The sequence below is a fragment of the Melozone crissalis genome, unplaced genomic scaffold, assembly GCF_028551555.1.
Source record: "Melozone crissalis strain CALT ecotype California unplaced genomic scaffold, PUWL_Pcris_2 ptg000006l_1, whole genome shotgun sequence".
Taxonomy (NCBI): Eukaryota; Metazoa; Chordata; class Aves; order Passeriformes; family Passerellidae; genus Melozone; species Melozone crissalis.
Genome location: NW_026535784.1, coordinates 10443545 through 10587216, shown reverse-complemented (window position 1 = coordinate 10587216; position 143672 = coordinate 10443545). Strand labels below are relative to the sequence as shown.

Below are 143672 nucleotides of genomic sequence, written 5' to 3'. Positions count from 1 at the left end.
AAGTATCAGTATCCATCTGAAGTCTCAGGTGAAGTTTGAATTAGATGAAGCATCAGGAGACTGAGCAAAGCAGTCTTCTGCAAAGCAATTTCAGTTGCTTGGTTTTAAGTGGTTTTTAGAAGAGACACTATTGTACATTGCTGTAATCTCTGTCTGTCCCTAGGACTGCTTGTCATGCTTTTTTATAACATCTTTATTGGCTTTTCTATTCATTCTTAGACAACATTTTTTATCTTTCTTATTCAACTCAGTAGCTTGATCTCACCTAGTTCCATGTAAGTACCACCTCTCACCACTCAGTTGTCTCTCTAGAATTTGAGTAAATAGGGCCATCCAGATAATGAAATAAAGCTTTAATCTTCCTTCCAAAGCAATAATTAATCTTTCATCCTGCACAAACTCTACAGCTAATTCCAGCATCATAAAAAACATTAATTTCATTAGGTAGGGGCAAAAATTCCATTTCAACCTTCAAGTGCTCATAAAAATAGCTAGAGGAAGTCTGTTTTTTCTTCCTCTGCTCCTGTGGGATGGGTCCCATGTCATTCTTTCGCTAGAACTGGTGTTCTTTAACTGATTTCCAGCAGTTGTGTTCAGCCAAAGCAGAGCTAGCTCTAAATCCCTAAGGCCAAGAAGTGGCCATATGCTCTATTACAAACATGTTGCACACATCTGGAAGTTTCAAAAATAAATAGCATCCTTATTTAGTTATATTTCATTTGCAATTACTTAGCCCTTTCTGCTTCTTCACATTATGATTGAAATAATTTCATTTGCCCACAATATTAAATTGCTTTTGAGTGCTGAAATTGAAGTTTATTCAGAGAAGTGAATTAAGGTAGCACTCTGGCAGTGAGCAAATGCTTTAAACATGCTAATGGGCAAATTCTATTCCAAGCTGCACTGATGAAATCCTGCTGACTGAAATGGTTCTGTTTCAGGACCAGAGACTTGATTTTGACCTGACATGCTTAAGAGGTTTTCACAACAGGACTTCTCTCAAAAAATATTGTTTCATCCAAATACAGACTGTTTTATGAAAGTAGCTCTTAGCTTAACTACTCTTGGAGCAATAGTGAGTCATGAAGTTCTGAATATTTGAGAATATACATTTTTAAGAAATATTGATTTTTGAACCAGGAAAAATAGAAGCATGCATTTTTAAGAAGCATAGATTTTTGGACAAGGAAGAATACTTAGATTAACTTAGTTAATATAGTGTGACCTCTAGCTCTCTGCTCAATGCTAAACCTGGGCTTTCGCCAACAACTGTTTTCTAATTGTTTTTCTCTGGAATATGTTGACAATACTGATTTATGACAGGTTTGAAAAGACAGTAAACAGCACAAAACTATCCTATTTCTGCCTACCTATCTGCTGGAGCATGTGACAGGAGGCACAAGAGCCTGCTTACCCAGGAGAGAGGTGTAACAGCTGCTCATTGATATTCTCCTGAGGTGCTCCAATTTAATATTACTTTAAAAGAGACCTTTTTAAAAGGGAATTTTTTTAGTGAAATGCACTTGATATGCAAAAGATTCCAAATTTTTTCTGCATAATCTTAACCAGAAAATAATTTTCTGATGTTCATCCTTCTGTTAGGCTCTTCCACTCCTTCCCTTTCTTCATTGAATAATTTTATCTATTCAATAATTCATGCTTTGATCCCATTTAGACTCATATGTGTACAGAATTAAAGGCTGCTAAGGTGCAAAAAGGGCACTACAATCCTCAGTTTACCTGAAGAGTCAAACTTGCATGACCACAGATTTCCAAGTGTTTTTTGTGTCAATGACACTGAGATAGAAGAAAATGGAAGAGTCATGGTTGAGGCCTTCTAAAAGAATTTAATTCCTTTTACTAGTATTTCTCAATACTTGGAATTTCCTCTTTTAATCATGCAAAAATGAATGTCCATTTTGATAATTTTGGAAATATTTGTGTGTTGTATTGTCCACTTCTCTTCCATAGACTTTAAGTGGACTATATAAGAGCAGAGAAATAGATGGCTCCAGAGAACAGCAGAGAGGGAAATTACCCAAGTAATGTAAGTGCATTTTTCTTATCACTAGCTTAAATAATTCATTCACCTTCACCAGAAATCCATGAGATAAAAAAGATTCCCAAACTTCAAGATTTTAATAATCTGATAATTTTTATTTTCCCCACCTCAGCCTGATTAGACATGATGTGTGTACAGATGGCTCATTGGATCACTTATTCCCTGGGAACCCTTGTCCCCAAGCATTTGGCCTCATTCCATGCATGCATGAATAAAATGAGATCTGGATTTAAACAGAATTGAAGCAGATGCAATTGTTAAGGAGAACTTTAAATAAGAGGTTTGACTCTATTAGTTTCTAAAGGATCAACGTCATGTTGAAGTTGATGATACTTTAATGTCAGTAGTCAATGGTTAGATTTTTTTTTTTAGTTAGTTGTTTTTTTGGTTTTGTTTCTTTAATTAGGAGGTGTGTCATGTCCCATAATGTTAATTTGGCTGACATTTAAAGCAAAACTTATAGTTCTATATGACATGCCTCCTGTGTTCCACTATTACTGTTCTTCACCTAAAAGAGAACTGAATTTCATCTTTAAAATATGATCTTTGGTAAAATCTTTACAACCTATTTTTTATTTTCTTGACAGAAGTAAATGGATCACAATTTATGCCTAAGTACAAATAAAGATGGATGCAGTAGGTAGAAATTTTTGAAAGAACAGGGGTTGCAGGAAAACCAGCTGCTATCTCTCTACTTCATTTGTAACAAAGCAGCGGGTGTTTTATGTTTAGTTTCCAATAAATCTTTGCTTTAATGTCACTGGAATTAAAAGCCATATTGTGAAAACCACACATAGAATCATTAATTCTGGTGAACTACATCAGCATTTTAATTTGAGTGAGGAACAGCTCCACATGTGCTGGTTTTGGCTGGGATAGAGTTAATTTTCTCAGAGCAGCAAGTGTGGGGCAGTGTTTGGGGTTTGTGCTGGAAGCAGAGCTGGTAGCTCAGGGATGTTTTAGCTATTGCTGAGCAGCCCTTCCACAGAGCCAAGGCCTTTCCTGTCCATCATCCCACCCCTGCAGAGAGGAGGCTGGGGGTGCACAAGGGGCTGGGAGGGGACACAGCCAGGACAGCTGACCCAGGGATATCCCACACCAAATCCCACACCCTATGGCTTCGTGCTGAGCATAAATCTGATGGAAGAAGAAGGAAGCAGTGAGGGACAGGGCACACAAATTGACTGATGGCATTTGTCTTCCCAAGTCTCTGTTATGTGATGGATCCCTGCTTTCCTGGGAATGACTGAACACCTGCCTGCCCACGGGAAGTGGGGAATTAATTCCTGGTTTCACTTTGCTTGCTCACATGCCTTTTGCATTATTACCTGTTAAATTGTCTTTTTCTCAACCCACAGATTTTCGTACCTTTATTGTTCTGATTCTCTCCTCCATCCCACTCTGGGGGAGGGAGTGAGTGGCTGGCCAGGATTTTAAATGATACTATAACTCCATTATTCTAATTTATTGTGCTATCAAATATTTTCCAGGCTTATCTGAAGATTAGAATGCTTTTAAGAATGAACAGATACAATTAATATACCTAAGGCTAAGTCCACACTTTGTGTCTGGTTCCAACATGAGTCCATAATTTTCTGAATTTAGTTAGAATTTAGAATTTCACTTCTAGCAGGCAATGGCTTTTGTAGGAAGCTAGTAACAATGCAGTAAGCAACAGTTTTGTAACAACATCTTAATGGTGGCTTGTTCCATGAACCCCCTTCCTTGTCCCTCCTGCTGCTCCTCTCCCAGGTACAAGAAGCATGCCTGCAGTGCTCCCCAGGTAGGGTTTCCCACCACTGCCTGCTTGATTCTAACAGTTTAATTACCAAGAAACAAATTTAATAGATGTATCACTAGCCAAACAGACTTTTGAAAGTGTCCTCGAGTCCTTTCCAAGCATCAGAATGTCTTCACTCCAAACCTTTATTTTTTTTGTTCTCCATTTTGGAAAACCTTTCCAATCCAATAAGAGTCAAGAACACAAAATTCACTATATCAAGAAGAGTTGGCTGTGCCTGCACTTGCAAACTTTGTTCCACTGCAGCAATACATTCACCTTGTGCTGAATTTGGGGTATTTGCCTTGATTTATTTGAGCATATGCTTTTCAACCTGTATGTTGCCCCCTTTGATTTGCAGTGCACCAGCCAGGAGAATGGGGAGGTCCTAAAGGCATTACAGGGATGGTTTACACTCTCTGCACTTGAAACTCCTTTGACCCTCATTACATGTGTTGGAGAAGAAACCAGAAGGATTCTAAATGAGCATGTTATTTCAAGTACTGCTTAAGGGGGGGAAATGCAGAAATAAGTAAAAGTTGCAGTTTATTGCTGTTTATCTCAAAGTTGCTCATCCTTACCACTAATGTTTAAAAATTTGAAGCTGGAATTCTTTCTCCAAATAAATCCTGAACTACAAAATCTAATGCTGGTCTTCCACAACTCTAAAATGTACAGATTAAAAACCCTGTCAGCTCTAACTGTTGGCACATTTGTAAAATTACCTGGCTTTGCAGTTTTCTGTGTAGCATTTGCAACAGGGTCTTCTGCAAGGATACAGCTGTCCCACATTGCCGGTGAAACAGATGAGGTTTGGGTGTCCAGCTTCCCAGCCCCATTCCCAGCCCCATTCCCAGCCCCATTCCCTGTCCTGCTTCCCAGCCCCATTCCCTTCCATGCAGCAGCTGCCATCTGGGAGGAGGGGAGCCCAAGGATGAGTCACTGTCTGACCCTATGAGACATCATCTGTGTTCCTTGAGAGGCAGACACCCAGCTGCTGACTTCTGTTTGCTGAGCCCCATCTTTTTTATCATGTTAACAGTCTTCACAATAGTGTCTGATTTCATTGCTGAAATTACTGTTTGGTTCCATGAGGGATTTGGTTTTCCTACCCATTTTGTGAAAGATAATCCCATGCTATGTTAATGGACAGGGTAAAATCCTAAGATAAATGATGCTGTTGGTAAAAGTTCCAATAAAAATTATTTAACTAAAAAAGCCTATATTTTACATGTTCAATATAAAATTCATAGATTCTCCTAATGTATGGTAGGTTAGAGGAACAGAGAAATCAGAACACTGAAATTTGTATTCAAATTACTCCACAGGGCATATTGTTACACTGTTGAAGTCAGATACAGAATTACAGCAGCTTCTTGGGGAATTAAGCCCACCTGATTTTTATTTGCAGTTTGATAGTACAGTTGGCAAAAGATAAAATAAAAATCTTGAAGTGTTCAGCATTAGAAAGTTAAAATCACCTTTTTCATCTTGATTATTTTCTCAGGACAGCTCTTCCCCTTGGATATGGCCATGCACACACAGAGAATACAAATAAAATTCCCAAATTGTAAAAAACAGGGGTTTTCCTCTTTTTATTTTTCTTCTTTCAAATGTTACTGATCTTTAGCAGTTTTTAATCATGTGAGCTCTTGCTTTATTAGAAAAAAATGACACTATTTTAAATTCATGTTTATAAATAACTAAAAAGAAAAGATAATCTTTTATAAGACAAAGGCCCCAAAATTAACAAAGACAATACAGTAGGAATCATATTTACAAACATGCTGTTCCCTTTGATCTTGGCCTTGGCTTGCATCCATCTTTTATCTCTAACCATAGGTTTAAATGAAGTCAAGCTTGGTATGAATTTAAAAAAAAATAAAACCGTGGAAATGTCTTCTGTTGGCATCAGTTTTTTCATGATTTCCCTGAATGATCCATGGCTGATGTAGGAACCATGTCACACTCATTACAGATCCTGTTACATATTGCTAATCATGTCAACAAAAACCTAAACAGGATTTAAGGCCAGTGGGGGTAACTGTAGCCATTCAAAATTACCTTTCCCACAACATGGGCTACAGAGCACTCTTTGGTACCCCTGGAATGAAGACAGAGCTGAGGGATGAGCTGGGGCACAGCCTCTGAGAAATGCATTCAGCCTTGGCTTTCAGATTGCAAATGATGGCAAATCTATTACAATCCAAAACCAATTGCTTCAGCCATTAATAATCCTTACTGTTAAAAATGAATACCCCACCTCTACCCTGATTTCTCATAGATTCAGTTTTCAGCCTCTGAAATTTTTCTAATTTTGCCTAAAATATTAAAAGCCATCTGTTATAGAAAAGTTTTCCCCTTGTCAGATATCACCAGCTGGTTCTAACCCTCCTGTTGCCCTCTCCTCAACTGAGGAAGTTTCCCAGACATAATTCCTGTAATGCATTTCTGATCATTTTCCAATTGCTCATGTTTATTTTTGTTTGAAACATGAACAGCAGAACCCAACCCAGTCTGCACGGATTTTTCTGTACTCCATGAAGTGGTGATACCAGTTATCTCCCTCCTTCCTCAGTACCCTCACATGGCTGTATATACACCTGCACCTGTGCAATAAAAAAAAGCATCAGTGTCAGTGAGTAGAAGTGACTGACCTTAAGCCTGGGTTCAGCCATGCTCCTAAATACAGCTCCACTTGAGCATCCTTCTATATTTAAGCCTCTACCACTCCCTCTTCTTCTCTGGTTTAGAGAGAAGTAATGGGAGGTTTCTGATGGGATGCTTTTACAGCCTAAACCTCAGCGGTACACCTGTGTCTCTGTGTTTTAATTTCCTTTCAGCATTAATTATTTTCCTATCTCTTTACACCAAGTGTCCCTCAAATGAGAGAATGTGTGAATTTATGCATGTTGATGATTTTTAAATAAATATTATTAGGCAGAACAATGGGTATTTGTATTTTGAAGTGGAGATAGAAAATGTGGCAATGAAGGGAAAGAGCTAGTAAAACATACATTTCTAAAATCAGGAACTGAAAAAAAAAATTTTTTTGCTCCGAATCATTGCAATAGCAGTTAAATTCCATTACTTCCAATCTGCCAGCTGTGAGAGAGAACTGCAATTTTAACAGGTGAATAAAAAAAAAGAAAAATGAGGCAAAGCTCTGAAGGAAAAGCACAAAAGACATTAAAAAGATGATTTCAGGATGAAAAAAAACCCCACCCCAGATCTCTCAGCAAGTGACAGCTGTGGGTTTAATGGACTATTCTTAAAATGAGATTTATATGCAAACTGCCTACAGAAAGTTAAAAAAGGATGCTAATAACCTATAAATGCAAAAGGTTTTTATCTCAGGCTTAAAAAATTTTGATGGCAGTGGATGGAATGTTATAACAAACCATAAATGTCCCCATTAAATGATTGTTTCTCTGACCTGATGCCATTATGAATGATCCCATATAATCACAAAGCAGTTGTCCTGTTGCTCCTTCCTGCACCACTTCTTCCCAACTCACTGAGTCTGTCAGCATGGGGGTCTTAGTCTCACATGCCACCCCATCACAAACTAGGATTCCTTTCTACTACCACTGAAAATATTCTTGATCTCCTAATGCATTCCTTTGCCCTAAAAGAAAGTTTTGAATATGCATTCATGAAATGGATCAGCATTGGAGACCCTGCCACTGATGCACCCTTTGACAGCTGCACCTTTGGGCGACAAATCTTCCCCCAGCTCAAAGCTGGATCTTTATCCACAGGGAGCTTTGGGGAACAACATCAGTTCACACCAGCTGGAAACCAAGAATGATAGCTAAAGATTAAATAGGTGGGAAAGGATATTACATCTTCTAAATTCTGTGTTGCAGGATTCAGACAGCCAAATACAACTCTTGGCCAAAAAATGGGATATTTTGGAAGGTCTTCCACTTTGGGTCCACCTATTGCAGACAGTAAAGAACAAAGCATATAAAAACTTTATTCTTTAGACATCTGACAAGTGTGCTGTTATAATTTTTGTTTCAATGAGTTAAGGCATCTTTCCCATCTGCTTGCACCTCCTCTGTGCCTGACTCCAGCACAGCCAGCAGAGCTGGCAGGAGATAACACACACCTGCACCTCTGATTTGTACCAAGTTACCAGTGTGGGCAAGGGGCTGCTGAGTTGTGAGCAGGCTATGTTTTATTGGGCTACTTTTGCTATTGAGACAGATACCTACACTGTGTTTATTTAAATAGCTCATGCTTACTGGCAGCACATGTGTAAACACACGTGTAAATACACAGACACCACATTACAAGCAAATGCACACACCTCTACATTGCTGAAGCAATGAATATAAGCTAAACAAGCAAACTGGATCATTGATTTTTGGAATAAAATGTCCCCATTAACTACATGAAAAAATATCCCCATGACAAGCAGCTCCAATGGGCATGTGCACAAATACTTGTGCAATCTGCTTCTTCGTTTAGAGAAATTGTAGGAGGCATTGCTTAGGAAAGCAGAGTTTGTGCAAGCAACACATTGCCTCAGCACCAGAGCTTTAGTCACACTGTTTAGAATTCAGTGGTGACAAAAGCTAAATTCTTCCTCCGATATTAAATATAACTCTGCTTAAATGTAGAAAAGTAGCGCCAATTTCTTAAGCGAGAGCTAAAGTGAAGCTTCACTTTTCTTGTGACAATTTTATAAAATTACCTAAAAGGTTTCAGAATTAGATTTAGTTTTTTCCTTTTCCCTCTGTATTTAGTAACTCTAGCATTTAATCTTCCTTCATGTCACTGCAGATCCAGCAAGGTGTAGTGATTCTTGTCTTTCCCAATCTGCCTGGAGAAGCAGCTGGAAGGCCTCTGGAGAGTGTCAGTTCTTCAGCCCTTTCAGTGCCAAAACCCAGGCTGCTGAGTCAAGAATGGGCTAGATCTCTGGCAACTGTTTTGAAAAGAAATTAAGTTTTAGAGGAACTAAACCAATTGTATTTCCAATAAAAATAACTAAGACGTTCTCCGAAGAAACTCAAGCATGACATTAGCACACGGTGAGTCCAAGAGCATTAACACCTGTAATGCTCACGGTCATAGTCTGTTTCTAGTTGTGCTGGAGCCCTACCGAGAGGAGTGATTCATCCCATGGAGCTGGAAAGAGAGAGAATCAGATTTTCTCTCGCCGGGCTTTCTGCCTCTAATACATCTCAGCCATCCAGCAGAAGCCACTGGAATAAGTACGGAGGCGCACTCTATTTCCCATCCCTGTAGAAGACACCCAGCCCGTCCCGCTGCCCACACCGCACCTTTCAGCCCCGTTCGCTCCCGGCGAGAGGCCGGCCGAGCTGTGTCCGTGCCCGTCCTGGACAGCCCCTCTTGCCCCGGGGATGCTGGGGTCATTTCCCCGCTCCCTGCGGCGGGACCGCGCTCTGCTCTTGTGCCGCGCACAGAGCCGGTGACGGCACCGAGCGATGCCAGGGTGACTCGGTCTCGGAGGGAGGGAACGAGCGGGGATGGCTGCTGGCCCTGCTGCACCTTTCCTTTCCGTTCCGGTCCGTGCCGTCCCGTCCCCGGCCAGCCGCGGTGCCCGGACGGGGCGTCCCTGGCGGCAGAGCATGCTCACAGGGCTGCGGGGGCGGGCGGGCCGGCCCGGGCGGCGGGGATCGGGCGGGCAGCCCCGGTGGGAGCGCCGCTCCGCCGCGCTGGGAGCCCGGGCGGGCACGGGGCGAGCGGAGCGGCCAGCCCGGGCGGGAGGCACCGGGAATCGCGGGGGCGTGGAGCGAACCCAGAAGGAGCGGGCGCGAAACCGAGTGTGCCGCGGGCAGGGTACGCGCTGAGCCGCGGAGCCTGGCAAGAGAGGAGCGCGCTGAGCCGCGGAGCGGGAGCGCAAGCGAGAGGACGCGAGGCGGTACCCAAAGCGGGTCCGCGGGACAGAGACCCGCGCAGGAGGATGCGCTGAACCGCGGAGCTGGAACCCCTGGAAGGAGCCGCGGGGCGGAGACCTCGAGCAGGGGGATCCGCACTGAGCCGCGGGGCGGGGATCCCGAGCAGAGAGAGGTACTCGCACTGAGCCGCGGGGCGGGGACCCCAGGCGGGGTCCCTGGAGCCGGGAGAGGGACCCCGGCGGGGCTGGCGCCGCGGTAGTGGCGAGGCGCGGAGCCCGGAGCGCGCTGAGCGGCCGAGCGGGGCCGTCCGGCGGGGGTGGCGGTGGGGCGGGGGGGCAGCGGCCCCATGGGGCCGGGCGGCGGGGCGGCGCTGGCTGCTCGGCGCATCCCGGCCGGAGCCGCCCCGCCGCCGGCGGGAGCCGCCAGCGATGCTGCGGGGTGGCCGGAGCCCACTGCCCCCGGCGACGGAGCCCCCCGGCGAGGCGCGGGGCACAGCGGGTTCCCCCGGGGCCGCGCAGGTGGCGGCGGGCAGCCTGCTGGCGCTGCTCATCCTCTGGACTCTCTTCGGGAACGTGCTCGTGTGCGCGGCCATCGTCCGCTACCGGCACCTGCGGAGCAAGGTCACCAACATCTTCATCGTGTCCCTGGCTGTCTCGGACCTACTGGTGGCCCTGCTCGTCATGCCCTGGAAGGCGGTGGCAGAGGTGGCTGGGTACTGGCCCTTTGGGGCTTTCTGCAACGTCTGGGTGGCCTTTGACATCATGTGCTCCACGGCCTCTATCCTGAACCTGTGTGTGATCAGCGTGGACAGGTACTGGGCTATCTCCAGCCCTTTCCGCTACGAGAGGAAGATGACCCAGCGCTTGGCTCTGGTGATGATCAGCGTGGCATGGGCGCTGTCTGTGCTCATCTCCTTCATCCCTGTCCAGCTCAACTGGCACAAAGGTGGGGATGTTGTTGCTGCTGCTGATATTGAAGATGGATTTGGCACTGCCTGGGCAGCAGCAGGTGCTGTCACCACCTGGGCAGAAGATATGAGTACCACATGGGTGGCATTAGCGGCAGTGAGACCCTCTGATGGGACCTCTGGCAGCAATGATACCCTCACTGGACCTTCAGAGAGCTGTGACTCCAGCCTCAACAGGACTTATGCTATTTCCTCCTCCTTGATCAGTTTTTATATCCCGGTGGCTATCATGATAGTCACCTACACCCGAATCTACCGCATTGCCCAGGTGCAGATTCGTCGTATCTCTTCCTTGGAGAGGGCAGCCGAGCATGCACAGAGCTGCCGGAGCAGCCACGTTGACTGCCACCATCACACAAGCCTCAAGTCCTCCATCAGGAAAGAAACCAAGGTGTTAAAGACGCTCTCTGTCATCATGGGTGTCTTTGTGTGTTGCTGGTTGCCATTCTTCATCCTGAACTGCATGGTTCCCTTCTGCGAGAGCCCACCCAGCGACCCCCACGCCGGCCTGCCCTGCGTCAGTGAGACCACCTTTAATATCTTTGTCTGGTTTGGTTGGGCTAACTCTTCTCTTAACCCCATCATCTATGCCTTCAATGCTGACTTTAGAAAGGTTTTCTCCAACCTCCTGGGATGTGGTCAGTTTTGCACTGGTACTGCAGTGGAGACTGTTAATATAAGCAATGAGCTTATCTCTTACAACCAGGACACCCTTTACCATAAGGAGATAGTGACTGCTTATGTTAACATGATCCCAAATGTGGTTGACTGTGAGGAGCATCGCGGGGACCCTTTTGATAGGATGTCCCAGATCTCCCCTGACCATGAGGTTGCCACTGACTCTGCCTGTGAGCTGGACTGTGAGGGGGAGATTTCACTAGGCAAGATAACACCTTTCACTCCAAATGGTTTGCATTAAATTGTGTCCTGGTCTGGTCAGTTCTTCTTGCAATATAAAAGAAAATATTAGCACTGACTGGAAACACCTGCTTGATGATGTGCTGTAGCTTGGTCAGTCAGTTTATGCTAAATTCACTTCTGAGGGTAGTACTTTGCCGGGTGTAGACACTGTCATACAGGGCCTGGCGGCACAAACGGAAATCAGCACTTCCCCAGGCTGAGGGCAGACCAGGCAGTCCTGGTGATTAGCTGTGGTGAGGTATTGTGGTATAATTGCAGTCAGTTCATGCTTATAATGTGTTTGCAAATGAAAGGTGCCATTGTCACTGCTAAGTATTATGACTTCTAAAATCAGGGACAGATGTGGCTGGCATACACATTAAATTAAAAAAAATTCTGGGCTGTTGGTTTGTTCAGATCTAATGTTTCTTTTTCTCCATTTTTTGTTTGTTTAGTTTTAATTTTTATTTTTTTTTAAGATAGAGATAGTGAGGTGGTGATTTGGATGATTATTTAAATGCGTGTTTCTGCCAAAACAGTTTATGTGAAATCCTTGTTCTCCTAGGCGGCGTTGTTGCCTATGATATCCTCTGTTCCTGGATGAATAAATAAAAGTTATATTGATCAAGGGTTTATTATCTTTCATTTGTCACCCTGAAAGGTTTTATAACAAGTATTCCAACTAATGTTTCTATATGAATAGTTAGAATGACTAACAGCTTAACCCTATTATTTTAAAAGCAAATATTCTGTATAGAAAATACAGTTTTTGAGTAAAAGCAAGGCTCATAGGAATTCTTGACATAGATGCACTTGTTTATGTGGCTCTTACAGCTAGATTTATACCTATTTTTCTTTAATATTGTAGTGCTATCCCTTTCTGCAGCCAAGAATATCAAGTATACATATGGATAAGCTATTAAAACTTTCCATTTGATTCTGTACTTGAACTTTGTTAAAATGTTATTGATGTAAAGAGTTTGGTGATAGAATTAGGAGCTGGGTGTGTCTAAAAACAATAATTATGGTTGAAAATTATATTAATAATCATCATTTCCCATTGCAGACACTAGAGAACTCATTCACACAGAGAGAAGAAATCAATTCTGATAATGTATTTTTTTTAGTTACTTATTAACTGGAATTTTAAGGTGCTGTAAGTACAACTATACTAAACATTTTAAAGCAATCTTTAAAACTGAAAAGAGTGTTTTTGACTCTGTTTCTATTGAACCATTTACATCAAATGGAATATTAGAAACAGTTGTAAGCTTTCAGCTCAGAAATCAAAACTGATGCTATTTCCAAAACAAGTGATCAAAGGTAGTAAAAGCAATACCAATATTTATTTCAAGTTCTGGCTCACAAAGTGAACAACACTTGGATTAATTTACCCTTTAAAAATACCTGTGCCATGAGCTGAGCAGAATTAAATTGAGTGGTAGGTGTAGATTCTGCAGCCCTACCCCCTAATGGCCCTGAGCTGGGGCCTCCCCATCCTGCCTAACTGGGGGCTGAAGGCCCCTGTAAGATGTGTGGGGAAAAAGTGGGATCTGCATGGATCAGGGGAAATAATTTAACCAAATGCTGGAACTTGTGAATGTTATGGGCTTAGTATTGAGCCTGCTTGGAAGTTAAACCCTTCATGCTGGTTTGGAGTTATCTTCCACCCCCTGGGGATATGGGGTGGGAGAAGCACAGGAGGCATGTGATTGAAATCCCTTTGTGGTGACTCTGCTGCAATCTGGTCTGCAAGCAATGTTTTATGTATTTAGTCTTTGATATTAATTAGTTGTGTCATCTTGGATTACCTTTTCAATTGCTTGTCATTGAAGATTGACATCTACCTGAGCTTTTTTTTTTTTTTTTGCTGCTGATATGAAATCTCAGTGTGATATCCCTTTACAGCTGTCCTTAGGGAAGGGTCTTGTGACTGTGGCTTAGGGAAGCTTGAAAAACAAATCTCATGCCCATAACCAGGTTCGGCCTAGTAATGGATTGACACTGAGGGTGAATACATTCCTATGCTAAAGCAATCATATGTTGCTAGAGTTAACCATAGTTCTAGCCTGCTGCTTAGATAAACTTGCCCAGAATAAAATAATTTTCTCAAATGAAAATGAAGGAAACTACTTCTGGTGGTGGAGAAATTAATTATCTCACCCTGAGTTAGATTTTTTTGCATTTTCTAGTTGCTACTCAAATGTTGAGGCTAGTAGACCATTATAAGCTGGATTTGTGCAAAACCCAGTGATATCAGATGCAAGAGGTGCAGGCACCTGGTGCTGATTCCAGCTCCCAGGGCAATACTTGTGTTTTATCCAGTTTTTCTGCATTTAATCAGAAGCAGGCTGGGGATATGGGGATGTGAAATCTTGATCTCTCCCTGAGCACCTGTGTGCCAGCAGGCTGTGCAGCCTGGTGCTGCGTGGTTCCCCTGCTCCAGCAGCAGCACAGAGGTGTCCCCTCAGCTGCCCTTGTGTCCTTTCTGCTCCCCAGGGATGCCTGTGTGGCTGTGACAGCTCCCCTGGATCCAGCTCTCTGCAGCTGTGGCTCAGGGGTGCACGTGCACAAAATGTTCCTGCATCCCCCTGACCAGAGCTCTGCTCATGGAGGCTTTACCTGCCCGGGTGTCTGGAACCAGTGAGTGGGTTGGCTCTGGGATGCAAGAAGACATCTCCATCAGTGGGTTTATGTAACAGCTCTGTGCAGAATATTAGAAACAATCCTTAGCTTAGGTCTGAAGGAAGGCGTTTTTTAGCCAGCCCCTAGATTTTGTGAGCATGGTCAGGGCAGTACAGAAAACTGGCCAAATTGCCACTTTCCATTAGTAATTTTCAGTTCATGACTTCATTTGGTAAACAATTTCTGGTGGTGGTTCTATGATAATAGAAATAAGTGTCTTGGAATATGTGTCTATCAGGGGGTTTCATCTTTCAAAGCCTGGGAGCATCAGAAAGGGTACATTTCTGCTTCAAAAGACACACAGAAGGTACTTTCTTTGCTGGAAGCACAGCTTGACCTTATGGATCTTAAAGAAAATATTTTCTTAACTCATAGGGACAATTTGTTGCATTTTAATATGTCTTAATTACTTACCACTGACAAAGCTAGAGTATTCAGAATTGTAAGATAAACTTTTAAATGAAATGTGTGTCTTGCCTTGGACTATGAAAAGGGGCATCCCCTTTTAATGAAAGTATCCCCAAAAGGATTGTTCTAACTTGTTTCCCTCAGATGGAACTGCTGCCCTACTTTTTAATGGTTTCCCTCTTAAGGACTAATGCATCTGCTTATACAACCCACTGGAAGTGCGTGTGGGTTTTTACAATCCTCGTATCCCTGTAGTGTCTGTCTAGAACTCCTCTATGCTGATGGTTCTGTGCCTCTTATCTGCGTTTTTTTTATTTTTGTACCTAAATTATTTGAATTCATGATACAGTTTGACTTTAACTTAACCTAGTCCTGAGTGGTGGCTGATTTCAAAGTCCCAGATAATTTTCAGTTTCTGTTTTGTATTACTTTTACAAATCTTACCTTGCAATTTGTTAAAGTTTTAAACTACCTCTTAGGCAGCTGGATCTGTGAGTCCTGGATAGCACCATACCCAAGAAGGGTCAGTGTATTTGTAATTTTTGTGTGTATCTTTGTGTGTAATTACAGATGAGTCATTTTAAGGACTTATAGCAAAATGTCGTAAGTTTTAAGAAGCTGGGGCATGGAGAACATGAAAGTTCTGTGTTTTATGTAAAATATGCAAACATCATATAAACTCCTTCACTCTTCAAACCCTCAAAGAGCTTTTAACAGCTCTGGCTTTTCAATGGATGTTGGGTTGTATAGTGTTGTTTGTTTTTTTTTTTTTTCCACAAGCTAAAGAAATGTAGGTGTCTTTCTGAGATGTGAACACAAATAAAACACTTTCCAAAGGAAGAAAAAATACTGCAGTAATTTTTGGTAAGTCTGGTACTTTATTGCTTTGCTTTCATTGTATTTTTTACTTTTGCCAACCATATCTGGTGTGTGTCTGCAGGGAGGCTCCCGACTGAGAATTTTTGTAACATGTAACAAAAAAGGCTTTAAAATTAGGAAGCTTTCTTGTAGCAATGACACTGAGCACAATCTTACACCATTTAGGAGTCAATCATGTATAAAGTCAGCATTCAAAACTGACAGGACTGGAGGCAGTGTTCAGAACGTGCATCAAACTGGAGGTTTGAGAGGTCACGAGTTCCTCAGCTGTTTCTACGTACCAAAATCACCACTCTTAATAAGGAGGCCATTTTTGTCACTGTCACACAGAAGGTACACACCTATGGTACACACAGAAGGTACACACAGAAGGTACAAACCTATGCCTGTGCTAGTAATTATGCAGAGATTTCTCTTTCCTCTGAGGCCATCTTCACTACTGTTTGATTGAATTCATAAGATCTTTAAAAATATGCAGTGCCTATTTAATTCAGCAGAAGACCTCAGGGATAGATATGTGCTTAGGTCACGGAGCAATGAAATTATTTCTCCTTGCCTCTTATAAATATTGCCACTGGTATTCTGTGATAGTGGGTGAAACCATCCTAAAGTCGACACACCGAACAAAACATTTCACCTGCTGCAATGCAGAAATATTTTTTTTACTCAGATGTTTTTGTTTGTTTTCAAACATTGGAAGACTTTTCAAACTTCTCAGAAGATTTATGAAGTCTGCACAGAGAATCTCCACTTTGATCATAGATCAGCAACAGCTATTTTAAGTCTTGTTAACCATATAATGCACTGCGTATTTATTGACAGGATTTTACCCTCCAAGTTTAATTTTTTTTAAAGATAAGGGTATACTTATGGTTTAAAAACAATGATGTGCACAAAACAATAAATGAGGATATTTCTGTTAATGGGGCATCAAAGATATGTCTCTTCAGCCTTTTGTTTGTTGTTGCAGTGTTATCATTGCAGTTGATGGTAGTGAACAGTAATAGCATTAGGTGTGTCAAGAGTGGAAATAAAAATAATATCATTTGAGGCAGATGATGGATTGTTTTTTTCAGAGAACCTGCTCTCTCTCCCAGGGTAGTTTAGTTTAATGGAAAATTTACAAGATGATTTTATTATGTTATATGTTGAAATCCATTCTTAGTTGTAAATGGAGATAACAGTCAATAATATTTATAGTAGGCAGTTATTTAAGGAGGATAAATACTTTTATGGACTTAATCTTTATATCATGGCCATCACAGTCACATTTATGAGATTTATAAAATACTATGCAGTAATCATAAAAAAATTAAAATTCCAGTCTGTGAAAAAAATTTCTTCCTATTAATTGTTCCCTGCAGTTAACAGCAAATACTTGTTTGTATTGAGAACAGCGCCCTCACTGCTACCAGAAGCTGGAAAGCTCTGAACCTTCTACTATTAATGTACTGATTCATGGTAGGAGAGATGTTTGAAAAGAAGGAAAGAAATGGCAAATGGGTTCTGTTCCCATGAAATCAGTGAGGTGTCAGCCAGCTGATGCAGGGGACTGCAGGGAGCCTTTCCTGACACACAAGGGTCTCACCCTCCACCACAGGTGCCTTGCTCCTAAGACAGGTGCTCAAAACCTGCATGTGGTGCTTAGGAAATCTGAACGTTTAAAACAACAGAGATGTTTTTAGGTTGTTAAAGAAAAGAGAAACCACATTTTCTTTTCTGAGGTTATGCTGTGAATGAAGTGGTTTCAGGTGAGATCTGCTCAGCGTGGCCCGTCCGGCGCAGCTGTGCCTGGCTGTGGCCTGAACGGATGTGGCTGCGAGAGCTGCTCGGGGCTCTGCTGTCTGAGCTGCACCTAGGTCACAGTTTAGGGACCCAATATTGAGCTGAAGAAATCCAATCCTAAATTCATATAGTTTTTCCAGAGGCCCTGGTAGTTGTGTAGCAGAGATGAGCCTTGACCACAGCTTGACCTTGGCTGCTTCTGAGGAATTGAAGAAATCTGGTCTGCAGCTCATCTGATGCAGTTTTGAAAATGTCCCATTAATCAAATATTAATCAGGAAGTTCAGTGTACTTGCTTTTACCCTCTGACCTTGTTTTTCCAATCTGAAAGGTTTTCGGTAAGATTCAAAATTTAAGTTTCTGGCCTTTGGCCTTGACCTTTTGCTTTCTCTGCTGGCTTGATACAATTCGTCTCCTTTGGTGAGCAGAAGCTCCTGGCATGGAGCTTGCTGCTCAGGTACCTTATTGTCACCAGATCTGGAACTACCTCAAGCTACACTAAAATTACACCATTTCTCTGCCCAAAGGGAATCTTATAGCTCTTGTTGTTAGTTGTGTTTTTTTTCCAAGCAACCCCTCCTTTCTCAACACAAGATTATTCACCAAAACCATAATTTAGAGGACAAGAGTAAATGGATTTTTTTAAAAGCTCTTGGGGATTTTGCTTGAGAATACAAAGTGAGAATGGATCAGTATTAGACATAGAGGTAATGGAGTTTTTTTCTACAAAAGGTTTAATTTTTTGGCTTTTCTAGAAATAAAGGCTGAATATTTTCATTGTGAAGAGTGTATGCATTTCATTTTTATATACTTGCATGTATAGGTTCTTTTATATATATTAAAAAAACCCAATTCAACCATATTTATAAGGTAATTAAATATATTTTTCTCTTTATAAATGTAAAATGTACAAATTCATCCAGAAGAAGCAAGTCAGATCTTAAAATTTTATTATCTTTCATTACAAGAATAAAATACTAGTACACAGTCTTCCCAGATTAAACATCCCAGTGCAAATTTCTTTCAACTAATTCATATTCAAAGTTGTATAAAGTTTTGCTAATCAATCTTTATCTATAAGCATTCTGAGCCAACAAGAAAAGAAGTACCACCTCGAGGTCTCTCAACAATGGATATTAAACAAGGCTTTTGTCTTTCTGGATCAGTAAAACAAAGATGCAAACTCCTTCACAGCGTGCAAAGAATATCTGCTTCATCAGAAGAGAAAATGTTTTGCCTAATTTCCAAACATCCAACTGAGGTAAGACTGTGTCTGAATGTTAAATGGCTTCTTAGGTAGAAACATTTTCTGAATTAAACAATTACTTTGGTAAGTTAAATAATGCCATTCTCTTAAAAAACAGTGTTTGCAGATAGGGTTTCATAGGTAAAATGAGATATTGAGATATGAGATATTGCCTTCCAGAAACTTTCTGAAGGTGCCTAATTGAAGTCTCAGGTAGAATGGCCCTCAGTATGTCAGTGCTATCATTTCTTTAATCTGTGCAATTAAGGTGCATAAGGAACATAGTCAAATTGTGCTGCTATATGTTAAATGCATATATTCATTATGCACAGCTGATCTGTGGTGACTTGTAACACAATGATACAGAGGTGACTCTTAGTGACTCAAGCCTAAATCTGCCAGCATGTCAGTACAAGGGATGTGGGGGCTCTACTTTCTGCCAAATGAAAAGTATTAGCAACGTTTTTTCAATATAGAGGTACCAAGTTCTGCTATTTTTGCCTATTGAATAAAGATAGTTTTGTACAGTGATAGGACAGCTGGAATGGGCCTAGGACAGAAAGCTTAACTTCATACATAAATATTTATATATCATGTAGCATCTAATAGGAAGATTTTAGTATATAAGGTAGCAATGCTTGTGCTGTTTTACATCTTTGCAGAATGTGTCTTCTTTTTTTTTTTTTTTTAATCTTTTAGTAGCTTCTTTCAGGATATCCAGGTGATGGTAACAATCTGCAGAGCAAACTCCAAAAAGTAAATGTTTTGCTTATGTACTGTTTGAAAGAGAGGTGATGATACCTTTGCTTGAATATGTTCCCATGTTAGCACAAAGACCTGCACCTCAAACCTGCACTCCCCCTGCATCTGTGCACCCCACAGTAGTGCCCCAGGTTTGAGAAGAGGAGATAATGCCCCTGCTCACCCTTCTGCTCAGCAGGGTGTTGCAGAAGCTTAGTCTGTTTTCAGCAGGATCCCTTAACCACCAGAGTGTGATACACATTGCAAATAACTCTCCTTACTGGAAGTTTCTCAGTCAGGGTAAATGTCAGGTTCTGAGCGTGCTCAGTAAATCAAGTGGGAGCAGTGCAGGAACACCTGGTCTGCAGGTGCCAGAGCTGGTGGGAAGATGTCTCAGCGAAAATGAAGAGCACTGGGGTGTATGTGATGGCACACCTTAAGGCATATGGAGGCAATATTGCCTTAAAAATCATCTGGGTGTGGAAACAAAATTTTTTCAAGACTGTTGTCCTGCCCTTAGGCACCTAAATTCCATGTAAATGAAAATGTAAGAACTGTAATGCCTTCTAGGTTACAGAGGTATTTGTCCAAGAATACCCGTAGGTGTTGCAGATGAATCTGGATCCCATCCGGTCAAGATTTTAAATGCAGCATAAGTGTGTATGTACAAAGGGAATGATGTTGTAAATTCAGATTGAGTAGGATCATTCCTTCTCACTTGTGAGCATCACCTGGTTCAGCACCTGCTTTAAATTCTCTCACAATAAGCTGAAGCAAACCACTGCCTCCCACATACTGCTGCACTGAATCATGTACAGGGGTTATTAAAACGCCCTGGAGCAGGATTTTGCAGCACTGGGATGCAAAGGATGCAGCAAAGGATGTAAAATGAGGACCTTTCTATGTGATGTGCTCCCCAACTTGAGCTGGCCAAAGAACAGCTTGTGTTACATCAGTGCCTCTTTGCACAGCATTCAGGCTGCCTTGGGGAACCTAAGAGATGCCTTTAACTTCACATTTCTGGGCTGAGAGGTTTATTTTGTGACTCAAAGAGGCACAGCTGACTTCCAGTTGCTTTTTTGAAAGATAGTATGCTTCAGTGCCTTGTGTATAAAAGCAAATGGAATGAACACAGCGATGGCAGCAATACAAACTTTATAACTTTAATCTACTAGGACAGATCATTCAGTGGTGAAGCTGATTTAAAAGGGGTGGCTGCCATTCTAAATTTGTCTCTCCCTCTCCTTCTCCCTCTCCCTTTCCTCTCTTTCCAAGCATATTAGCTGAAGCACTAGAGGCAGTTCTTTGGTACGGGAAGAAATATTTTTTCTACTTTATCTGATATGATTAATTGTTCTGAAAGTGTCAAATATTCTCCTTAGGGGCTGCTAACCAGTAGCTGGAAGAAACATGCCTTCCAGATCTTTCTTTTAGTCAAGATGTCATCTTTCTTCTTTCTGTGCTCCCTTCTTCTTTCCAAGATGACTTCTTTTTGGGAACTCTACCTTTTTGCACCACCTCTGCTTTCCAGAGCCCCAAGCACCACAGAAGCACATTGCATGAGCAGCCAAGGTGACTCGTTTACACTTCTTTATTTCTGGAGAATTTGGGATGTAGCCCATTAGTTCAGTCCAGGTTTTATCAAAATTTATCTGTCTGTATTTGTTTCAGTAGCAGGCTTCTGCTTGAGAGTCAAAAGTTTGGATTCAGATACTGGCTCTCCATATCAGTTTTCTGCAGCCTATTGATGTTCAAACTGAATTTTCTTCTTTCAACTTCAACAGCTAGAAAGGATTCTCTGCTAGGAGCTATCCTTCACAAATTCATTTTCCTTGTGAAGAAACCCCAGATTCAGAGGAGACTTAATTCTGCATGTCTCATTCTGTGTCCAAGTCAGTAGCTTCCAGGTCACATGAGAACACCTCTGTGCATTCTTTCTGGCTGGCAAGCAGTGACAATCTTCAAGGTCCATCAGGGTCGTTTTGTTTAGTATTATATCCCTTTAGGAATCTGTTCTCCTTTGAGAAAAGAGGAGCACACTTTCCTGAGCCCTTGGAGGTCTCATGTGTTGCTTCTCTCAGGTTATGAAGTTCCTGCTGCTCTCATCTATTCAGCGAAGTGACTCTGCCTCTCTTGGAGGTGGTGGGACCTGCACTGTGGACTCAAATTGTATCCATCAAGGCTCTGAACAGTGGAAATGTCTTCTCATGTGCCCCTTTTTGCCTTCTCTACAGGATGAGCAGCATAGTGTGGCCAGTCGCCGTCTTTGTAAATTAGAATACACGCACAAAAAGATAATACAGGGAAGGAGGATGAAATACAAAACAAAGTTAATAGCTACACAAAGACTTAACAATTTGTGGTCCCAGCACCCCATGCTGGCTCTTCCTGAGCTGGCTACACCTGTGTATCTCCTTCCTTCAAGGACAGGCTTGGGGCCAGCTCACACCCAGACTAACTTTGGCAGCAATTCTCTATCCAGCTCTCCTCTCCCAGTGGGCAGAGCTCAGGGGGCCCTGGTGTAAATAATGTCTTTTGCAAGCTTAGCCCAGCTATGGTTCCCACCTGTTCAGAGGCCCAGCCCAGATCTAAAGTCCTTGATATAAATAGTTGCCTGGTATTCCCATGCCATAACTTCGACTCATTTTTGATTTTCCAAAATTGAGAGTTAAATGGAAATTGTAATGTATTTTTACCCTCTTGACTTCTGTGCTGTGCAGTCTATGTTGTGCACACCACTGGCTTAATTTCCTCCCTACTCGTAAGTCTCTGAACTTGATTAGAAGGAAAGATGAGATGTCCAGGCTGACAAACCTACGCTTAAAAAGTTAAAGGGGAAAAAAAAAATCCCAACAAAAAATATTCTAGGCTTAGCAAGCAGTAATTGGATTGCTTTCTGGCTTCATTTCAGCCTCAGCTGCTTCCTCCCACTCCCACCTCTTAGCCAATAATTCATACAGCAACACAAAATATCTAAGAAGGTGGATTATACAAAATATCTCTGTATTTGGCCTCTGGTTGAAATCCAGACATGGTTAGTGATTGCAGGATCAATGAAGTCCATTGAGTGACCTATATAAGATAAATCATTGCACTCCCACAGCATGAAGTTCTTCCTGTAGGGAGACGTGGAGGAAAAGCTCCAAAAAGGGACTTAAATGTCACTTGTCAAACTTTTAATAAGCCCTAACGTGGGTGTGGTGAAGTGTTAGTTTTAACTTCTTCCCAAGTTTAGTAAGTTTATGTCCTGTCTGCCAGTCTGGTATTGAACGCATTGGAGAATGAGCCAATAATCCTTTCCTGGACTGGGGATGGAGGTTGCTGATGTTTTCAGGAAGATCTTGCACTGAAATCCCAGACAAAAGGAACTTTTGTTACCCTTGGTAAGTTGTGTGCATGGTTTGTCGAACACCTTCAAATAGTGTGACACAAAATGAAGACATTTCCTTTTCTATATCTGCTCCTTGTTAAATTCTGCTTAAGACGCTGGTGTCTGAGGCATGAAGTTTTATACTCCATCCATGATTTTTATTGCCATTATTTTAAATCCCTAAAAAGCTCTGATATGTTCTCTCTAACCAATATAACAACAGTCAAATTTCTGGGAACAAAAACCCTACTTCTAAAGGTCTAAAGTGCTATGCCTCTATATCTAGTGAAGCAACTTGTGTGTGCTTAAAAGTCTCTGTCACAGAGGATACAAGATATCACCACCTGCTACAAATAGTGCTGTGCTTGTAGCCCTGATGAGCAGCGATTCCTCTACAGTTTTAACTATTGGTGAAGATTTTGTAAATACACAGCTTGGTCTTAAGTTCACTACAGTTTCCCTTTCAAATCTGAGGATATCAAACTGAAGAATTAGTTGCTGTCATCAGCTTTTGATTTACTGCCTTTCTGTTTCACCTTATGCTTCCCTATTTCTTATGCCACATGGCAAAAAGACCAAACCCTCCCAGTCTAGTGTATTGTGAGCTTCTGTGCTTGTTAAATAAATGGTTCCAAATTTTCAGTTACACTTTACCATGGAGTTGTTGATGACTCTCATAGTTCTTGTGCAGAAGCTGTGCCCTACTACAGTTCTGCCTCCCTAGTTCATGTAAAGTATTTGTGCACACTGCAGGCCTAATTTGGAGGTGAATTATGGCACTTTTACACCATCTTAATGTGTAATGTGTAATCTCAGTAAAAACACAGCTGTAAATTTGCAATAGATTACTAGGAATTGTTAGTTGATAATAAAGCTGCAGGAAGAGAAGTAAAACAAAAAAAAAAAAAAAAAAAGAGAAGCAGGGAATGTGGTTCAGACACAGTCTGACTCACTGATGCAACTCAGAGCATTGAACAGAGAATTGTCTTCTTTTTCCATGTATTTTCAATCTTAGGGAAGTTTGGAGACGAACTACCTTGTCCTGTGCAGATCTGGGAAAACAAAACACTGAAGTTATTTTTTAAATTGTCCATCTAGGGGGTGAAAGGCTGGATAAAAGAAAACAGCAAGTTGTATTTAACATCCCATACATCATTAACTATTTGAGTCAGTGCTGTGCAAATAACATGCCATTAAAAAACCTTCTTCTGCCAGTGTTCTTCCCCTGCTTGGAGGATTATAGCTGCAGGGTTTAGAGGGAAAAAAAGAAGTGTTAGGCTGAGGAAGGAAATGAAATGTTTTCAATGGCAGAACTGTGTCCATGCTGCCACAAGGCCACGCAGGAGCCCCGCGTGGCACTGCTGGGTGTGTCAGTGGCAGCAGCCACACATGTGTGGCTCCCTGCAAAGGCCACCTGTTGTTTGCCTTCCCACAACTGAAATGTGGAAGACTGTTTATTTCAGTGTTAAAATTTGGAGGTAACTACAACAACAAAAGAGTAAGTGCAGCATCCTGCTCTAGTAGGAGTAACTGACTAGTTTTGTAACTGAGTGGGTTTTTAATTTCCATATCCTTCTTAGGACAGATCTGGTTCTAAAGCTAGTGACAGATGACAAAAGTGAACATGTCATGTATGCACAGATTTGGAGGTGCAGCTGACAGCTGAGATCTGATGAGTCTAGAAGGTCTCTTCCCCATTCCCAACCCGAATCATGATAACTCGGACTCCAAACAAGATGTTGAAATGTGAGGATTCAAGTAAAAATATTTCACTCAGGTGCATCTAAAGTAATTTTTATTTTTCCAGTTGATTGCTAGATTGTCAGGAAATTCCATCAGCAGTATTATGTTTCCCCTAGCTCTGTTCCTCCCTCACAAAAACCCACAAGTTAAAGACAAGGCTGCTTGGTTGCAGCTGGGTGGGGTGGTCCCAAGCCCAGGGTTCTGTATGAAATGAGAGGGGCTTGCAGAACCCCCCATGCCCCCATCCTCAGGCACAGGCAGCTGGGACTGGGGTGTACAGGGCAGAGTCTCTTACCCTGAGCTTCTGGGACCTGTTCCATGCTGGTTCTTTGTGGGCCCTGTCACTTTCCTGCTTGTACCACAGTGTATCTAATCTTAGCCCATCATCCTGCCAGAACTGGAAACTTGCCTTAAAAAAAGAAAAAAGAGACTGAGAAAGGGAAGAACTGATGAGTGGTGTCTTTTGCAGGTGGGAAGAGCAAGATGAAGGAAGGCTGATTTAAAAAATTTGCTGTTTGCATGGATGATCTGATGAAATGCAAGTTTTTGAATATGCCCCAAATTTTTAGGTCATTATTATGCCTTTAGTGATGGAGACATTTGTCTGAGTATTACCTTCAATCATGCATTGAGAAATACTTAATGCCAGTGGAATTATCATTATGCTACAAAAAGAAATCTTCTCTATTTCTTTCGCCAATTTGACTCACCATTCTGTTAAGCTACATTTGTTCTTATTTAGGAGCTATTTTTCAGGTACCCATTTCAAGTCCAAGTAAAAAATTATTTTCAAAATTTTCTTTCAAATTCAGATAAAAACGACACAGGCTGACAAAAGAAGACACATTTCCAGGTAAAGCTTGTCTTTCTATTTTTACTAATCCCCTGATGATACCATTGTTTTCCCCTTAGCTGTTGGTCACTCTGTAACCATCATTGTGAGTGAGTTTACTGAACAGTAGAGTAGGAAAAGCACTTGTTTTATTTAGTGCAGTACCAGGGGCAGAGAAGACTGGGTGAGTGAGGGTAGGCTGACATCTTGTGCAATCATGCAGCTTCACAGTGAAGCGCAAATAAGAGTGGACTACACACCTCACACATCTATATTATCTATATCTATATCTATATCTATATCTATATCTATATCTATATCTATATCATCTATATCTATATCTATAGCATCTATATCTATATCTATATCTATAGCATCTATATCTATATCATCTATATCTATATCTATCTATATCTATCTATCTATCTATCTGGTAAATCTCACACTGGTTCTAAAAAAAAAAAAGCAGCAGCCAGGACAGAAAAACCTATCAATTTTTTTTATTCACATCTACTTTTTTAGGTTTCTACAGACAAAATAAAAGTCATGTTCCATGGCAGGATCTTCTGAAAAACGGAAGTGACTGCAGGATGCCACCCTAAAGTTGAGGCGTGTGAATTATCCCAAACATTGGTCATTTTACACGGGTGCCATCACACTGACCTTGGTCCTGGGTCTGCAGATACAGCTGCTCCTTGGGACAGCAAAGGACTGGCTGAGGCTTGGGGGATCAGGGTTTGTTCTTTTTCTCTTCAGTGTAAATTAGGGATGTGTCCATGGCCAGTGAGGAGGTGAAGGAGGGAGGAAGAGGAGGGAGCAGAGCAAGGCCCTCAGCTGAAGGATTTGCTGTTGGATTGGCATTGCCAGGGGGCTCACTTGCAGGCAAGGAAGAGTATGGAGGAAGACAGGGGGTAAGGCACACTGGAGCAAAGAAACTAAGAAGGAAACTAATCAAGTGAGTAATTGAAAATTACTGTAATTTTCTTTTGAAGAGAATAAAAGTAAACTCACCCTCTGTGCAATTAGCAAGGAAACACGTTAACAGTTACCACAGCTGTGTGGGAAAGGGAGGTGAACTAGAAAGGTAAAGAGACTAGTGATGAAATTTGATAACTTTTTTTCACCATCCTAGCTTCCCCTAGACTAGAAGGGGATATTTCTGTCTTGTGATTGTCAGGTTTGAGTCATGATCTGAACTGACTAGCTGGCAACACAGCAGTTCCTAGATAGGGTTAGAAAAACACATTTTTTTCCCTTTAGTTTGGGGAGATAAAGATCAAGGAGACACCTGGGGCATGTCCCCAGAAGCCTAAGCAATGTTGTGGAAATGTTTGGCAGCTTTCTCCTGCAAAGCTGAAGTTTGAACATCCTGTCTCGCACAAAAGTAAAGCGATAAATCCAGGTCTTTGTGCTGTGCTTTAACCAGGTTTCTGTACGCCAGGTGAGAGACAGAGAAGGGAATGAGCTCACAGGAGCTCTTTGACATGTTCCCAGCACATCTCAGTCTCTGGATCCCAAAGCCTGAAAGCTCATGACCCATCCTACAGGTCAGAATTGAAGTCCAAGCTTCATTCCAAGAACATGTATTTAGCACCAGCTCTGGACAACTCTCTTCCACATCCTGTGGGCTCTTTGTGTATCCCTTCTCGGGAGTCCTCCCACAGTATGGAATCCAGATACCTGTGGGAACCCAGGAAATTCCTCTGGCTGCCCTGGAGGGCTCAAGACCCTGCCTTTGATTTAACCCTTGTAAAAAACAATTACCAACCTTTATATGAAGGATAGTTTAAGTAGAATGATAGTGAATTTATCATGGGGTGAAAAATTAGATTTTGGGGTTTTTGGAATGGGGGTTCAGGGGACAAGATGGAGGGATCTGGGTGTATCCAGCCTTTCTCCTTCCTCTTCTTGGCCTCCATCTTCTGCTGTGATGGTGGCACTTTTGGATTGGTTTAGGGTAGAAGCTCACTGTCTAACATAGGTGATAGGTAGATTATAGGTATTGGAAAGTAATTGTAAATATTGTACATGTAGGTTTTAGTATAAAAAGATAACACCTCCCCAGAGACAGGTAGCGTGCCTCTGAGTGTCTTGCTGAGTGGACCTCAGCAGGGCAGGAGAAAGAATTTTATAGATAAGATACAATAAACAACCTTGAGACCAAGAAATGAAGAGCTCTGACTCCTTCTTCAACCACCAGGCTGGGAAAAGAGATTTTCTAACGCTTTTCAGGGCCACTCTGACCAGCTAGAGACCCCGAGAGACACCTGTTCCTTTGTATTTCAGACTGGAGTCCAGGCTGTGTTCCCTCACCTGAAGGGACAAAGTCCTTCCATGGCCTTAGACCATAACAGCTCAGGTGTGTCTTCCCTGCCTGGATAATTTATATTCAGGTGCTGGCCATTAGAAAATCTTTTTATGATGCAAATTTTGTGTTTGGGATTTTTGATGTTCAGAATAAAGGAAGCCATGGCTAAGAGGTATGGAATTGTTGCTGAATTTATTCTTAATATCTGGTCTAGACCTACTCTCTTTTAGTTTGAAGCCATTAAAATGCCCCTGCAGCATGTGCTGCTCTGCCAAGGATGGAAAAAACATAAGCTCATGACTCACCTTACCAGGTAGGCCTGCTCTGTAACAGGCAATTGACAGAAGACATATACCTCATAAATGGGTTTTGTTTCTCCATTGTTTTACAAAATACCACTTGGCTGTGTACAACTGCATGAGTTTTCAGCTTGGACTCGTGGAGATGCTAAAAGAAGAGCTCACTAGACTCCTGCTTGTGCACGTTTTGGTGCCCTTCCCTATATCACAGGGTTTTTATGTATGTGGGGAAAAGACTACATCTGTGTATCTAGTTGTCATCATGTCATTCACTCACTTGCTCTGGAGCTGTTCTCATCCATGCCAAGCTTTCTTTAGTGAAGCTGTCTGCATGTTCCTTGTCCTTGGTCTCTTGCTCACTGCTGTGTCTGCAGGAGGAGGGGCTGTCCCTCAGCCTGACTTCCCCAGCTTGGGCATCCACCCTAACCTGTAGAGAGCCTTCATGGGTGGTTCCTCTAATTTAGGATAAAATAAAAATATGCTAGTTCACAATGCTTCCACCTCATCAGCACGAAGCATCAGCTATGGCAACAGCACTGCATTGCTAATGAACTTTGGGGAAGATGTTTTTTTTTTAAGCTATTTACTTTGAAAGACACAGTGGCTCTTTGAAAGCTGCTGACATTTTGAAATGTTAACGATGGTGCAATGGAAGATAGATTAGTAAGTGAAGGCAAAAATGCCCAGAGGGCCGGTAAACTATATTTATTACATAGTTCTAGTAACACATTTTTACCTGTTAGCTTGTTTTAGGATGTTACAGATAACTTCCTGTATTCTTCCACATTTTGTTCTTTTGGGTTTCTTGTGCAAGACAAAGTGCATTCCCACTGTACACAGACAAGCTGATTGGTGCTGTGTTGCATTTCTGTTTTAAAGCTGTCTTTGTTTCTGCCCAAAATGTGTTTTACTTTGCTACACCTGAGCAGTAATGTAACCCCCCCCCCCAGGAGTGCAAACGTACCTTTCTAGAAAAGTTGATTTTTCTTTACCAGGGTGTTGAAGTCAAAGCAGGAAATGTTCTTGGAGAGGTTATCATGTCATGGCTTTCTGAAATATATGTATGTAATAATTTGATTAAGGGCTTGAGAAGAGACCACATCTTACAAGATGTAGAAAACTTCACTGTCACCAGACAGTACCTTCAGCTGGTGATAGTTTGCTTTTAAGTCTGTTTCCTCAGAATACCTTCTCCAGGAATGTAACTGGTTGCTGTGCATTGCTCTCAGCAAGACAGATGCCCATCTGAGAGATGAGTCATCTCATTTTGCTTTCAGGATTTTGATTTATGCACCATTGGAGATACTGTGGAGAATGGCAACAGCTTTACTCCTAGGGAGCAGACTGAGCTGTGTACCATCCCTCTTTTATTTTGTTGAAAACAAAACCCTCATCTGTTTTTTTAGATTAATATGAGAATGATTCTGCTCTTTTTCTTCTGTCAATGCAAATGCCTCCCTTGTCAGTTCTCTGTTTTGCTCTCCATTGTGTTTTCCACTGGCCTGACCTGTGCTTTGCTGCTCCTGGGTTAAGCAGAGATGCAGTTCAAAGTCTGGTGAAGAGCTCTTTCCACTCATGCTTGTCAAATTGAAAGTCATTTTTGGAATGTTGAACTTGAGAACTTTGGCATTTTCTTTCTTGGTTTTTTTTTTTGCTAGTTCAAAATGAGTCATCTCCTGCCACTTAACATCACAAAGAATTAAGGCAGTTGTCTTTTAGGGAGCTTCAGTACAGTAGGAAAAATGCAGAGAGCAGAAGGGCAGCTCTCCTCACCCTCTAACTGCAGTTCTGTGCTTGGACAACTGGCTTTACCCTGAGTCTGGTCACTGGGGCATCAGCTGCTATTTCTGAAGGTACGTGGAAGTGCCTAAGAAAAACAGTTTTCCTGTCAGCGAGCTTTGTGTCCTACAGGAATCTGGAGCCAGTGGAAAATTTTTAGAGACCAGCAAATAGGAAAACATTGGTGAGTGTGAACCTGGAAATTATTTTCTGTTTTCCTATTCCATATTGAAAAAAAACCCAACAAAAAACCCCAGAAAATTTTACATAACACTTTTCTGAGAGATATGATGGTGTTACACACAAGTATGTTCTCCAAACAGTAGGGAAATTTGACCTATTATCTAGATGCATGAACTCATCACACTGATCTCCTGTAAGGAATGACAGATAAATGAGAAACTGTTTGTCAGGAATGGTTCTTGTCTTGTCCCAACTCCCAGACTCTGCCTGGGAAATTTTTGGGAGGCTGCTGGTTAGCATGGGCCAAAACTGAGCCAGCATGTCTGTAGTGATTCTGTGCTAGACAGCTGTAAATTTAGTGTGTCTGGGCATGTTCCCTTCCCACTTACAGGCCTGGGCTCAGCTGTCAGAGAACATAAGGAATATTATTTTTTGGCCATCTCACTGAGATGAGTGCCATTCCTCTGTGCACCTGACCCCCGTGGGATGTGCATGGAGGCTGTGCAGCCAGGAGAGCCCCTGCTATGGACCAGGAGCAGGGGCAGAGGGTGCCACCAGCAGCTTTCCTGTCAGACTCTGTGGAGCAGCAGTCAGTGTGCAGCGAGCCATGGCAGGAGGGTTCCACTGGAGACCAGGCAGCTGGTGTGAACACCACCTATTAGAATTTCAACTGAACCACAAATCCTGGCTCTGCAAGGAGGGTGTCACAGACATCTTTTGCGAAAAATCCTTTCTTTAGGATTTTTCCCCTTTCTGAGAAGCTGTGGCCTCAGCAACAAATGTAAACAATGGTTTTCTGCTGCTGTGGAATGCAACAGGTGCATCCGTGATTGGTCTTGGGTGGATGTTTGGATTTACTGACCACTCACGGCAGAGCTGTTCTTGCTTTCTGCCTGGACACAGAACTTTGTGGATTTATTCCGTTTCTATTCTTAGTGTAGCTAGCTTCTGAGAACTTCTCTATTTCTTTTTAGTATAGTTATAATGTAACATATAGCATAAAATAATAAATCAAGCCTTCTGAACATGAGGTCAACATTCTTCTCTCTCTCTCACCCTGAAAAACCCTTGCAAGCCCGGTAACAGAGGGTGCAAGTTAGGGAGTTAAATGTGACTTGTGTGCAGACCTTTGTGAAAGTCAGGCTTTGGACTAGAGCCTAATAAATACTGACTTGTTTAGGAACAAATTTAGGGGCTAATGTGTTTACCAGCAAGAGGGGCAAGGTGATGGTGTCCTCTAGAGTTTAAATATAACCTGCTACTCTACTGGAGTGAAAAGAGAGATATGCATTAAGGGAAACTTTTATCTCCTTTTCTTGCACAACAGATTTATGTCCTCTCTGAAGTGATCTGAAAAGTAGCTTCCAATACACAATAAATTTTGCCTTTGTTTATTATTTTAGTAATGGACTGGGCCAAACCCCAGCATTTACCATCTTTTACACTGTTTTTGTTTTGAAGCATGTGGGAAATTTACTAAGATAGAATTTAATCCTAAAGGACAGGAAAATTATTCCAGAAATTACTTGTGTTATATTGTATAGTAACAATGTGTGCTTTGGGAGTTAAATTCAAGCCTTTGTAGGTAATAAATTGTGGACCATAGTGCACATTGATTACATTGTATGATACTTTATGAAATTATAGAAAAATATGTTTTTTTCCTGGCAGCTGCAATGTTACAATGAAATCAGTTCCAGATACCTGGCTATTATGTCTGAATTAGCTTGGAAAAGCCAGGATGTCAGTTTATTCCAGGTAGTTCAAAGCCTGTATGTGCATTAATCCAATGCATATCTTAATTTAAAAAAATTCTCTAGCTCTGAAATATTTGAATGTTGGCTTTGCAGGAGCAGAGACACAGAGTTTGGTGTAAAGCTGTGTGGATGTCAGGACTTAGATTCCCTTATTCCCAGGAACACCTTAAAATAGATTACAGATACAGTGATAGGACAAGGGGAATGATTTTAAACTGAAGGAGGTCATGTTTATATTAGATATTAGGAAGAAATTTACCTGAGGGTGGTGGTGGAGGGCACCCAGAAAATCTGTGGATGCTCCACCTCTTTGAGGTTTGATGAGGTTTTGAGAAACCTGGAATAGTGAAAAGTGTCCCTGCACATGGCAGGGAGTTGGATATTGATTATCTTGAAGGTACTTTCCAACTCACACCATTCTATGTTTCTATGATTTTTTTCCAACTTTGGAGAGATGATTAGAAATATCTTACAAGACTTATTCGGTGGTGTTAGAAGAGGGAGGGACCAAACAACAGGTTCATGAGGCCTGATCCCAAAAATTTCAACCCTATTAATAAAGATGTGTCCACATATTCAAACCTACATCATTCAAATATTTACTTATTTTATTCTTGCTTATTTATTGGTGCTCACTGAAAATCACATGATAGCAGAAAAAGTATTTGATAGTTGTGAAAACAATACTAATTATTCCTTTGCCAAACTGTTTTAAAAGCACATTTAGATAAATGCCATAAATATATGGGGATGGTTTTTCCTGAAAACCAAAAATCTTGTGCACTGAACATTTTGATCATCTGTGCTTACAATGGAAGTAATTACCATTACACTTTAGTGTCCCCTTTCAACAGAATCAGCAGAATTTGATTTAGATTAAGAATCAACCAAAAGTTCCAGGAAGAAAAAAATGGCATCTGGATAAATCTATACTTATTTGAAGAAAGAGTACATGGAAAAAAAACCCATAGAGTCATAGAATGGCTTTGATTGGAAGGAACCTTAAAAATCATCTGGTTCCAACCCCACTCCCGTGGGCAGGGACACCTTCCACCAGACGGGGTTGCTCAGGAGCACGGGAGGAGAGGCTGGAGTTGGGGTTCTCTCTCCCAGCCCATCTCACTGGGGCTGGGCGGAGCTGTCAGGCCATGGGTAAATCAGGATGGAAAAGGGGTGCCTACAGGTCTGCTCAAGCACGGGCATGGCTGTAACCCATGCAAGACCAGGGGCTCATTAATCAGCTGCTCTGTGCAGCTCTGATCTTTTGGCACCAGTTTCCTACGGATCACTGAAGAAGGGTTGCACCTCTTTGGCTTTGTGGTGGGATGCACTTACCACACTGAGTGTATCCCTTTGTGAGGCAGTTTTAGAAGAAAAAGGCTCACTTTCAGCTGTTGTGGCTCATTTCCTTGGCTGCCCTATAGTCCAGGGAGGGAAGGACTCCCTAGGACACAATCAGAGGCAGGCAGCCCCAGGACTGAGCGCAGCCTCTGTGGATGTGTCTCAGTGCCTTGGAAAGCCTCTAAGTCTTTCCCCACCATGAAAATCCTTTGTCGTTAGGAAAGTTTCAATTTTTCACATTTACCTTAGCATGAAATTTTCATTTCTTCTTGGGGGTGTAAAAGACCAGGACTTTATCACCATTATAGTGATGATATACAATCAGGGCCAATATATGCAAACTTGCACAGGCACAATAGCAGTTATGCTCTCACCACAGTTTAGAGGATCATTTTTACTTCAGGAAAATACTATTTTAAATTTTTCTTTTCTTTTTGTTTTTAAATTATTGATCTAAAATTTCATTACGTAACTGTGGAAACAAAGCCCTGCATCCAGCCCTGGTTACAGCTGGGACAATACTTTTGGTGGGAAGCAATGTAACACTGTCATTCACTTATCACCATGGCATCCAGGTAGTACTTATTTTTCTTAATCTTTCTGCAAACTGCACACATTTATCAGCTCTCCAGCCTGATATTCCTGGCACAAAGTGATTAAAGGTGTGACTCCAGCAGCTCTGGTATCTCTGAAACCTAGGCAATGTCAAGACGGGCAGGGAAAGAATAATTTAGATAATTCTCAGGTTCATTTCTCTCCCTGTCTGTCATATCTTTCTATTTAAAAGTAATTTGTGTAGCCTGTAAAATTGGAAGGTGATTATTAGATTACTCAGCAGCTGGGCAGAAATTTGAATGAGGCAGATATGATAACTGCAGGAACTACAAAAAGCCGGCACTTGATTTTACTCCCTAAAGACCAACACAAACTATAACATTTAAAAACTATTTTGAATAATTTATAAGAGACAGATTTCAAACCCATTCTGCTTGCAGACCTTTTCCCATAGCTCAGGTGCTGACAGAGTAGCCCTTTTTAAAGATGCTCATGGCCCAACTTGCCATACTAATTTCATGTCAAAATCTAGCCACCTCTGTTATTGCTCATATGCTTTTCAAGGTCTCTTGAAAAGCCTGTCCTTTATCACTAGTATTTTATAAAGAAAAAATCCAACTAATTAAATATTGCCAGTCACTAGTGTTGTTCTGTGAACAATGGATGAACTGACCACAAGAAGTGTCAGTCCAACAGTGGGATTTGGCCTTGGGTGGGAGGGAACAATTTTAATACTAGCCCTTGTTTTTCTTATACTGTTGGAAGAATGCTTTCAGACTTTGTGAGTGTAAAACTCCGGGCACTGCCCTGATTTTAGGTGTCTGTCTTTGTGCAATGAAAGTTGTTTCAGTTGGGTTTTTCTCCTGTAGTTTAGTCATTCAGATGTTTTAGATAAGTTGTAACTGCTAAGGATGAGACATAAAGTGTGGATTTGCTACTGTTTCACTGCAAAATGCCTTTTATAGCAATAATAGTGGAAAGACATGACAGAGAGAGAAGCCAGGCCCCTTCTACCCCAAGGGCCACAGGCACTGGAGGGGATTCTGGCTTTCAATGTCATTTACAATTGAACATACAATATATATACATATAATATATAACATATAATAATATACCTGCATCAGGGACTTGTAGATCCTGAGAGATGATTATGGTGGAATTAACATGCCAGAAAGTAAGCTGGGGATGCTAGAGGTCTGGAGGGTTGTCCTGGAGGGGTGCTGTGCTCCCAGTTAAGAGTGGGGCCAGAGCCAGCCAAGTCCTCTCTGCCTCAAGCACTGCTGCCCCTGCAGTCTGTGCTGCATTTGCTTTTATTCTGCTGCTCAGAAGCACTCTGGCTGTGGTAGGCATGGCCAGCTTCCCTGCCTCCTTTCAGGCTCATCTGACAGTCTTTACAAGGAGAAAACCCATCAGATGTCCCTATGCCTCCAGATGCCCTCTGTGATGGGACACAGTGACCCTGGGCAGCCGGGGGCAGATGCAGCAGCTACTCGGGGTCCCGGGGCTCTGCTCTCAGAGGAGGAGCAGCAGCAGCATCTGCAGGTGGGCTCCTGAGTGTTCCCAGCCTCCCTGCAGGCACATTTCACCCTTTACTGCTGCAGCAGCTCTTGCAGCAGCAGAACTTCAGAGCTTGTTGTGTGGTGTTGTTAGCCATCGCCACAGAGCCACCTGAGCAGGTGCTGGGGCAGTCATGGGGCACAGCTCACCCACCCCAAAGCTGACGTGGTGACCATGATCACATTGAAAGGTGATCCTTAAGATGCACTTCATGGGGTGTGTCTCTTCCAAGAGAGCTATTTAAGGTAAAGCATTATGTAACAACTGGAAATTGATAGTCAGCTATTCAAAGTTAATTACCTCTGCTGATGAAAGGACTAATGTTCAGCAACTGTGCAGTGTATGTTTATTGTGGAGCAGATGTTGGGAAATTGGAGTATATATTGAAGACACTCCATTTTCTGTTTATTTTCAACATGTATGAGTGCATATTCTTGTGACTCGTTTGGGAAGATAAACTTGTGCCTCCCAAGTTCCAATGCCCAGCAAGGCACCTGGGAAGTTTTCAATGGGTTTTGGTAGATCTTTTTCATTTAACATTGCCTTAATGAAGAGCACATTTACACCACCCACTGGTTTCATCCAGATGACACAGACTGGAATCTCCTGCTCCAGAGCATCAACACAAATCACTGCTTCCACTAAAGTTGAGCCAAGAGAATAAAACTATTTAGCAGCAACTTTATTTTATTTTTTTGCCACATGGCTTTAAAACACAGTGTAACTGAGTGCTGTGGCATTTCTATATTGTGATGCTCAGGTGTGATCACTAAAGACTATCACATGTAGCATTTTGAATTTTAGATGTTAATTAAAACTTTTCCCCATTCCTATTGATTTCCTTTTTTGCTCTTTTTCCATCAGCCAGGGGGAGCGCAGTTAAACCCTGGCTCTGTGCATAATGTATGGATGAGAGAAGGCAGCCCCATTTTGCACAGCTATTATCTAGAAGTGATACACTCAGTATGACTATGGCTTTTTCTCTGCTGCACTGCAAAAAAATTCAGGGTGAAATAAGTTCTGAGCAAATAAAAAACCTCTCATCTGTACAGCATGGTTCTGCTGGAGACGGAAATATATGGATTAATGGGAGAGAGGCTTTTCTGGGTGAAGTCACTCAAAGATTCAACAATTATCTCTTGTTTTCTGTCAGCTAAGAAAATTGCACTGAAAGACTTTGATTATAGTGTGGAAAAAGAGAAAAGGATGAAGAGAGCTGCAGCACAGATTATTCCACATCGAGTTAGAAACACCTGTGTCTGCAAATTTCTCACTCCCAGCCAGGGCTGGGGGATTCAGGGTACCTATAGAGTAAGAGAAATTGTCATCGCATTTCTGCTCTGCACTATGTGATTTCTGGCTGTTCATAGTCTTTTCGTGATAAAGATTTTATCTTGCCTTGTATCAGGTTGCCAATGATTTAATCCAGAAGTTTGAACCTGTGAGCACCAGAAAACTGCTGCAAAAGGCCATGGGAGAACCATGGACGGAACCTAATGCCTTGTTAGACAGGGATTAATTGCAACGAAGTCACCTTTGAGCAATTTATTCCTTAGCACCACCAGACAAATACCTTCCCCAGCTCCCACAGACATCTACTCTACCATCATGCTGACCTTGCTGGTGTAAAAAAAAAAGAAATTGCAACTGAACCCCACTGGTTCTTGAGGAATCCAGCAAGAGCACAGTTTATATCTTCCATTTCTGCAGCAAGCTCTTCTGTATGTGGCTTTTCTCCGTGTTGTAGATTTCTTTATGCTGAGCCCTGGTTCTTTCATTCTTCAGAGGCTGATGTCTGTCAGCACCACAAAACCTTCTTCCTCAAAATCTCTGAGGTGAGACTCAGCCACTTCCCTGGGCACCCTGTTCCAAGGGGTTGTCAGGGAGGTGGCAGAGTCATCACCCCTGGGGGTGTTTAAAAGACGTGTAGATGTTCCAGGTTTAGAGTTGAACCTGACACTCCTCTGGGTCAAGAGTGGGACTTGGTGGTCTTGGAGGTGTTTTCCAGCCTAAATGATTCCAGAACTGTTGGATTCTGTGGATTGATTTCATTTCCCATCAGTGCAGCTTTGTGACCTGCAGGGCTGAACTGCAGCTTTGGTTCGTGAACTGCAGCTCCTTATGAGCCCTGGGCTCAACCACACTGGTGGTGGGCTTGAAGGGGGAGTGAAAATGTGTAAATCACAATCCTCATCAAAAGCCTGCAGGATCACAGACCTGGAAAATGCTGTTTGCACTAGTAGAGGATAAGCTGGTAGAAGGCAGAAAATGGAATTGATGGGTAGTATGAGGAGTGGGCTGGCACTTTGTGGGGAGTGAAGGTGCTGTGGGAATTGTGCTTAAAAGAAGCAGCTGAGACTAGAAAAAAGGGTGTTCTCATTGTCTTGGTGTCATTTTGAGTCAACATGTAGGCTGAATAATGTGATTTTCCCCCTCTGTAACCTTAGCAGTGCCCTGAAAACACTCATCAGAAGCCAGGATTTTGACCTGGTCAGGCAAGGTGAGGGCACCCACTGAGCAGCTCTAAAGTTGTTTGGCAAACTCAAACAAGGAGAACAGTTCCAGTTTGTGCAAAAACAGTGGATTTTTCTTGGGAGGCTAAATTAAAAAATGTTTCACTGTACCTGAGCCATCTTGTCATGTATAAACCCAGGCTTTAGCTGTCAACCCCCAAAAATCTCTGAACTACACATGTTATTTTCTACATACATTTTGTTAGAGTACATAAAAAGATGCAGGCTTCAATAGATTAATATAACTCCCCATTCTACTGCCAACATCAACTAAGCAATATAGAAAGAACTCCACTATTTCAGTATTAACAAGATCATAAAAATTCATGAGGCATTCAAAGCTGCTAGTTAAGCTGTGTGAGAATTTCTGAATATGCTCTGTGTAGGACTTGACTGAAAATAACTCACAAAAACTTAGTTTCAGTGGCTTTTTAAGCTGCTCTAAGTTTTGCAAGAACTATGATTTGCCAGTTGTTATTTGTTATTGTTATTTTCCCCCGGATTTGCACAGACAGCTCTCACAGAATTACACAGATTTGTTATTGTTATTTTCCCCTGGATTTGCACAGACAGCTCTCACAGAATTACACAGATATTACAAATTTTGCATCAATAACTGGGAGTGAATGTAGAAAAAGCCAAAGCAGCAGGGACTTGGAATCCCTCTTCACTAATTGTACACAGTTGTATTTCTGTTTGAAGGACTAGAACTATTCCAGTGATGATTTCTAGAACTTCTCCTTTCTAACTAAAGAGAGCAAATCACTAAACTCTTGACAGATACATAAATAATTTATAAATCTGTGAACTGGTCTGGAGAAGTGCTTCAGTTTGTGCAATTCAGTAAAGACATACATGGTGCAAGGAGATACAGCTTACTGAACTACTGCCATTAGAAATAGAAAAAATGTTTAATATTTTACAGCACATAAAGCTGTATTTTATATGTCTTTTTGTGTATGTATATATATGTATAAAATAATCTAAATGTAAATAACTCTGCATGAAAGTACATATATAATTATTCCCCTATGCTGCATATGATTTCCATTATTCTGGGAATGGATTTACTAACTGAATACGATTATTAAAATGAAAGGTTATTTTTTATACATTCCCTTGAATGTTTTGAATAAAAAGATCTCTGCACATGTAATTTTGGGAATGAATCACATAGCTGCACTGTTGACCCATAAACAAGACTCCCCTTGGGTCTGAGGTGCTTGTTTCTCTGTGCATAACTATTATTTGATTTTATTGCAGAAGAAACATTTGGAAAGAGCAATTATCTGAACATCATTATTTTATAAGATCAACTACCATCATGACAGAAGAGATATTTAAAGTCTGTGAGCATTCTTCATACTCTGCTGAATGTATACAAGGAATAACTGACTAATATCTGGCTGTCTACTCTTTGTTTTTCCTTCTGTTTTGCTCTGGGATGCATCTGATGCAGAGTCATTACTCACCACAGTGACAGAACTCTAGTTGCTCCACCAAATCACAGTGAGGTCTAACCAAACTGGCCCATGACTGCAGTGCCATTGGCACTGGGCTATCATACCTGAAGAAAACCCAACTTTTGTGCGTTATGCATGATTTTTTTCCAAGCAGGGATTTTTCCTTGGGCTAGAAATGTTTGCAGGCACTTTTGCTGTGTGCTCGATCTAATGTGCCAAGGATGCAGCTTAGGTTGAGGGGTCAGCTGGCAGAGCCTGGCTGAGCAGAGCCTGCCCTTTAGCTGCTATTTGTGCTTCTCACAAGCCCTTCAGAGTTTGCTTTTTGCCTGAGAAGCTGTTGGAAAGATAAGCAGAATGCAGCCATGGGGAGTGGTGCTGCTCCCTCAGGTGTGTGGTAGGAGCCTCCTGTCCCCAGGGCTGCCCTGCAGGCGAGCTGGCTCCTTCCAGGACAGCAGCAGCCAGAGCTTCAGCACCTTTGGGAACTTGTATGACATTTGCTCTTCTTCCTTTTTCTCTGATAGCCCCCTCACTATTGTCCAGCTGACAAAAACATAGACTTTGAAGGGGGCTGTGAAAATGTTGTTTGATGATTTATTAAAAAAATTCTGTGCAAGATATTTTTGTTTTGTTTTCTTTTGCAAGAGAATCTGATCCCTCATGTTTCTAAATCTCGGGAAGAGGCAAGGGTGGGATTTTTTGCCATGAAAAACACATATACAAATAAAGAGAACACCAAAAATTACAGAATAAAGCAACTACTGAGTTTCATAAATATGAAGCATAAAATGTCATAGAAGCAGATTAGGCATTTACCATGTATCATCTCAATAAATGGTAAGAATTTTGTCCTTTAAGTAACTGTGAAAGGACTAAACCAAGCACTGCTGCCAGGCTGAGGGAGGGGGTGGATCTGTGACCTGCTGTGACCTGCTGCCAGCAGTGACACTGTGGAGGAGCTTGGCCAAACCCAGCCAGCTGTAAGGAGGGCAGAGCCTGAGCTGGTCGAGTTGTGCATGTAGGTCAGATAAAATATTACAGATAAACACCCAGGGCAAATCTGGCCATTGTAATAATTCCTACTGAGCATATTCTCAATACAGAAAGAAACTGGTAGAGATGATTTTGATTTCACTCTTAGGAGGCAGCAGTCATAGCCTGCTTAGCTCCACAATAAATCTTTAGAACCCCAGACTGGAGAGATTGATAATAAATGCTGTTTACTGAACAAGGACCCAGTCCTGCTAGTTTTTAACCTTATAACTCAGACTCAGCTCTCATTTGTGTTGCTTATCAATCATTTTCTCACCACCAGAAGTATTTATGTGAATATTCAGTGCTGTGTAAAGGTTTCTGAAATCCTGGCCTGTGATGACAGGGAAGGGTAAAATGCCAAGCATTGCCTACCTCAGATCCCACCTGCAATATTTAAAGGTAAAACCTCTCTAAGAACTGTGGTGTGGGGCTCCAGAGGCAGTGGCTTTAATATTTGACTATTTTGGCATTTTTCTTTTGATTCTGGAGTATGAGCAGCCTAAAAGACATTGCATTATCTACTGGAGCTGGAAAAACTTTTCTACTTTTCACCTAGTGAAGCTCTTCATGGTATAACTGATCAAAAATGGCCATCATAAATGCCCATGATCTAATATTGTGTACAGAAGAAAGCATTGTCAATGTCTTTCATTTGAAAGATAAAAGAAATGTCTTTGCCTTCAAAATCTGATTTTTTAGTAGTATTGAGTAACTTAATGACAGTGAAAGCATGTATGATGTGTTACAATATTCTGTCACTTCTAAATTTAAACCAAAAATTGTCTTAGAGCTGAGAACAATTTTGAATTCCAGAGTGATCATCTCTTCAGCACCACCCACATCCTGAGTGCCAACGTCACCTACTCCATTTGGACTCCAGCTCTTCAAGGCAGTACTTTGGAGTACAAAACTGACCCTATTTAGTAAATAGCTTGAGAATATTTAGAAAACCTACTTATTAAGTTTTTACAATTTTAAGTAATCAGAGCCAGCTGTCCTGGTTCATAGTGAACACACAAGCTTGCCAGACATGCTGATTCTCCTCCTACTCTTGCTGAATTGTTAGAATATTTTTTTTTGTCTCACTAACATTCATTTCTCATGCTGATTAGCCAAGGCTGTGAACAATGAGAAGAGGTTGAAACTTCTACCAAGTAACAGCTGTGAAAAATCTGAGTTAATAAAATGTAGCAAAGCTTTTAAAAGAGCTGAAAAAGTTCAGAACACAATCTACCAATGGTTATCACTAGGCATAATTCAAATTTAATATGAAAGCTTCCTTGTGTGGAAAAAACTTGAGGCTTGGGTTTTGGGTTTTTTTGAAACAATATGAGACTTATATGCTAATTTGCTTAAATTTATTTTGAGGCATCAAAGGAAAACATCAAAACTCTTTTCATCCAACTAGAGAACAATTTATATTGAAGATCCTCAAGAAGCAGCATGTATTAGCATAGTGCTCGGGCTGGCCCAAGCTAAATATACTCTTCTGGGATCTAGAGATGCATTTTTGTACACCAGAATCTCTCAGCCTTTCAGTGGGGAGGCCTCATTGCCACACCTCCCTTTTTTCCCTCCTCTATCCCCACCTTCCTCAAGTCTTATTTATTTATTTTTTGGGTAGTGCTGGGGTTTCCCCACTTCTATGGTCAATAAACACTACTCCCTGCAACCTGTAAGAATTGTGACAGCATGCCTGAATGGCGGTCCAGAAAAGCATCAGCTTGTGTCCGTAATTTATCTGTACATCTGAAAAGAAGATGGAAGTGTGATCTAATGGCCAATTATAGGCAATTCAGCTCCCTAGAGAAATTTCTTAGCTGTTATTAGCTACAGCTGTTCTTTATTCCTAGTGTCTAACCTAAATATGAAAGTTATCATTAATTTAAATATCTTCTCCTATAAAAATTCATTAATTCTAATTTGTGCTAATGAATTCTACAGCTTTGGTTATGCATTTCTGAACTTTTCTATTACCTTTAAATTAATTTTTAATTGCTCATTGAATAGGTGTCATGTACCAAAAAGTAAGCCATCTGTCTTGCATCCTGTTTTTCTTGGCCATGTTTATTCTTAACTGATATTCCATTAGAAAACTTAATTTGTAATATTAGATTTTTCTTGTGATGTCCACTGTTGTCCCTTTGGCCTTTTGTTTTCTTTGGTTACTATTGCAAAGTGAGCAGTGCTTTTACTGTGATCTCAGAGTGATACCACAGATGCCCATCTACATGTTTCATACTGATTAAATCCACAGCAGCAATGTCTGAGCCACTTGGATGATTTCTCAGACACAGATTTCATCTGTCAGCAGCTGCCCAGTCACAAACTCCTTAGTTTCTTCCACCTTCCTTGTGGTTGCATAGCTCATGGCCTATTTAAAGTTCATAAAAGAAGTTTAAAAGTGCAGCTGTACCTGTCTGCAGGAGAGCCATGGTTGCACCCCTTTCATCCCACTGAGAGGTGAGCCCTCCTTTCTGCCTCTTTATGTATTTTTTGGGTGGTGCTGGGGTTTCCCCACTTCTATGATAGTCTGGGTCAGGAAATAATGCTCACTGCAACCTGTAAGAATTGTGACAGCATGCCTGCCTGAATGGTGGTCCAGAAAAACATCAGCTTTTCTAATTCTTTCAGTTGATGAAAATGCTGTTTCTAAAGATGTGCTGGCACACCTAGAGGCAAAGCACAGCCCATGTCAGGGGAAGGTGGGGATAGAGGAGAGAAAAGAAGGGAGGGGTGGCAGTGAGGCCTCCCCACTGATAGGCTGAGATTCTGGTGTACAAAATGCATCACCAGATCCTGGAAGAGTATATTTAGCCTGAGGGCTATTCTAATACGTGCTGCTTCTTGAGGGTCTTCAGTCTAGCTGGATGAAGAGAGTTTTCCTTTGATGCCTCAAAATAAATTTAAGTGAATTAGCATCATAGTCTCTCCCTAGCAGTCTAGAAAAGTGAAAAATGAAAAGTCCAAGGCTGGCCAAAAAGAGACAGCCTTGCTAGGCAACTTTTCCAAACCTAAGATGATGCAAACTTTAGCTAAGTTTGTTAATGCAAGTGTCTGAATCCCAGAGTGTCTCACCTGTCCAGTTCACAACTTGATATAGTATCCAAATGGTCCAATTTATTTTATGTACAAGAAAAGCTGCTGAACTTTTTCCATGGGATAACATAAAAGTCTCTCTATATATACACATGTACATGGACAGTAGAGTTTAATACAAAGACATGAAATTATATGAAATTTGGATTTAAGGGATTAAATCTTGAATTCATCTTTGAAAATGCCAGCCTGTAGAGAAAATTGTATTTATCACTTTTTTAATCTTTGGCATGTTTGCTTTTCCTAAGTCACTATTGCTTTCTGATTTTCAAGCGTGAACTGTAAAAGTTTTTATATAATTGGGTGGAACAAGTCAGAAACAAAAGGTGGAACAAATGTAGAGATGAGCATTTCATTTAGCTTGACTGACTTTTTTAACTGAGAGGACCAAGAGAAAATGAAACAAAAATCAATGTCTCTGCATGGTACCTTACACAGCAGCAGACAAATTACCTCCTACATCTGCAAGATCATGCTCTTAATGGATTGTGTTTCAAGGGTCTGACAGAGTCATATTTGTCTTTATGCCTTTTGGGAAATAATCTTAAGACAACCAACAACTCCAGCAGTCTCATTCTTGGTAGTCTGCTTTGGTGTATGAGCCAGACTGAAAGTGATCTCTTAAAAAAAACCTCAACAAATCTCCAACCAACCAACCAACCAACCAACCAACCAACCAACCAACCAGCCAACCAACCAACCCTCTGCTCCCAAATTCAGAAGAAATGCCTCAGATTGGTGCTTTTGCAGCCTCTGAATTATGCCATTATTTTCCTAGACTGAGAAAACAAGCCACTGGTTTGCTATCTAAAGCACATAAAAACACGCCAAACTTAGCATTCCTGTACATATAGTGTGTCTTTCTTGGGTACACTTGTGGAGTTGAAACCACTGAAGAAGTTTCCTGTTGACTTCACCATTCACTGTGTAAATGTCTCCTGAAAGTTTTTCTTGTGTACTTTTTTTTAAAAGCCAAAATCCAAGTTTAAAAGAGTTTAACTGTAGTGAAGCTTTAGCAGGAACATCTCAAAAACCAGCTCAATTATCAACTGCCCATGTTTGTCTTGGGTCATGGCATAAGCAAGGTTAATGCAACTTAGCCTGCAAGGAAGAGGCTCCAGTGACTCAGGTTATTCATGATTGCTTACTGGGCTGTGATAACTTGATTAGGAATCCAAGCCCAAGAAATTCACCTTTCCATAGATCTCACTTTCAAAAAAAATTACTTGTAAAGAGAATTAAGTATGGAGTCAAACCTGAATATTTTAACTGCACAAATGTTCACCTTAACCAACCTACTTCAGCTTGGGCCTGTGTGTTTCAGGGTCTTAGATTTTATCTGAACTCTGTTTACTAGAGTTAGACTGAAAGGAAAAGTCCACAGGCATTTCCTAAGAATGCTGTACTTGGATTTGCTCTTCCTGCTGTGTGAAGTGATGTGAGCTCCAGTAGTTTATATGGTGAAGTCTTTAAGGAAAAACACATAAAAATAGTCAAATGAAAGAAAATAGTAAAATTTCAAAGAGTTGATTTTGGAGTGGGTATTTTTTCGCTGTTTTTTTACTTTTTAAGATTTTACTCTGAAGATGAAAATTATCCCATATGGATTATTACTCACATCTTCCCCCACTAGAAAGCAGATCCTTGTGGAGCAAAAATTGGCTTCAAAACCTGAAGTATGAAATTCAACTTTTTATACATCTTTCAGATTTCAGTTTTTGCATATCCTTGTAGCAGAAATAGCCACTTGACTGAATTTCTCATCAAAAAGTAGAGCTGTAGCAACTCAAATTCATCCATTGCTAATGACAACTTTCTGCAAAAAGCCTCACCAGTTTCAACAATTCTTATAAGCAGTTATTACTACCACTAGCCAGTTTTAATAATTTTCCTCACACCGTTGTCTGCATTTTTGTTTCTGAAGCCCAGTATAAACATATGAAAGAATGAAGTGTGGAATCTGATTTGAGAATCAAAATATAAATAATACTTCAAAATAAAATATGCTACAAAAAATGCTTCAGGGACCATTTTCTTCCCATAATTCTCAACCACCCAACTGCGGAGTTCACAATGACTTGGCTCATCCAGATATAGGACTGAACAGTCTTGTGCTGGGACATACAAAACCCCAGGGAATTGAAACATGTGCACATGGGGAGGTTCAGATTTACCCAGAACAAAATCCACATACTTTCAATTTTATTCCAAAGGTTTATTTTGCAATCACTGTGCATGGACATAGTTGATCACACAGACTTGGGTACCCGTACAAACACCACCTCACAGTACCTCACCCCAATGTCAGACAGGAAAAGGGAATGTGGCACCACACAACACTTGCTGACAAACACACAGGCTATCGACAATTAGATACATTCAACAAGAAAAAATAAACTGTAAGTTGCTGATATTTTCCATGTGGTCCTCTCATTGCTGGAAAAATTATAGCAGCGTAACAATGGAAAAAAAACTGTATGGAACAACTTCAAGAACAACACACTCATTAGGGTCAGAGATGAGAAAGTTAATGAAGTACTGGCACATCTGAAACTTCCACAGCCCAAGGCAGAGGACACTTCCCTGGCTAGTGAACAGAGCACTAGCTTGGCCTGGAATTGCTTTGACCATTGGACGGCAAGAAAAATCAGGTGAGATGTGGAACCCCCGTCCCACACCGTGCCCAGTCTGTAGCAGCTCTTTGCAGCCACACAGAAAGCGTGTGCCCATCTCAGGCAGGACAGGAGAGGGCAAATGGGATTGCAGAAATGAAAACATGACCCCTTGCTGCTAATGCTGTACAGGGCCTACGAGCTGGGATAGGAAATTCTATCAGACATCTCCACCTGTGCATTCAGAGCTGGGCTCCAAATGCAACTGTAGGCAAATGTATGATGATTTTATCTTGTTGCAGAAGTCCTGATTTCTGATACAACTGCTGTATCAGGTCAGCATGATATTTAATTGAAGTCATCCAGTGGTAACATTTTCAACAGTGTCTATAATGTATGCTGATGAACAGCACTAAGTGCTAAATTCTGCTCATTCTAATAATATTGGTTTCCAATTTTCCACCATGGCTCAAAGCACATCTCATCATACCATGTTAGTAGCCCTAACTACAAAGTAAAGTAATTCCCAGTCTGAAGGAGAAGGTCTGAATTTGCCAGTCTTGCCCTAAAGGCAAAAAAGGAAGAAATTTTTCATAACATTTTCTGGAGGGCTGGCATTCACACTCAGTGTTTACATAACCACTCACCTTGCAAGCCTCATGTAACCCTTGGAATAGGGAACTAAAGGCACTGAAAAGTAATACTTTCATTTGCTGTATATATAATTTTACAAGTGGTTATTACAATAATATTTTTCTTCAGTTTTCTCCACAGTATTTGATTAGCTTCCATTTATGACTGTCTGTTGGAATAATCCCACTTTGCTCTCTTTCTTAATAGCAGCACCAAACCCATAAATTTTTTATTTTTCATTCTCAATTCTCTTTCTCACATATATTTAATTTTCTTACTGCTGTACTTCTATCCCAGTGGAAAAAAACTCCATAAATTCTGGCATAAAAGCACCCATCAATTTTTTGTAAATTACCTAGTAATGAAATTGCCCTATTAGGTCAGCTTACAATGTCTGTGGTAAATATGCCATATACAAATAAATCACAGTATAAAACTATATGCATAAATTAGTAGTAACAGCTGAACATTAGGATCTCTGATAATAATTTACAGTGTAATTTACAGTGTAGAACAAAACAAAAATGAGCTTATTACTTGGAGAAATACAAACAACCCCCCTTCCCCCTGCAGATACCAGAAAATAATTATCCACTGTGTGTGTATATACATAAATATAAATCACAGAATCATAGAATAGCCTGGGTTGGAAGGCACCTTAAAGATCATCTTGTTCCAATCCCCCACCATGGGCAAGGACACTTTCCACTAGACCAGATTGCTCAAAGCCCCATCCAATCTGGACTTGAGCAATTCCAGGGATGGAGCAGCTACAGTTTCTTTGGGCAACCTGCTCCAGTACCTCATCACCCTCACAGAAAAGAATTTCTTCCTAATATCCAATCTCTATCTACCCTCTTTCACCTTAAAGGCACTAATATTAAGCCACTGAATATTAATATGCATCTATACTTGGAATGTATATACATATATATTCATGTATGCATACATATATGAATATATATGCAAATTTTCTTGCAAAAATGCTCCAAATTCATGAATTTCTAGATTAGTAAATATAACTTGTGGAAGCAGTTGACTCTACATGCTGCACTTTCTTCTTGTGTCTTACTCCTAACTGAGAGCAGCTCAAAGACTTACTGACTTTCCATATAAAACAGCTATTTAATTTAAAAATTCTTTTTACATCAACATCCAGGTACCTAGAGGGATCAAGAAAAACTGTTATCAAAATTACAAACTGCAAAGATGATGTTCATTAAGAAAAAACATCCCATTAATTGGTGACTGAACCACTGAGAGCCTGCTGAGTCTTTCTCTCATAAAATCAAGCAGTTTTACAAAACTTTAGATAGCTTGGTAATAAGACTAGGTAATAAGAGCTAGGCCTGGTGCTTCAGAATCTAATGCCCAAATAAAAATTAGTGTTTAAGAAATAGGGGTCTAAATTCCTATGAAGACATCTGAGTATTAAGAACTAAATTGTCAGGTCTCAGGGAAATTTGGGTCCCTAAGACTTGTTTTAAAAGGAATTTGAAAAGAAAAGCAATAAACAAACAAATGAAAAAAATATTAAAAAACCCTAATCCTTGGAACACTTCATGTTTGAATTTTTGTTTCAATACTATGCCCTGCACATACCATCAGAGTTCTCTCACTTCCCCATGAGGTTTAGTTTTCCTTTCATATTAAACCTTTTAAGTTTAAAAATTAAAATTATGTAAATATATATATTCAGAGAAATGCAGTGCCAGCAAACCCAGAAACTAGAGACAACTCTTGTTGAGCACGATTTTTACAAACTCTATTACTAGTGAATCAGAATTTGCAAGTGAGACAAGGAAACTCATCAGGACCCAGAGCTGCCCATTTGTGGGAAGGTGGGAGATGTTCAGACAATGCAGCTGAAAGTCAAAATAGCTAGCAAAGGAATGGGAGGTCAGGGAAGTGCCATGTCAGATCTCATGGGGAGCTTGAATGACATCTTGGGAAACACGGAGAAATTAATTCTGGTGCCATTCCAGGTTTGCTTCTCAGCAGTCCCCACTGGGATCTCTTCCCTTGACTCTGCCTCCTCCTCTTGCAGAGAGCATGCCCGCCTCCCTGTGAGCACACGGGGGTGCTCAGCCAGCTGCTGCTCAACACCCTGGCTCCCCGCTGCCCCTTCACATCTCCAAGTCTACATTCCCCATCCCACTCACCACTCACCTGCTTCACAGGTGCCAAGGAAACTCCATCTCATTTAATTTATCAATTGCCTCTTCTCCACACCCCTCATTGTCTCAACTGTTACCCCAGCTGCTAATGAGTTCACCCATACTCACTTAGAACATTTTCAAAGGAGAAGCATTTCATGATCTTCGTAAAATATACAAGTTGTGCACTGCTATAAATAAAAAGAGCACTCTCTCCCCCATTCCCTGAAAGAACATGCTGGGTTTACACAATCCCTTTTATGGTTTCCCCATTGTCCACTGGAGATGTGAAGTTTGATTCTTGTTCTTCATTTGGTTTCCTCTCCCCTGGGTAGTGGTTCATCTCTTGCATTTCTAAAGTTGCTTTATTCCTTTTGGCAAATGCTTGGCTGATCTCATGAAATGTCTTATTTTTTGTTTCAGGCAGGACAAAAAACAGGTAGGCTGCTCCTGCAAAGCAGACTCCAGCAAACACTAGGAAGCAGTAGGTCTGCAAACCAGCCTGTGAATAGAAAACAGAGGAGATGGCCATTACAAAGGAGAAAAAAATTCAGAAGAAAGGCAGGAATGGTTTGAAAGGAAAAATGGGACGTATGGAGCAATTTTAAACCAAGTACACTACTGGCATTCATTGCTAGCTGGAGCGCTGAGATGTTAAAAAAAATGCATGAAATTTTGGTTCTTCCAACACTGCCTGTGCCTGTCGACAGCAAAGCAGGTTCCTGGCACAGGCACACAGAGCTGCAATCTGGGCAGTGCTGGGAGACACCAGACTGAGCCGGGGGAGAGCAGGAATCCTGCACTGTGCTCAGCTGAGCCTGGCACTGCCTGGGGCTCCTGGAAATGGGGCAGATGTTTCACTGGGTGGTTCTGCACACCACATCCCAGTCCCAGGTACAGGAATGGAGGCACGCTTCAGCAGTGCTGTGCACCTCTACAAACCCATGGAAAAACTGCCATAGCCAGGGGCATCTTCATCACAGCAGTTACAAGCTTTGAATTTGCAAAATAAATGAGGAAAACCCCCAAAGAGCTCACATTTGTTATCACTCTTACAGTTAGGGGAGTTCACAGCAGGAAAAAAAGTCCTAAAATGCATTTCTTTTCATGCTAGAAAGTGTAAGAGTTAGTTAAGGGAATGCAAAGTACAGATCATATTTGAATGTTATGGATTTTAGTTCACTGTAAAACCAAAGAGAGTAGACGTAAAGAAGTTCATTTATAAATTGATTATAAAGGCTTCCACCAGCCAGGAGGAGTTGTAGTTCACTGAAACATAACTATTTCTTTCCTGGTGATTATTAGATCATTTAGAAGCTACCAGTTACCTTTCAGCAGTACAGTTGTGAAAAACATTTGATAAATACCTTATTGCCATCTGAGCTTTGCTGGACTTGGAACAGGTTTGATACTATGGCTCTACAGAAGCCACTTACAACATGTGAGGAAACCTCCCTTCCTCCTCTATTAATTTACACTCTCAAACACCTTATGTACCCATATCTTTCTAATTTCTTTTATTAACAAGGCTGAATTAAGCCAGAAGGAGTATCTCCAACTCCAAAAATAAGGTGACATTTCTGTGATGCTGTGTCTGAGGTCATGAACAGCAAACTCAAGGAGAGCCAAACTCCTCACACATACCTCAGGTGCTGCAGGCTGAGGTTACCCCAGGGAAAGCCACTCAGGACAGAAGAAACAGACCTGTCTTCCTCAACACACATATTTATGGATGCCATTAAAGGTATGTAACTGCAACAAGTAAGACAGAGCCAGTAACCTTCATTTTACACATTTTTGTAACAGCTTCTCATCATGCCTCGTTAGTCACAGCAGTCCTACACTGCAGGCTGGTTTAACTCCCTGCTTTGGGTACTCAAGGTGTATGCAATTCTTGGCACTATTTTTATGTTTCACTTGCTCATTATGCATCGTGCGTGGTGTGCAAGAAGAACATTAATTCCTGCGTGGAACAAGAAAGAAAAAATGGAACAAACCCTTTCCTGCAGCTGCTTTTTAATACCATGGCTGATTTCCAGCCTGCCTAGTCACAATGTTCTTTGTTTCTGTGGATAATTCATTACCTAGTTCAGTGCTTCCAATCCTGCCTGTAACAGGAAAAGCCAGCAAGTGCATTCTCTGATATTGTTTATGGACTCTAGAGATCACCAATACTTTTTCATTAAATCCTACAAGCATGAAGTCCTGAGCAAGCTGACAATCAGAAGCCAAACAGCATGGATAACATGGAGGTGGGGGAAATATTCTGGCATGTAACAGATAGAACTTAATAGAACAAATAGCTTATACAGAGGCAGAAGCAAAAGGATATAGTAGACAGGCGAAAAAAATTTTGCAGTGCCTCATAAATCATCCTGTCATGCTAAGAATTGAAATTTTACATCTGGATCTTCTGCATTTGTAATTGCTCTTCAGCTGAATGGCAGAATTTCTACCCAGAATCATGTTTCTCACTTTTTAAAATTTCACTGAATTAAATATTCTCCATTATGAAAGTGAATCTTTAATACCCCATATAAATAAACATGGCAATCAATTGGAATAAATTAAAATAAATGTGTCTTTTGGTGGTGCAGCCACAACTTTGTGCCCCTTTTCTAATTCCTCTTGATTTCTTTGCTGTCCATGAGCTAAATAAATTAGTGCTTATTATCTTAGATTCATATCTAAGTAAACCTCTTCTAATTGAACTAAACACTCATGAGTGCATGTTTTATTTGCAATTATTTTACCTAATGTATTTATATTTATTTGTAATAACCATACTCTTCTTAATTTCTGCAATCCTTTAGGAAGCAGCCCTCAAGGACCTCCATCTGAAGTTTTACAGAGAATAAGTTAAAAATTAAATTTTGTTATAAATCCTACAAGTGGGTTTTGTAGGGTTTATTGCATCCTGCAGGATTTGTCCAACAGGCCCATAATTCCCAGACAGGAGGAACACTGCAGGGTGACCATAAAAAGCCCTTTCATCACCAGCCATTCTTCAGTTATAATATTTTCTTAAAGCTGGTTATTATTTACCCTCACAGCAAAGGAAACCACTCATTCATAAACCTTTCATAAGTCATCCAGACTTCAATTTATATCACCCAAACCTGCATTTGACACAGAACATCACATACTAATTAAATTACTCATTATAAACATGAAACCCTCTATATGCACTGAACACTGATAAAGGTTGTAAGACAGAAATACAGGGTAAAGGGGGAGGAAAACGTTAAATCACAAATCCCAAGTCAGGAAAAACCTTTAGTGGGACATAGGTGGGATACAGTTCAGCCTAGATGTTTAATTAATTTTTGTCTGTTTCTGATGTATTTTGAACTGCCTGGTGCTGGAGGAAAGATCTGAGGGATGGAACAAGCAATGGATTGGCCCAAACATATCTGATGTGCCCATCAGGGAACCTAGAAGGTGAAATAATGTGGCGAAGTGCAGTAAATGCTGAGATATTGAACAATGGCTACTACAGAAAAGGTACTAATAGACAGATCTGCAAGGAAACAGGATCTTTGTTCCATGAGATTAGTGTACTTTCTTTTATTTATATTGGATATTATTTATATTATCTCCATGAAACCTGTGTACCTCACTGTCTATTTGTAATCACCATAGTCTCCTAATTAACCAGTAGTTTCTTTGTTGTTTTACCCCTTCCAAGGTGCTAGAGGTGAGCCTGCTGCTGCTACTGTAGAAGTAAAACCACAGAATATTGCTTATCCTGGGCTGGGGTGGGAGTAAAAAGTTGAGGAAGAACTTCAGTTAAAGTCTTTGGTGTCAAAGCACAGATTCTCTGCAGCTCTGGGTATTTGAGCCTACAGACATGGATGGCCTCAAGATTCTTCACTGACACTTGCACTGCCAATGATACAAGAATAATGACAATATATATAATAAAATTGAAAAGGTAAATCCTTTTTCTATGCTTTGTGACAGTATTTCACCTGCTAAATGGAGTAGAAGCCTCTCTGGTCAAAAAATTGAATACTCATATCCATCAGAAGAGAAGCTTGACTCTTCTGGTGCATACAAGTATTCAATTTAGCAAAACATACCACCCCTGAACAGCTGGAAGGGACAGCTAAAAGAGGAAGGGAATGTCAGAGGGAGAAGTAAAAGCAAAACTTCTGAATGGAAGTTCTAAGCAAATAGAGAAAAAATTCGAGGCAAGTGTGTGGTTTCTGTAGCTCTGCATTTCCTCATGTGAGGACAGGTTCCTGCGTCACCCCCTGCTCCAAGCAGGAGCAGCAGCAGCAGCCCTGGGCGTGCAGGAAGCTCCAGGGCAGCCCCATCCATGTCCCACTGACACCTCCACCCATGCTGCTCTCTGCACCCTGCCTGCACGAACTGCTCAGGCTCAGAACACAGTGCACCTTTCAGAACAAAGCTGCTCCTCCTCCCACACCCCCAGGCAGCCTTGCCAGAGCTGGGAACGTTTCCTCAGCAATACCTGAAGCCAGGCTTTCACCTGCAGGGTTACAAACCCAAAGGTCAGAAGGAGGTCAGGACAAAGCTCTACAACCGCCTGAGCCTTGCAGCTGTTTTCCCTCAGCACTTCCTTAAGCAAAACCTCCTGCAGGAACACCCAAGGTTCAAAGGTGAGCAGAGCTTCAGGTGGATCCCCAAATAGCAGCAGTGCTGTCCCCTGGTAGATATCCATTCCATGTCAAGGGCAGATACACAGTGAGGATCCTTGAAGGACCAGGCTTTCTGGGGTTACTGAGGTCACTGCCCTGTCAGGTCCATGGGGAGGGCAGAAGAACAGCAGACACATTTATCGATGCAATCTCCTGAGGGAAGCACCTACTAGGTGAGCAGGCTAATAAAACCTCTCCAAAGCAGGATTTGCATTGGATTTTTCAATGCTGGTGAGGGCTATTTCTATACAGGATAGTTAATAGTTAAGCATAAACTTTAAAATGCATCACCTTCTATTTTTAATACCAGCTTTCTAAGGAGACCATTTGAAAAACAGCATTTCTGCAAATTCTGGCCAGCTGAATCCTGAATTACTAATTTTTGTCTTTTCTGCAGATGATCAAGGCTTTGTATTTGTGGGAAAAAAAAAAAAAAAGAAAACCAAGAAATTATTTACCTAAGACACACATGCAATTACCACAAAAAAGAATTGAAGTTGAAGTACTCAGGCAATTCCCCCACATCAGATCCCAGGCATGGCAAGAAATCAGGACTGATTTTGAGGATAAAATAGAGCTGCATAAGCAACATGTATGAATAAGCAGGTGCAGCTTTCCCACATTTTCTTAAGCAAAAGGATGAAAAAACCTATCCCCAGCTTGTGAGGGGCTGCTACTCACATTAGAGAGAATGTACAGGCATTTCCCCCATCTCCCTTTAAATACAATAGTAAAAAATACTTAATTTTTAGCATCATGAACTGACTTTGAGTGCCCAAAATGAATGAGAAAAAGAGCTCATTTTTAAAGCTGAAAAGTAAACTGAAATAAAAAACCTAGCATTGAAATGACCAGAATTCTGGTTTTAATTAAAAAACCACACAATTAGCTACTTTTGAAGCAATCTAGCTGAGAACAGTCTTCCTGCTAATAGCTTGCATGTTGTGAACACCATGTTCTGGAGGAATATAAAAGCAGTTGAGAGGACCATTATGTGCTATTTAACAATGGTCGCTTACTGACTTAACACACCCTGTAGCAAAAGTTAAATTCTAAGCAGGGCTGTGATACTGGAAACAGGAAAACATATATTCTAGGGCAGGTACAGCAAAATAAATGAGCAAATGAAAAAAATCTGAATTAATTTAACAAACATAACACATTAATATTTTTAAAACAAAACTTTTGGCTCTTCCCAGCAAATACTCCTTTCATTTGGAAGTTGCCATGAGGATTAGTGTCATGAGATGTGGGTCAAACTGGCTTTTGAGGTGCTGAGGTCAAGTGATAATGGTTCAATGTCTTACAAAATTGATCAGCAGAAAAGCTGTTATTCATGTAGATATTTGACTTCACTTTGTTTCAAATTGATATAATGCAGTGAAACAAATGGATAAGAGCTTATGTCCTTTCCCCTTTGTCCTTCTTCTGTTCCAGACATAATTTAAGGTTCTGCTGAAAGTGTAGGACAATGAAGAAGGACTGAAGTATAATGCTCATGAAACATAATTCCTAAGTAAAAAATAGAGACATTTTTAGACATGAACTGCAATTTCAACCACGACCTTCACACACACACACTATCTCTTCATAAAAATGTAGCAGATCCTTATATTGTATCTCTGAAGTGGGTTGCTTCCAATTAAGACAAGCACATCTAACCCTCTGATAAACCACATTTCATTTTCTTATCTTTGAGGGGAACTTTAACTATTTCCCCTAACACAGGGACACTGTCATTACATGAAACATCCAACGTATTTGAAGAACTTTAAAACACCTTGGCTCAGGGAGACTATGCATAACTTTCTGTGCATACCTGTTATTGAAATCCTTGTGCTGAGCAATAGAAAAAGTCAAGGGATGCTATCACACTGTAAGGAAATAATAAGGACAAGCAAAAGACAATCTTGCTGAGTAAATGAATCTTGAGAATGAAAATCCCTGGTGTAAAACTAAGGAAGAAATAAAGTAGAAGTAAAAGAGAACCTCCAGAAACCAGTGTAATGACTCAGAATTACTACTTCACAGGCACAAATAAATTAGTTTCTGAAAGGAGGAAAATAAACACATATACAAGTCTTGGCATAGTACTAATAGGCAATCTGAACTAAGGCTTCCATGGTTTTAGCATCCTTATCCCATATGATACTGAGCTCCTTCTGGATCACAGATCCAAGCAGATTATGTATATAAACTCCAGTTAGGAGTCAAATCAGTTTTCCATATAGCAGTTCCCTAATCACAATGGGAGATTCCTCTGCATTCCCCAGTTGTTGGAAACTTTTGTATTAGGAGGAAAGTCTGAAGATGAGCTGTTCTTGAAAATTAAAAATATAAAATACATAGCAATTTAAATATTTCTTGAATATGTACTGAATATACAATGTGACTTTGGCATCAACAAAAGACTCTGCACAGTTTTCTAGGAAGAGAAATTATTAGGACAGAAAACTTCTGGAGAAATCTGCCATGGTTTTTACAGTGTATCACTAATTTACCATGGAGTCTTTAAGTGCCTCATAACAATCTAATAGCACAACTTGAAATATGAAATAAAAATGCATTAACATGTAGTGAGAATAGCATGTTGGGAAATTATTTGGTAATTATTGATGTTTAGTAATTCTTTGTATTTACACAACACATTACAAAAAGTAAACAGAAACTTTTTCTAGATGACATGGAATTTAGGGTCCTGCTACACCACTGGATTGCTGAAGTCTATCCCTGCAAACTAATGAAGAGTATTTCTTTAACACAAGAAGCCTATCCTACTGCACCAGAAGTTTTTGGCCTTTTAGATTATACTTTTCTGCTGGTTTGTTGTTCCCTGTGCCTGCTTCAGCTCATTGCACCCATTTCCACATATATACATTCTAATTTCTGATTTACTGTGACCCTGTTCACATTTCAGCACCTCAAATAAGTAATGATGAGGCCTGGAAGAGAAGCCACATCCAATTTCTTTTTATCAATTTTGTAAAAAATTTATTTGTATACTAGATTTTCAATCTCATCCATATATTTTAATGTATGACTCAAGCCACTCTTTGATTACATTTATCTACAGATGGTTGAAGGGCAAAAATCTACTCATTCAAATTAGTTAATTGGTGACATTTGGAAAACTAACTACTGGTTGATTTTTTAGTAACCCTAAACTTAACAGATTTGTTTCCCAAATGTTTGGAATAATTTTGTAGAAGCACACCAAGGATCAAAATAAGTGGCTGCTGTTTCCTCAAGCAATCAGGTTAGTATTCAAATACACAGGCAGGATTATGCATTCATAAAATCAAAAATCTTAAAGATTTTTTTCCTGGTTAAGGTTTATAAAATGAGCTAAGAAGATATTGCCTCTATGTGAGGAAAGTGGTGACTCATAAACTGAATTTTGAGAATAAGGTTGACTGAAATAGGAAAAAAGTTAAAGCTTGGGAAAGAGGAGATGTTCTAGTTTGATCTTGTGAAAAAGCTTTAAAAATCAAAGTCTGAGTAACACTGCTTTCATCTTTAGGTACAAACTCTAAGCTTTTCCTCTTTTTATTTCTCTTTTCTTTAAAAGAAGAAAAAAAACCCCCCAAAAAACCTTCAAGCTGGAAATAAAATTTATCCTCATTAAAACTAAACTGGATAATTTTCTAATCACACAACTGGATATTTTTATGACACCTAATGATAAATTCCCCAAGGCTACAGCAAACTTCATATGGATGCATACTAAATTACTCAAAAAGCTTTAATATGTGTGTGGGAAATTATAAAATGCAGTTTGCCTTTTAATTTATTGAGGGTCTTTTTAAGCATTTTCACCAGATAATGGTCAGGTAGCATTAGCAGAACAAGTAGGGATTGTCATGAGTTGCATTAATTCAAATGTGATAGCTAAGCAGAACTCGGGGTTTTGTGCAGGAGGCAGAAACTGCAGTTTTGAAGAAATGTGTCCAGATAATTTTAAAAAACCCGAAAAAAACAGAACAAAAAAATACACCCCCCCCCCCCAAAAAAACCCAAAAACAAACAAAAAAAACCCCAAACCCAAAAATTTACCTAAATGAAAGTATTCTGAGTAAATGTCCCTGGATTCGTGATCTTGTTCTCTGTCCCTGCCCAGCTGCCATGGAGGCAGGTGGCAGAACCAGCTGGGCTGGAGCAGAGGGTCTAATGCTACCAAAACAGTCACTCCTCACCTTCTGGAAGAAAAACCTATTAAACCACACAGAAGCATCCATTTGCTGGATGAGCTGGGGCTGCCCCATGGACTAGTCAGGTTTACAAAAGCTCAAGGGATTTGTCAGCAGCAGTGATGTCACAGCATGTCAGTCAGCAGGGATGCTGAGTACCTGGATGAAGGGGAAGAGCAGTCCCACTGCGAAGTTGCAGAGCCAGTTGACTGTCCCAGCTATCATGAATGCAGCTGGCCTCTGTGACTGCTGGAAAAGCTCTCCAGTGAGGACAAAGGGAATCCCACCTGAAACAGGGTCCAACGAGAGTGGTTTTAGTAAAGTCCCATCAGCAGAGATGAACAAGCCCCGTGACGCCCATCTCCATGAGTAGCACTGCTCTGCAGGGCCTTCTGAAACAGATCTGTGCAAATCATATTTCAGAGAAGTGCCACTTCTTTCTTTCATGCCATCACATCTCCTGGTTGACATTCTTTTCAGGGATGACAAGCAGGTAACAGAGCAGAGAATCCACACAACAGCTTCCAGAGCATCATGTGATAAACTGTTTATTCAAAATAAGAATGATTGTTTCTACTACAATGCTTGAAATTCTGAAAATTCAGAGATACTCCAAAATACTTTTAGATCTTAACAGTTGGAAAGATGGCTCCAAAGAGACTAACTCCTATTTTTTTATAATTATTACCCACTTTTTTTTCAGCAATAAAAAAGACCAAACTTTTGCTTCCCTATGAGTACACTTGTCATTGATGCTTATTTAATACATTCCCTTACCAGACACTGCTGGCACTTCTGGCGAGGTCTATTTCTCCCATCAGCCAAGGACTCTGACCTCCATAATAACAATTGCAGTTGAATACCACATTTGTGACATTTGTTTCCTTCCACTTAGGCAGTGGACTATTTTGTACAGCACTGGCATATAGCAGTAACCCCCAGGGAGTATCTGTCTAGTAGCTGAAAGTCTCAATTTATGATCTTTGGCTTCCTTCATTCCCATCCGATATTTCCATAGAAGTATTTCTATTTTTAGAGAATAAAACCTGGATTTTACTTGTTGATCAGCTACATAATTCAGTTAATGTTACACATTAGACATATATCTACTTGCAGAATTATTTCAGTTTTGAAATAATTATTATTAAGAATTATTTCAGTTTTGAAATAATTATTATTACAGTTTGAAGAACTGTACAACTAGTAACATTCTGCTCTTACCAGTTTCTGCCTCTAGGTCCTCAGGTGTGCTGGTATTACCTGTCTCACCATTCAGCTTTGTAGGCAAGACCCATATACACTGTGTAAGACTATGTAAGTTCTTCCTCAGTTTTAAGTATATTAATAAGATAATATAAACAAACAAAACCATATTTATGGATATATTTCCTTTCAAAAACCTCTATAGCAATACTGACCTCAAAAAGATTTATAAATTATTAAGAAAACAGCACTACAGACTTATCCATCCCCTGGCTTTTCTCCTTGTACATCTTCCCTTGGTCTATGTGCTAATCTTTTGCACTACCTTTACCCTTGGACATTTGGGAATTCATCTCTAAGTGCACTATGGGGCTGCATCCTTGTGTAGCCCTGTGTGCTGGGGGAGCCTGAGCTTAAACACATGCACCAAAAGCTCCTGTGAGCAGTGTGAGATAGGGACTTGCAAACTCAGAACACGACATGCAGATGACACGCGTTGTCAGACATCCTTCCAGATGCAGAAGCCATAAATATGTGCATAAATAAAGGCAATGTGATGCAGCAAAGAGCTGCTCTCCATCGTGAGCTTGTGTGGCTTTTTGTGAGAATATATCTGAAGTGGTAGCAAAGCCTTCAACTGAACTTTCTGTGCCAAAGAGTGTCAGTATAAATTACACCAAAAAAATAGAGAACAAATAAATTTATTTACTCCTCTTTTTATACATAGGAAACTGAGATATGGAGAGTTTAAGCCATCCAAACTGCTGCTTTGTATCTTTCTACAAGATATATGTAGTACCAGAATTCTGTGACTAAAAAAAGTAATCCCTTCCAGCAGAAGTTTAAACATGTAGAATAAGTATGTGAACCCCCAAAACTTAACAAAATTCCAGCAACATGGGGTCTATCAATGCTTGATGGCTTCCAGTGGCCATTCCATCACACCCTTGGGATTTGGGTTCAAATCACATCTGTTTTGTCAGCAATCACATCTGTTCTGTCAGCATCTGGTTTGGGTCTTAAATACCATATGAGGCAGCAGCTTGCCAGGACACTTGCCCCTTGGAGAGAGGAACTGAAAGACTGGAAACACAGAAATTGTGAGATGACTTATTTATAATCATTTATTCTGTCATGCCTTTGCTGTAGGACAATCTACAGAGGTGTTGCTGTTCTTGTCAGTATAATAAAATATGCCGTTGGAAGCAGCATTTGGAAAAGCAGCATTTGGAAAAATACATATTATACAAGAGAGAAAAAAGCCAGAGGCAAAAAAAAAAAAAAAGTACGAAAGGACAGAAACCTATCAGAAAGCATAAGTGTAATGGAAATAAAAATGCATGGGCTCTATCTCAGAAACAGGTTCCTTGAAATTCCAATTTAATTTCTAAGAACATGTCAACTATCTCTAACTTTCAAAAATTCTGTGGAGGAATGGGAAGGGTGGCATGGACCGACCCCTCAGCTTTCTCATGGTCTAGAGAAGTGTAGCCACAGCATCACAAAACAGAAAGTCAGCTTCTGTTGGGGGATGTCTATAAAGAATTGTTAGGAGGAACCAAGGAGCCTGAAAAGTGGTACATGAGTTATGTGAAAGTCAGGTTAGGTCTGGGAACACAAGAAATGGAATAAAGCCAGGTCACTGCTGTCTATTGCTGTGTGCCTGGAAGAGCACAGACTCAACCTCATGAAGATGAAGAGGAGGGCTTGTGAATGCCTCCCAAGGGCCACACCACTGTGAAAAACACACTCTGCAGCTGAGTGAAGGGAAAAAGAAGTTTGGGAGAGCTGAAGGAGAACTGTAAAGCCTTAAAGTCACAGTCAGTGATGGCACCTGAGATGGGCTGAACTTACAGCCCCAGCATTCCATCCCCAGTCATTTCAAGATGCCAGGGATGTGCTCAAGGAGTGCCTTTCTCCTGGACCTCACTGTTCTTTGAGATACAAGTCTGAGTGCCTGGGGCTGAAGGAAGCTGTATTATGCTTTGACTGCCTAAGTTGGATCTGAGCAGAGATCACAATACTGCGACATCTCACTTAAGAGTCAGTCTCTGCAAGGTACCCTACATAATCTCTAGGCCAGATGGGTCTGTACTAGCCTGTGCTCAAACATGGAAGCTTGGAAACCACTGTCAAAAGCAATCCAACCAAACCACTGTATTTTTGGAAAAGTCTTTAAGCACTTTGTCATGAGTTTTGCAGCTTTAACACGTATTTGTAGGTGGGCGAAACAATTCACAAAAATGCTACCTGATCTTTCTCATGGAGGATGAACCTGGCATTGTCTTTTCCCCTGGAAAGCTTTCCGTATAATTTTCAGTGAAGCAGCTTTATTTTAGCTCTGATCATAAAACAAAAAAGTGTATATTAGGATTTCCCGTAGGAGTTTCTCAGCAAAGGAGCTTCCAAACATGAATTTAAATAGGTAATGCATTGACCACATAATTACAGTGATTAATTTCTAATACTTTGTTCTTTTAGCATTGCAGTGAACATAATAAAAAAATTCTTAACATACTGCAGTGCTAGTAAAGAAAGAATGTTATACCTGTAGGATTCTACATCTATTGGAAACTACAAATGTCTTACTGCAGGACTTGTATAACAATAAGGTGTTTTATAAAACAAGATTAAACCCACATGGAACAATCAGACATGCATAAATACGTAAATACTCCTGTTTCTGGGTTCTTTATTAATTTATCTCTGTAATTAGTCCAGTTACACACAGAATCAATGTCATGTGCTATTGAAATTCCAGACTCTCAATCCAGTACTCTTTTATGCATGAAATTTGAATGTTAGAACAGAAAAAATATTCTTGTATCCATGCTCTAGATTTTCAAATATATATTTAAATTTATACAAATGTTTTCTCAGGAAAAATTAGGTGGTCTTATTTACTGTTTTTTCAGTGAGCAGTTATGAATAAATATTGCTTAGTAGAAGTTACATGAGTCAGTGCAAAAACCTGAATACAGAAAACTTGACAAAGGAAGGAAAATGCTGAACTCCTCATTCTGTTTTTATCCAGTACCTAACTGGGAATTTATGTTATGGCTGTGCATATGATTTATGAAATGAGACTGTTACAAGAATAAATGCCTAATACACATCAGGGAGATTTGTCACAGCAGTAAATCACCTCTAAAGGTGACAGAAACTTTGTGACCTCCTGCAGGTCTCAGCTTTCCAAATTCTGCTCTACAGGGGGGAGCCTGGGGATCCCAAAAGGCTGATTAGGGCAAGAGCTCCCAGACTTTCCACTTCCTTGCTTTGAGACAAGGAGTTATTGAGAAAACTGTTTTGAGAAAACAGACAATTACCTTGCAACAATGCTCTGGTTTTGGGGGGAAAAGAAGTCTGTGGAGCTCCAAATATGATCAAGCAAAATGGCTCTGTCTGCAAGGAAGGGCATGTAGGGAAGACTGACGTACCCTAATAGGGTTGGGAGACAAAGGACTGTCCCAACCAAAGGTTTTGCTATTTGCAAGTCAAGGCACCTCTAGAGAGCAGCTCTGGGAGAGAAGCAGTGGAAGTGAGACAAAACTCCTGGAAGATGACTGCTGGAAAAACAGCCCAGTGCACTTCAATGGGAGAGCAAAAGCCTGTTAGTTTCTAACCAGACTTTAGTTATTTACAAACAACAAACAAATAGACCAACAAACCCCAACCTAACCACCAATGAACAAAACCCCCAAAAATGTGCAACAAAACTCATGGGAAAATATATTTCAGGAGTACTGCAAGGGAGGGATGCAATGCAGCTACTGAGTTTCTTCCATTTCTGTAGGTCTACAGATAGAATAAAAAATTTGCAAAATAGATATCTCAATCTTTATAAAGGTGTTCTGTCACCTGTTAGATGATTTTAACTTGCACTTTGTATTTGATTGAATAATACCTCACCAAGTATGACATTACAGTCAGATATGACAGCTGTACTCCCAGCTAATCCTGCTGAGAGAACTGGGAACAGAAGGTGTGACAGGGGTGTACTGAGTCACAGCTTCATGCTACAGACTTTTCTGGCTGTCTGCAGCTCTTCTCCACAGGATAATTAAGTAAAATAGGCACTTTGTTTATAGAAAATGGTATATTTCATTAACCATATTAATTTGTACCATTTGAATATTTTCTTAGATTAAAGACCACTTGAGTAAAAGACATTTAAGGCAGGCAGTCTGTGGCAAACAAAAAGTGCAAATGATAAGACCAAACTAAAACACAAGTATAATATCTTGCAAACTCTGATATTATAATAAATAGTATTTACAATTATTAAGAACTAGTTTTTAATTCAGTAATGTGTGAAAGACTTTTTGCATTGATTAATTGGTTTTTGGTTTAGCATCTATATAAAACCTGCTATTCCAACAGCATTTAGAAAGCCATTTCTGGAGGTATTCTGAACTTAGTTGGTACAAGGCAACCCATATCAATCAGGGTAAATAAAACAAAACTAAGCAATGGTGCAGAACAAAAATATTGATTCACTCTGTTCTAACCTCAGTAGTTAAAATGTTATTTCTTGATTCTCATCAGGTAATTTGTACTAAAATGGTTGACATACAACAACAAGGCTATTACATAAAACATAATAAATCACATAATATTCTTTCTAGGTCCATTTAGGTAATTAGTTCTACAGCAGATATTCCATGCAAAAACCCGCAATACCCTTACATGAACCACCTGATAATTTCCTCTTCAGTGAAATTCTCCCCCTCTTGAATATTACTTAGAGTACTTTCCTAGAATTTTTACTTTCATAAGTCAGTGCACTCAAGCAGAATTTTATGAGCAATCTTTTACTGACTGAATGATTTTTCTCTGAAATTTTTTTTGACAAAATACTTATCATATAACTGACGAATCCAAATGTGTTCAGTATTTTAAAGATATTTTTCTTTAGATGAGTTATAAAAATTCCCTTTGAAGTATAATTGTTGGCTGTAAATGTGAGAAATGTATTTAATCTTGAATTTATTTTAATTCATTAATTTAATGCAATATTTAATTTTTTTGCCTCTTTTATTGTAAGACAAGTCAGCAGTATGTAGGCCATTCTGAACAAAATAAATACATTGGGGTTTTTTTGTTTTTTTGGTAACTATTTCAGTCTATTGGGATATTTGGTAAGTTTTTGGGGGTTTTTTTGTTATTATTATCATTCCAGTTTTTTTGGTCTTGGCTTTTTGTAAAAACTGAACATCAACATCAAATTTCTCCTCTGGTTCTTGGCAACATTTCTTTTTGCTTCACAATTATAATGCTGCATAGCTACCAAAGAACAAAATGCAATTTAAAAAAATACACTCAACTTATAACCATGTAAACAGTTAATAATATTTTCAACATTTCCGCCATATATTCAGATCCACCATATAACATCGCAAATCTAATTTTAGCCCAACTTTCTGTTCTATTTGAATGTGAAGAACATTTTTTCTACTGAGCTATGATTATGAGACTATATAATAGAATTAAATTTATAATTATTCTCAGTAACAATGATGATTAGGCACTTCTGTTCATATTAAATTGTTAAAACCAATTATCTCAATTATGAGAACAATGATGAAAGAGTTTTTACTATAGCAAAAGCACAGAAGTGTCCCTTGTATATTCATCCACTATACAGATGGAAGTAGTGTGGAAATACCCAAATTAAAGACTCCTGTGCAGTCCTAGGTAAGAGAAATATTCATACAATCACATCACTGTATGGGGACTGAAAAGAAGAAAAAACCCAACCCCTATGTATTCTAGGCTTATTACTTCTATGATAATCTTCTGAAAGAAATATAAATGCATCAGACACGATTTCCTGTTAGGAATTCAAGTTGACAGACCATTAGCACAAAATGCTGCTGGTTGTGAACATGCAAGCTAAAGAAATCTTGTAAAGTCAGTATATTTTAACAAACAAATTATTCACGCTAGCAGTGCACAATTATGTAATTTTATAGCTGCATTCATCCTGAAGGATGCCAACAGTAAAAGAAGTGGGCCAAATTTTCAGAGAAGCTGGGACTGAAGAGCTCTCCCTGTCCTTCTCCTGCTCAAGATGGGTAACAGACCATGCCTTCACTGCTTATGATTTCTGGAAACTGCTGAAGTTTTTAGGACACACGGCCTCAAATGCTGGTAATTAAAGAAATTGGTTGCTGCTACTGGATGGTGGACAAGTTATGAGGAGTAGTAGTTGTAGAACTAAGATAATAACAAAAGAAAAAGATAACATAATAATGTAAGATAAGATAATAATGTAAGATAATAATAACCAAAAAAAAATCCTTACTGTGACCAATAACCAAAACAAATATAACAAATGTAACAAATAGCAGTACTTGTTTGCTAACAAACAGAAAGGAAAAGGGAGAGAGATTCACAAGATTATCTTTGACTAGAAGTACCAGCTGAAGACAGTAACAGTCTTGCTGTGATGAACAGTATAAGCTGTCTTTCTGATGAAACTCAGAAAGAGGTCACATAAGACATAACTCAGTGTTTCCAAAAAAGTGAAGTTTCTACATTAGGACAGATAACATCTGGAGATTTAAAGGAAACAACTGCTTTGACTGTTTGCTTGGTCAAACTGGCACTGAGTACCCCTGTCCATGTAGTTCTCCTGACCTATTTTTTTCCTCTGAAAGTCTGTTCAGGTGTTTATTCATCTTTCTATAACAGTGCATTGGCTACCAAGAAACACTGTCTGGACTCCAGAGCAGTGTTCATAGCAACATAAAACTAATAAACTTCTGCATTTAGATCTTAGCCATGGAGATTAGTCAGAAATAGATGAGATGAACAGAAAGCTTTTCTTTGCTGTGCATTGCGCCTGAGAATAAGGGAAATAAAATATTTTAATTGCCTTACATTCATTAACTCCACATCTATTGTTCTATATATTTATTAGTTTGCACTTTTGCAAGTAAAACCATTTTATACGAACTCACAGAAAAAAACCCCTATGAATTCTGTGAAAATTTTTTTACTATGCTTTCCATATCAAATGCCTATTAATCTGAATAATGTACCTAGGTCACTTACACAGCTTTTGAATGGATGTTTTATTTCATGGTTACATGGACCTCTAAAACACACGGGTGCATTTTTGCACCAGTACATTTCTTCAGGATAGGGTTGTGAGCCATGAGCAACTAATTAATGATCATTCAGGAAAAGCTGCTTGTTCAGGTAGGAGGAGTGCTGTCAAGTGTCAAAGTATTCACATTTTGAAAGCTTCAATTAAGATAATTTTTTAATCTATTGTTAGCAGAATAAAGTTCATAAGTTTTCCTGCTGCTGAGAACTCCAGGTGTCACCTCCAGCAATTCCTTTATTCAACAGATACAATTACATTTCAAATACTAAGGGTTCATTTTTCTTTAAAACTGCCACTAATTATGAAGAATTTTAATCACTTTTGCTGCAGAACTGTTAAAAGCTGCACATTTTCTCTATGCTGCTCTTTAAGAGAGAGGAATTCAAACAAAACGTAAAACAGGCATTAATCCCAAAATATACATTGAATAACACTGCATCTAATATATTCAAGGGACATGTTATCCTCTACACCAATAAAAATTCAATGAATTTTGAAAGCAATTCTAGTCTTATTTCTTAACAGCCTAAAAAAATCAGTTTGCCCACTCAAAGGTAATCAAAAGATAAACTCTCAACTACTTGACTTGGTAGAAGTAGTTAATACTGCTGCCCCCAGGGGTAGGCAGGAGCTTTTCCATTGCTGGAGAGAAGCAGAGGAGGGAAGGAAAGTGAACCTCCCATGGCTGTGCTGCACAGCCACAGCTGTTAAAGGGCATTGGCAGGGCAGGCTGCAGTTGGGAGGGCAAAGCACCAACCCCAAGGACACCTGCTGTGGATGGATGGCACCTGAGAGCAAGGGAATGGGGCCAGGGCTCTCAGAAAACCTTCAGCTGGGACTGGTACGTACTGTCTGCAGGTTATTACAAATTTCTGAACAGAACTATAACTCACATTTGGAGTATTTAACTGATATTTATGCCGCAGATTTTAATTTTGCTGCTGTATCCACAAAAGCCTTATAACTATCAACAAGCCAAGCCTTTTCCTAAATACCTGGGAAAATTAAAGGTTATTTCTGCACAAATACCCTCTATATCCAATGCAGGGACTACGTGGCATTGTCAAATAATGCATATCTGCTGGGAAGACTGGAAATGCTTCTAGTTTATAGAATTAAAAAAATATTGAAAATTAACCTAACCTTTCAAATCTACAACATTTTAACTAAATATAGAGCAACATGGGTTTGTTTATTTCTTTTTTACTGCATACACTTTTCTGCTACAGAGAGTGGGTTTTTTGCATTCAGGCAAGCTCAAAGTCTTTCTCAAAGTGGACTGGCATAATGCCCCTGTGGGAGGCCATGTGTGTTAGAAATTCTTACATCCCACTCTAAGTGGAGAAGATAAAACATCGCACAAAGCTTCTGTAAATGCCTGTTTCAGGCAATAATACTGATGCTGCCTTTCACTGCAGTACTTTTGTGTCTACATGTGTGCTATCACACCTTTGGTTGTTTCACATCTAAAAAAAGCTGATTTTTACCTTTTTCACTCATGACATTTCAGGCTGAACAAACCTCGTGACTTTCAAAGTGACCCTTTTAGGACAACAGCTCTGCTGTCAATACAGTTGCAAGCTGGCATTCAGAGTAAGAACATGGACTGATTTAAACTTTAAATACCAAAGTATCTCTGATATGCCTCAGGGCACAGCAGTGATTTCCTCTGAGTTTTCTTTTCTTTACCTTGCAATGTCAATTTAAAATGCTATTCAGTTGTATTCATTGTATTCAGCTGTGCTAGGGAAGACTTCACTCACCTTCCACAAGCCATGACAAATATTATAAAACTCTCAAAAAGAAACAAGCATAAGTGAAACATTTTTCTGGAATGGCCTGGTTCTTTGATATTTCTCAGTTGTGTTTGAAAATGCAATTACTGTAAAAAGTAACAACTGAAAACTGAAGATCTTGCTACCATAAAATTACTATTTTTTCCAAATTCATCTGAGTTTGAATTATATTGATTTCTCTTTCCTGTAATCACAGCGTGACTGGAAAGATACCACTGATCTGATTTTGTCATCCTTATGCATCCTAAATAGAAACTTATTTTAAAAGCGGAAATTTAAGTAAAATCACAGACTCCTGTTTGATCACACTAAAGCCTTATCTGTGCTACACTGAACTCAGCAGGACTTGTGTGGGGAAATGCTACTTGTCCTCAGAAATACTTACAGGATTCAAGGCCAGAATAACTACTTCTAAGACATTACATAAGACAGTAAAGCCAAAATGCCTGAAGCCACTGTGTATGACTTAGCAAGAAACTCTTTCTTTCTTCTCTCTAGTGCCACTGATTTAAAAATAGCAGCTATTGACATAAATGAAGTCAGGGGCTGCATTTTGTTGCAGTGAACCACTATAAAATCCCTCTGGCCACATGTGCATCTTTGCAGACACCAAGGGCTTTAGACAGGTAGAAACAAGGTATGACTTTATACAGAGGGCTGAGCATCTCACTTAGAGATAAAAAAAGAGCACAAGATTAGAAGATAAAAGAATCCAGGATCATATTAGATCATCTGGTTCAAATACAATCCTCAGTTATTTCAGGCACTATTTAATTCTCAGCCTTCTCTGTGAGACACCATGAAGTTATTCTTGATCTTTTCATATATAAATCTATTTTCTTCACCTTCATGGTTTCTTCACCTTTGCAGCCCTTCTTTGCTAACTGCTGCCTGAGCAGTTTTGTGCTCCAACATTCAGCTCTAAGTCATCTCAAAAACAATGACATGATGCCTGACAGCACAATGAGCATTTTTCACCTTACCATACAGTGAGACAATGCATGACAATATGATGTATTAGGTCTTTAAGAAAACATGTAAAAGAATGTGCACATACAGAGTGTTCATATAAAACAATTTTTCAAATTACTGAGATCAAATATAATCAGGTCTGTGTAAGTCTCCATGTGATACTTAGAGATATTATACTTTTCCCTAGCTAACTGGCATTTTTCAGACATCCTTAAGTCCTCACCCTGTTCTGAGTTTCTAAGCCTCTTTTTCTCTGCAGGTCATGCAGGCATATATGTCCCATTCTTAAAAATGGGCAAAATGCAAAAGATTTCAACAAAATCACTAATCTCCAACTTGGAGTGCCACCAAAATAACACAGATTTCTGGCACAAAAATGGCTCGAATTATCATGATCAGGCAATTGATATAAAATCAACTCCTCATATTTTTGGAACTTCCACGAGTGTTACTGTTTGTTGTAATAAAAAGATAATTTTTCTTTTCTTTCCAAAGGACTCCAAGGAAATCATTGGAAGAAGGGGCATTACCATGTGCTTTCCTGTGCACACATGTGGCTGATCTCCCTCCCAGTTACAGGGGTCAAAGGGTGAGCAACACACTTGTGCTACACAAAAGTTTTTACAGATCTTACTGCTACAAGTAAGATCTGGGGTCTGGGGTTATTTCTACATATTTCCAGTGGTAAAATAACTCCAATGCTTCAGTGCACCATGTTTCCAGAGCCAGAAAATTTGCAAGGATTTGAGAGCAACAATACTTATTACTTTATTATTTCAAAAAATAAAATTATTTCAAAGCTAGGTATTTTATCAAAACAATACACTCCTCCCACCTCCTCCCATCCTTCCATTTAGTTAAAGACAGGCATCGTGCCTAACCTCAGCCACCCTGGTTTCCTGTCCCTTCTCTGCAGTAGTGCCTTCTCCAGTTATCAAAACTGGATGGAAGGTGTTACACTTAAACAGAATACACTTCTAAGGAAGAAATACCAAGAAACCTCTTCATCCAAAGATAATGCATGAAAATGCTTTATGCCAGGTTTCCAAGCTCTCAAGGTTCTGACTGTCTTTGTTATGCTTATTTTCACTAGGAAGGTTGTCTGGAACTCATGGCAATGTTTCTGTAATCTCCAATTAATCAGTTGATAAGATTTTTTCTCCACATGCTCCACCATCTGATACATCTTGACAGGTGGCAGAAAAGCCACAATTATATGTTCATCCTCTGACTTGGTTCAGAGGATGAACATATAATTGTGTTACGTGAGTGGGAAAAACTTCAAAATCAAAACCTGCAAGCCCCTCATCTGAAAATGCATGACAGACTTACTGACAAATGGGGTCAACATCCCTGCAGACAAATCAGGAAACTGAATGGAACACATTCTGTGTCAGTTTTTGGGTGTTCAGTTATTTTTGAAAATATCTGGCTGGTGGGTAAGAAGGAGCAATCTGTAGCAGGTTTTCCAAAACTACAATGCACAATTTTTCAATGTTCTCTGAAAAATCAAAAATCTCTTGCTGGCACAAGCAACTGTTGTAAAGGTACAATGGGTGAATGGGGAGTTCAAGAAAATAGCTAAAAATAATCAGAACCTTTTCTTTTTTCTGTTTAAGTCAGATTTTAGACCATCTTTACTTAAAGAGATTGATTCTGCAGGCACAGTTGAACATGAGTGCTCAGTCCATGAGGAGGCATCCACAGAGGTTTAACTGAGAAAGTGGGAATAAATCTTAGTTTTCCTTTTTTATTAAATATTAACTAAGGCAAAGTTAAAGAAGGAAGACATTTCACACATACCTAAATCTGTCTATCACTATCCAAATTTCCAAAAAACTGCACGTTATTTATCCATTCTGTAAAAGCATTACAAATCAATGTGTTTGCTCATGATGCATAACCCAAACAGCACAAATGCTCTCTGCAGATCCTGAAAATGTTCTTTTACTTTTCCCTCTGATTTGTTTTCTCAGCTGCAATCCCCTCAGTTTTTTCTATTTACTTTTTGCTGGATGACAATTCTTTGCTTGTATCCTATTCTTTGAAACAATTCTTTGAAATGTATCCTGTATTTATTTCAGTTCCTGCAAATCACTTGAGTAAAATGAACCAAATAGGCACAATGAAACAACTGTCTGGGACAGCATGGCTCCCTAATCTATGGAACAATAAATAATTTTCTCTCAGATCACACATTGACTGTATCAAGCATAAGGGGCCCTTTAGTTTTTAGAAAGTGAAAACTTTCTGATGTTTGTCTTTTGACAAAAATGATGAAGTACCAAACCCCATACATGCCTGAACATACCTGTTGCTAGCATTACTGTTTCAGTCCTCAAAAATACCTGCAAGCTGAAAAGCTGAGTTCAGAAAAATGAAACCAATGAACACCCTCCACAGTTTATAGTAACAGATGATCCTCACTGTAAAGGAGCAGGTGGGACTCATGCATATGCTATCAGAAAATGGTTCACACAACATCTAAGCTATCAAGAAGGTATTAGATGTTCTAACAAGAGAGAAAATATTGTACCTTTAAAGGCAATTTTTTGATCTAGAAAGTTAAAGCAGTATTTTTATAAACTCAATTCATCATGTTATTTGTTGTCTTTAGATGGGACAATTTTTCCAAGTACCAATAGCTCAATGAACATAAATTAAATTAGTTCTAGCTTAAGATTTGTACCTATGGAATCATCACAAATTGTTTTTGTAGTGTAACTACAGGAGGAATTAAGATACAGAGGATTAGTTGACAATTGTACCTGTTTAAGCGCTACAAATGAATGGCAAGACCTCTACAAAAGGCTAGAAGTGTAAAAAATATGCAGCTTTATAATAAAGAATATATCTTAATTTTCATGGGGAAAACCCCTTTTACTACCAGAAAGGTGGGAAAGTTATTCTTGAACTTCAGTCTTGTCTCATTAAGCCATCAGAGTGCTACAAAACAACACCAAAGTTTTTTCTGCTAAAGGGGTGTCATAAAATATCACTGAGAAATGGTGGCAATAAGAAATAGCTGTTCATTCCAGAAAAAACTGTATTGATAAGGTAAAAGTTTACAAGACCACAAGAATGTTGAAAAGGAGGAAGAGGATCAGTTGCTCTGTTTCTGCAAGACCTAGAGGGTATCGCACAAAAACTAACAAAGGACAAATGTATGAAAGGTGGTAGACATATGGTTTTCTTTGCCAAAGAATACTAAAATTCTGCTGTTTCAGACAGAGATTTAACAAATCCGCTGGAGAATATGAAAATGTTAGAAGCTATACATCAGAAAGACCCTAAGCTGGAAAAAAAAGGTGCAGTGGTTCTCTAAAAATGTCTCACCTACTTGTCTTGTTTTTACTGGGCTCTGGACACTTCCCTACAACCACTGCAATGGAGAAATAGAGAAGTACAAACTATTCAGTTTTGATCTTTGTGTAGTAATTAAGGACTCAGACTTGGTAGCCTGCTCGACTGCCTAGAATCAAAAAGCTTTTCCTTACAGTCTGTATGCATCTTTTTTTTTACACTTTCATTCTGCCTCTCAAGCACCTCACCAACCGGAGAGTGGCTCTGCCCTTGCAACACCCTTCTCACAGGCAGTGGCACTGCCCTTAGTCCCCGAAGCTGTCTCTTCTCAGGCAGGACAAGCCCAGCTCACCCAGTCCCTCCTCACGGGTCTCCTGACACTGGCACGGTGACTCTCCAATGGACTTGTCACAGGCTATTGATGCCTTTCCCATACAAGAAAAAGGGGACAAAACATGACACAGTAGTTGCTCTCAATTATTGAGTTGTGCCTTGTGGCACAAAAAGCAATGGATGCAAAGTGGACTTATTAATTTCTTTGTTCAGAAAAAAACTAATATATGCTCTCTTCATATTCAATCATCTCAAAACATTGCTAATAATGGAAGTTGCCCAGCTAAAAGGCAGTAAAGTAATTCAGATCTATTAAGATCTTCTAAGGAGAACAGAGAAGTCCCATTGAAGATAAATCAGGCCCCACCAAAGTCAGCTAAAATATTGTTATTGATTTGCAGAGATATCAGAATATGACTCTTCATGGCTTCTTCTCAACAGCTGAAGAGTCAATTACCAAGATTTTCATTAAAAGCAATTCAATTTTAAGTGCTACCCAGATATTTCCACTACTGTCAGATATGACATGTTTGAACACACAAGGAAAGGTGGAGAGGCCAACTAGGTAGCTGCTGGTACACTGTTAATGTTCCTTAGCTTTAACAGCACTGAGCACAGTGAAAAACACAATAGAAGCTTTAATTTTAATGAATTTCTGTAGAAAGCAAGCAAGCAATTTCTAACAATAGCTGTTTGTCCTGGAAGCATCTGCAGACACTTTGGTCCAAAGAGATTGTGAAGTGCAGCACAAATCATGACCAACATCAGTAAAGAGAAAAAATCTAAATGAAGAATTCTAGAACCTATTTTGAAGAATGGTAAGGTGAAGAAGAAAAGCAGAGGGTTAATCTTAATATGCTGGAAATATAACATTTAAGAACACATTGATTTGGAGGTTCTAAAAATTGGTGGAACATATCTGTAATAGAGAAAAAACTTCAGTGTGATTCAAGCAAGATTTTAAAAAACCCTAATGGTGATCCTGCAAGTAGTTGCACTTAAACCCTCTGAACCACATAAAACACCAGAAGTTTTAAAGAAGTTTTAAAGAAGTTTCAAGTCAACATTTGACATTCCTAAGGTATTTAAAATTCAAGAAAAGTTCTATTCCACAGAATTCTTTAACATCCACCCCCCAGATCTCAGTCTAAGAAACATATGTCAGCAGAACAGTGGACTTAGCTGAACCTGAGATTTGTCCTTACAGAAGGACAAAGGGATTGCTATTTTTTTCCCAATATTTTCCCAGTATTTTGCACATAAATCATTGACAAACTTTTTTCCCAGAAACAAGGGTAAAGAACTATCTTGGTCTTCTCCCCATTTTTCTCTAAATTTTTTTCTCAGATTTTCAAAAGAGGATCGATGGAATTACAGCAGTATTTCATTAGAGTCACATCAAATATCAGGAACTCTTCCACAAATAAACCACAATCAATCAATTAGATCACTTCAGTGGTGAAGATGTATAAACAACTGATTAATGTTTAATGTCAAACTCCTTACAAAGAAAAAGAGGCAATAAATAGTGCATAAAGAAACCTCCAAAAGCTCAAGGGAACAAAAGTTTTACTTTCTGGTTTATTGCTAAAGTGAAGTTCTGTACAACTGATTTGCAAGCATAATGTCAGTGCAAAAGTACCTGTCCTCAGATGTACAAAGAAATATGAAAAAATAGGTATAGACATACCTGGTCCAATGCAGAACGATGCAATGATTGCAAGGATACAAAATATACTGAGGTAAGGAAGCCAATACACAGTGTTCTGGGTGGATAAAAGACATTAATTTTAGATATTTTGTACATATCACAAATATTTTTTAAAACTTGCAGATAACAGATAGTGTTTTCCATGATTCTTGATCTATTTCAGAATTTAATCTGGGGTTACTTTAGAAAATCCCAGTATTTCTGTAGGACCTTATTAGATGATTTGTGTTTAAAGGCTTTGGTCTCTATGAAATCCCTGTAGAGAAACACTAGACAAGCAATGTACCACAGTCAGAATTCTAAAAAATCACGACATCTTGTGGTAAAGCTCAAGCCAGCCTGGAACACTGAACACTTCAGCACCTCCATCCACCTCTTTTAAAACATCCAGTAATGTTTTAAAAGAGCATCTAGGGAGGCTCACAGAGCTTCACAGTTCACCAGTGAAAGGCTTGGCTGACGACTATGGCTGATATTTGGTTGGACAATCAGGATCTGAACCTTGGCAAAGCATGGGAAAGCCACAGTCCAGGGCTTTTCAGCTATAATCTGATTTTGCAGACAAGGAAGTCCATATATGCCGTCTTTGCTCTATTTCTAAGTAGACTTTTCTCTACTGAGACCTCCAAAAATCAGGAACTTGAAATACGAAGAGCAATTCCTCTGGAGTTTGCAGGACACTGTTTCTTAATAATGTATGTGAATATTTGATTCTTATACTAATAGATGAGGAAAAAAATATGGATACCCATTTCTTTCTCTCTCCAACAGGTGGAATTGCAATGCAGCAAAGTGTGAATGATATTTTTAATAGAATTTTGTTATTTTTGAAAAGTTTGTTACCATACATGTAAGTGTACTATCACTACCTTGAATGGCATTGTAAAAATATCCTTTCTAAAGAAAGTAATTATTTTTTCAGTGTTAAGGAAAGGCCCCCATTTTCTGATGTTTTTCCTCTTCTAGTCTGGGTTATTTCCTTAGTTCTGGAAACCATGGTCTCCTGGACATTATCATTAACCAAAAGGGTTGTAGATCTATCAAAATTACACAATCTAGGGTTCTTGTCTGGAAGCAAATCCAAGGTCTCTGAGAAAGAGCAGGTGCAAATATGGAGTAGATATTTAACATGTCTCAAAAACAAGTCAGTATGGTATCTTATCTAGGACCATTGAAAAAAATGTTCATTGTTTGAATGGCTCACAAATTTCTCTGAGATTAAGCCTATTTGTACCATGATACTTTGTCCAAAGCAAATCTCTAACACTTTACAGTTTGAGACCCTTTTGAAAGGAGGCAAAACTGAAAGGCATTCAGACTTCAGGGATTTTAAATAGCTGAAGGTCCTCACACCCCCAGCTTAGCTTTAGAAGACCTGGAAGGGAATTTTTCACTTAGCATACAAAATATGCAATAGCATCTCTCTTCAGGAGGAGAGCTGTGTTACAGCTGTCCTGGCAGGAGAGTGAAGTAAAGCTTTATTGTGATGTACATTCAGGTAAATCAAATAAAACTGCAGTGGTGTGCACAGACCTGCCAGTCAACCTGACCTACTGACTCCCTTTGAACAAGAACAAGATTTGGAAGTCAGATTAATGGCACCACAAAGGAATCAAAACCAGCAGGAAAACACTTTGATGAAACACCACCCAAACCCACGCCATTGCAAATCTCAGTTTCATTTCTCCAAAATCCTCAGAAACATAAACAAACCACACTATTACATAGAGGGAAGCTAAATAAGAAAAAATATACAGGGCCAGAGTTTAAACTAGTTTAATAAATAAAATATGATAATTTGAAATATCTGGGGAATTGAGTGCTAATAACATCTGATAACTTAGAAACATATCATCATAGGAAGATATTGATTGAAAGAGACCTTTAAAGCTCATCTAGTTCCAATCCCCCTGCAATGAGCAGAGACATCTTCAACCTGTTCCAACACTTCACCATCCTCATTGCAAAATACTTCTTCCTAATACCTAATCTAAATTGACCCTGGTTCAGTTTAAAATTATTGCCCCCTGTCCTATCACAAAAAGCCCTGCTAAAGAGTCTATTCCCATCTTTCTTCTAAGGCCAAATGTTCTCCAAAGGATAATATATTGCCTATACAAATACCAGAAAAATAACTTGAAAGAAACATCAAATGTGGAAGTGTTTCACTAAAAATTTCCAAATGTAAAATAGGAATGACATATAAAGCATGAAAGAAATCTCAGAGAGAGTGAATTACAAAGATACACCCACAGAATATGGGTAAACTGTTTATTCAGCTGTGGGTAAAGCTGTCTTCATAATGGTTCATCATATGCATAAATCTTTGAGTTAAGGAGTCTGAATGTGAGAATATGAGAAAGTCCCTATAGTTCTTTTAATGCAAAATCTTTGGAGCAAACAGATTCATAAATTAGTATAAGAGACCTTTCCCTCCTCATGCCGAGCTGATTGAAAGGATTGGCACGTGCAGGAATGTCAAGACAAACCAGTATCAAGCATCTTTAAAATACAAAAATGAGAGAGTAAAAATCTGCAGTGCCCCTGGCGTTACCTGTAAGGTCAGGGAGGCAGTGAGCACTGCGAAGAAGACGATCATCAGCCCAAAGCCTCCAATGAGGAGAGGCCTGCGCCCAAGCCGCTCAATAACCAAGCCCTGGAAAACAAAAGATGGCATTTCACCTTCCTGAGAAAACACTGAAGAACTTGGATCATGAAATATGTTCTCTCATTAAATATGAAGATCAAAATTCAACCATGAATTGATTTTACACCGTTCATAAGCTACGACATTCATAATTGTGCTCACAGTTATATTTAGAATATTTAACATGTCTGAAAGAACAAGTCAGTATTGTATCCTTATCTAGGGCCACTGAAAAAATTGTTCATTGTTTGAATGACTCACAGATATGCACTAAATTTCTATGACAATGTTCATACAATACATAATTTTTAAATACCACTGCCTTTAAGTGAATTATAGTCTCTTGCTTTTGCATTTTGATTGTTTCCTTATTTCAACATCTCTCTAAATTTAAGCTTAAGACATTTAAAATTTGAGATTGAAATATTTTTAGCAGAAATTACATCTTAATTAAACAAAAATTTATTTTAAATTTCTTTCTTTCTCAAATGTAGAATAAGCATTTAGTTTTAATTTTGGATAATTAGAGTAATTAGAATATCCAAGCAAAAAAATCTATGCAGCAGAAAATTTTGCTCTAACACTAATACTTGTGCTGTTACACCCATTTTCAATTTATATTTAACATCTGAATATAAATCACAAAATCTGAATACTTATCTGCTAGAGAAAAACACAATGGAAAATTTCTTAAAAAGCTGTAACTGGAAACTCTGCTAGTCTGACTCATTAAAATAGGCTAATACGTATTTTGTCATAACAGCTGATGTACTTTTCATGTTGGTGACTACTAAAATTACTAATTACACTTGGCTTTCTTATAAGAAAAATAAGAGGATTTTATGAAGATTAAAATGTACCACTTCAAATAAGTTAAAGTCAGAATCACAAAACTATTTGCCATTTCATTATTGACTAGTGACTGAATGCCATCTTCTGCACATCCTTTGAGAAAAAAAAAAAATGGGCAACTAAAATGAAATCTGGAGTAATACTCTTAATTCTGGGAAACAACACACATCACCCCACTGCCAGCATCTAGAAGAAATGTGTTAAAGCAAAGTACAGAGACACCCACAGATGAAATGCCTTGAGAGGCAAATGCTTCTCCCTCAGTCTGGAGCTCACCAGGGGATTTTAGGGCAGGCTTGTCTGTCCTAAACTCATGTTGATGTTGCACCCTGAGCTGAACTTCCTCACCAGTGGTATGCTCTGTGATGCTGCAGATCACTGAAAACAGCTCTGTGGCAAGATTTTTCATTCTTTATTTCTTTCAATGGTGAAATATATTAATTTGGACAATTTCCACGGCTTCCATAATAGAATTTTGGAATTTTAAAAAGACCTGCACTGATATTAAGAAGATCTTATGAGGTACAAATGTTTCAAAACTGCAACTGCTTCACTGTCAAAACGTCTACAATATGGCAGCTATTTCCCATTATGATTAATAAATCCATCTTGCAAACACACATGACCACACAGACACTGAACCAAGAGACAACTTCAATGGCTTGGAGGGCTAAAAAAATATTTGATACGTCTGTAAGACCCATCTTCTGCAATTTCTGCAAGAAACTTCTGCAACAGATGTTTCACATGTAATTTGGAGTGGATCATATGTTCAGCAATAAATGTTGCACATGTAATTTGACATGCTGTGCAATTTCTCTTATTTTTTTCAATGCTGGATTGATGGTCATGATCAAGACATCTTGGTGTTACACAGCTGAGGGGTTTTGTATTAAAACAGGGCCAGGGATGATGCTTCTCTTAGAGGGAAAAAGTTCATAGATGCCTCTCATACAAAACATGGAAAAAATGTGATATATAGTTTTCACTTGTAAAACTCAAAGGAAAACAAATTCCAGTAAGGAAGGACAGTTTGGATTTGGTCTTCCATAACAGCACGTTTTCCTGGTGAAAGAAATGCTGGTTTTGAGGGTGTAAACAGACAACAACAACTTAATTTTTTAGTTATGATTATACAAATCCAGAACTTGTTCACTTGCAGAACCCGCTAAGATGCTTATGACTCATAAGAAGTGGAAGATGATTCACCATTTTCCAAGTATTTATAGTTCTGAATGCTCCACTGCTATGTACTGGTAACTGTTACCTATTGAAGATCTATAGCAAATCAAAATATGCTGTACAGAAGAGTAAATGAAATAACAAGAAATCCAGTGCATGCTCAAGTAGAGACAGCAGAGGAACATTAGGACTGTTTTCTGTGATAACACCTGAGTTATGTGCCAGGCTGTGTAGGTTGATACTTGTTTCTGTGTGATCATAAACATTTATTTGTAGAAATCTATACCCAGCCATGATGGTTAGCACAGATGAAATGATTGAAAATGTGTAAAAAATATTGCATCCAAAATTCTTACAACACAAATGTTTCGTGATAAAAAGGCAACTGATATACAAACTACATTAACAGCTCACACAACTTACTTCTGTCTGTCAGGAAACACTTGTGAATAAAGTTAAAGAAGCAAATGTCAACCTTTTCACTTGAGTCAGCTGCAGATACCAGGGCTGACATAATGAAAGCAGAGTGCATTAAAATAGATCAGACAAGCTTCCTCAGATAAAATGAATGTGCAAGCAAGTCCTGCAGTCCAAATAGGAGGTTGCATACTATTCCCTACTTATATCCTGGCCCTATATTATACTAAGCAAATCCTGTCAGCTTTTCTTGATGTCTCAGCTCTGTGAAGAAGTTTGCTCTCTAAGTTAATGTCAAGAATAGCCACACTTTCTTTCTCATATATTTTGGATAAAGGTCTGAGTAAGACTCTGTGACTGAACTCAGACTTACACTGAGCTAACACTGTGTTATTTCCATTTTAAATATCAGGATTAAAATGGATAACCTCATTTATACCACTCTATGACACAATGTGTAGTATCTTGTACCCAGGAAAAAGAGAGGAACAGCAGACTGAGAATTATAAACTGGGGGGTTTTATTCATACTTTGATGTATATCCATTAGTCTACTATAAGAATTATTAATTTTAAAACACAAAAGGGGGTATTGTATTTAAGTACCTAAACTGGAATTTAAAGGCATAGCACCAACTTTGACCACATAAGCACAAGCCTTAAAGAAATGTCTGTCTGCAAGGTTCTTACATCAGTTTGCCTGTATCTGTATTAAAGCCACAATTGGATCTTATAAACTTCTGCAGATATCTGTCTAAAGATTACTCTCAGTAAAGCATGGAATTGATTGCTGCATTTCTAAGCTCAGTCTGAAGTATTTTGCAGTGAGGCATCCTTAATCAGCTTCACTTGGCAGTGAAATTTTCTGTTCACTAAAGATGCTCTCCATACTCGATACCTGCCAAGACCAGCACAGCCAGGACATAGCCCATGCAAGGACCTATCTTATCCAGAAACTTTTGCCTCAGCAGTGCTTGGCAACAGCCCTAGGGCAGCACAAAACCACTCATTTCCTTATCCCTATTCTGTCCCTTGAGTAAACCGTAGATATTTCTGAAGCAAAGCTCCTTCTAGTGATGATTCAGTTGTTAAAAGTGTTGAGCTATCAAGTTTATGCTATAAAAGCCAGACTAGATCTCAACCTTGATCTTTGACAACTTATTGTGGCTGATGCTTTATTTTCTAATTATGGTATTTGGATGCCCTGTTGCAGATCATCCTGAATAGATTGATAAAAGAATTACTCAAATTCAATGCTTTTAATCCTCAGCAGCAAAAGATACATCTTTAAAACTTCCAATTTCTGAATTTATCCTACAAAAGAATTTGAGCTACACAAATGCAGCCTTTAACCATGCACACCTTGGGTCTTGGGAGTAGTGTTGTCAGGCAGACCTTCCTGATGAAACTTTTTCTTTTGGAAGGTACTACACAGACACTTCAACACATGCAGTCCTCATCTATTCAAAAGTCCATGTGTATTAAAAAATTACAAAGGAATAATGTCTTTACCTAAAAACAATCCTAAACAATCTTTACCTAAAACCAAAATGTTGATCAGTTGTGGCCTAAGCCAGTGTGCATTAGCACAGTCTCTCTCTGCAGTCCACCCTGCAGAGAAAATATGTCCAAATGCCTCTGGCCTTTGACAAACACCAAGGTCTGAGATGTTGCTTGCCCAATCTCTTTTCTACTGCTGTCTCTGTCTGGGCTACTACAGACCAAGATATCACCTTCAAATTCTGGCAATCCTTGGGCAACAGCTTGGAAGGGTGGGGGGAGAAATAGGGGGAATTGCCATGTTTGCCCCATTCTTGCCCTCTCTACTTACATACTACTGGAAATTGTGGGTATGTGAAGGCTGATTCTGAGTTGGTGGGAACAATGTCACGTCAGACTGCATTAAAAGTCTTACTAAAAATCAGATTCTAACAGAACTTCCTAGGAACCCTTGAGATTCTGGTATTTGTCACCTCATTTTTTTCACTTGCTAAGACTGGCTGTTACTTGGACATATCTCTTTCTCCTCTGATGGTGGACCCAGGGTTTCAGTGGAGATGTCTTGCATCATCCTGTGGAAACCATGAAGGAAATGTGTTGGAGATGAGAAAACCTCTGGAAGTATCTGGAATACCCTTTATTTAAGAAGTGCCATGCCCTGAGCAGGGAATATTTCCTTCTATACTGAGATCTATTAGCAATAAAAGAAACAAAGAATGAGTCTAAGAGCCCTTTCTCATGACATCCTAAAGCAGATTAGAATAATCTTGCTGAAGAAGGCTGGCTTCCCTGACTTCTGTGTGATACTGCAAAGGATTTCCTACATTCTCTTGTGGTCTAGTACTGCAATGTATTTTAACTCATTCCAGGCTTCACACAGCTTGTCTCTGTCACAGACTTTTAGTAACACCTTCATGCATCATCCTATGGGAAATACTTGGGGCACAGTCTTCTCAGTATAGTCACATCTAGACTCCTTCTGTGAACACTGTAAGAAAACCAAATTTGGTGCCACAGATGGCAAAATTGGATGTGGGATGCTTAATTTGAATAATATTCTCTTTTATTCTAGGCTGGCTTCATGGAGGAGGGAAGGAATCTTTTCAGACATTTCCTTCTGTCTCCCATTCACCCTGCTGCTGTGCTAAAGAAAGGCACTGGAAAATTGTTTTCATTGCCCACTGAGAGTAAGACAACAACTAAAATGAAACTGAATTACTAAAACTTAGGAAACAGCAACAGTAATCAATCTTACAGAAGAACAACTAAGTTTGTGGTACTTTAGAAGTTGTAGAACAGACTTCTACTAAACACAGGGAATTATTTAGGGTATATTCCACCCTGCTTCAAAGAATTGCATCAGGTTAGATAACTTACTGCTGTAACATGTCTATGAATAGTAAATCTACTCAGTATTTCATTCCAGAGGATAAAAACCTTCAGAAACAAACTTAAATTATGAGCACCACACTAAAAAGTAATTGTCTAGCAATTCCTCTAAATCAAATCTGTGTTAAGTACAATGGGTAGAATTCTCTATCGTTAACCAAAAAATATACAGAAAATTTATATTGTCTCCCTAGAGAGAAGCCAGGGCATCAGGTATGCAATGGTATACATATTTCATTAAGTAAATTAGGAAGAGTTGGTGTAAGTGGAAGGTTGCAGCCAAATTATGCGAATGAAAGGAAAACTATGATGAGTGTTTCATTTTTCAATGTCTGTTTATATGGCTTTTGCTGGAAAGGCGGAGGGATGGAGCTGTAGGCAAATCATGCTACAAGGGGGCATATCAAGGGATCTGAGGCAATACAGAGCTATGAAAAGGATGGAATATTAATTGTCTTTCCTCATGGACCACATCAACATTATTATTGTTGTGCTGCTGCTGCTCCCAAGAGATGAATTAAAGGGAGACTTTCAGAAATTTTCACAGTTTCAGTATTTCGTCTCCTAAATATTACTTTGTTTCTCCATGAAATACATCTCTATTTCACTATTTTCCTTTGACATTCATAAGGGTCCCATCAATGGAGGTCATCAACACCAAAATATTCTTACTGAGGCTCAATCTCATGACTACCTAATTTATATATAATGATCACAGATGGTGCATGATTTCTAGTGGACATTTCCAACTGCTATTTCATTTAAGAGGACAGAAACTATACCTCTATAACTGTTTACCTTTACTGAAATTGTGAAGTTTATTGGGAGTAAAATCTGGTTTCTGCTAGCAAACACAACATATTTAAAAATACCAGGAAAATGGAGTTTTCTTCTTGCTTTCTTCTGTATATTCCCTGAGTAATATAAAAGGCTTAACATTTAAGGCTGTGAAAGAGATTTTTTATCAAAGGAGACATTGGGAGAGGTTGGGAGTGGGAGGAATCCTGTCCTCATCACTAGGCATGAAAACTTGATGGGAACTTACTCAAATAAAGAAGCTGCAAAATCTTCAACTGAAAATGAAATTCATGTTGCTGTTCCTTTAAACAACAGAAATGAAACATTTATGAAGATTAAGGAAATAAAGTTTAGGCTAAAAGGCAGTGTGTCCTGAACTGAGAAATTGGAAGGGAACAGGTATATTGGCACATCAGCATTTCCAGAGGCACAGCAGGTAGCACTAACAAAAAAATTATTAAGAAAATCTCCTCTTGAGTACAGAAAGTTAAAACACATACCAGGAGCCAAAGCACACCCATCCACCTCATTATGTGTGAGGAGTGTGCTCTGAAGAAGCGCCACAAACTGACAGCACAGAAGGAATTGAAAAATAACAGACCCTATTTATAGAATGTCTTTAATATCATGGAATCATCTCCATGTAATTATCATCTGTTTTCACATAAAAGAGGTGTATTCTTCACCTAAATCAGTGGTAGAATTATCATTATTATTTTTCCATATATCTTAAACAAAGAACCATGTGTGCAGTATCACAAAGAAATTGTAAGAGGTAGGCACTTTCATATTTCTCTATTTCTACCTATTGAAATGAATCATAAAATAAAAGTCTCTTTAATATAAAAAAAAAAAGTGGAAAACAGATTTGTGGAAATTCACAAACATCCGAAGGTTAAATGTGACCCTGTAGAGTCCTTATGTTCTAGACTATAAGAAAACATACCTGATAGCTGGATTTAGTTTAAAATTTTGTAGGTCACAGGCAGTTACTCTGCCACTGAAAAGGACCCTTTTTCCAAAACCATTATTCTGACATTTAAAAATGCTTGCTGCTGTATTCAGTATTGTTCAGGCGGAGTTGGTATAGAATATATGAAGTAAAAATTCTAACAAAGAAAGGTCTGCTGGCTTGTTTGCAGCTTTCCATTCCAAAGACTTCTCCCATTGCTTCTTATCTATTGCAGTACAAACATAAATGTATTTCCTTTAGCAATTAATGATGTAATCACCTACTAAAACTTGAAGTTTTAGTTTGCTCATTCAGTGTATTTTTTTTCCTAGTCTTTTCCTGTACATAGATGAGTTTGTCTATGGACATCTCCCTCTGCATTCAGAGCAGAGCAAAGGACCTGCTCTGGAGCCCATGGGTTAGGAAAGGGTGCCTGTTTGTGCTGAGTGAGCAGCAGAATTGAACACCGCATGAGACTCCCTTGCTCCAGCAGGGTGGCTTCACTGCTCCACCTCCCTGGGTGGCTGTTCCTGCCGGCCACACTGAACATCTGTAGCTGTGCTGTGCCTGAGCCCTCTCCAAACAGCTCCACAGCTGCCCAGCAGGATCATGAGAAGACTGAGATGAGAATAAACCTCTGCCAGGTAAGGTTGTTCTACCAGGTGAACTAATTTATGAGTCACCACTTAATATACTTTGGCCCTTGCTGTTTCTGACTTATTTCTCTTCACACATACAGAGCGCTGCAAGTCATACCAACTTTTTCTGTTCCTTTTGTGGATCTAAAATTAAAGAACATCTTAAAAAAATATTCCAAGAAAACAATTTGGTTTAGGATTAAAATTAGAAATAATATTTTGAATTGCATTATCAACCATTACACTTAATCAACATACTATTCTTTTTATATTTTTGGCTGTATAAGAAAATAAAATCTAATAATATTAAAATATCAAACATGCTAATGGATTTTCATAACCATACTTACAGAGAAAACGGCAGCCAGAGTCTCAACACCACCAGTACTTAGTGTAACATAAGGGATTGTTTCACGATTGATCCCAGACTCACTAAAGATGTTGTTTGTGTAGTACCAGATCTGCATCAGAGAGAATAAAATGAATTATTAATCATTACAGGTTGAACTACAATATATTGGTATTCAGTCCAACCATTCAATCTGCTTGAGGTGAGACTTGTTACAACTCTGAGCACTCCCAAGGCACGGAGGGCTGAACAGGACGACAGACGTAGGGAAAGTGCAAATTCCAGGTGGGTTAGGCACAATGCTGCTGTAGTTCTACTTGCAGACCCAGGTAGAATTGCAAACAGCTTCAACTCAATTTAGCTTAATTCACTTTAGGAGTAAATCAAAGAAACTCACTCTATGCTCACAACAGGATACAAACAGGTTTCATGTGGCTTACAAAGCAGGTTTGTGTAGCTTTATGGAATACTTCAATAGGATGCAACAACAGAGGAGAGAACAGGAAAGAGATGTTGTGAGGCAACAAGAAGCTGCTCATTTTTTGGACAGAAGGAGTGAGGTGCTATTTCTGCTTTAACCTTACTGGAGTGTGGATACTGGAGCTGCAGTCAAGCCATCCCACCAATCTCTCTCTATTATCCACAGAAAGAAAAGATACTTTTAAGATTAGAGTTGCTTGAGGAAAAGTAATATGCTGTTTTAATCAGAGGCTTGAAGTAGCTGTCACTAAAGGATAGAAATACAGGTTGTATGACTTAGAGGAAGTCAGTCATATTTAGTCATTAAAACCATATTCAGGCAGAGAATATATAGTGGCAGCATTCTAAAATACCAAGTCTGGTAAGCACCAGGGCCTCATTCACATCAACTTCCCACTTTGGGAAAGAGTCCCTTAGAGCAGTACGTCATACAGTGTATTATACCTCAATATGAAAAAGTATAACATTCACCAGTGAAACTTCACCCTAGTTTTGTAACTTATTTAGAACTGAGATAAAATGGTGGAGGATAAATAAGTTTATTATGGTTCATATGTATCAGGTAAATGTTAACAGAGTAGAAGAGAAGAATAGGAAATAATTTATGTAAATTTAGGTCAGGCTGCCTGGTATTTTGTTCTAATTGAAAACATTAACATGATTGGAGCTTCACCATGATTTCTGTTCCATGTTGAAATAAACAAATGTACAGTTTTAAGTAAAAATAAATTTTGATCTTAAGTAAAATCCTTAAAAAGAAGCAAGTGTTCTCAAGTACCAGCAGGATGATTACACAAATCTGCCAGTTGGCAAATTCCCTGGAGAACGACCTGAGATTGTCGCCCGAAGGAATCCAAACTTTCCCATATGCCCTGTCCAGATGGTAGTTGTGGAAAAGACCAGACTGACTAACAGGGCACTACAGACAAAGCAAATCAGTTAGAAGGAGCCTTCCCTGCCAGCAAAACCTGGCTGGTGCTGGCTCACACCCAGCAGGTTGGTTCAGAGGCACTCAGGCAAACCATGACCCGGGTTCACCAGTATCTGTCACACCTGGACCTCTCCTCTCATCTTGGAGCTTTGGATGACTCGAGCAGCATCAGCCAGGGAATCCAAGTGATCCAGCTATTTCTCTTGACCTCTCAATTTTCTTGGTTTTACTATTAACTGTTAACTGTTAACTAACAACTGTTTAAATAATCCATTTCAGAACAAAATTTTTGTGTGAATAATTTTTCTTCATGTTTGGTGACATTGCATGAGAGGAGAAACAGATTAATAATAAAAAAAGAAGGCTTGAAATAGCCAACCCAGCACACAGGTTCCCTGACAAAGACAGTTTTTCTGAGGCATATTTTCAGAAAGTGGCCATCCAATGACACTTTTAAGTAACTCTGGCATCCATTTTGGACTGGAGATGCCTGACTATCTACCCATACCCTAACTGAAGCCATGAGAACCTGGTTTCGTTCTGCCACAGAATACTGGACAATTTCCATCAACTAGTAAGTATCCTCAAAGTCACAAAACTCCTTCATTTCCCCTGAAAATTTAGATGTGATCTTTTCTTATAGGCAATGTGCTCCATTGAACAGTCTGTTTACTACTATAAGTGTCATTTTTTCTCCATTATGTGCTGATAAATCTTAAAAAGACTGGATGACAAGATAATTCTGGGGCTTTTTTCCTCAAAAATGTATCCACAATGAGGAATAAAATAACCTGCCATTAGCACTGAAATCCTACCATTAGAAGAAAACTCCACCTATACAAACATTATTGTAGTTTACCCCACAGGATGAAAAAACTTTTAATTCCCTCCTAGTATTTTGCAAAAAGCTTTCAGATACAAGAGTTCCAATTGCATTAATCTTTTAAATAGTCTTAGAAAAATTGCTTTTATTTGGAATCTTAAAGCTGCAGAGATACCTGAGAGAAGCCTGAGCTAATATTCACAGATACAAAAGCACATAGATTTATTAGCCTTGGGGGGAATATCTAGCTGGAGTGTGATGCAGAGCACAATGAGAGTTCCTTGCATGAGCAAGAATATTGCTTATATATATAAGCAAGTAATGCCTTTGAACTACGATAAAAAACCCCTTCCCTCTGAGGTGCTTCATGAGAAAATTTGTTTTGTGCAGCATAAAGCATCTAAGCCAGATGCCACAAGCTGCAGCAAGGATAGTTCTGGCTGGATGAAAAGAACACACTTTCCACAGTGTAAGTGGTGTAAACACCTGGCAGAGGTTGCCCAGGAGGGTTATGACTCTTGACCCTTGAATATGTTTCAAACACAACTGCACAAGGCCCTCAGTGGCCTGAGAAAACCCTGAAGTCATTCCTGCTCTAACCAAGGGCTTGGACCAGTTGGAGGGATCTTCTGACCTAAACTGTCCTGTGACCTTCTCATAAAGGCTCAGATAGGTGCTGAAGGAGACTTCTGATATCCATTAGCCTCAGACACATTAATGGCCAATAGGATTCACTGTTTTATGTCTTTTCCCTCCTCTTTTTCTTCACTTTCCAAGACAGGAATACTGAAGCAACAAAAAAATCAAATATGCAGTGCAACCTTTTAAAATCCCTTATAGGAAGTTTTGATGACTTCTGTAAGTACTGAACTGAATGAATCCAAGCTGAAATGTCTACTGCAAAAACTCTGAATAAGCATGGGGCATGTTCAGAAACAGAGAATCTGAGCATCAGAAGTGAAAGCTGCATCCTCTTCCTTTGCTGATCTTTTCTACCTTTTCATGTATTCCTTCAAAGTTAACACAACATGGCTTTCCTCAAACATTTTTTGTTTTACAAGCCCCCAAGAAATACAGATCTCTGGATCTTCCCACACACTGCTGTCACAGAGTCACTGCTAAAGGGAATTCACAGAGGTTGGTAAATAGTGTGATCCAAAGCTCGTTATAAGGGAAAGGGGCTCCCCAGGAGGTGCCATGGCCCGAGGCAGGACACTTACAGCATTCAGCCCACAGAGCTGGTAGCAGCCCATGGTGACGACCACGGTCAGGATCTGCCATCGCACCGCGCGCGTTCGCAGCAGCTGAAGCACCGACACCAGCTTGGTGTTCCTCTGGGCCCGAGACTCTGCCAAGACTTCCTCTATCTCCTGAGACACATCACCTTTCCCAAGGAATCTCTGAAAGGCTGCAAAGACAGGACATGTACTTAGGCCAGACACTTGGCATTGTGCGCATTTATAACTGTCTTGCTTCTTTAAAATGGAAATGTTTGGCACAAACAGGAGGCATACATGGGCTACAACTCAATTATTCTTCTGCCAACAATACTGTTCTGCTCCAGATGTGATCTGGTTCATCCCTGTATTGGGCTCAAAAACTGAAACACAACCATAAATTGTCTCCCTATGAGATCTCTCTTATGTTATTTCATATATAATACAGCCTAAGGTCCAGTGAAGAGTGAAAACCCTGTGTGACTTGAAAATATTACCAGAGTGCCTCTGAACACTATTTGACTTGACTTTTGCAGCCTAACAGTATAGCTGTTCATTGCTGGAGGTACATTGGATAGAGAAGTAGCAAGATGTGAAGGAAATAGTAAGATGTAAAAATACATATAAGTCTGGTAAACCAAGAAAAGGCAGACATTGGAAAGGAATAGCTACTACTCTTCATACTTCCCCTTGTTTTTACTAGCATCCAGACAAGAAATCACTTTGTCAAGGTAATTAATACTAGAAATAATTACCCAGAGCAGTTCAAGACTTTATATTTATCAATGCTGGAGTCATGGGAACAAATTTATATGGCCAATGTAAGGAAGCAACCAACCTCATCTCCCCAGAAACACACCACACCATTTTGTATTGCACACTGATATCTTCCTGAAATATCCCTCCACTAATAATACAGGCTTTACACCTCCCACCTCCTTCAAGACAGAGATACCTCCAACTGGATGTGATGTGTCTCCACCAACCTTGTTTGACAGATGCTGTCTATGCAGTCATAGATACTTTTGTCTCAATCTAATGAACACACCCCAGGGGCTGGCATTTTAAGAGATGTTTAAAATGCTCATCATCTCAGAGTCACTGCAGAGAAACAATGACATTACAAACACCCCTGCAACAAGGCTTTGCGACCCAGTAGGATGCTAACATTCAAAACAATCCTTTACACAGCAGGTCACTTGAAATTGTCATTTTTATTAAATGAATAAGTTCATTTAGTTCACCTAAGAGCAAAACCATTTTTTCTTATCCACAGCTTTGCATAACACTGCCTATAAACAAGTGACCACATATTTTGGTATGTTTAACACACCTTTGGATCATAAAAATCACTTAGATGGTCAAGAAAACTAGAGATGCTGACCAGTCATGGTTAATACATCCAGAATTTATTTAGATTTTGAAGTTAAAAAATTTTATCTTTACCCAGGTGAAAAGGGCAATTTGTGGCACTTCATTGCTGTGATGGATAAGACACACAAATGAACTGGTGACCTCCCAGAGCATCCCTCTCTGATACTTTGCTGAATGCACAAGGCTGCACATTCTGCCTTCTCCTGGTCTGGCAGTGGAGGGAGCTAACTTGAGCTCTGGGCCAAGCTTTTCTGAGGCACACAGCACTTCTAATGCGTTTTAATGGGCCCCACCTGATTCTGCTTAACAGCGATGATGATTTTTTTAAGGCATGAATGACCTCTGGGTGTTAAATCAATTCATAACATTCATATATTCTGATAACCAGTTTCTCTCTTGTGAGACGAGAGGTCAGAATTTTTAAATCTCCCAGTAAAAGCAATTTCACTTATCTTTTCACACAGGCTGTACAATCAGAAATGAATGAAAAAATTGAGACCTCAGAACTAAAATTAAGCTGCTCAGGTTTGTCCTTGGTTTTTGCCCAATTTTTAATAAATAACACTCATTGTAACAAGTGTGATCTATTTAAAGACAGTGATAAGACTTGTAAAATTAGAACAATGTGTGTCTACAGTGTGTTTAAGTCAATGTCTCATACTGAAATTACACTTTCCTCAGTACTATTAGAATGTTGATCGAGAAAAATTCAAGTAAAGATGAGAACAACCAGACATATATCACCATAGTCTTCCACGAAAGGATTCTCTCAGATTTTTAAGCATCTGGTGTAAATTAGGTCAGTGCACAGTCTTCTTTATTTTTCCCGTTCTTAAAATATTCATCATTACTTTAGGTCACACAAGTCAAAAACATAGGTGCAATCAAGTAAAAAGATAGCAATCTGTCTTTTTTGCACAAGAGAGTTTGCTGTATTTCTAGAAGGACAAGGAACTAAAAAACTGCAATTACCAAAATTGTCAAGTACAAGGCAGGAAAAACATAGACACCCGACTTCTTTTCTTTCCTTCACGGCATTAAGTAAAAAGATATAAATGCCACTAGGCAATGGTGATGGATATTAAAATTACCAACAAGTCAAGAAATACTAAGAAATTACTATGCTATCCATGCACAGTTTTGAATAGGCATCACCCAACCTTCTTGGAAAAACATTTTCCTGCTACTCAACATCTTTAATTTTCTTCCATTACCAGCTTTTCAGTACCATAAGAATCACAATTTTATATATAAATAACGTGGAAAGAAATTCTGCATTAGCAGAGAGCAAGGGAAACTCAAAAGTCTCTCAATGTGTGATGTTCAATTTATTAGTTTTACAGTCTAAACCCTGGCATTGCTGGCACTGAGAAGCACAGAAGTCGTTCCTCTCCTCGCTGCAATGACTCATTTCCCTCCGTGACTGGCTGCCTCTCTCTGTAGGGAAGCTTTATTTTCATGTAACACTTAAAACATCTAAGGAGTTGCAGCTCTAGAAACTTTTAAAAATTTCCAGATTCCTATTTAATTCTTTTGGATCAGAAGGTTTTAGAAGCTCAGCCTCCAAAAGCTGGAATACTGCCTTCATAAAATAGGAAAAGAACTGGATGGTTCCAGTCAAAGGGAAAGAAGTCAGGAAGCCCTTCCATTTACTCCACCGGTTTTTATTCATCTCACCTAAGTGAAGGTGAAGCACCTGAAAAAGGTTCAAATATCTGGAAAAAAAGTCAGTTGGTACCATCTCTAAAACAAATCAGGCCTTTAAATTAACTGAAGAGGGGCACTCAACATCTCAGCAACATAGGGAATTACTAATTCTTTTTCCACTATAGTACTTCCAGGACTTGGCAAAGAAAGCAGTTATTATCAACAGAATTAGCATGTGAATTTTGAGAAGAAATTTTAAAAGATCAAAATGCTATTGAGTGGTTTACAGTATAAAGCCAGCACCAGGCAAAGGGAGACAGAAAAAGAGAAGTAGTCAAATTCTGTTTGGGCTTATTCTTTGAAAATAAATGGAAAAAAAACACTAAAATAAGCTGCTGGAATATTATTGTTATCTGTTTCCCATGGACACATTCACTTCCCTGATGATCAATTATATTAAATCCAGTGTCACCCTGTCTCACATATCTTTGTCTAAGTTCTGCTTAAACAGCATCTTATTTGGCCACTGTTGAAGATAGATAGTAGAAATTTCCCTGTAATAACTCCACGTTACCACAGAAATAATTCACAACATGAACTAACAGTTATTTCATATAAACTAATGTTATTAGAGTACTGTGTATCCAGAAGAATAACTCGGGTATATCTTCCTATAAGAGATATAAGTATAATCTTCCTAGAAGAGATATAAGTATAATAATGCTATTTAAATCTAGAAAAATATAGATTACCTAATAGCATGCAGCATAGCAGAATTTAAGAGAAAAAATCTCAGAAAATATAACTACAGACAAATTACTTCAGGCTTTTCGCATATGTCACCTCCCTCTTCTTCTAAGTAAAGAATACACAGATCTTTTTTGAATTATTATCCAGTTAAGGATTATATTTTTGCCTGCTTGTATTTGTGGTTTTACACACATCAATAGGCTTGTTCAGGTTCACCTGAAACTAGCCAATATGTACTGGTAAAACAAAACATATACATGCCACACTAAAATAACACAAGAATTGGCAAACAGAGTTGTATTAAAGGTCCAATGACATAATATCCTTTCTAAAAGACAGGAGGCTTAAGAAAAGTTTAAAAACAAATCAGACACACCACAATCACTCCAGCTTTTGGCAGGTAAAAGTCTGAGATGAAGCCATCATCAAAAGCCAGCAAGTGCAGTAGTCATGGCTGTCTCTTCCTTTCCAGTAAGAATAGTTTCTAATCCTTACAGACATACAAAACCCACAGAGAAACAAAAATAAATAATATGTGTGCTTGTTGTCAGTCATAACAACCAATTTAATCACTGGATTTGCAGCCACTTGTTCCTGCTGTTAAAGTTTGGGTTTAACACCTCTCCAGTCCATGTGGGCCCCCTGAAGGGCTTCGTAAAAAATTGGCTGCCTGCTTTTTTAAATCAGGAGTGGCCTTGCTCTTTTGTCACATGAAAAGATATCAACCCCAATCCATCTTTCTGAAAATTTAAATCCATGCTTCTCATTATTCCTATTGCAATGCTTTTTTCATAACCATGGGACTTTTAATGTATGACTGAACATACTGGATGAACAGATTTTGTATGTCACAAACAGATGTTGCTGTGACATTTTATACAAATTGTTTGACCCTTAAGACATAACGATATTTTTTTCTCTGGCAAGCTGGGATACCAGCTGAATTATTGATTTACATGACCTGCTACTGTGGCTGCATAGAAAATGCAAGATTCCTCCCTGTAAGAGTGCACTTCAAAAAAGACACCTCAACTCTCCAACTGCAAGTATTAATAACCCATGTTTTTAGTTGTAACAAATGTTCCATTTTATCACTACTACTTATTTTATTTATTTTACATCGTTGTGATACTCACAGATCAGGGGTGCACTTGGCATGCAACTAATAGACAGCCAGTGTGAAATCCCTGTCTTAACTGTCCTAGAACTTGGATGGTAAACTGATGTAACTACAGCAGCAAGTTTTTCTTTTTCTTCCTGTTTCTATCCCTGTCACTTTTCATTTCCACAATCTCCTTCCAAAGTCCTTCTCTTCAACCACTTGAATATCCATTTCTCTTCTGCTGTCTGGCCTTGATTGAGAAGGATCACACCAGTTAAATGCTAGGCAATTTCTTATCAAATGAGAAGAATATTAGTTATGGGACCTGGGAGAGGAGCTGGGGTGGTTCTGCCCTTGCTTCATTACCAGATTTTTGTTCTTGAGCAAAGCAGGTTTACAGATTATGCTGCTGTTCCAGTGGACAGTTCCCTCCCCAAAACACATGGATCAGTTCTCCCATGCTCAGCAGTGAGAGACAGGAATATGAGAGATAGTTCAGATCCTTTGGGTCTCAGGGAGTAGGATATAGGTTGGTGACATGCAGGAAGATGAGCCAAGCTCATCTGTCAGTGCTGCTTTTGGCGGCAGAGAGCAGCAGGTCAGACACGACGCCCGTGTGTCGGCTCAGCCGCGCACCGCGCACACGGCTGGAAAGGGGAAAGCAGGGCACTGGGTAAAGCCCGGCTAATGGGGCTCAGGGGACCTCACTCATCTGAGGCATCGCTGCCCCTGTGCCCCAAAGAATAGTTTCTCTCACGGTGCTGTGGCTTAGGCTTGCACATGATGCCTCTCTAACCCTCCACCCTCATCCCTTTGTTTTTTCATTGTTCAGACATCACGTTTTGGTCCTTCCCCTTCTCTCATCTCTTATTTGCCCCTTAAAGATATCTGCCACAAAAGAGGTTGACACCACTCGTATTTTGGTAGGTAAAGGCTTGTTGCCTCCTGAGACAGAGAAGAAAAGGGGGGGATGAAAACAGGGGCAAAACTTCGTGGAAACTCAATGACCTAAATTATCTCACTGGATTTTATTGCTCTATAACAATTAGGAAGATTAATGTTGTCGGCTCCATTTTAGGAGCTTTGACATACATGCATACTTTGGAGTATTTCATAAAGACTAACATAGTCATCAGCTTTAAATACAGCAGACCTTTTGCAAATAATAGTTTTATATTTCTCTGACAAGGTATAATCCACAGTGAAATATATATTTGCATGAATAGCCTTGATCCATTAAGGGAAAGAAAAAGGATTTAGTCAGTAGAAAGAGTTGCAATTTTCCAATATTAATATGCAGATTTAAGCTAAGAGGCAAATAATTTAAAAGCATTACTGTAGTCATCATTAAAATGAAGAATTCTGCTTTGTCATTATATGACTTACAAGCAGAAGGGCATTTTAATAAATCACAACTCCTCCAGTCTTCTTAATACTTAGACTTTTCCTCCCCCATTTCTGCTGATAATGTGAATATCCAGATGATTTGTCTCGATTGTTGATTCACTCTCCTATTTTTTGAATTCCACTGTAGACCACAGTCAAAATGAGTTACACTGTGTATTACAACATATCTCAGAATTGAGTCTTTTCTTATAGAATTAATAAAATCCAAAAGCATATATTCATATGCAGTTACTTTGAAAAGCTTTTTATATCAGCTGTCTCTTTTTTCTCTGAGTATCTAAATTTATAGTCCTTAGGGTGGCTCATGAAAGCCATCTTCTTTTAATCAGTAAACCAATGGCTAAAGCTCATTTCCCCAGGCAACTGCTCTCCTCATGCTTTCTACTCCAGAACCTACCTCCAATGCCTCTGGATTAAATTTCAAATTATTTTCAGAACACGTATGCTGAAAACATCCCAGAGTGCAGTTGGCACATTACCAAGCAACAGTAAATGGTGTGAATTTCAAGGCAGGTGGTGTTATTTTACTGCCATGCTTTCTAATTTTTCAACTCTACCTATGAGAGGTCCAGTTTCACTGTCAGTGCTGAGGTCCCCAGGTACTGTAGCAGGATTTTCAATGGTTCCTCATAGCAAGTGTAACATTACGCAATTGCATTGCAGATGCAGAGCCTTTGCCAGCCATAGCTCCGGAAATCTATCTACAGTTTTATCAGGCAGAAACGAGCCAGTTTAAACTTGGCACCCAAAAGCCAAATTTCTTTCCTGCCCAGCCATGGTGCTGCAGAAGTTTCCACCTAACAGCCAACCTGAGCCAGGTCCTGCTCTGAGCACCACTGGCAGGGCAGCCCTTTCCTTGGAAAAGCTGCTCTCTGCCTCCTCAAAACTCTGCTGACTCCTTAAGAACACTTTCCAAAACCTTGTTGCTTTTGTGCTCTTTTTTTTTTTTTTTTTAAGCATTGAACTCTATGTCTGAGGCTCCAACCTTTATAGAATTCTTCATTCAACACCAAATTGAGACAACATGGGAGTCTCTTCATCAGTATGCTATTGCTTTTTCAGAGGGCTCTTCAGAATAAAAAAGGCCAATTGTTAGTTTCAAAGTAAAAGAAACTAGATGGAGTTGCATTAATTTCATGCTAAAAGGTTATTAAACTTATATTTCAGGTGTTGATACACACTTTACAAGTTTTTGCAAGCAACTAGTTCATGACTGAAAATGTTAAGGGTCATATTCAAACAAAGTCTTTAAGAATAATTTGTAAAGCACTTATATTTGGTATTTTGGTATTATAATCAGACTCCTTTTTTATAGACTCCTGTTTTTCATATGTTGTTATAATAAGCTAAACCAAACTTTTTAACATTCTCTCACCTCTATTGGGACCCTAGTAAATTTACTGGGGTGGGGAATGCAGCAACTGTGATCACGCAAGCAAATAGTTTTATACATGGAACCTGAATAAGGACAAAATATTCTGTGTCTGCAAAGCTGAAACAATATGGAAGCACTGGAATTTTTCAGTCAAACAGATGTATGGGGTTTTTATTAGATCAACAAAGGCTATTGAATTACAGAACACAGCAACTACTGGGGGGAAAAAAGCAGCAACAGAATCTGTGTTTTTATTAGACAAAGTGCAAAGACTGTAGATAAGGGAGAGCCATGATGACTGAAACCACCTTTTACTTTCAAATGAACCCTGCACAGAGCGGCTGGCACACAACAGCAGGATGATTTGGTTAGTTCTGTATCACTGTATGTGTAATGTTATATAAGTTACCTTGCTGGAGAATTTAATTTATAAAAACTTCAAAGCTACAGCTATATTTACGCATACAGAGACAAATGAAAAAGTGAGGAAAATTATTGTCAAGAGATTCTCTCCTATGAGGATATTCTGCTTCTAGTGTGGTACCAGAATCATGTGTCTCCAGCCTGAATCCCAACAATAAACACCCTTTGCTGCAAAAAGGAACATATCCTACCTTTTTCCGCCTTGCTCCTGTTATGCTTTTCGAGTAGGAGGTACCGAGGGCTTTCGGGAAGAAAAGGCAGAATCACAACTTGTATCAATGATGGAACAATGATGGCTCCAAACAAGAAAGGCCACCGAGATTCCTGCAAATGGATGCAAACAGGAGTCAGTAATACTCTCCCAAATTGACACTTGGAAGAAAAATATCTTTGATAGGAAACACTGTAATTTTTCATCATTCAAAGTACTGTGTCCACCACCAGAATGACGTGTTCCTCCTAAGCTCAGTAAGTGGTTTGAGCACTTCCCTCTCAAATCACTTTACTCAAGGGCCAAGTCCCCAAAGCACTTTCCATTGTCAGTTTTTATTTTCCATTCTTTCATTTCAGCAAAGCCTAAAGTATGTTCTGCATGGTATGGGATGTAATCCATGTCTCAAACCTGAAACAGGGCCCAAGATAACAAACTGAATAAATCCCAGAAATAGTCGGTGGGGTATCTCCTAATCAAACTTTTCACCTGTCCTTTTAGGTGAGAGAAGTGTTTTTAAAAAATTCTCCTGGGATGGGAAAACAACTTGAGAAAGTGTTTTTTCCAACAATTTAAAGCTTGAGGCAATTGGTCATCCTAAGAGCCTGCATTACCATGAAGGCTTCAAGACCCTATTTCTTAATTCCTTTTTTCTCTTTTTTTTTCCACTTGAGTGGAAAACTTTCTGTAATGTAGATGGACCAAAAGTGGTGAATATTGTTTATGGACAAACAAGCATGGATCTTATTTTAAAAACTAGAAAACTAAGGTTCTGTCTTTAAAACCAGTCAATAATTATATAATCAAGTGGGTACTGCTTTGTAAAGGATAACTTGGGAAAACAGGCAATAAAACTTGTCACCTTCATTCCATATCTGCCTGGAATAATTTCCTGCAATATAAACATCTTTGCTATGTACCATATAAAAAAATTATAGGGTGTTATAATTTTTGACAGTACCTCCAGATAAAAATGTTACTCTTGATCAGCCCATCATATTTTCTGAAGGTTTTTTCCCACCATGTCAAGGACACTTCTTAAAGGAAAAAAAAGTATTTTTTCTATACTGTTATTATCAGCATTCTTCCCTCCTACCTATGGAGATTTCCGTGGAATAAACTTACACTCCTTTTAAAGTCTCCTATAGTGTATAGGAGACTTTCTATGTTGGTCACATTTATCTCAAATAACTCTTTTTGAAAGCATTATTTTGAAAAACTTATGAACAAGACTCTGAACTTATCCTCCACAAAAAATAGAAAACTGCTACTATAATGAAAAGCCCTTTATTTTTGCCATATAACACTCTGAGTTTCCTTTATTTCCTCTGTTAAAGATTTCTGTTATACTTCTTATCATGCTAACTTCTAAAACCTTAAGGTAAACTCATAAATACTCAGAAATGCTCATAAATATGCTCCCACTTGCCATTTTGGCATGAATTGATCAGAAAGTCACTGAAGCCAGTGGAAACTTCTCCATCCATTTCAAAATATTTCATGCCTATTCAACATTTTGGAGCGTGTGCTCTACTTGCTTTTCTCCTCATTTACATTATACAATCTTAACTCCTTCCTTCCAGTACAGAAAAGAAATAGTAGGAGTAATATAAGCTTAAAGGATCATCAAAATTGCTGGAAATCAGGTTGAACTAGAACCTCTAAAGAGAACTAAGAGAAGCAGGCAAAAGGAGGGTTTCATAACCCCTTTAAGAAGGAATAGAATAGGACATATAGAGGGACAGTGCTCAGAAGCAGTAATAAGCTAAAGGCAAAAGACAGAGTAGGTGACTGAGAAGACACTTAAAGCACTTTACCTCAATTGTCAGCAGTAAGAAGAAGCACACAGGCACTGCTGGGGAAAATGAAAACAACTACATCCCATTTTATTTCAGGAAAAATTTAAAAGAGCATGAAATGTTTTAATTACAGGGGACCTGATTTCATCACCTGCTCAGAATTGGTACGAATGACATGTCAAGATGGTAAAATTTTCATTTTAAACTGTCACATTATGGATATTTGCTTAGGCTGGAGCATGAAAAACCTGGCTTTGATGTATTTACAAAAGACAGTTAAACAGTAGAGCAAGTTTGACAACCACAGGCTCATTCAAAGGTTGATGGAATAAAGTGCAAAGCTGCAGAGACAGAAGATTGGGTGGAAGGGAGGGAGATAAAGTATGGCATGGATTTATCAGCTGCAAATGAAACAAGATTATGGTGCACTGAAATGCAGTAAAGAAAATGTTGCCATGTCAGAAAATCATCAGCTAAAATGCAGAAGATGGAACTTATTGTAACCATCAAAAGGTGGAAAAGAAAGTGGCATGGAGAAATGTCAACAGGCACTGCTGACAGCTGAACTACCCCTATCAAATTCAATAATCTATTTAAGCACCAGTGCCATTTAGTATTCTCAGCAATTAGGAAGATTTTGATGAAATGTGAAGACACTCTCAACCCAGACCAGGTAAACAATATACACATAAGTATATTTTAAAGGGAGAACAGAATTGTTAATAAGGCCATGCAACAGAGGTTGGGAAGAAGTGCTGTAGTGCCCTGGACATGGGCACCCATGGGCCAATTAAATATCCCAGTACGAGATGAGTAACAGGAGTAAAGGAAACATGCAACTGTGACAGGCTTCACTCTCTTTGTTTCCCTCTAAATAATTTCACAGAAACAAAGAAACAGAATGGGTTGGAAGGGACCTCTAAGATCACCTTGTTCCAGTACCCTGCATGGGCAGGGACACCTTCTACTATCCCAGATTCCTCAGAAACCCATCCAGCTTGGCCTTGAACACTTCCAGGGCTGGAGCATCCACAGTTTCTCTGGGCAGCCTAGTCCAGTGTCTCACCACTCTCATAGTGAAGGATTTCTTCCTAGCACCTGTGCTAAACCTCTCCTCTTTTAGTTTAATAAATAGATTTAGTTATTTTTATCTATTTATTTTAAAAGCATAGTCTGGACATATCTGGACATATAATCTGGACAATCTCCCATTTCCAACTCAGCCACTACTCCTCACTCAGGTTCCTCATTTGCTCTCTGCCCGGAGTTTGGGTTTCTGTGCTGTGGAGATCCCCATGTCCTACTGAGCATCCTGACCCCAGCTGCTCCCAGGTAGGCTTCCCCCATCCTGTCTCCTGTCCAAGAGACAGGAATGAGTGAGCCAAGGGAAATGCTCACACCCCAGACAGCTTCTCCTAGGCTCAGGCTGGACATGGGGTAGCACAGGGCACTCCCCAGCCCTGCTCTGCATCCCTGTGCAGCCACCATGCTGCCTCACAGCACTGTCAAGGGCTTGGCTACCTCTAATGCTTGAAATGAGCAGGAGATGGTATCAAAATAAATACTCTTTTCCCCTTTTTAGCACTCAGTGCACAGGATGATCTGTGATCTCAGTGAGCAAGTCTATTTACCAGTCACTATTAAATAATCACCATTTAAGTATTTATTCTGGAATTAATTCCTTGGGGATGGGGTTGTGATGAATTTACTACAGTGCTGAACAACTTATAAACAGAAATGACCTTTTTGTATAATGTTCTTCTGTAAAATGACATATTTTACCCATTTTGTATGTGGGGAACAAAGACAAAAGCCTCTGGCATCCAATGCAAGATACTGAAAATATCCAGGAAATAGTGATTTGGTAGTCTCTTCTTTTTCATTTTCTATAGAAAACAGGAACACTTTTAAAATTTTAATTTTGCCAAATATAATCACACACAGAGACAGAAATAATTACATCTAGTCTAATTTTTAGATGCCCTGGAGCATCTTGCCTCAGCCTCCTGCTGCAGCTACAGGAGGATGCAGGTCTCTGTGATATTCTGTGCCACACCTGCCAGTGTCACAGGGACACCTAAGGTACCATAGGGCATCATGATGAAACTGTCTGCTCATATTCAAGCAATTCAATTTCGTCCTTTCTTGTACAGACTTGGCACAAAAATTGGATATCAGAAATATTCCATTTGCCCCACAAAAAAAAAAAAAAAATTGTATCCTTGCTCAGAACAGACTGGGAAAATTTACTTAGGCATGCAAAGCCCAGAATACTGCACAAGTTCAGCCTTTCTCTGTTAATCTGCTACCACACCACATAAAACACTCCTAAAAGTAAAGGACAACCACGCTGGCCTGGGGCCAAGGACTGAAAAAGCACTGAGATGGAACTAATATCTTAGCTTTAGAACTAACTTTTCTTCCTTTAGTCAAGGGTATGGCACAGTGGTGATGATAATGTGGCAGCTGAGAAAAGAGAACTTCTGCATCTCAGGCTTCAGAGCAGCTGCTCAAGTATAAGGTGCAAAACAACTGCCTTCCTCTTCCCTTCCTTGCACCACTCCAAACACTGCTCTGCAATCTCCTCTGGCTGCAGGGGATGTTAATCTCACAGTTATAGCCCTACTGGACACAATTTTCTCTTTGCATGACCCTTTCTGTTACCCAATTTGTCAAAGTATATTTCAATAACAGTTAAAAATTGCTTACCTTCCTGTTTAAAACAGAGGCAACTCAGACAATATGTGTATTTCACCTCTGTTCTGTAGCCAGATGTTTATTTTTACAGGTCCCTACTATAGCTATAACTCTGACAAGAAGATTACTCAGGTATCAGTATCTTCCCAGGTAATAATCTGTACAGAAAATCACAGACTCAAGGCTGTAGAAGTCTGATATAAAATTCACAGAAATCAGCAGGAGATTTTTGTTACTGAGTAAATGGCCTTTGGATAAGAACTTAAAACAGCTTTGAAAGTGTCTGGTGTCTGAGTACCATGATTTTCTCTTCACTAAATGGCATGTTAGATCATGGAAGTATTGAGAGGGAGAATTAAAGTATCTGTTGCAAGTTCCCCAGATGTTTTTTTGTCCAGCTTTTTATTGGAGTAACAGCTAACTTTTCACTGCACACTTATATGGCATAATTTGTCTCCATTTATTCATCTCCAAGAAAAGCATAAATTTCAGAGAAAAAGCAATGGGAAATGGGGAGCTTTCACATGGGATTATTATCAGCAGCCAGCATATATATTTGAGCTTATTTAGGAAGAAATATTAGAGGTATGCTGGAGCTAGACAAAATTTCTGACAGATCTTCCTTTCAGTGATGCATTTAGACTCAGGTTAGCATCCATAAATAACAAAATATAAAAATAGTAAATTAAAATAATTGAGTAGGATAAGACTCAGCTTTTTAAACATGAGAAGATACAATAATTCTGATGCCCTTGGGTACCTCAGACGTCCCTGTGGGACTGGCAGATGCAGCACATAGAAATCCAGAGACCTGAATCCTTTTGGGACTGTAGTGGGAGATGAAGAGAAGTGCTCCAGGGCATCTAGAAATTGCGTTGGATGCAAATGTTTTTTTTAATTGATTATATTTTGCCAAAGTGAAGTTATGAAAGTTAGACTAAGGTATATTAAGGTTAAGAGAAAAACAAACATAAAAGCACCCAAAACACATGTGCTGTTTTAAAAACAATGGAAATTATTGAATACTTCATCTTAACATTTTTTTACTGACAAAAAAAATTTGGTTTGGATTTTAAAAAATCAAAACCAAATTAATTTTAACTTAACATTTACTTCAAGTTTAAAAAAATCCCTCAAAATACTAATCAATAATATACCTCCCATTTTTTTTCTTTTGCCAGTAGTTTCAAAAGCAAAGGCACTCAAGAGTAGAAAACACATCCTCCTACTCAATATGATGACTGCATACTATCCTACAGTGTTTGACCAATCTACCATGGCATTAATACCCAATTTGTAGAGGATAAATTTACATATTAGGACATGAATTTGCAATAATAGATAGTTTTACAATGTATAATAGAAACTAAAACTGAAATGTTAATCTTGAAGGTTAAGAACCTTCAAAAATGTTTAAGTGGTGATTATCTCCCCAGTGTGTGAAACACACTTGGAAGGAAGTCACCGGTGAAAATGATTTAGATTTATTGCTTAATAACAGATTTGTAAGTATTATCAAATACTCAAGCACTAAGGAAACAGGAAAATCTGAAATATTCATCTGCTCCTAAACATTTGAAGCAGAGTCCAACTTACACAAGGTAAGATGTGTTTTTTAGACAGACACTATTTGTTATTAGGTCAGCTACAATAGGTGAAAAAACTCACCTTTTTAAGTCTGATCAAGTAGCAGAATGTCATATTTTAAATATCAGTATAAACAATGATCTAAGTTTAGTTACATAGGTTAACTATGTTTCAGTGGATATGGAGAAAATTATAAACAACTGCTGTCAGTCTCCCTGGTGTTTTGATGTCTTTCTTTCCTTTACATCTTTTGAAGGATATCTTTCCAGGAAAGCTTGTCTACTGCTTTTCCAACTGACCTAATTAAGCAGGGAACAGCTACATAGAAATCTTCTCAAGAGTCAGGTGAGCACTGTTTCACTGTCTATAAGCAGCAGTCCTCACTGATGATAAACTCTCATCGCAACATTAGATGCTCTGTAATTAAGAATTTTGTTCATTGTAGAGTATAAATTATATATCTATCTCCATAGTGCTCTTATTTCCATAACCACATTTCTACTTTCAGACAACTCCTCTCTTGTAAGATGTTCTCCTTCCCAAATGCAAAACTGCAACATTTCAATATTACAAATGGCCCATCAGCCATATGTTGTTACAACTTTGGGAATTGAAGCCTCACAGCACAACTTTAATGGACTGAAACTCATTTGCAAACATGAAGACACACAGCTGTTTTCCCATGCATTACTTAATGAGTTCTGTACAGAAAAGGGATGAATAAATACTGTTGTGTCTGTCTCAGGGAACCAATAAAAAGTTGATTTATAATCTCCAGTAAGTACATAATCTCAGTTGATCCACAATAGATATAAACAAAGCACCTCACTTAATGTCTCCATTAGAAATTTATCAACTCTACCACGTTCCCCCAGCAGGGCAGGTATGACAGAGTAGACCTCTTCCCATGGGTCCTACTGAACTGAGAATATGCAACAACCCAGAGGGTCCTGGCAGCATTTCTGCACTTCTATCAGACCCACCAAGGCTGTGCCTGGTGCCTGCACAGCATCTTCCCTTGTCTGGATCAATCAACCCTTGAGTGAGGTGACCTTCATGTCCCAGATCAGCAACTCACAGCTTGTATTGAAGTGCTTGTGCCTTGATAAAAGACTTGGAAATTGCTTCAGCAGTAACAAACCTCATGCCTTATGTGCTACTGTGAAAAGAGGATGGAAACGTCCCATGGCTAGAAAAAGAAAAGAACTGAGAATATTTGAAAAAGGATTTCCATCTTCAAAATCACTGCCTCAAGCAATTCTTAATTGGTGTGTCTGGTAGCAGTTTTCAGAAAGTGCAGGCAGACATCAAACACCTGCTGAAATTAGTGACTATCTGAATGAGCACTGAAATATTTTTGTCCTTCCTTCCTTCCTTCCTTCCTTCCTTCCTTCCTTCCTTCCTTCCTTCCTTCCTTCCTTCCTTCCTTCCTTCCTTCCTTCCTTCCTTCCTTCCTCCCTCCCTCCCTCCCTCCTTCCCTCCTTCCCCCCCTCCTTCCCTCCTTCCCCATCCTTCCACCACTCCCTTCCTCCCTCCCCTCCTTGCTTCCTTCCCTCCTCACTTCCTTTCTCCCTTCCTGAAATTCCTTCCTTCCTGAAATTTCTTTCTTTGTAAGGGTATTTCTGTGAGTTATTCTTAGCATTATCATCCCCTTAAAGGATTTAAGCAGCCACTTATAAGCACCAATGTGTCTCCTGCATCCTTAGCAGCAGTTTTAGAACACTCTTCAGGGAAGGCTTTAGCTCTTCATTCAGAGTTTTGCATTTTACTACATGAATATAAGGCAGTTTTGCTTCGGTATTTTTAAGAAATACTGTACAAGCTCAGCAGTCCAGTGAATTAATAGGCACCAGGGTAACTTGGAGTCGCCTTTTGCAAGCCTGGCTCAACAGCAGAAAGGTTCCCAGGAGTACTATGAGACCACCTCCTCCTTGCTCTAAACTTATACAAATCCTGACCAAAAACCCCCACAACTGGGAACCAGAGCTGATGAGGAAAATTCCTGTTATTTATCCCAAGTCCTACACTCACCTTTGCTCTTAGGAACTCATTAAGAACAAGCAATTCATATACTCAAATAGACTCCACAAAGCAGCATGTTTCTACAGATACAAACAGCTCCACCATCATCCAGGTCATTATTGAAGATACTGAACAGGACTGGAACTCTGGGCCACACTACTAATTACTGGCTTCCAATTTTGACTTTGCTTAAGTTCACTAGACTTTCAGAATATAACTAGGCAGAGTAAAGATGTTATGGGATTTTTTTATTCTAGCCAGATGTTTGAAATTATTACAAAGAGGACACTTTAGGATTTCAAGTGATGCTGGAAAATGCTAAACTGGTGGAGGCATTTGTCCTACTCTAATGGAAAGTACAAACGCCTTTTTATATTCTGTAGACAGCATAAGGCATAAGCTGCTTTAATTTCCAACACTGCATGAAGCTGCAAGAGTTCACCTGTCTCTCTTTGCCACAAGAGCTCTCTGTTCTATACTCTGAAATTCTCACTTGTATTTTAAAGAATATCATCTTTAACTATAGTCACTATCATGGCTCAAGGAGAAGATAAACACACAGAACAAAAGAGCTCATTGAAAAATACTCAGAAAGTGGTTGATTCATACTTTGTGTTATCATGCTAATGTGCCAGATTCATTTCAAGAGCATCTCCAGCAGACCATTTGCCATTAGTGTCCACCTGCAAGCTACAGGTCCCTAGAGCAATTTGGAATTGCTTTCTCTATTCATCTATAATTCACTGACAGTTTTTAAGGAATCCTTGAATCTGAGTCTAGAGTCTTAGGAAGAAGGATCAGTTAAAAAAAAAAGAAAATAAAAGAAAAAAAAAAGCAAAATCATGTTGAAAATGAAGCTTTGACAAGTAAAAATCAAAGCTTATTTTCAGAACAGCCTTCAACTGCACAGGCTGTACAACCTATTCCATCACTGTCTGTTTTTGTGCAAGTGAAGGAGTACTTTTAAAAGACCTTGGTAGAGCAAAATGTAACACTCCTATATAAACTTTCCTAAATACACAGTTATCTGTTGCATCAAATACATCATTTTAAGAAGTCTGGTAAAGAAAATGAGAGTGTAACCCAGCATCTACAGAAGTTTTTAGTTTTATCACAACTACTCCTCAGCCAGGCTCACTTGTCTAAAAATCTAACTGGAAAGGGACTTATCACAAAGATGCTTCCTTACTGACATATTGTACAGTGTCTGTCCTTTTCCAGATTTAGCTCAATTTGCTGCAGAAATTGATATTGATACTTATATCAGTAGCAGAATTTCTTTGCTAAAATAATGAATTATGAGGAGGACAATTTGGCCAGCGTCATTGTGTATCACAAACCTATTTCTGGCTAAATACCTTTTTAACAACAGGTATTCTCTAGCCAAATATGCATTAAAGCTGCTAAAAATCCTGAAAAAAGTTTAATTAGACTAATTAATATGTCTTCTCTGACAAAGATAGCATCCAATTCATAAAGTTTGTAACTCTAACCATATACACAAGATTTTTGCAATAAATTCCAAGTGCTTTTAAAGAAAGATTGAGAAGAGTCTAGAAAAGACAGCATGTCATTTCAGAATAAATTCTAAACCTTCTCTGGCACACTTTGTTCCTGATGCACTCACGCTTTGAGTGTTTCCCCAGCATGGGGTTACCCACAAGAGCTGTCTAACCCCGATTTTTCTCCTCAAGAAGCCACTTTCCAAATCTGATCATTGTTGCTCACTCCTGTACCTTGTACTGCTTGATTACACTCTTAAAACAGAATGACGAATGACTAAACCTATTCTACTTGCAACATTCAAGAGATGGATACATCAGGATCTTTACCTTGTTGGTTTTGTTTTGTTTTTGTTTTTGTTTTTTTTGCCTTGAAACACTAACACATCATATGGGTTCATTCAGGAAGTGCTCCCCTGATAAGTCTTAGCAGGCAAGCCAAGCAAAGTTTTTAGGGAAACAGGCTATCCACTAGGAAACAATGCAACCATGATGTAGTCAGGCAAGCTCCTGCCTGCATGACCTAGAAACACTTCAAGTTTTTAAAGTAGAGCTAGTGAAGTAAACAGACAAAAACCAAATTCTATTTGTCCATTGGTGTACCAATGGGAAGAGCAGCTGTTCAGTCAGAGAAGCAGCCAGAGCTGGCCAGGCACTGGAGCCAGCTCCAGGGAAAACAGCTGCAGCTTGGCAAAGCCTGGTACGCCAAGAGCAGGAAAAGGGGCTCAAAGCTGAGGTCTGAGGAAAGCATGGCATGGCAAAGGCAACTATTTCAGCTTTACCTGTCCTGAATCAATATATACACTGTGAAACATTTTTTTTCTCTCTGATATTGATGCACAGATGAAAGAGATACTGAAGAACAATGTATGTTGAAAATAAGAATACTGTGACTACTGAAAATGTATTCAGAAACAAAATCCTCTATAATTTAGGGAAAGGTTAAAGCCCACCTTCATTAAACAACATGAAGCCATAGAAAAGACAATCAGACAGTTTACAATGTTTAGGAGATGTTACCATGCTAAGGAAAACCTGTGGAGCAGGACATTCCCTGCAGGAGGAACTAGATGAGTTAGCCAGAGTGATACCTAAAGTTACATGGAATGTGTCAGAATCAGGCCAGACAATATTTCCCCAAGACAGTAAGTGTAAATTTGAACTTTCAAAACTGAAGCTGACAGTGTGCTGGCCTTTGCTTTGCAAGAGCAATCTGTCAGGAAAAATAGGCTGGGTGATTCAATTGCAGAATCACAGAAACAGAGAGAACAGAAATACCTGAAGGGCAGTGTTTGAAGACGTGACTGGTCTAAGATAGTTTGTCCTTATCTTATTATCTGTTTTTTTCCTTCAGTCAGATATATGGAAAGCTGCACATGCTGTACAACCAAAATTGGCCTGAATTAAATAATCCTGTAGCCAGCAGCAATAATTCAGTGCCCACATTACAGCAGATAACATCCTTGCACACCCGTGGGCCTGCACCAAGTTGTCACCTACAGATGCCGTGGCTTCCTCAAGAGTTAAGGACTCTGGCTTACAGAACACAAGATGCCAGCAGGTGAAAAGAAGCACACAGCTTGTTGAGGTGCTGGGGAGAAGCAGGTCACCAGCACATGAAGTCATCGTGCTCTGTACTCTGATCACCAGCCCCCTTTACCATGGTGCAATTTCCCAAGCCTCAGGATTTCCCAGACCTATAAGAATCAGAATTGTGAATAAGAAGCATAGCTGCAATTTGTTGGATGGGAGGCAATTAGGACTGTGAAAAGCAAGTAAGATTATTAAGTCACTGCAGCAGAGGACTGCTATCACAACTGGAACTTTTCTCACATAATCACACTTGGTAAGCACTGCATACTGAAGAAACACATTCTAAAATTAGTACCTTTGGAGGAAAACACAATGAAATTCTATCTAACCAGAATCAAAAATATTGCCTGTATTTAGGTATTACAGTCTTTATTAGATTGTAAATTTTTTGTTCCATTTGCTCTTTTATACTATAATTTAAAAATTGGACATAGTCATGTTTGTCTAGTTCACGCCAATATGGCAGGACACAGAAAAGAATTAAATTGTATTTAATTTGCATTAAAAATTGCATTTCTGCAATACTTCAGACAAAATATTCCCAGGAAAACCAGTAAATATTTAATATAATTCTTGTTTTTATAAAGTATTATTTCATCTGGGTTAGCTGTATAATCTTGTTCTCCTAGGTTTGAATTTAAACCAGGAACTATTGGAGACAACAGCTTACAGGGTGAGAAAGAGATTAAAGAGCTTGTGTTACTAGAGGAGGTGAAGTTTAATCTGAAACACAAAGATCACAAGTGATAGGGGGAGGAGAGAGGAAGCACACTGTAGAAGGGGGTGAAAAAAAAAAAGAAAAGTACTAAGGAATAAATAACAGTTGATCAAAAGAATTATGTGAATAAGTTGACAGAACTGGCATGAGAAGGTATTAGAAGGAAAGGAGAAGATTGCCAATCTTCAGCACTTTCAATAGAAAGCTTGGGAAAACTGAAGGAATGGGAAACAGCCAACCAGCCTTGAGCCAGTAACCCAGCCAGAGCTGACACTGCCCCTCAGCACTGCACCTGGGGCCGCCCACATCCCTCCTGCTGCACCTTGACCAGTCTTGACGAAAGAAAGATTGCTAAAAAATCAGTTTAGGGCTCCTTAACATACTCGATACAAAAAGCAGTAAGGACTTTTGAATTGCCTCAAGTAATACTCATTGCTTTAGAGCTATTTTTATCACAATTTCATATTTAAAGAAACACTTTTGCATTTGATAACAGAGGAAATCATCACTTAGGTTGTTAATAAGTGCTTGTTAACACTATGCCCCACAGCCAACATAAACACTTTCCTTTTCTGCAGAGAGACTTCTACAGAAACACTTAAGGCAACAACCTCATGTAATTCACATAAATGCATCAAGCTCCAATTTAAAATTTTAATTTTCTGCTCAAGTTACTTCAGCCGGGAGTCTGTTCCAAACATCACTCTGACAAATTTGAGCGTGCAATTATTCACACAATATTTATTTAAAAAAATCATTCTTGTAGCCATATTGTCTTTGAGATTAGGCCACTCTATTCCTTGTTCCTTGTGTTAACAAGGTGCAGTCAGTTCCTGTCCCTTCCCTCTGCTGACTTGACCACACAAGCAATATTGCTGTCACCTCCTCTTACAAGAAGGACCTCAGCCATGCTGACAGCCATTCGTATGTCCATCCCTTTTCCAAAGATTCTCTTCCAGCAAGACTCTCATCTCTGTTTTTGTCCCTCCTTTCTTCAAAACCATCGATGCTTAGATACAATGGTTAACAACCTCTTAGATATCTGCTCAATTTACAAGTAATAGACATGACAGATCTCAGCAGAAACCTTATGAAACTATGACAGAAGACTAGTTTTTGTAAGTCGTATTATTTACAACAAATTCTGATAAGAAACAAACAACTACAGAGCAGCAAAATTAAAACCAACTCCCACTGAAGGAGTTTCAATGGGAACCCCAGAAATCTAAGGAAAAAAAATCCTGGTTTGACTGAAACCAAGAGGAATGAAAAGAAAAAACCCCACCCACATACCCAACTAGAATATTCAAGCTGCCTCCAATAAATTGGTTGGAAATATTGTGATCCACATCGGCCAAAACTTTGCTTCTTTGCTTCAAAACATGCTGATGTTACCCATCTTGAGAAAACGAATTCTGTAGATAAAGCATATTTCTTCCTACTTAATGTCTGTCTTTAATGGTGCGATATTAATTGACTTCACACTAAAGGAATTTGTAGAAACAGAAACACTACCTCCATAATTTGGGAGCAGCAACAACAGTGATGAAAGGAAGCCAAGCAGAGAAATAAAACCAGCAATAATGAGCTGAAATCAAGGAATAAGAATTTTCCCGACACCTCAACTTTAAAAGTGCATGCATGTATCAAAAATCAAAATTAAAAAAATCTCCTGCTACATAAGGGCTGCCATACTCTGATCAATCAAATTGGCCTCTTGACATTTCATACGCTTGTTTGTAATAAACTTGCTCCCAAGCTAATTGAAGGGACATCTGTTGAAGTCACACAATAAAAGCCATTTTAAGTTTTTCCCTAAAATCTATTGCTTTGTATTGGCAGGGAAGAAATCTGTCCTTCAATAAAGAGTAAATTGAATCAAATCATTTGCCTTCAGGAGAGCTGAACAGAATAAAGGGACAGAATAAGAAAGCTGGTCAGGCAAAAATAAAAGTGTTAGGGAGGATGGTATCATGTATTTACAAAGGAGCTGCCTTTGGATGGACGGAGAAGGTAAAGCTCCTCTCACTTTCCAACTCCTTACTACTTTTTCCGGCTGACAGAAGGGATTCTGTGTTCAAGTTTCACTGTGAGAGGATTGCTGTAGACCTTTCCTCCACACTGCCTTGAAGAATCATCTCTGAATGGAAAACCCCTGGTCAGATCAGATGAGCAGCATGGCTCCCTCAATCCTTACCCGTTGTGTGATTCTGTATGTCCAAGTGCCAGCCTGAACAAAACTCGAGTTCATTTATTCAGAGTAATGATGACATCCAGTGGCCACCAAGTTAATCTCAACCTATGACAACAAGACAACCTCTTATCTGAATAGATAATCTTTCCATAGAGGTGTGTGTTAACTCTGCTCTTCCATCACTTAGTCTAAAAGCCGGGCAAGTAAGGATTGCACTACAAGGAATACTATAATCACTAAGCAAGCATCTTCCTATTCAGGTTTTATAATAACTCTAAGCAAGCCTTTTCAGCTCTATCTCACACTGAAAAATTAGAGATCAAAAATATAAAAACTCTTACGCATTTCCATGGTGTCCAAAGGAACTGGAAACTAAAAAAAATAGATGTACATCAAGAAAGGGGGAAAAGGAGATGTGCATACTGACACACACAAGCCACTCAAGCTGTTGAACCTGCTAGCCACATCTACCAAACTTAGCCATGCTTTTAGTATATGCTTGTAGAAGACATGGAGGAAACTACTTTTCAAAGTGCTTCATAACAAAAAAGAAATATTTCTGTTTTCCACTTTTGTGAAGAATCCAGTCACAATATGAAACTATGACACTTAGAGCAAGCTTGTGTTCCTTGATAGAAAAGGTCTGTTAAATACTTACTTGCCCAAATATTTCTGGCAGCCCCAAAACTTGACCAGTGAAAACACCAATGCAAATGAAAATGGCTGTGACCTGACCCAATGAACCGCGGATTTCCTTAGGAGATATTTCACTCAAATACATGGGGAGGGCACTTAATGAAATGCCTATAAAAGAAGAACAAAATCCATATATTAAGTCAAAACATACTATTATGCCAGGTATGCAACAAATTTCTATTGAAAGGAGCCTGAGTGATAATCTGCTCACAAGGGTGGCATAAAAACATGCAAGGAACAGAATTATATCTGTCCATACATAACATGATTCATTTTCCCTGCATGTCTAATTAGTCTCACACCATTTAATAACAATGGGATTGATTATCTTTTACAGATCTACAGCAACGTGTGTAGGCTGCTTTTTGATGTGGAGCACCAAAGGTTACTCAGAGATGAGAATCTCCAGAACAGATTTTATATTTTAAATTTTCTCATCCCAAAGCAAGCAAAATCATGTTAACACAGGTGTGGGTAAGGGAACAAAAGCCCAGTGCATCAGTCAGACAGAGCAGACATTGTCAGATGGAGTATTTTTACTGTAAACAGTATTAGCAGATGTTCCTCTCAATACAGGCTTATTGCTGCAATGAACTCTTCACAATAGGCATAAAATAAGAGTTGGAATGCTGTTTAAAGCCAGGAACAGAACAAACAAATGCATGACCCTGGTCAGTGCAATGGCAATGTTTGCACAGCTCCAGAAGTTTGGTTGCTTGATGGCAATCTGGGATAAAAATTAGCAGAAAACCTTCCTTCTAGCTGCCAGGTTATTCTGGTGATGCAGTGCCTCCATGGTTTACTTTCAAACTGGGAACACCATATTGCTAGGAACAACTGATGAAGTACCAACCTTCCCTAGTCCTGCAGGTATTAACATGGGATCCAACAACTGCTAAGCACAGCAAAAAGCAGTGTTAATAGCAGAATAAACTCTCCTAGTCAAGAAGTTTTCATGGCATGGAAACAAATACACTCTACCATGGCTGGAAAAGGAAAGGTGGGGAAACAACAGCTTTGTTAGCAGTGGTGAGCATCCATCCCAGTGTTTCCTCCAAACATCAGATCCTCCAGCCCTTAGTGTGCCATTTTGTCCCAGTGAAATCAGTGGGGCTACTGCGAGTCCCTGGAACACCTCTTTGATGTAAAGCAAATTCTGGCAGGGGAAGAGGAGACAGTGTGTGCCCAGCACAAGCATTTCAGACATGCAGAGTGTGACCAAAGCTGACCTGCAGTGTGTGCCCAGCACAGGCATATCAGACATGTAGAGTGTGACCAAAGCTGACCTGCAGTGTGTGCACAGCACAGGCATATCAGACATGTAGAGTGTGACCAAAGCTGACCTGCAGTGTGTGCCCAGCACAGGCATTTCAGACATGTAGAGTGTGACCAAAGCTGACCTGCAGTGTGTGCCCAGCACAGGCATTTCAGACATGCAGAGTGTGACCAAAGCTGACCTGCAGTGTGTGCACAGCACAGGCATATCAGACATGTAGAGCAGGACCAAAGCTGACCTGCAGTGTGTGCACAGCACAGGCATTTCAGACATGTAGAGCAGGACCAAAGCTGACCTGCAGTGTGTGCACAGCACAGGCATATCAGACATGTAGAGTGTGACCAAAGCTGACCTGCAGTGTGTGCACAGCACAGGCATTTCAGACATGTAGAGCAGGACCAAAGCTGACCTGCAGTGTGTGCCCAGCACAGGCATTTCAGACATGTAGAGCAGGACCAAAGCTGACCTGCAGTGTGTGCACAGCACAGGCATTTCAGACATGCAGAGTGTGACCAAAGCTGACCTGCAGTGTGTGCACAGCACAGGCATATCAGACATGTAGAGCAGGACCAAAGCTTACCTGCATCCACTCCCATGATGATGCGGCCCAGGATGAGCATTTCAAACGACCCAGCCAGCAAGGACAGGGACATCAGCAGTGCTGCTGCCACTGCAAACACATTATTGAGCACCAATGTGCATTTCCTAAAAGGCAAAGATGGTTTAGGTAGAAACCAGCATCCTGGCAGCTAAATGTAGCTGTATTAGAAGCACACTAAGCTATTATTCTTAAATATCTAGAAATAAAAAGCGCCTAACAAACACTGCCTCTTAGATGGGTGGAGTTCTGAAAAACAGCACTATACCCACGTGGGTACAGTTTCAAACCTATACCACAGTTTAAAAGAAAACATAACATAGGTAACTAAAGAGCTGTACTTCAACAGGACAGCAAGGAGCCAGCTTATGCATCCTAAAACCCAAGTGCCAGGTCTGAGGCTCCGTAAATGAATATAATTAAGCATATTCTGGATAGACATCTGTATGGAGAACCCAAAGAATATACTTCAAATAGCAATAAGCTGATATAACTACAGGCACTTTAATGTGACATACAGTTTTTGACACTTCAAGAACTTCCCAACTGTGACATCACCTGTGTCATTATAATTCATCCCTAAATTCTCAATATTGAAACCATACATTGAGGAAAATTACTTCCTACTTGTAGAGTTAGGAAAAATGTTTGGGTTCATTCAAGTAATAAAAAGGAACACTTTTCTAAAAATTATTGGAATTAATAAAAATACAGGTTTACATACTTCTTCCCCATTTTAAAATTATTTCATTCTATAACAGTTAAATAAAATACTAGGGGTTTTTTTTCAAATAAAAAAATACTCTTTATGGCAAATTATTACTTTGTTAAAAAACATAAACCAAATCACAAAAATGCGTTTCGAAATTTTCAAAACATCTAAACTTTTGATTTGCCAACACCCTAATTCCTTTTAGCTTTCATCTCTCAGAACTTTCTGCTCAAGTTTGAGGGACAAATTAAAAAGGAGTGACCAGGAAAGCTGTCTATCCCTTTCCTGTCCCACCAGTTCTAATTTTTTTCAATGTGTAAGTATCAAGAGGAAATTTCACTCCCATTGAAAAAGTCGCCCAACTTCTCACAACAGACGCATATGTTTTTGAAAGGAGCTATATTTAACACCTGTATTTTTAATCATGTTTCCTGCTTTCTAGTGAGTTTTGAACACTCAATGAATAGCATGGCTTGAAGATAGAAAAATTAGATACAATTCATTTAAAGTCTATACAGCACAACCATCAAACTGATGACTGTAACTGTTTAGAACAGATTTTTCAGGTGGATATACACTCTGAGATGGCTGAAGTGATACAAATAATGACAGAACTGGAAAGAAAATGTTCATTTGGGTCAAACAAGTCTTATTCATCTGAAGATACTGCTTTTTTCTCCTTTAATTTAAATAAAAACTATAAAATACATATTTTTGAGAAAAAGTTGGCCAGCAAACCCTTATACTATGCAGCTGAGAAGAGAAAAGCACAGCCTAACTAAGCATGATAAAAACAAAGACTTTGACAGAATGAAAAGGAAATGAAGAGAACCCTGCATTTAGGGTGTTGCTATGGAAAGCAGTGTCTGTGGCAGGGTTTGGGGACTGTCGGGGCTGCAGGGGTGGCTTCTGTGGGGAGATGGAGCGAGGGTGTAACAAGGCCACTGGAGGAGAGGGTGATCCAGGCCTGAGCAAGGACTGTGGTCCATGGGGACCCACGCTAGGGCACAGGGGAGTGAGGAGCAAGGAATGGCACAGAGGAATTTGTGCACACTGACCCTGAGCCCTTGCACTGCCCCTTCTCTCACCGAAGGCACTGAGTGTGACCAATGGCTGTGGTACCAAGAGCAAGGAGAGGAGCCTGGTGTGATGCTCAGCCTCTCCTTCCTTCTAGAGAGATCCTAGAAGTGACCTAAACAATCCCTTGAGCATATTGGTCTGGGTGTCAGGATAAACAGCAGCAGACTCTCTTTGTTAGAAGAGGAGAATTTAGGTTACAAAGAGTTAAAGCCACATCTGAACTTGAGAATTATGTTTATGTGGATGAAGGTTCCCTTTCAAAAAATTACTTTACATGTCTCTTGAAGTAAATAGGAATCCAGTAATTTGGAATTTATGTTTTTAACCTTATAGCAATATGATTCAAAAGTGTTCTTTTAAAGTCATGCATTATTTTTGACTAGTGCTTTTAATCCCCCTGAGCTCATTATTCTGTGTCAGTGTAAATGGAGCTCGGCTTCATCATAGATACAACCCTCCAACCTACACTTGAGCAATTTAACAGCAAAGTATTTTATTGTTCTGTCAACATTTCACTGTGTGCTCCTCAATTACCATAATGACATGTCAGTCTGGGTTCCTAGACCAGACAAACACTCCGCAGGGTGAGCAGCAAACTCAAGAACCACTCTTTGGTGAGCAGCCTTTATTCACAGCCCCTTCCCATCTCTGCTCCAGCACTCTGTATCTGTAACAGAGCTGTTTTCATGGCATCATGGAGATAAACATAATAAACAGGGGCAGAGTCTGCAAGTGTAAAGATCTGCCCTGGAAACCTGACCAGCTCCAGTGGAAGTGTATCTACAGCAGAGATCAGCCACCATTTTAACTATTTTAACAATTTTATCAATTTTGACAAACCTGCACACAAAGCTGTTGTACTCTTCACTGAAAATTCTAGACTTCTGTGAACCCATTTTTACTTCACTTTGTTTTAATAAAGACTCAACTATTTACTGAGAATTAATCAGTCTGAGTCAGGCACAATTTCATATTTCTAACAAGTATGTTAAAACCAAATGCATGATTTGGCAGAAGAAATTGAAAACCTGAAAAAATAAATAATGTAACTATGGAAAATATTTAAAAATTGGAAATCAAGTGCTGAAGTGACAAAAAAAATCATGAAGAATGGGTAACAGCTAAGAATACTGACTTGCTGTAAGCATGAAATGAAGGAACCTGAAAATACACCCATTGAGATGAAATATGACATATGGACAGGTTGGGAGAATGAAAAATAGACCTAGGAAAGTACAATCTATTGGAAATAGTCAGAATGTGAAACAGGAAAGTAAGAACACTAAAGGTTTACACTTATATTTAAGCCTCAATGATGACGTTCGCCTGTGATTTAGCTGACTAAAAGATATCAAATAATATTGAATTTACAATTAAGAAAAATCCAAACGAGCAGTTATGATGAATGCGACAATGGTGAGGTTTTTTTCCCATGCTCTTCTAAATATAGATAAATTATAAATGACCTTTCAAATCCTATTTGAAAGACTGTATGACACAAAAATTTTACAGAAATACCTAGTTAGTACCTGCAGCAAAAATGCAAACACACACCAATACAAACATTCCTAAAATACTCATATTCTCTATGGTCAAGACTTGATAAAATACTGCATTGTGCAGAATGCCCTACCCCCTTCTTGGGGAAGGCCATACAGGAACTTCATCCGAGTCCAATTCTTCAAACTGTATTTTGAGTTGACACAAGGATTGAAAAAAGAGTAAATTTTTATTACCATATGACAGCAAATGCTGTTAAGAAGCAAATTAGATATGATGATAGCTTTGTTTGTTTACAGTAAGATATTTAGTAAACTCATGAAACAAGATGCTGCCAGTCTTTTCTGAAATAATTTGTATTTTATGTATTTTCCTTTGGCATATTTGACAAGTCACACTCCTTGAGATCTCAACCCACTGCCCGTTCAGAGCAAATGGCTTCTGCGACTCAAATGACGCACAGTAAGTTTTCAGAATTTAAAGTTTTGTTTTGTAATAAAAGTAAAACCTTCTAGAGAGGCTAAGTGAGAAACTACTTTAGAAAATGCAAGTTTTCCAAAACACTTACCTCCCAAAGAACTTGACAATTGGGGTTACAATAATGGCACCCACAAGGCCACCGATGGCAAAAATGGAAACAGTTATCGACCAGAGGAGTGTCAGCGTGCCTTCATCCACTGAGAAGCCATATCTCCTCTCCCAAGTTTCATTGTAAAACTTCTTGATAAACTGAAAGAAAATAAATAATAAAAATATGTGCAAAAATATATCACACTTGAGGAATACAACTGAGAGAAACAGAATTAAAAACCCAGAAAACCCGCAGTAGCTTTCTTGCAGGAATCACTTCTGCTCTTCTGTCTCTCTCCTCCAAAAAATGGGGCTTCATTTATAGATAGAACTGCAATAAAACTAGATGAGTCTGTCCAAGCATATATACATATAACTACAAGGCAGTACCAAACCTTGTATGGGGATGGGGAAAAATATCCACAGATAGCCAAGACTGCCCAGGACGAGATCACCCTTTAGCCTTTAACTTGCCAAAGTTTACACTCTTCCTCTGCTTTCCTCACAAGAGCACAACCACAGATTTTTGAAGGATGCCTTCTAACAACTTCCCTTCCCTGATGTTTAATTAGAATAAGTTTTTCATCTTTTTAAAAGGTAAAGATGTCATAGCTCCAGGACAGTGTTTTAACACAGTCTCTGTTTGCCTGCAGAGACATCTCCTATTTACTTTCTCTTTAGTCAAGCTTCCTTGTTTTTGCGCTGCTGCTGTTTCAAAACCAATGAAATGCCACCGTGGTGCCTGATGCTCTGGTGAGGAGGCAGTACCAAGAAGTTGCAGTCACTACAGCAGAAGGGCACAGCACACTTGGGAAAAGCTCTCAAGCTCTACAGTACCAAAAGTTTGATCTTGTATCTTTACTTACTTCTTCCCAGTTTCTTCTCAGCATAATATTCCACCACATTTTCCCTGTTCAAACTAGGAATTTCAAACTTTGCCTAAAGTCTGGCCTTGGACACATGAAATATTCTATTTGAGGGCTTTTAGCAAACTAAAATCATCACCTCTCCATCGACAAAATACCTAAGAAAGGTGAAGGTGGAATATACAATTTCTTGTCTTCCATCCATCAAATTTCTATTAAACTCTTTTTACCCTGAATTAAAAGGAGAACAAGGTTATTTCTCCCATCCCATCTTGAATGTTTCCAAACAGACAGGGGAAAAAACATTTAAAACTAATCTTAAAAATAAAAAAGGCAAGTCATTTTGGTGCTTGAATCATTTAGAAGTTTCAGAGTAAGATTCCAAATGAATCTGCCATTAAATCAAGTAGTAACATCTTAGTTCTTTAACACCAATATTCAGATTATATTTTGATTCAGACATCTTCTTGTCTATTTGAAATCAATTTCTGATAGTAATGATTACTGAGAGAAAACACTTTTAGAACACTAATAGCATTTCTTGTTAATGATAATGGCTAAAAATAGTATGCAAATTACTGTCCCCTTGTGTTATGACTAATTTTCTCAGCATAGCTTAGTTATTTACAAGGAGACATCAAATAACTGCAAATATTCAAGAAAAGAAAGTACAAACTAAAACACTCACTAGTGACAGATAGATGGATGCTCTGACATGTACTAACACCTCTCTCTGGACTCCCATTGCCAAAAAATAGGAAGCTAATAAAACATAGAACTTTTCAGAAGATGCACATGAAAAAAAACAAACTTGGTAGAACAAATCCACTGGATTCAAATCCATTAAATTCTGTGTAAAACTCTCTTGGGAATTTTTGATCAGGTCTCTCAATAACACTAAAAGCATAAACTTGTATACAGAAATTCTAGCCTGTAAACAAAGCCTACAAAAAATGGTGGCTGATAGATATCAGTATCTTATTTTCTCAACTGCCTCACTTCATTATGATAGTAGTGCTGGGACGAGAAAGAGAAGAGGAATATAAGGAATATATAAATTTTTATATATATGAATTTAATGGATATATTTTAAAATCAAGAGAAATATTTTCCTTGTCTTACCCCTAGTTACAGAGGTCACTCACACACAGTGACAACTACAGAACCAGCTGTCACAGCAGGCTGTGTGTTTGTGCCATAGGAACTCAGAGCTGCAGCCTCCTGCAGGAAGAGGGCAAGGGCTGCAGAGCAGAAAGTAGCAGGGACTTGGCTTCCCTCACAGAGCACAAAGCACATCATTGTTCCACAGGCATTGCCACAATCAGTCCATGAAATGAACTGGAGAAATCCAGCTCAGAAAAAGACAGCTTCATCTTGTATTCAATTAAATCTTTTGTCTTCCTGTTGCCAAATAGCTCCCATATGTTTTTAATAAATTCTGGTGACTCTTTGAACAAGCCCATGGAAACTCGTAATTCTGGGTTTCTCAGGGAATCATACCTGTGATGGGCCATGCTCTTTCCCACAGAACCACAGGGAACTGAGTGGGAAGCAATCTCAGCTCTGAACAGAGTCTGTGCAGCTTATTTCCCCCTTGTAACAATCAGGAAGTCAGACTAACTCTGCCTCATGAGATGACCTGAAAAAAAGCCCACCAGTGAGAACTGTAGGAGAATTCCCCTGTGGTTTGATGAGCTGACACAACTTGTGGCACTGAAAGGAAGTGGACACAAGAATTTACATATGGTTCTTCAACAATTCAGTCTTAAATTTACTCCCTTCACTCCATCAGCTCCTGCTGACATGCTCAGTTCTAGGATCCTGGAAACATTCTGTGTTTAAGTCAACTGTCATAATCAAGCCTTTTTTCACTACTTCTCAAAGGATTATACAGTCCTCCTCTAAGGCTGTAGGACTTCAGCATCAAGAGGAATTGTACTGAGGTAAACAGGGACAGACGACACCCAGTATCCTATAGAAATTATTCTTCCTACCAAGTTTATAAAAGAAACACAGCTTACAACTTGTAGGGGTTGCTGCATTCCCAGAATAATCTCTTACAAGGCTGCTTTTACCTACAGCTACAAGATGCTCAGCTTTGGTGTTTCTGTCATCTCACATCATTCCCAAGGGGTCACCTTGCAGCAGTCTGATTGAGTCACATACAGGAGAAAACAGATGGGGCAAGAAGCACAGCTCTGATGTGGCTCACTGCTGCCCACCATGGCCATGACCTCAGCCTTTGCTCTCCCTTCAACCTGGTCACTGCAGCTGCAGGGACAGGGACAGGAAAGGGGTCTGCTGTAGGCAAATGGATGGCACACATCAATCCTGGAGAGAGGGCCACAGGACAGGGTGGTATTTTCTTCTTGAACTACACATCTTCCTTGTCAGTAGGACTGCTCCTTAGCCCTAGCTAATGTATGGCTTAACACGTATAAGAGAGTTATGAAGTTCTCAATCAAACACTGAACACCAAGGGAGACTTCATGCATACCTGTAATGGTTTGACCAAAGCCATCAGCATAGTGCCCAGTTCCAGCACAAAAGCCACACTAAATATTGCAAACAGAACCAGACAATCCTGGAAGTGTTATTAAGTACAAAACCTGGAATTTAGCATTTTTCACAGGGCTGCATCTTCAACCTCCCTGCCCACACCACTGTAATCTATCACATGATTCAACGAGAACTTTCTGAGTGCTGCCAAGGAGCACATCCCATCATCCTTTCTTACCCTTACTCCTGCAGAAAGTGACAGAAAGTTCTGACTACCAGGACAGTCCATTTTTTAAATGGTACTTAAAAGTTTAGAAATTGGCTCATTGTTGCAGCACTGTTGACAGCCCCAAGGCAGTGCAGGAAGGATTTTTCCATCAGGACAATCAATACCATGGCTCACAGAATTACAGCTTCTTGCTGATTTTTTCTAAGCTGTTTTTATCCTCTGATGGCTGCAAGGTAAAGTGATGACTGGACATGTCATGCTAACATCCAGTTTATCCAGCCTTGAATAACTAGGATGTAAAAGGAGCTTGAAGAAAACTCCCAGAAGTTATTAAGCAAGCAATTAAAGATTTCTATAGGCTGAGTGTCTTCCTGCTCCTTTGGGTCAACAGTTTACCAAGTAAAATCCACATATAGAACATAAATTTTAAAAAATGCTTCTTTTGTTATTTGCATAAATATTGCATCCAGCTTTAACATGAAAAACCTGCTTAGGTATAAATCTAGCAACATATTTTAATAGGAGATTTTCATAAAAGAAGGAGGTTAGCTTTGGAAGTGAGCTATTTTGGAAAGGAACCAAATATTGGGCACAGTTTATTTCCAATATTTACAAGTTACTTCTCAAAATAGTGTTGCTTGCAACTCCCCTGAATTGCTTCCTGCTGTGCTTGACTGAATTGAGGGTCTCTAGACAGCCAGTGTAAAAACAAAATGTTCAGATTTCCATTTGTAATAACTGATATTTTAATGAAATCCCACAAATTTTGTATACTGATTTCACAGTGCTCTATTCATCAAATCTATCCCACATGTTGCAGCCAGTAGTTGAAGAAGTTTAGAATTCAGAACCAAACAAGACATCACCACAGAACAGGGGGCCCATCATTTAAGAGGAAACCAGAGGCATTATTTACAGCATCAGTGCTGTGGGAATGAAATGTTGTGCAACCCTCTAGAATAGGATGACGTGAACAGAAGTTGCTGAACATGTGCACGCAGCCACCGAATACTCACCAGTCCGATATTAAAAATGCTTTATCACATAAAAGTGTGCAAGAAGAGTCATGATTAGCCTGGACCTGGGAGAATGAGAAGCAAACCATGTGCACCCATTCACCTCAACAGCAGCACTTAGCTCTCTGACACTTACTGAATTTATGTGAAAACCTCACGGGAAGCAGAAAGAAGGTTTTGGGCAAACAATGTTGCTATACAAGATTTAATCCCCTTCCACTATGTAATCAGGGGTACTTTAAAGGCAGGATGCTGAGGAGACAATAGTTGGACAAGGCTGCCCTCTACTGATGTTAAATTCCACTTTAGTCAGTCACTTACCCCTGCGGGAGCGTTCACCACCGACAGATTGTAGCCGTAAAGAAAAGACGACCCAAAAGCACCAGTTAAGGAGGCTACAACAAGACTCCCAGACCAATTCTGCAAAACAAAGAAAAGACGCAGTCATTGCCAATACACTCAGAATTAACATACCTCAGGTTTTAAACACCCTTTAGCTATCTTGTATAGCTCCTGCAGGCAGATGTCCTTGCTGCAGAATAATAGCCTGAAACACTTCCCCCTGCTCATTCTGAGAAACATTACATTTGAAGTGACAGCATGTCACTTAACATCTATGGAGGCATAAGTGAACATTTGAACTTCTTTCAACCTCACAGAGTTCTGCTGCAAGTGTTGTAGCAGCTCCCACATCAAAAAGTAGAATGCTGGGGAAGCATAATCTCAGCAAAGGAAACTGTTGACAGTATATCACTAACACAGTGAAGTGAGGTATAGCATATATGTGATACAACAGGTCTGTGGGTAGGTCTGACTTGGCTGAAAATCTATGAGATGGTGTGCACACCACATCCCCCCCACCAAAAGGATTAATGAAATTGTGACCAAAAACATTAAAATGATGCCTACAAACTTGCATACTTGCACTGTATGCAAGTTTCCAACAGTAACTGGTTGCCACACCACTTGTCACACACTCTCCAGTGCCCTTTTCCCAGTGGCACACCGTACTTCTCCCTCCTCAGGGCTCCTCCCCTCATCCTCTTCATACTCTTTTCAGCCCAAATCTGCACTTTCTGCTTCCACATCAGCTGTTGAATAAAAGGCAGAACTGCTTTGATTTGAGAGATTTTGCATGTGCATTCCTTTCCAACTTCCCCAGTGTTACTTTCTGCCATTCACTTCTCCTGCTGGATGACAGAATGTGGCAGAAGAGACCATTCCCAGCCATTCCCAAGAGACATTGGAGTTAGTGTTTGGGTGGCTGGTCAATTGCAAATATCATTGTGTAGATAATGAAAGACAGCTCTGAATGTGCTAAAATGAATGTATTTTTAATGTGTTTTCAATTTTAAAAACCAGCTATGATAAGAATATAGAATTTCAGGAACAGTTCACTGCAATTTATGCCCAGCTTCCTCATTCACTGAAGCCCCAATCCTTTCAAAAGGAGGAAGACCTGTTTAAGCATGCCTAAGGAACTCAGCTTCAGTTCTAGCACTGACCACACCACAGCAGGTTAATGAGTGAATATGTTCTGTCAGCTGCACAAAGCTGTGTGGTCACTTTGGGAAAAGCAGGTCCTGAGCATGAAGGAGGGTTGTGTAGCTGGCACATGGCATGGCTGCAGTGACAGCGACTGGAACGAGCTCCACCAGCCCTGTGGGCACAGCAGGGCAGGTGGACAGGCCGTAGCTATGGGCATGTGCCAGAGCTCCTGTGCCCCACTGTTGTCACCGGCTCTGTCACCTGTGGAGATGGGATGAGACACCCGGGTGCCAGGGTGGGGAGCACAGTGTACAGCCCAGCACTTGTGGGTCTGCCACGCTCGGAGCTGCCAGCTCTGAGTGTTCAAAATGAACCCTGCAGGACACCTGGGTGCTTTTCACTTCATCCACATGGTGTGGGAACCTTTTAAGAGATTACACAGTTCATTAACCAGCCTGCTTTTGGTCAGGTCAGGAGGAAGTGTGCAGGGGGCCAAAAGCCTTGTGTACGAAATATATCCCGTTGAGATCATTACATAAGCCAAACAAAATTTATTGTTATTAGCCAGCTTCTTAAAATGAGTCTGCCACACACACACACAGAGTTTGCACCATTACTTTGTCAACAAAATGCAGAAACTTGACATAAGGCTTTATTTAACTTCTGATGATAACATCTCATATTGGGTGCTTATTATTTCTCTGCTATGCACAAACATTCCTGCACTTAGAAGGAATTGCTACTACTCTGAATGAATGCTGGGGAAAATATTTCTGGTGGTCTACCAGGCTGCTCCCAAAGGGTTCACAAGCAGTAAGTGTGAGTTCCCAAGTGTTATGCAGTAATCTCAATGCAATATTTCTAAAGGGCTCTACTTCAACAACATTAGACACATCAGAAAATCCTGCAATCAAAATTATTTGGAACATATAGCCAAATGGTTATTAAAAACATCAATGAATGCATAAAAATTTCAGTACAGGCAAAATTATATGCACGTGAGGCTAAGTGGAAGATACTGCAGGGCAAATCACAGAGGTGCACAGAAAATTTCACACTGTGATAGCTGGGTTTAGAAACTTATTCAATACTGGAGTTTTTAAGTATATAGCAGCTGCAGAAAACTTCAGGCTCACTCAATTCAGAGGTTTTGGAACGTGGAACATGAACTTCAACTTCTCCATGGCCTGTCTCCTCATTTACTATTTTAAATATTTGCTCAGGTTTCAGCAACACCAGATAAAGACAAAAGCACAATGAAGCAAGAATGCAAAAAAAAAAAACCAAAAATCAAACTGTTGCTCAAAAAAAATTTACCCTGTGGCAACATTAGTAGAAGATAAGCACAACCCCAGTGTCTTCTAAATGGCCAGGAAGCAAGAAGGCAGCCACGCCTCCTTCTCAGGTGTTCCTTGGCTTCACGGCCGGGTGTGTGTGAGCTCATGCGTCCCTGCTGTCGGCCCAGGGTAGGGACGTGTCACCGTCACCACAGCAATGAGAGTTCAGTCAGGAAAGCTGCATGTCAGCTCACAGCAAACACCTGCAGGTACCCGAGGATTGCTTACTTGTGAAAGCCCACGTTTTTGGTCTAATCACAGATCCCAGGGCACTGTGCTCTACAGATGTTTTTCTCAACTCCAGCCCTTATTCAGTATGCAGTGAAATATTTGTGCTGGCTACCATGAGTCTCAATTTGCCTTTTTTTTTTTTTTTCCATTTACTGCATGACGATTCGCACCTCATTTTTCAAAACACCGTTTAGAGTGTTGTACTTTGGCTAGTTATAGCCCCCTCCTCAGACTTAAATTAAGCACAATCGTTAGCGGCAAACATCGCATGCGTGCATAAGGAGGTTTAATATTTTTAAATAGCTATTGCTGATTGACACGGGAAGGCTGGACTCTGGAGCACCATACCGGGGAGCCGCAGCTCCGGCTGGGCCAGGCGCTCCCGGCAGGTGCCCGCGGTCCCGGCGCCCTCCGCCAGCTCTGCCCTCGGGGCTGCGGGCGATCAATGGAAACCTCCGTCCCTCTCTCCGCCTCTGCCCTCGCCCTGAGAGCTTTGCAATAGGATGGTCCTGGGGAGCAGCGAGGGAGCAGCAGCGGCGCCCTCGCCTCGCTCAGCGCTGGCCGGCCGGCGCTTCACCCGCGGCAGTGGCGGCGACGCCCCCGGCCCCGCGCTGACCCCGCGCATCCTCCGCGTCCCGGCTCGGGGGCTGCGGTGCTATTAGCTCTGCCCAACACCGGCCTGGCTCCTCTGCACCGGCACCAGCAACTTCCCGAGCGGGGACGGGCTGTGCAACCTGTGAGCTGTGCCCGGCTCTCGGGGAAGCCCCGGGCTGTTACTCCGGCTCCCGCAGCTTCCGCGCACCACCCTCCCCACCACGCCTGAGAGGATGGGAATCACTCCCTCTCCCGTTAATCCTCCCCGAGGCGTGGGCATCGCAGGCCGAGCTTCCCCGCCCGCAGCGCCGGGCTCGCTCCCGCTCCGCGGTAAGGGCTGCGGGCATTCCCGCACCGCGGAAAGCGCCCCGCACTACTTACACCGCGGCCGCCGCCCCCCGCTCCGCGCTTCACCAGCGTGTGCGCCTCGGGCTCCGCCGCTCCGTCCATGGCTCCGTCCGCGCCGCCGCCGCACGGGCGCAACGGCCGCGCATCTCCGGGGGCAGCGGGGGCGCGGCCGCGGGGGGCGGCGGCGGCGGCGGGGGGGCCGCGCCGGGAGCTCGGGGGCGTCCGGGGCCCTGCGGCCCTGCCCCGGTCCCTGCCCCTACCTCGGTCCCTGCCCCTATCCCTGTCCCTGCCCCCTTCTCTGCCCCTGTTCCTGTCCCTGCCCCTATCTCTGCCCCTGTCCCTGTCCCTGCCCCTGCCCCTGTCCCTGCCCCTGCCCCTGTCCCTGTCCCTGCCCCTGTCCCTGCCCCTACCCCCTTCTCTGCCCCTGTTCCTGTCCCTGCCCCTATCCCTATCCCAGCCCCTGTCCCTGCCCCTGTCCCGCTCCCTGTCCCTATCCCTGTCCCTGCCCCTGTCCCAATCCCTGCTCCGGCCGCGGGAGGAGGCGGCTCTCGGGAGGGAACAGAGCCGGTGCCCGGGGCTGCGGGCAGGACCCGAGCGATGGGGAGGGAGCACGGGCTCGCTGCTGTTCGTGCTCGCACATAACTCAGGGGAATGTGCCCGCCCGCCGCCGTGCCCGGGGCTGTCCCTCCGCGGGGACTGAGCCAGCAGAGCACGTAGGGCAGGGCAATGTCGCCACTCGTGTCCATCGCGGCCCCAAGTGGCAGTGGGACTGGGGAACCACGGCTTGCAGGGATCTCTGCCGCGGTCCCGACTGGAGATCCGGGCAGCCTTGCGGTGAGCCGGACTCTAGACTAAGGTGAGAAAGACTTCCCGTGTTGCCGAGGGTAGAAAGTGAAGGTACCACAAGACTTGTAGGCAATTAAGATGTTGAGGATGTTTCCACAGCCTTAGGAGGTTTAGATCTGACACGCCACACTACTGCTGTGTTAAGGATGGGGACTAGGCATGCCACCTGAGGAAGATAAAAGCTTTCAGCTATTATATTTGAAGGTACCTACTTGCAAACACGGAATTTTGAACTGCTAAGAGTCAAATGCCACCTTCTAGTTGGCAATGATGTGCATCTGGGAATTGTCCCCAAGTGACTGTAGCTGATACTGGTGTAAATCTGAGCTGTTTTCACTTCTGATATGTACATACCTCAGAACTATCTCAGAGCTCTCAGAGACATAGTAAGTAATTCCACTAAGCAATGCAGGCTGGGAAACAGTTTATGATGCAGAAATTTCAAGATGTCATTGGCTCAGATCAAGATGACTGGTGTTTGAATAGAAAGCCAGAGGATACTCATGAGTGTGTACAATTATTATACATGTTGATAGAAGATCTGGACAATATTTATCCTCCCTTTGAATTGTTGTAAGAGTCAAAAAAATAAGTCAAGTTAGAGAATCAAGTCCCTGGAATATATAGAGTGCATTTGAGATGAATCAGACACCTGTGTTTTGTTTTGTTTCATGTTAAATAGGTGCAAGTAGTTCATTTCATACTCAAATACAAATACCATGACTACATGTGATTAATATGTACATAATTTCTCACCTTAACATGCTCACAATTTTTGACCCTTTCCAATCACTGTTGGTTAGTTACAGAAACTAAACATATGCTACTCAAAAAAAGAGTAAGTATTCATATAGGTTCCAAACAATTATTTTATAATAATTATTTTATAATTATTTTCCACCTCCAGTCTCCAAATAGCAAACAAATGCCTTGAAAGAAGATTTGATTAATTCACTCACCACTTTTTTCTTTACTGCATCATTTTCTTTCATCATGCCGTTGCTTTGCTGTTTGTTCTCCATTCTGTTACCTTGTGAAATAATAGCTGAGGAAGAAAAGAAGGAAAGTTGTGCTACTGTTCAGGAGGGAAAAAGATGCAGGCTCTTTAGTAGATTTGCTGTCACTGTTAGAGTAGGAACTTCAGACCCACAGCAACTACAAAAGAAGTTTAGTCAGTCAGGTGGAACTACATTACTATGGCTGGGCTCCAGCCAGGGCACTTGGATTAATTGTTGGTGTGATTCTAAAGATTATTAGACCTATACTAGCTAGGTCATTGCACATTTGCAAATTTGGAAGAGTCGATTTATTTACTCTTCTATCAAGCAAATTCTTGCCTGTACGTCACCATATGTACTTAAATAATGTTAAAGGGCATTTTAATCTTAATTTATGAAGATACTAAACTGGTTTCAGAGACAATCTGATATTTACATGGTGCTTCATTGTATGATCTTGGGCAGTCTGCCAGTTTGTTCAGTTAATTTGGAACAAGGATTACTGTGTTATTCCGCTTCAACCTCTTGAGATGATAGTGCATTTCAAGACTTTTGCTTACGTGGCCATTGAGGTAATGATAGAGCCAGTCCTGAATAAAAATTTTCTTCTGGACAGGAGTCTACAAGGCAGTGAGCCATGAGACATGGGGAGTAACAGGCAGTTTGGTGAAGCAGTTTGGTTGTTGAGGCCATCACATTTACAAGAGGGTTTTAGGATGGAATCACTTCTATGAGACATTGACATTACTGAGGCCATTATATCAGATTGCTCCAAGCAACCAATCTGAGCTTCTAAGTGAGAGAAACCAGAGAGGTAACATCATCCTAGAAGCACTAAAGCCAGAAAAGTTTCCTTCTTCCCTCTCTACTTACCAGTGCAGTCAATACTAACAACCTGCAAACAACTTCCTTTCCCTCTGCTTCAAGGGGCCTAAGTCAATTCCCACTAAATTGTTCTTCAAAAAGGACTTTCATGAAAATGTATTTAACTTTATAGGAGAGAGCCCTAGTCTCATCAAACAGTTCTCCTGTCCCATGCCACTTTTAACAAGTATATGAAAAATAATGTCATGACCTGTTCACTGAAGCTTCCTCATCCCATACAGATTCCATGTATGTGGATAATTTAGATAATTAAATTAATGAAGGTTCTGACAGAGCACAAACAAAGCATCATCAAACTGGAATTTAAGAGCTGACAAGATAAAGAATATATGGGTCATACCACTGAAACAGAAACAACAAAGTCAGAAACAATCTGCTAAACATCTTAGGAGGCATAACCTCACAGCTAAGTCACTAGCAGGAAAATTTGTGTCTGCCTTCCCTCACTCAACTTATTTTTATGTGGCTGAATTTTTTTCAGAACACCTTTAAAACATTTTAAGATATGTCTGGAAAGTTTAATTGCTAGCAATGCACCATCAGTCTAAGTGTTAAGATTGAGCTATCCTTCCTATATTTCAGGTAACCCTCTTTTACTTTTTTAAGATATCAACTTGACTGTAGCAAAAGCAACATTACCATATCCAGAACGGACATTCTAGTTGATGCAAAAAATAAGAAATCTGGACTGGAGATGGAGTAGAAATCACCGAAATCCTGTATGGCTTTGTCAATGATATTTTTTGCATCTTATTGACTCCTGCGCAGGGAAGGGAGACACGATTACAGCAAGCAGAAACCTGATCTTCAGATTGCAGAGTGAGACAAAATCTAAGGAAGTGATGATCCTCATAGGGTAATGAAAAGTTCATATTTGCTCTGGTGCTGCTGTTTGTCACTCACTGAAAAATTTTAGTAGATAATGTAGAAAAGTAGTCCTTCCCTCTGAAGTTCATATTGCTAGTACCAGGTAAAGTTTCTAAGGTTGTTGATCCAAAGATATTAATTCAATATTTTTTCTTTGACACACCAGATTAGATTTTTCTGTTCCATAGCTTGTACAGTTAGTCAGGAGGTGACTCACAAATCAGAAAAGGCTCATCTATGTCAGGCCCAGGGCATCTTCAATTTCAGCTACAGTTTACTTATCTATTTATCCAACAGTTTATTTGGTGATGTATGGGTTGAGTTCACTGGTAGGACATGGAATCCAGCTGAGGCCTATGAATTGTTAGCTTTGGCAAGGAATGCTCAGCAGTTGACAAAAAAGGAACATTATGACTGGCGCAGCAAACTGACTTGGGAGAGGTATGAATAAACCAACTGTAATCCAGGTTTAATTCTGAACTTCTATTGAACATTCAACTTTCACTTACTGACTGCAAGTCAGGAAAAATAAAAGCTCTTGGAAAGCTGTTCAGAAACAGCAAATATGCAAAGGGAGCAGTTCAGATGAACTAAGATTCTCACCAGCCATATTTGCTAAGTTAGATGATGAAATCACCAAGGAGATGACCACCTCAGAAAAGCTGAGTTAAAGGACACAGATGTTAAAAAAACCCAACAAGACCAAGCCAGAAATGTATAAAATGTGGACTGGATCAATTATTGTTGTCTGGTCTGAACACAAGGCTCAGTAGCCATTGAGGGCCCATTTGCCATCTTCATCAGATGAGCTTGGACTAACACCAAGGCCCTGGTCACCCCACCCAATGCAAAACACAAACAAGCTTCAGGCACTTTATCTGTGATATAAAAGACTCTCCTGTCACAAATTCCTTGTGCTGGGCATGCAGAGCTTCCCTGTCTGTCTCTCACAAGTACAAAATTATACCATCTCCATGGAAAAATAATGTCTGTGTCAACATTGCACTACTATGGACAGGAGAACTGTGGAAGAGCAGCCTTGAGCTGACAAAACTCACTTATAATTATAAAGTGTTGTGGCCTCTTAGGGATGGAAAGGGCTTTATACCCCTCAGGACACATCTCTCTCAACTGTAGCACAGAATTGTTTCCTTTCTTTTAAAAGCAGGAAGAAGAAGCACCAAGAGAGACAGCACCACAATAAGGTGTGAATGGCAAAGCTTTGGAAAACACTGGTGTAAAAACAACCCAAATAGGCTCAGCAAGTCTTATTGTCCATGATAGATTGACATCTAATAATTTTTGCCTTTGGGAGGCAAAATTGCCCAACTTAATTACTTTGGTTTGCTATGGTTAGTACTGGAAATAAGACCATGTTTTAAAATATCTTTTTTTTTTTTTTCTTTTTTTTTTTTTGATTCAGCTCTAAAACTCTGGCAAAAGGGCATGGAGGAGAAAAGTTTTGCATCTCACTCTTATTCCATAGCTTGTGTGCTGCTATCTTTTTTCTACTCAGCCAGAGCAGAAGTTTTCTGTTGTTGACTGCTTGTGCTTTTCAAAAATGGAGCTGTTCTTGCAGTGTAAGACATGCAAGCACAGGACTTGCCTGTGCTTCAAGACAGACACCTCTGCCCCTAGTTTGTGGTGTGTGCTACAATGAATGTGCTCCTCTCCCTGGTACTATAAAGCACACATACACACCCACACAGAAGAAATCCACCATTGATTAATTAAGAGATTGATTAATTACAGCATCCAATGTGAAGAACACATTTTGAATGTCTGTGTCCCCAAAGCAGTAACAGTTTATGTATTAGATTCTGGTAAGTGACACAACTATCTGGTTATGTAAATAGGTACAATTGAACTCCATTGAAAAATGAAGGCATTATTTTCTTCTCAAGCAGTTTTGTTAATCTAGATCTATTCTGAGACTGTACAAGTCAATATTTCCTATAGTGTTTTTGAAAAATATCTAGGAGTCCCATTATTAAAGTACCATTGATGGAATCAGATGGGGTATGACTTTAATTAGACACAGAGCATTCCTATGCTACTGAACTATTTAGCAAAAGTTATTCTCAAATGCTGTAGACAACCCATCCCAGAAGTACATGTCTCATAAGTAATTGGTTATCTGAGTGGGAAAAAACCACATATGTCCTTTTTTCCTGTACCTGTAGTATCTATCCTCAAGTGCCTTGCAAAATGATGAATTATTATATTTGTATTTCAATATTTCGTACAAGTCATAATCTGATCTCTTATACTGAGAAGTGGAAAGACTGAGTTTCTATCTCAAAGTGAAATGTTCTGTTGTGTTTTTTTTGTAGGGTTTTAGTTGGATTTTCTTCTAAAAAATTGTGATGAAAATTAAGGCTATTTTCCATAGAAATGTGTTACACTAGGAGAGGAAGACAGATTTCAGAGTTAATGACTAGTTACATAGAAGCTGAGACCTTGGCTAGCACAGGAAATTATTTGTTTATGAACTTCAAAACATTGGTTTATACCAAGATAAATCTATTCTTCCCTCCCCAAGTCAACCCCTTGAGAACATTGTCAGATTTGCTGCAAAGTGTCAAGTCCAACTTTTAGATGCTACTCACCCCTTATCTGAAGTATTCTTCTCTTCCAGTGAAGTTCAGTGCAGCTCAGAAGCAGCCCTCCTCAGAACTGCTGCTGCTGACTTCTTCTCTTAAATAGGGACAACGAAGTCATTGAGTTAAATGTAAAGCCAGATTTAACTCTTTTATACCATTTCAGAAGTAATAAATAATTAACAGTAAAAACAAAGCATAGCATGATGTTTCAGCTGGAATTCATGCAATGTCTCTTTTTTGCCCAATGGAAAACAAACTGCCTTGTATGGCTGTGACACCCTACAAGAGGTCTTTGTTTCAGATACCACAAACGTGAAAAAGCCTTGCTTCCCGAATTTGAACCATTAGATATTTGAAATGCATGTGCCTAAGGCTAGGACCTGCATTCTTATACTTTTACCTGATTACAAGTGACTACACTGAGGAACACCCACAGCATTCCACGTGCTATAAATAGATTTTAACAGTGGCCAGGAGCTCAGCATGAGACCTGGTGTGTGGTACTTGTGAGGATTCACCCCTTTGCAAGATGATAGGAGGTTGGAACAATACAGTACAGAACATACTGTACACCAATAAACCTCTCAGTAGTTAATAAAAAAGATTTACCTTGTCTATTGTTCTGGCTTTGTGCCATAGAGAGGTGTTCCATATCAGCACTAGTTTAAAAACCGAACAAAATATGGATCAGGACAAGGGTATAGCAGTTGTGCTTTGTTATAAATTCCTTACATCCCAAAGCTAAGAGAGATAAGAACACTCCATTGTAAAAAGGTGCTATCTGCCTTGCCTTTTCCCTGATCCTACACATATTGCTCTCTTAGAAAATTCAAGGTATGTTAAATCAGTCTCATCAGCATTTTTCTAAGGACCTGATAGGTAATTTAGTTGGATTATTCCTAAATTTGCAGATGTTAAGGTATCCAAGATATGTTAGGTAGAGAAGCAGCTGTACAGAGGTGAGTTGGCTGAGACTGTAAACTCTGGCTGGGATTTGAAGTAACCTTGTTCGTTTGGGGAACGTGGGATTATTGAGCATGTGGTACTTGGTTTGTATTTCAAGTTGTGATTGTTCTGGCAGCTCCTACGGATCACCTGTTACCCTGTTACATAAACCTTGCTGAGGTTCTCAAAAGATATTAGCATCAGTTTTTCTTCAGCTTAACATAGGCATCCTTCTCCCATTGCAAGATGCTAATCAAAGAAAACACCACTTCTGAGCAACAGGAAAGTAGTTCTACTTCAGATCCCCTAGCATATTTTATGTAAAACTGTCTTTAGACTTGGAATCCAATGTCTTACAATTAACAGGAAATACAGTCTTGTACTTTAGCTCTATGTAACATGGTGGCTAAAAGAAAGTAGGAGATTCATTCTCTAGAGGGAGAATGAGGGAGCAGACAGGTGAGTTTCAAACAAATCTTATATCTCAGCTACCAGTGAGAGATGATGCCTTCCAGACTGATACACTTCTAATTTTCACTTCAAATAATCTACATTTGAACTGAAACTTTTACAACTTTAAAATTAATCCAAGGTGACTTGGTTATGAAAACTAAAACCAAGATGCTCTACTTACTAGTAGCATCTGTCACTACTGGAAAAGGCTTGTTGCTCTGTATGTCCCATGATTGGCATAAGGACAGGAAAATAAACAAGAAGGGATATAAAGGTGGTGCTGCTACATTATAAAACAAGTTTCACATAGTTATGTATGCTTTGGACACACATGCATGTTCAAAGAGCATTAATTCAATGATCATTGAAGCTCATTTTGTGATAAAACTAATCCTTTCAAACTTAGCAAACTACATCTTTGATCCAAGTTTTCCCAAACTGTAGATTCAGGTTTTTTAGTTTGTCCTGTTTCATCTTGATCAAGAATACAAAGAAACCATCTCAAGGGCAACTTACACAGACATAACCAAGAAATAGCACAACCAAAACATGAACTTCTATGTTGGAAGTCATACAAGAAAGAAATCACAAACAAAATAGAAAAATTAGAATATTACAAGCAAGCCCATGTTAAAAGCTTACAAATTGGTTATTCAAACAGAAGGCTGTGAAATTTTGCTGTTTGCAATGGTTTTTTTCATTGTTAGGAAGTTGGAAACGCAAATACTAGAGAAAATGTGATAACCAGAGGGTGTACAGTGTCTATAACTACGGGTGTGAATGCTCATTCACACATAAAGATGGATAGGTCCCTTTGGAAATGCAGGCTCAGACTGATGCTAAGATTTTAGGTCTACAAAAATGTTCTGATCTAGAAAAGGAGTAGCATACAGTCTAGTTTTAAGCTAATTCCATAAGAAAATTAACCATATCCATAAATACGTTTCTAGTGAAAGAGAGAATATATAGCTTCTCACTTAATCAAACCACCAAAAGTGGAATTTGGTGTCTTTTTATGGCTGCATGTCATTGATGAAATGCACTGCTTCCTGCACTGCTAAAAGCACAGTTTTGAGAGAAAAGCCAGGAAGGACACTGACCATTTTTATTTAGAAGTTCTTTTATCTTAAAAATCTCAAAGTTCCAAATCCTTGTGCTTCTGTACAAGGAAATCAAACAGATCTGGGGGGAACAGAACAAGAATACTGAATCTTTTAAAATAGTTTTTGTTGATTTTATATGACAGTTCATAGGGTAAGCTACAACAAAGTGTTTTCCAGCTATTTTGCAAGAAAAAGTGGTTAATAATTACTCTTTGCTGTGTTGGCTATTAGTGTTGTTTTAACCATTTTTTCTTGTGTTCACATGCAAGTCTGGTATGTCATCATTTAGGAAAAATCTTATGAGCCATGAGCTTAATGTTTTTTATTATGTTAGGGTTATTTCCAACATTACCCTCCATGTAGAGTAAAGCTAGTTAAATCTTTGCAAAGTTATTACCAGTGAAATCAACCTAACATCTATGTACCATTTAGTAAATGTTGAATTAAATATTGACAAGTGAAGGCTTTTATGTTGTGAGGTCATGCCCTGAGGTAAGACTGGAGCTGCTGCCTTGTACACGTTCACTCCAGGTGGACAGGAAACACTTTTAAAGTAATTTGTGTTATAAAGAAGGATGATGCCACAAAATGAAGCCCTCCTAGGATGGGAAATTTAGACTCCATCCTGAAGGCAGAGTACCCAGCATCTAAGTTCCTTTTGGTTGAACGTCAAAGAATACTTCAACATTTCTGAGACCAATGCATTTGAGCAGTGTTATAACACTCAGGAATTGTTTATTACTTCTCAAAATCTTCAGAGAACTGGTGATCTTTCTGAAAGATCACTTGAATTGCTAACCCTACAGACCAAGCTCTCTGTCCTGACTCAAGGATCATCCTCACTTCTTCTAGCCTTAGACATCACTCTTGATCTCTGAGGAGAGGAAAGAATCAAAATGTCTTTGAATGCACTGCAACCTCAGCCAGTCATGTGCTTGCTCAAATCTTGAGTTGCAAGGCTCCAGTCCCCTGAGAGCAGCAAGCACTGCCTGAGCCTGGAGTACACACATTCCTCTCAAGGCTGAATGTGCCTAAAAAGGATGCAGAACAAGCCTAGGGTAGAAATATATACTCATGTTACTTTCTTCTGAAAGTCAGTCCTGGAAATCAAGCTAGAAAAATAAACTTTGCCAAACTTTGCCCTATCCAACCTGTCCAGCTATTTTAAATAACCTCAATCCCTGCTTTGCTTCAATCTAAGTCAAACCCTTTTTGTTTGCCTAGCTGTAGTTTTAGGTTTGAAGTTTCATTTTTCTTCATCTAGGGACTAAAAATAATCAGGGATATTTGTGTAACAAGTTATTCCCCCATTCTCAGATACATGAAACCTGGCAAGCAGTAGTTCACCATTTATTCTCTTGAAGGTTAAGAGATATTATCAAAGTATTCCCCTCTAAAAGTAGAGTAGGTTATGTAATACAAAAACAGGTTTCAATGTATCACTACCCTAATTTTTGTAATTAAATCTTGATATGTAAATATGGTAAAATCCTGCATGTTTTGGACATATGTGCTTTTCTCCCACTTTGAGGAACTGGGAAATAAAAGAAAAAGCTAGTAACGTAGGTCCTCCCTCCTCTCTCAAGCTTTTGCTGTGATTTCCAGAGGTGTTTCAATGTCTTTTGTTGTAGTTTAAAAAATTGTACAAAAAATGCTTCGTCACACTCAGTAGGTTTCAATTACATGAACGTAAAGATACGAAACTCTCTTACATTGCCATGGCTTATGAAGCACTGGAAATGCTGGTGGCTGAAGTGCCTGCTTTGTATTTCAAAGATATTGGGATCAAAGTCTGTTAGCTATTACCATTTTCAGCAGCTCATGGCAGCCAGCCATGAGGGGGACTCCCCTCCACCTCCCTGAGCAGAGCACCTCAGGGACATTCTCAGCCCTGTCCTCAGTCCAGGTAAAACTGAACTTTACCCTGACTAACTCAGACCTGCCCTATCACTGTGGACTTGCCTGTGGGTGACAGGGCTGCATCTGCCCCTGACTTGGTGACTTCAGCTCACACCTGAGCTCCAGACCTGCCTCATCACCAGGGCAGGTTGCGCTTCTGGCTGAGCCTGATCACTGCTTCCAGGTGACTGGAAGTCAAAGAAATTGTCAAAGAAATAGTACCAAGCATGCATGAAAGACACAATTATATCATAAATCCAGAAGCTGTGGAGTTGCAGGCAAAAAAAACCCCAGAACCAAAGGACTTGGAGGTGCAGGTGAGTTGCCATAACCCACCCCTGACCAGGGCAAAACCATCAGCCTTGGGAGGAGCAGGGGATGAGTGAGGGTCATGCCAGGGAGAGGAGCAGGATCTGAGCAGTGTGGGGTAACATTGCTGACTCACTGTTGTTCTCTCTTTCTCTGTAATAAGTAGATCTGGACTAATAGCTAGACTCAAAATCTCAATTATAGAAACAGGCTCACAGTTAACAGTAAATTCTTAATAGATCTAAGGTGTGTTTCATCTTTGACAACAAACAATGCTTTGAGCAGTGTTTCTGTTCCATGTTTTTCTGCTCTGAAAGCCAGTCACTTGAAATGTGATGTCCAGACAAGGGGGTAGAAGATACTGCAAATGTTTAGTACAGTATCTTTTTTGTCAAAAGCAGAACTCTCTCAGCTGGTTGGCACTAGTGACAGCAAAAGGAATTCTCCATAAAAGATCACCTTTGCTTCAGTTGCAGTTGAATTGTAAAATCATTTTTCTGCAGTAAACTTCACTGTCAATCTTTGTTTAGGATGGTAAGTAATACATTTTAACCACCTAATTATTTAGGTGGTCTAATCATTCATGGAAATAATTATGTAAGCAGAACAGCATATCCTAGGAAGATGTTAGAAATTAAATATCACTGTAATTTTGAGTGAATAAGATATTTTTTATCTCATTTTATGAAATAAAAGGACACTGACAGAAAGCCATCATTTTGGGTCCAGATTTTCCTATGGAGGGAAAGAGTAGGACTAGAGCAGGAATCATCCCCTTGTACTCAGCACTGGGGAGGCCTCACATGGAATCCTGTGTTCAGTTCCAGGCCCCTCAGTCCAGGAAGCACATTGGGGTGCTGGAGCCAGTTCAGAGAAGGGCAAAGGAGGTGATGATGGGGCAGGAGTTCCTCTTATGAGGAGCAGCTGAGGGAACAGGGGTTGTTTAGCCTGGAGAAAAGGAGGCTCAGGAGGGACCTTATCACTCTTAGGTCTTTTCCAAAGTAAATGATTCTATGATTCTGTGATAGCCTCCTCTGGAACAAGTATCCAGAGAGATGCACAGCTTCTTAGGCAACACAAAAATCCCCAGGTTATAAATTTGTATGACATCCTATATGGCCCAATATGCTCTGTTTGTGTTGCTATTGAGAGCTATTTTATTCCAGCTTTTCAGTTTCCCTTCACTCCAGCATTTCCCATTGCAGCAACCTTTTGGTCTCTTCAGTCTTAAGTACTGGTTTAAGGTTCAGTGGGAGTTGATTTCTGCCCACTCTTGTTATTAAAGGTTCAAAAATTGAACAAGATACTGTAATTTCATGGTGTAGTGTGTGAAAGCAAGAACACTGATATAAGGCAAGTCACTAACAGTGAAATTGTTCCTAATTTTATTGCCAATTATATGAACAGGGTGTGATAGTGACTGAATTATGTCCAAGTGCATGACTCGTGCCATGTACGGCCAAAAAAAATCCTGTAACAACAGTATGTTACTGCATTCCACTTTGCTGTTGGTTCAAGGGGCATTACTTTCATGCTAAGACTTATGTTGTCAACTAATAAAACATTAACCTGAGAACAAAAACTGGAATCTATAGGTAGTGCACACAAAGCCATTGAGAAGAATATTCAAAGTAGTCATCTTATTCCACAAGCCATTATTGGAATTACTGAGAGCTGCACAGCAGAGTTCTGTTTATAGGTCCCCTTATCTCCCATTTATGGTTGTCATGAAAATCAGGTTTTTAAATACTTCCTGTGGCTTTGTTGCTTGAAAGGTCATTCGCTGTTCCAGACCAGTATAGGATGCAAGTAAATGCTATCCAAGCACACAAACAAGTTATGAAAGAGCTAAAGCACCATGCTAAACCTGGCCTTGGTAATACTGCTGAATTGAGCTGCTTCTGTATCAAATCAATTCCATTAAATGAAAGAACAACACACAGTAATATGGCTATCTGAGAATTGTATTGCTCAACCTATCATTGAGTTATTTGAAAAAAAGGGCAAATGTAAGGAGAAAGTTCACATAAAAGTGAACTAGGGACACTCAAATCTAAGGCTGATTACAAAGAGCTGCAGAAAGTCACTTTGTACATCAAGTGGCAGATAAAATTAATCGCTATATATGCATATTAATGTAGAAAAACTCTTAATAAATACACAGAAATGGACTCACGTGTAGCTATTTTTTGAAATATCCTGAAACCATTGTGAATAGTCTTAGAAAGCTGACAGTTGAGTTCTCTGAGACAGAAAAAAACCAAGAAAAACAATAAAATTAATCTTATGAGAAACAAAGAAAGTTTATGTGTCCAGATTCCGGTAATAGGTTCCTTAAAAACTTCTTAAATTGAAGTATTTGGATCCACTTTCCATTCTTCTGTGTTGCTTGCCCAATTTACTTATATTCCTTGTTCCAGCTTCCTGTGGCAATGAGTTTGACAGGGTTCATACATAAGTTGTCAGTTTTAACTTCTTTTCTGATTTCTTATCTGGAATTTCCCTAATTCTTGTGTTGTGAGATTTACCAGCCATACCCGTCCTGAGTGAAGTTGTGCAGGTTTGACTCCCCATCCTTGCATTGGTTCCCTGGGCACACTCCCATTGTGCTACATCAAGCAATTACATCTCGCAGGCTGTGTATATATTAGTCACTAAAATAGTTCTCATTTTCCTAAATTTTACCAGACATCTAGTTCACATGTTTCAAGACTACTCTGCCTTACAAGCCAGAGCATGTCTTGGTTTACTGAAATTTAAACAAAAACACCACTGTGGTCTCACCATAATCTCCCCAATGTGCCCAACGAATCTCCCTTCATGAAATGCTATAACAGGCAACCTCAGCATTGGGTTTCTCCTCTTCCCAGAGTGTTGTGGTGGATTTATTTTCAAAAGGAATTGCTATAGACAGGAAATGACTGTTTTGGCAAAATTCTTCACTTCTTTTTCTGAGCTGCTACAGTAGTGTCGGGAACTGGTGCAAGAGATCACTCAGAGCACAGACAAACGTGAGCTGGAGCCAGATGCTCCAGGACAGGGAAAAGCAGGGCATCAGAAGCAGCAAAGCAGAATCACCAACAAAACGGAGCACTACAGCCTACAGAGGCAGAGTTCTCAGTGTAAATACTCTCTTAGGGCAAGAGGCTGAGAATGAGAAGTAAAGAGCAGAGGCAATCAATCACACCTTGATTGAAGACTGGACTACTCTGAGTTATTAGTTTGCCTTTGGGACAATATTTAATTAATTTATTTTTTCTCCATATTTTTCATCCTCTCAAGATTCCTGAAAAAAATTCCTTGCTCAGTTGTTTGTTTCCTTTTTAGAAAAGGTTTAATTAAAGTTCTCGCCCCTTCACTCCCATCTTATTAGATGAATCCTTATGCTCTTTCTACTTCAGTTATGGTACAACAGGTTTGTAGTGTCTTTGGAGGAGAGGGGCACAGGTTTCTGACCATCTATTCCTAAAGTCCTGGAAAAAGAAATATTGTAGTTAAGCAAAAATATAGAGATTCTTGTACTTGCATATAAGTTTTGTGGCTCAGGAATACAACCCATCAGGATGTTGCATACCACCAATATGGTCTGGCACGCCTGCTTCTTTTTTCCCCCTGCCCAACCCCTCTCCAAGAGGAGAGTGTGCACATCAGGCTTTCACAATGGTTTTTGTTCACTGACATCGCACAGCAAAGGTTTGTGCATGTTGTGGGTGTTGAGTGTGCTCTGGAGCCCTGCAAACTGCTGCAATACCATGACTCACAAATCTCACCATAGAGGGGCACAAAGCAATTAGGCAAACTCATTAACCTTTTTCCTCTCATTTATTTTGCAAAAGAGAGTGGATTCTCTATTAGTGAGACTAGGTCTAGTCAAAAACAAGGGGACAGCCAGGCAGGTAACTGAGACAGCAGAAACAGATTGTTGTATAGGAGTTGTTGAGAGCTTTTAGCAATAGGTATAGTAAAATCCTTCTCTTATGCACATTTGCTCTTCTTCTTCTCCTCAGTCTCCTGACAGCTGAACTGTGAACATAAAACTGTCTGAAATGCCACTGTGAGGTCTGCTTCATGGATGGTTAATTCTAAAACAGTTTGTTGATGTTCCATAATACGTCATGTATCAATTAGCGAGATGCAGACAACATAATTAATCCTGTCCCTGAAAGGATCTTCTGAGTGGCATTTAAGCTTCAGATGAAACAGTTTAATAGGCATAATATGGTGTTCTGCAGAAGTAGTGAGAGCAAATATCCACCCTGTAGTTTAATAACTCATTATCAACAAATGGTATGACATTTAAATAGAACCGTTACTGTTTTATCAGCTGCATGAGAGCAAGACAATAATTTGCAAGCAAACATGATTATAATGCCACAGCATTCAGGTTTTCCAACTTTGTACTCAAGATTTTAATAGACATTGAGAGAAGAATCACCATGGAAGAGGGAAACACCATGCATTTGTATAAACTGTAACTCATGATGGTGTTTCCCAAGTTATTACAGACTCTGTTTGATATTTCCCCTTCTTCAAAAAAACAATTCACATGCAGTTAACTAACAGCTGGAAACTTGCCTGATTGTTTCCTTGGACTGCAAAAAACATAACCCAGGGAGGCAGGAGCACTAAAAAACTGACTTGTATTATTGTTGTTGCAAAAGAGCTTGCAGCTTCTATGCAGCCTGGGAGAAACAGCTGGTGTGCTGATGTGCTACATTTAATGTAGTCTCTCTTACTCCTGCATGAATTTCTGTCTCAAAGGAAGGAAAATGATGGCATACCATAGTAACTTTTCTCTCTGTGGGATCTGACACCAAAGCTGCATTGGGTAGACACATAAGCTCATACTTACAAACATATAAGCTCTTTTCATGGAACACCCAGAATATATCTAAGTGCTTGAAAGGGTTAAATGCTGGTGTCAGCTGTAGTTTGATATGCTCCCAACAGTCCTCAAGGCAGCAAGTTATGATAAATGCTATATTCTTCAGATGCAAGAGGTTTTGCATTTCTCTTGAAACAGAAATTTGGAAAATTTTTATGATCTTCTCCATTCATTCTCCAGTTCTTCTCTTACTATAATTTCCTGTTTGTCCTTCAAATTATTTAGTTAAAGCATGAAATTCATTCATGAAACTCCTTAAGGTCTCCCCATCTTGCCTTTCCTCCTATCTCTGCAAGATCATAATGTCATGTTATCTGAGGCTCAGTACTGCCACATGGCCCCCCCGTCCTTGATAATTTTGATTAATATTTTTTTCCCTCTAGGTGCAAAGCACTGCCCCAATATCCTGCTGTCTGCAATAATCACAGCTTCAATTATGTTTGAAACCCTAGCTTTAACTCTTCAACTCCTTTCTCTGTGTGTAAGTAATTTAATTCCTGCTGGAATTAGTACACATTGTGCTGTTCCTGGTCTCTTTATGGGGACATAACCGTATGCTCATTCTTTACCCAAAAATCCACAACAGATACAACAGACTGTGGCATACCATACCAGGCCCTATGGCATTCAGACCTCTCTGGTGACCTCTGTCCTGACCTACATCAGCTGATTAAGGTCTAGTATCCTTTGTGGGTGGGATATATCAAGGACAAGATAATCTCCCACACCAGAGGTTAGATTGCATCACCTTGCCATGCACATCTTTGCTCTGATTCATGCCTGTACACATAGTTACACGGAAGCCACAGCCCTCTCTGGCCTAATCAAGACTTGTTTGTGTCTTGTTTGTTGGTCTCTGACTGACCACAGATTTTAGAGACAACAGATTACATGTGATGTTACTTCTCAGGTCTTGGATCTACACTTCTGTTGTGGTAAACTTGAGGTGAAAGCAAACATGGAGAAGATTCCAACTGCATTTGGACACCAACCATCCAAAGCTCTCCTAATTCACTGTTGCCTCTAAGCTGAAGTTATCTGAACTACTGATACAGATTTTTCTACCTAAATTCCCAAGGAAACTCTTGGACTTCAAAGTGAGGGATCTTATAGATATGAAAGCACTGAAAGTGATAATGTGGCAACTGCAAGCAACTGTGGAGACTGAGAAGCTCTCACAACTTTAGATCACATGTGGCTTAACTTTTTTTTCAAAAATCCAAGGAGAGAGGAATCTAGCTTTGACTTTCTTTCAAGCTGCCCTCTTCTCTACATGTTCTTTCATGTTTGCAAGTATTGCCTTGAAATACTAACAGCTTGGCAGACAAAACATTGTGTTAACTACACTTTCTCCTCTTCAAGGTTACTGTTAGGTGTTTTAGCATGAAATTAAATGATTCGGTTTCTGTAGCAATGTAGACTCCAAGTCCTTTGTGCAAGCCTAAGAGTTGATACCATTCCCTTCAAATTTTCCAATCCCTGTATTATGATCTTGTTCTATCTGCTTCACTTGCTCAAGAGCTCAAATTGGGATTTTTTTTTTTTAATCCTTTTAAAAACAGTTTGCAATCAAAAAGATTTTTACTGGAATACCTTCCTATTGAAAAATCTGAAGGGTTTTTTCTAGCTGGAAATTCTGGTAGCTTCCAATATTACCTATTTGTTCTTCCTTTTAAACTTAAATTAAAATGTGTCATTGTTGTATGACCACAAAAGACTCCTGCCAACTTGTAATCTAAGAAGCAGTAATAAAGTAATGGAACAGTAATAAACGTCTTCCCCAAACTTTGTGGCACACCTCAAAATCATTTTGAAATTAGAGAAACCTGATTTGAAACTCTTTGTAAACAAATTTCTACCACTTCTCCTTCTACCCATTGTCTATGATGTTTGTTCATAAAATTCCTTCCTAGTAAAATTCTGTTAAGAGTCAAAAGCTTCATTGCCCTCTCCACTGTAACACACAGTTTAGGAATGAGGAACAACTTCTGTCTGCTAAAACAAAGTCATGAGAAAGCCATATCCCTTGGTAGGATTCCTCTGTTTCAGTGCAGTGTGGAAAAGAAGGAAAACCCCTTGTTCCATTACTTGTCCATTTTCTTCCTTCTCGTTCATGAACTAGTTTTGTTTGACTGGAAATCCAGAAATAGAGATTAACTGTCTTTAAGCAGTTGGGGTTATAGATTAGTGTCAGAAATAAGTAGTTAATTTCTATTTCTTATCAGCTCCTTTTTTTCCTGTGAAGAAAGATTGAAGATTATTCTTCAGTGATTTGCTGTACCTATATATATGTAAAAATTATAGAACTTATATTTGACTTTTTGTTTCTATAACATGAGACTCACTGGGAAACACACATCCCTGAAGCACAGAGAGATAACCAGGTTTTTTGGATGTGGCAATGGATAAGGAGGGCTCCTCTATGTTTCA

At 39.8% G+C, this 143672-nt stretch overlaps 3 protein-coding genes across 5 annotated transcripts; 1 reads left to right on the top strand and 2 right to left on the bottom strand.

Moving 5' to 3' along the window:
- Positions 1-9223: 9223 nt before the first annotated feature.
- LOC128946944 (basic proline-rich protein-like) lies at positions 9224-10099 on the bottom strand. Its single transcript, XM_054290976.1, has one exon. The coding sequence runs from the start codon at positions 10097-10099 to the stop codon at positions 9224-9226; it is 876 nt and encodes a 291-aa protein (XP_054146951.1).
- Positions 10100-10140: 41 nt separating this feature from the next.
- DRD5 (dopamine receptor D5) lies at positions 10141-12207 on the top strand. Its single transcript, XM_054295713.1, has one exon. The coding sequence runs from the start codon at positions 10141-10143 to the stop codon at positions 11596-11598; it is 1458 nt and encodes a 485-aa protein (XP_054151688.1). The 3' UTR covers positions 11599-12207.
- A 36591-nt stretch (positions 12208-48798) lies between these two features.
- SLC2A9 (solute carrier family 2 member 9) lies at positions 48799-127317 on the bottom strand. 3 transcript variants are annotated; one of them, XM_054295717.1, is made up of 13 exons: positions 125479-125551; positions 124332-124336; positions 121773-121871; positions 116840-117000; positions 112962-113086; positions 111068-111213; positions 96278-96410; positions 88012-88199; positions 84559-84669; positions 76389-76490; positions 73814-73889; positions 57565-57692; positions 48799-49056 (listed from the first exon to the last, which is right to left on the bottom strand). In XM_054295717.1, the coding sequence occupies exons 1-13, from the start codon at positions 125549-125551 to the stop codon at positions 48799-48801; spliced, it is 1605 nt and encodes a 534-aa protein (XP_054151692.1). The 3 variants fall into 3 exon arrangements, with proteins under 3 accessions (XP_054151692.1, XP_054151690.1, XP_054151689.1); XM_054295715.1 differs by lacking the exons at positions 124332-124336; positions 125479-125551 and adding an exon at positions 127255-127317; XM_054295714.1 differs by lacking the exon at positions 124332-124336 and having other exon boundaries at positions 125474-125551.
- Positions 127318-143672: the final 16355 nt, after the last annotated feature.

Excerpts from the sequence above, each read along its gene's own strand:
- LOC128946944 (XM_054290976.1), bottom strand. The coding sequence starts at position 10,099 with ATGCGCCGAGCAGCCAGCGCCGCCCCGCCGCCCGGCCCCATGGGGCCG.
- DRD5 (XM_054295713.1), top strand. The coding sequence starts at position 10,141 with ATGCTGCGGGGTGGCCGGAGCCCACTGCCCCCGGCGACGGAGCCCCCC.
- SLC2A9 (XM_054295714.1), bottom strand. The coding sequence starts at position 125,551 with ATGGACGGAGCGGCGGAGCCCGAGGCGCACACGCTGGTGAAGCGCGGA. Across the intron at positions 96,411-111,067 it reads TGCCAGAAATATTTGGGCAA|GAATCTCGGTGGCCTTTCTT; the intron begins GTAAGTATTTAA and ends ATCCATTTGCAG. Across the intron at positions 76,491-84,558 it reads CTCTGGCTGCCGTTTTCTCT|GGCTTGGTTATTGAGCGGCT; the intron begins GTAAGTATGGTT and ends TTTGTTTTCCAG.